We start from the raw sequence: 137,672 nt of genomic DNA on the forward strand, positions 1-137,672 counted from the left end.
CCAGGGAATCTGACACCTCTGGCCTCTGGGTACTTGTAATCACATAAACTCTCACACATAGAAAACACACACACACACACACACAAATGCTTAGAAAGAGACAGGCACAGTGGTTCCCTCCTCTACTAACAGGAGCTGGGAGGCTGAAGCAAGAGAATTGTCTTGAGTTCTTAGGCCAGACTTTTAACACAGCTTGTTCCAAGCCAGACTAAGCTACAGTGTGGAAGTTTTTCTGTAAACTAAACTAGGCAAAGCTAAACATTACTTTAAGTGGGTTGAGGAGGTGGTTCAGCACATTAAAAGTGCTTACCAGGTTTTGTTTTGTTTAAAAAAAAGCAGAGTGTGTGGCTTGCTCTTGTAATCCCAGCTCTGGGAGCTGGGGAGCCAGGAGAGATGGATCGATGGTAGCCAGTATAAACCTAACTTACTTGGCCAGTGATAGGCCTTGTTTCAAAAAAAGCAAGGTGCACAGCTCCTTGTTCAATAACACTTGGAGGTTGTCCTTTGCCCTCTACACACACATGAACACACATGAGTGAACACACACACACACACACACACCTACCTTTAAGAACCTGAGTCTTAGGCTAGAGAGATGGCTCAGTGGTTAAGAGTGCTGTCTCCTTCTTCCAGAGGTCCTGAGTTTAATTCTCAGCAACCACATGATGGCTCACAACCCTCTGTAATGGAATCTGATGCGCCCTCTTCTGGTGTGTCTGAAGACAGCGACAGTATACTCACAAATAATAAACAATTCTTTAAAAAGAAGAACCGAGGTCGTGGGCTGGAGATGGCTCAACTGCTCGTGCAGAAGATCTGAGAATTCATTCCTCAGATCAATATGGTGGTTCAGAAACACCTGGAACTCCTTCCAGGGGATCAGTTCTCCTCTTCTGACCTCCTTGGGCACGAAGCGTGCATATGGTATAGATACATACAGGCAGGCAGACACTCATACACATAAATATAGAATAAATAAATATAGAAATAAAACTCATTTTAAAAGAAGAGCTGGAGTGTTTAAAAACCTGTATGTCTGGAACCAGGCTGGAAGGAATGAACTTTGGGCACGTGTTACTTGTATTCTGCCCTTTTCACTTTAAGGTCTGTTTCTTACTGCTTAAGATCCAAATCTGATATCCAGTTACACCCATAAAAGCCATGCTTTAATCCATCCAAGAATTTTTTTTCCTTAAAGGAGTTTTCCTAATCCTCCAGCATTCATGTAATTTGTTTTTTGTTGAGACCCATCATGTGTGAACATTCTTTTGTTTTGTTTTGTTTTATTTTGTTTTGTTTTGTTTTTGAGACAGGGTTTCTCTATATAGCCCTGGCTGTCCTGGAACTCACTCTGCAGATCAGGCTGACCTCGAACTCAGAAATCCACCTGCCTCTGACTTCCGAGTGCTGGGATTAAAGGCTCGTGCCACTACTGCCCAGCATGTGTGAACATTCTTGAGGCACTCAATATATGTTGCGATATACCCAGAAAAGGACATCTAGCCAGAATATGGCAAAACCTGAAAATCCAAAGGTAAAAGGCATATGGCCAGGAGAAAATGGGTAAAAGACTTGACTGGACAAATTTGAGGAAAAAAAATCCAAATGGCCCAGTTAACATGTGACTAAGGTACAAAGTTTTATTTAATCCTCAGGACATGCAAATTAAATGCACACTGAGGTACCCCTATTACCATACTTGGGACCTTAACTGTCTCCCAAGGCTCATGTGTTAAATGCTTCACTCCTAGTGTTGTTGGGAGATATAAACACTTTTGAGAGATGGCGCATACTGTATGAATGTATGTGTGTGCATGTGTGTATACATGTGTGTACATATGAATCTGTGTGCATGTGTGTATATGCATGTGTGTATGTTTGCGTGTGTATGTATGTGTATATGTGTATGCATGTGTGTGTATGTGTGTGTGGGTGTATACATGTGTGTATGTATGTATGTATATATGCATGTGTGTGTATGTGTGTGTGTATGGGTATATGTGTGTGCATATGTGTATATGTGTGTATGCATGCATGTGTGTATAAATGTGTGTATATATGTTCTTGTGGGTATATGCACGTGTGTACATGTTTGCGTGTGTATGTATGTGTATATGTGTATACATGTGTGTATGTGTGTGGGTACATGGGTATATACATGTGTGTATATATGTATGTGTGTATGTGGATATATGTATGTGCATATATGTATATGTGTGTATGCATGCATGTGTATATATGTGTGCATGCTGTGTGCATGTGTGTATATGTGTTTTGGGATGTATAGGCATGTGTGTATATGTTTGTGTGTATATGTATGTGTATACGTATATGCATGAGTTTGTATATGTGTGTATGTGTGTGTGTCTTTATGTCACTGAGGGTATAACCTGTTTGTGGAGCCCTGGCCTCTTCTCCCTTTCTGTGCAGTCTGGTGATGAAATGAATGATCACATTGCATCACGTGCTCCTATTATGATGAGCTGCCTTGCCATAGCCCTCAAAACTGATCCTGGGCTGAAATCCTCCAGATCTGTGGGATAAAATATACTTTTTATAAATCATGGAGTAGCTTTCTATCACTATGACAAAATACCGAAGGTGAAACAACTGCCAAGGAAGAAAGGTATGTTTTGGCTCAGGATTCAGTTCATCATTGCTTCGCCCGTGGGCCTGTGGCAAGGCAGCTCACTGTAGTGAGAGCACATGGCAAAGGAGCCTGGTCACCTCATGGCAGCCCTAAAGGTTCTACCAGCTCCCACTGGCACCATGGACTGGTGACCCAGCCTTTGTCACAAGGGTCTTTGGGACACCTGGCTGTGTGCTTAATGACAGAAAGCCAACTAACTCACATGCTCAGCAGGATGGCTGCAGCACTTTGTTTTAACTTTAAAGGACAGAAAGGAAATAGCATTGTCAAGAATATTGACCATCTGTAATGTCCCCTACTCCTGGAGGGAATGACATCAGGGCAAACCATCTTAGAAAGCTGCTTGGTGGGGTCTGTAAGATGGCTTGGTAGAGAAAGGTGCTTGCTGGCAAGCCTGGTGACCTGACCTAACAGCTGCTGGTTTTTTCCTTGTTAGTTTTGTTTGTTGTTTCAAGATCTCTCTGGATAGCTCTGGCTGTGCTGGAGCTTGCTATGTGGACCAAGCTGTCCTTGAACTCACAGAGATCCTTTTGTTTCTGCCTCCCAAGCGCTAGGGTGAAAGGCAACCAGATGACCTGAATCTGTTGCCTGGGACCTACATGGTAGAAGGGGAGAGCCAACTATTGTAATGTGTGCTCTGACTTCCACACGAGTGCTGTGCCACACACATACACAGAAACAACAATAAATAAACAGAGGTGGAGAGCTGGCTCGGCAGTTAAGCAGTTAAGGGCACAATGCTCTTGCAGAGGTCATGAGTTCAGTTCCCAGCACCCACAAGAACCAGTCACTCCGGCTCCAGAGGAGCTGCTGCCCTCTTCTGGCCTTTTTGGGCACCTGTACTCAGATGTACCCACACACACCCATCACAATGCACATAATTAAAATTCAATCTTTTTTTTTTTTTTCCGAGATAGGGTTTCTCTGTGTAGCCTTGGCTGTCCTGGAACTCATTCTGTAGACCAGGCTGGCCTCAAACTCAGAAATCCGCCTGCTTCTGCCTTCCAAGTGCTGGGATTACAGGCGTGTGCCACCACGCCCGGCTTAAAATTAAATCTTAATAAAAAGTACAGTGTGGAATATTTATGTGACAGAGTGTATCTATAACACAGTACATATTGAGAAACTCTGGGCAAGAGATGCCAGACACAAAGAACAAATATCTGTATTCATTTCTTCTGCGTTAGACTGTCTCAAATAAAGTGGCTTGAACATAATACATTTTTGTTTGGTTTGGTTTGGATTTTTCAAAACAGGGTTTCTCTGTGTAGCCCTAGCTGGCGACACAGAGTTCCTAGAACTTTCTCTGTAGATCAGGCGGGCCTCGACTTCAGGGATCTGCCTACCTCTGCTGGGATTAAAGGCTTGGGCCACCGCACTCAGCTGACTACCTACACTTGTGGTTTATAAGTCTGATGTGGATTTCGATGCCTCAGGGCGTTGGCTGAGTAATTTGCTTCCTTGCTCCATCTAGTTCCTAAAGGTCACCCACATGCCTTTGCTGGTGGCTCCTCCCTCAAAGACAGGAGCAAGAGTGCGGTGTCTTTGTCACACTGCATTGCTCTAACCTCTTCTGACACCACCCTCTTATTTGGATCTCTGCTTTTAGAACTTTATTAATATTATTTTGGTGTGCGCGTGATGTACACGTGTGGGCGTGTGTGCCGTGTGGGCGTGTGTGCCGTGTGGGCGTGTGTGCCGTGTGGGCGTGTGTGCCGTGTGAGCGTGTGTGCCGTGTGGGCATGTGTGCCGTGTGCGCGTGATGTACACGTGTGGGCGTGTGTGCCGTGTGGGCGTGTGTGCCGTGTGGGCGTGTGTGCCGTGTGCGCGTGATGTACACGTGTGGGCGTGTGTGCCGTGTGGGCGTGTGTGCCGTGTGGGCGTGTGTGCCGTGTGGGCGTGTGTGCCGTGGTGAGCGTGTGTGCCGTGTGGGCGTGTGTGCCGTGTGGGCGTGTGTGCCGTGTGGGCGTGTGTGCCGTGTGGGCGTGTGTGCCGTGGTGAGCGTGTGTGCCGTGTGGGCGTGTGTGCCGTGTGGGCGTGTGTGCCGTGTGGGCGTGTGTGCCGTGTGGGCGTGTGTGCCGTGGTGTGCCGTGTAGGCCTCAGAAGACAACTTCTCGGAATTGGTCCTCACCGTCCATCTTTATGCGTCTTCCAGAAATTGAACTCAGGTCTCCAGACTCGTGACTCAACTTCCTTTACAGGTCGAGCCACCTTGCTGGTCCTTATTTGGTCCTTTGTAATGGTATTTGGTTCTCCTGATCAACCCAGTAACCTTCCTGTCTTGAGATCTTTCGCTTAGTTGCATCAGCAGAATCCCTTCTGTTGTGCAAGGCAAACCCCTCAAAGAACCTGGGGGTTGCATTGTCGACATCTTTGTGAGTCATGGTTTTGCGGTCACAGTACTGTATTAGTCTAGTTATCCAAAGTTCAACACCGGGGCTGGAGAGGCGGCCCAGCAGTGAAGAGTACTGGCTGCTCTTCCCGGGAACCCAGGCTTTATCCCCAGCACCAGCCCCGTATATCAGCTCACGACTCTCAATAACCGCAGTCCCAGGGAATCCAACACATTCTTCTGACTTCGGCAGGCGCTACATGAGGTCATTCTGAGCAACGGAGGAGGAGAAAGAGGAGGAGAAGGAGGAGGAGATGGATGAGGAAGAGGAAGAGGAGGACAGAGAAGAAGGAGGAGGACAGAGAAGAAGGAGGAGGAAGAGGAGGAGAAAGAGGAGAAAGAGGAGAAGGAGGAGAAGGAGGAGGAGGAGATGGATGAGGAAGAAGAAGAGGAGGAGGACAGAGAAGAAGGAGGAGGAAGAGGAGGAGGAGGAGAAAGAGGAGAAGGAGGAGAAGGAGGAAGAGGAGGAGGAGGAGGGAAAATGACTGAAAGACAGGAGATTTCTGCTCTTGTGTAGCTTCGAACTAAAGTGTGCTAAGAAGGAAGTTGATGGCGTGTGGAGAGTTTGGGAGCTACTTAGATCCAGGCTGCAAAGGTGCCTCGCTCAGAAGGTGATGTCTAAGATGATATTTAAAGGGTAAAGTGGCAGCCGTGGTATAATCTTTAGAGGAATACTCCAGGTGTAAGAGACAGCAAGCTCAAAAACTCTCAGGACAAAAGAATCCATGGGAAGTGCAGCCCAGGTTGGATCGGAGTACAAAGAGGAGTGGGCTGAGATCAGAACTGTAGACACCAAACCCTAGATGAACCCATCAGATGCCTTTTATTTTCATTTGTAAAATATCAGTTTGGTAATTTGGAAACACAGGATTGCAGAAAAGCAAGATGACCACAGGGACTTTTTGCCAAGGGCCTAGCATGATGACAGTAATGGTGGGGTGGGAGAGGCTGTGGGAAGGGAAGTGGAGAGAGAAGATGGTAATGGAGGTGGCACATAACTGACCCAGCACATGAAGGGCCTGCTGTGTTAGAGTGATACTCCCACAGGCTTAGCTCTAGTAACCGGGTAGCGGTGATGACAGTCAGAGCTGGGTCTGAGGGACACATGGATGGAGAGCTAGGACTCTAAAGGGATCTGTCTGGTCAGGCTGGTCAGGTCCCCATGCCCACTGAGTGTTCACATATTCAGCCTACCTTCCCCATCCATCCATCCATCCATCCATCCATCCATCCATCCATCCATCATGTCTTCATCCCGTAGCTCTGTGGGAAGGTACCTATGAGCCAGAGCTGTCCAGGACACTCCAGAAGTCCCAGAGGTAAGCAAGGACTGAGGAGCAGGTCTGAGGATGGCCACCTCAGTTTCCCTAGCCTGAGCAGTCCTGACTATAGGGTATCTCCCTTGCTAGAGAAAAGAGAAAAAAAAGACTTGTCTTATTTATTTTTCCCTTCCTCCCCAGATTTATTTTATTTATGTGTATTAGTGGAGGATTATCCACAGAGGCCAGAGTGGGGTATCAGAGCCTCTGGAGCTGGAGTTAGGGGCATTTGTGAGCATCGTGGCATGGTTGCTGGGGACCAGATTCCAGTGCTCCGAAAGAACAGCCAACACTTCTTAATCACGGAGCCATTTCTCCAGCCCCTTGCTCAGACAGTTAAAGGCAGACTTCAAATGTGAAAATGCACCCCATATCTTGGCACTAAAGTTGTTTTCAGTGGTGACTTAATTGCCTTCTGTGCTTGAGAGCAACCCAGCTTCTACCCATTTCTTGGTTCTTAGCCTTGCCCACACGGACCACGCCCTCCATGTGACTCCCAGAGGCAGGGATGGGCATGGTGTGTGCTGGCCTATAGAAACTGGGGTTATGCTGGCATCATTTTTTTTTTTCAATCATGCTGATAGAAGGAATCTCAGTGCACATCCCAGGTGGTTGGTGTGAGGGTAAGGCTGAAGCTGGGCCACTGACCCACTGACGTGACCAGGGTGATGGAACCTCTTGGGTCCGTCTGCAGAACACAGAGGGTATGAGCATAGGGTGTTAGCTGGCTGTTGGGGATGGGAATACAGGACGTGTGCCAAGCCTGTGATATGTCTGTTGCCTATTCTGGCTCAGAGGCGGGGGTGGTGACACTTCCAACTCTAATCTAGTCTATGAGGAGATAGGTCTGCCTCCCGGGATCAACTTCAAACCTGACCCTGTCACATAGTCAAAGTCAGGTGGATACCAGTGTCTAGGGTGGGGGTCGGAGGACAAATAAATTTCCTGACTGCGATAACTCCCTGAGCCTTGTGTCTCATATTTGGGTCAGAAAACCCGTGCCTCAGGGCATCAAAGTGCAGCACCAAGGCCAGAGCCTTTGGCAGCTGGATGCCTTCCAAATCTTGAGCAACAGAATTTCTTAGAGATCTGTGTTGACTCCTAATAGCAAGATGTACTTCTCTGTACGCATCCTCGATGCTCAGAAACCTGAGGAGGCAAGCTCAGATCCAGGGGATGCGAGCTCAGATCCTGACAGTGGAGTGCGCCACCAACACCAACCCGGACCGACCGACTCGGAGCCCCGCGAGAATGCAACTCCCTGGCTGCCAGCCCAGCTCCAACTCGGGTGAGGCCCTGGACGCCCATCTGACAGCTTGGGGTCGCACATTCGCCACTCCCCAGCTCTCGGTCTCTGTCCTCCACCTCCGCATCCAGACCAGCACAGCTGGCCGGAAATGACGGTGTGCACGCTGGCAGTGCTGACGTTGGCAGTCCTGCCGCTCAGAATGGCACCAGCTTCCCTGGAAAAGGATGAGGGCGTGTCACTCGCCTCTCTGTGCCCTCCCATGCCAGCAGACGCCCTGTATCTTGCATTGAAGGGAAAGAGGCAACACTGGGGATCTTTCTTTTGGGTTCTCACCTCTCCTGTAGGTTATGCTCCCTCCGTGTCCCCATTCCTGACCATTCTCATCAAAGAGACAAATGTCACCCAATGATCTCTATCTGTCCTTTCTACCAGTATGAGGTCAGCGCCTGGCAGAGTAAGGCACTGAATACACGTGAATGAGTGAGGTCATCTGGCGTCCCTCCTCCCTCTTCCATACACCATCTGAGTTTGTCCCAGGCAACTGTCTTCTCTGAAAGGGGGATTTTATATTCTCGGGTTGGGAAGTGCCTGAAATCCCTGTGTCTGCCTGGGATCCCTTCAGTGCAAACCCTCCAAGTTTCTCATGAGTGGGGTTACTTTTAGGATGTTAATGTGGACAGTATCCATCCTTACTCAGGGGTTAATGGGAGAATTCAGAGTTAGTATGAAGCCAAGTGCTCAGAACCAGGACAGGGGCACCGGACGGACAACCTGAACCGTGTGCTTGGTATTAGCATCTTAACAATGAAGTGCAACATTGCATCAATTATCCATCCATATTCTGTTTTGTTTCAAGTTGAAGGTTGCATATGTAGCCCTGGCCAGCTTGATACTTCACTAGGAGTGAGGGAGTGGACTACCTTGCCTGACTCTACTTACCCTTTTTCATAGTCAGGATCTTGTGTATCCCAGGCTTGCTTCAAACTGTATTCAAGGATGACATCTGACAGCTTGGAGTCGCACATTCGCCACTCCCCAGCCCTCGGTCTCTGTCCTCCACCTCCGCATCCAGACCAGCACAGCTGGCCGGAAATGACGGTGCGCACGCTGGCAGTGCTGACGTTGGCAGTCCTGCCGCTCTGAACTTCTTGATCCAGGAATCTGTACTTCCCAAGTGCTGAAGTTACAGGTGTATGCCATTACTCCTGATGTATGCTGGGGACCGAACCTCAAGGCTTTGTGAACGTAACACTGTGCCAACAGAGCTACTTCCCAGATCTTTTTCTGTGTGTTTTTTGCTTGGTTTTGTTTTGTGGCTCAGATTATTTTCCCACTTACTGTGTATTCTGTACTCCATAACTACTGTAGTCACAAATGCACACACTATCACACAACCACACATACATACATGCATGCATGCATGCCTGCATGCATACATACATACATTTATACAGGACTAAAAGAAAGTAAATCTTAGTGGGGTGGTGGTGGCATATGCCTTTAATCCCAACTCTTGGGTGGCTAGCCTGGTCTACACAGCAAGTGCCAAGGCAGCCAGGTCTATAAAGAGAAATCCTGTCTTAAGAAACAAAACAAGGGCTGGTGAGATGGCTCAGTGGTTAAGAGCACTGACTGCTCTTCAGAAGGTTCTGAGTTCAAATCCCAGCAACCACATGGTGGCTCACAACCATGGATCTGATGCCCTCTTCTGGTGTGTCTGAAAACAGCTACAGTGTACTTACATATAACAATAATTAAATCTTTAAAAAAAGAAAAGAAAATCAACAACAAAAAGAAAATAAACATAGACAAAATAAAATAGTGCCAAAACCACACGTTTCTAATCCATATTATTCAGGTGTGGTCATAGTGCATTCCTCCAGCCACTGGGAAACTGAGGCAGGAGAACCAGGAGTTCAAGTCTGGCTTTGGTTACATAGTGAGTCTGAGGTCAGCCTGGGCTATAGGAGACCCTGTTCAGAAACAATAAACAAAGAAAAATGAGAAACCAGGGCTGAGAGCTGGCTCAGCGTGCTGGCTTCTCTTCCAGAAGATCCAGGTTCCATCCGCAGTACCCGCATGGCCCCTGCAGGCACTGGTGTGCAGACACACTAGTATAGACAAAACTCTCATATATATCTTTTTTTTTAAAGATTTATTTATTTATTATATGTAAGTACACTGTAGCTGTCTTCAGACACTCCAGAAGAGGGCGCCAGATCTCATTACGGATGGTTGTGAGCCACCATGTGGTTGCTGGGATTTGAACTCAGGACCTTCGGAAGAGCAGTCGGGTGCTCTTACCTGCTGAGCCATCTCACCAGCCCCCTCCCCCCTTTAAAGCAAAACAAAGTAAAGAAAAATAGTGGTTAGAGTTTTAAGGAAAACACTAGGGGCTGAAATAACGTGTAGGGGATGGGCAATCTCTCAGAAAAGAGTGACTTTTAAGATGAGATGCCACAGGAGGAGGAATGGGTCAGGCAGCAGAACAGAGGACCAAGGGATGAAAGAGGCTTTGGGAATGACCTGCACAGAGGCCTGTGCAGGAAGAGGGGTGTGGGCTTGGGAAACCAGAAACTGAGAGAGCAAATATAGATTGTTTGTTCAGGCTGTGGAGACTCTGTGTGTGTGTGTGTGTGTGTGTGTGCGTGTGTAGAGCCCTGGTTGGACTGGAATGTGCTATGTAGACCAGGCTGGACCTGTATTATTCACAGAGATCCACCCACCTCTGCCTCCTGACTGCTGGGGTTAAAGTTGTGTGCCACCACACTGACAGCAATGTGGTACTTTTAAATGTGGTGCCAAAGGTTGGGCATGGCGGAACATGCCTGGAATCTTAGCACTTGGGAGATGGAGGCAGGATTAGGTGTTAAAGATCATCCCAAACTTAGATTTTTTTTCCCTCTTGGAGAACAGATAACAGGCCTGATTTCTGAGTATATTTGCCTGTGTGTGAGTGTACACTGTGTATGTAGGCCAGAAAAGGGTATTGGATCCCCTGGAGCTGAAGTTATAGGTTGTGTGTGTGCGCTGCTGGACATGGGTGGTTAGAACTGAACTCAGGTCCTCTGGAAGAGCAGCAAGCACTCTAAGCCATGGAGGCATCTCTTCAGCCCCCAGGAGTCAGAATTTTGTCTTCCGAGCCAGCTAAGCCCAGTCTCAGGGCTTCTCTCGGGCTTAGCATGTGTGAATGAAGAAGTTCCCAGCTGGTTCCGTCCCTCAGCTGTTCAAAGATAACACTTCCCCAGCCTTTCCAGTCTTCCCAGCTGAGGCCCAGACAGTGTGGAGTGGAAACCAGCCATCTCAGCTGCATCCCCATTAATCACTGACTCAGGAATGTCAGAGACAGTGAAATGGTCATTGTTTTATGCCGTTTGGTGGGGACGTTGTTCTGTGAAATGCTTCCGAAAATCTCCATCTGGTTGACATCCAACTTCCAGGATTCCAAAAGTTTTCCCTCCTTGCTGCTGCCTTGGTTTAGCCCTTCCCCGCTCACCAACTCCCTGCCTGCTCCCAGTATTCAGGTTTCTGTCCCTCCTGCATCAGCCAGGACAATTTGCTAAGACCTAATGTCATCTGATGACATCATTTCTCCACTTCAAAGGCCTTTTTAGTGGTTGTGCAATACAATTAGAGCTTATTAGGTTGTATGTAGTCCTGTAGGGTCGGCTCCTGGGTTATCTCAATTGTTATCTCCCATCGAAGTCTCCCTCCAACCAGGTCTCTGGATGTGAGGCTCTCTAAGCTCCAGGCCTTTCTGCTGCTTGCTCTCCCTAATGGCTGGAAGCTGAAAATTTTCCACTTGTCTGTGTAGATTTCCTTCCGTTTCCTTCATTTTCCATGGCCGAGCTTTCCCAAAACTCTGTCACCGGCTTTTCTCAATCTTCTGCTTTCCGTGGGTTCACCTGATTAGCAGGAAGTTGGAAGCAAGGCAGGAGTAATGTGGGGGTGTTCATTCCAACTTTCCTTTCCTTTCTGGAGACTACAGCCCAGGCAGGGGATTATCCTCTAGTGGGTTCCCTCTCCCTGGGCACTGGCAGCTATCCCTTCCTTTGCCCCTTAGTGGTCTCAGTAACCCGTTCCGACCCCATAGCGCTTCCCAGTGAGAAACCTCTCTCGAGTAATCCCTCCTCTATCTGTTTCCAGCCTGTACTAACATTCTCGGTCACCTTCCAAGCTTCAGCCTAGACTCTCCTCCTCAGCCACTTTCTTTCTTATCTAGTTCTACCAGGGCCCTGAGTAGAGATTGACTTTCAACGTCATAGCTCTCAATGTCTTGATTTATTGGCAGTAGAGACATGTACAGCTTAGGCCCTTGCCTCCTTCAATGGTACCCGGCACTTAATAGGATCGGAGTCAATGTCTGCTGGATGAATGATGGTTGAATTTAGAGAAAGGACTCCGGAGAGGGACACAGGAGCCACTGACCAGTGAGTCTTTTATTCTGGCCACAAAACAAGAGCATGGCATGCTTTCCCATAGCCAAGAACCTCCCAGAAGATTGTCACATTGATAAGAAAAGAGTAATTTCTCTACGTGTTCAGAGGTTCTATTTTATTTACTGATGGTGCCTTTATGCAGACAGATTGTTTTCTTAAAATGTTTACTATGAAAATGTTTACATGTATACAGTCGTAGAGAGACTGGTTTGCTGACTTAGTTTCCTTGCCGGTGACAGCTTTTATTTTTCTTTATTTTTGTAGGGCTGGGGATGGAACCCGGAATGTCCTGCATGCTAAGCAGGCAATCTGTCAGCTAAGCTGCTTCCCATGTTCCTTGGCCTTCATTTTAAAAGTCCAGTTTATTGAGGTGCAGTTTACACACAGTAAAGCTCACTCTCTTGAGGCCTATTGTTCTGAGAAAAATCAAACAGAAGGTTTTCATTGCCCCTCTAAGTTCCCTCCTTATCTTTCTCAGTCCACCCTTCCCACCTCTAGCTCCCAGCAACTGCTGGCTTGCTTTCTGCTCCCACGGCTCCACCATTCCCCGAATGTCTATAAATGATAATATCGTATATTATAGCCAGGAGGGGGGCAGTGTATAACTGTAATCGCAACACTCAGGAGGTAGAAGCAGGAAGATCAGAAATTCAAGGCCAAGCTCAGGTACATAAAGAGTTCCAGGTCAGCCTGGGTGACACGAGATCCTGTCTGCAAATAAGCAAAGAAACAAGAAAACTTTATATTCAGTTAATACCTGATCCACCAACCAACTAAGCCAGAGGCAGATTAATTTCTGTTATCTTAGGCAAGCTGAAGATTGGAATTTGATAGTCTGACTGGGACTCTCTTGAGAAGCCCACAGGTCAGTGGCGTTGGTGCCAAGTGCTGGTCCACAGATTCTCAGGTATTATTTGTTTGAGACAGGGTCCTGCTGTGTAGCTCTGACTGGCCTGGAACCAGCTATGTAGAACAGGCTGGTTTTGAACTCAAAGAGACCCACCTGCCTCTCCCTCTTGTGTGCTGGGATTAAAGGCCTGTGTTAGCATACTTGGCTTGGTGCTATGCTTTTTTTTTTTTTTTAAACTGAATAAAGAAACCATTCATTATCTCAGAGTGATTAAAAAAAAAGCCCCGGGGGCACACCCAGAATTTTGTAGGGACAACATACCTTTGGAGAAAAGCTAGAGCTACCCAATGCTGTGGCTTGTTCTGTGAGGTAGTGAGACCATGCCCTCTCTCTCTACCTCCGCACCTGCTCCAGCTGCCTTGATGGGGCATACTCCTCATTTTACAACTCTGGGATCCCCCTTTAGGTTAAAGTCATGTTGTTAAGAACTATCCAGGATTCTCAGAAACTTCTAGACACAGTAACATGATTGTGTGAGGGGTGGAACACATACATCATACATGGCTCTGGCTGTCCTACTGTCCTGGCTTGCTACGGTATATATATATATATATATATATATATATATATATATATATATATATTAGATACCAGATTATTTTGGATTTTGCCAATGCTGGCCTCAAACTCATTATTCACCAAGGATGACAGTGGGCTGTCCCTCTTGCCTTCACCTCCTGAGTTCTGAGATCTCATATGTGTATCAACTATTTTTATTGGGTTGTCAGATATTACTCTTAATTTAATAATTAGAGTGCTTGCCTAACATACAAGAACCCCTTGGTTCAATCTACAGCACCCCATAATACCAAGGATGATCATGTAACCTGTGGCCTTGGTACTTGGGAGATGGATTAAAACATTCATCACCAGTAACAGGGAGTTCAAGGCAAGCCTATGATAAACTCCTCACAAAACAAACACAGTGTACTAGGCTATACCATGGGTAACTCCTTTCTTCTGAAACCAGGATCTGTGATGTTTATGTCATGTCCTCTGCACTTCAAAGAGTTCTCAGGGAAGCCAGGGAGCTAGGTAGGCGTCAAGACCCAAGGGATCTTTCACTGCTGAGCTGCCTTCCTGGAACAGGGACACTGAGTCAGCCCATCCTTCCACACAAGCAAGAGCTAAACCTTTTAAGGGTTAGAATAACTTCAAGGCTAGACACATGGATTTGATAGGTCAGAAAGAGAAGCAAACAGAAAGGAAGGAAGGAAGGAAGAAAGGAGAGGAGAGGAGAGGAGAGGAGAGGAGAGGAGAGGAGAGGAGAGGAGAAGAGAAGAGAAGAGAAGAGAAGAGAAGAGAAGAGAAGAGAAGAGAAGAGAAGAGAAGAGAAGAGAAGAGAAGAGAAGAAGAGAAAAGAGAAAAAGCAAGCAAGCCCAAATAGCAACAATAATACGAAAGCATGAACATCAGGTAGAGAGGATTGGAGGAGAAACTGCGGGTCTGAGCAGGAATGAAGAATGAAGGTGGAGGCAGGAGATGAGATACCAGGAGGGTTTCAGTCTTGCGGACTGAGGATCGGGGACAACACTCAGTAGCAGACGAAAGGACCAGGAGTTGGGTTCCACGGAGAACTCTGGACCTCTTCTTGGAGGCCTGAGCGGCAGGTGCAGAGGCGGGGCCTCGTGGGGGCGGATCTAAAGGCGGAGCCACAGGGGCGGGGCCGACGCCTGCGGCGGGCGGGGTTCGCAGCTTCGCTCCCCAGAGAGCAGCCGGGGCTGCGGAGCTGGAGCTGGAGTCACAGCCGGAGCCCGCGGCAGAGTCAGAATCTGGGGTCGGGCTGGAGCGGGCTCCATCGACATGGGATCCGCAGACTCCAAGCTGAACTTCCGGAAGGCGGTGATCCAGCTGACCACCAAGACGCAGGTGCGCCTGGGGGCCCAGCCTCTTCATCCACCTGCCGGCCCTGGGGGCAGGGCAGGGCCGGGGGCTGGGGGAACATGGTTCACCCGAGGGTGAGGTGACCGGCTAATCCAGAGGGGGATGCTGAGACAAGCACCGGAACGGGACTTTTCCTTTGTAACTAGGGCTCCATCCCTGCCTCTGGGAGCCCACCCTATGCCTACTCTCCCCTGGGAACATTCTCCCGGGCACTGCTGCTGCCACCTTAGGCTGACGTGTGCCTACTCCTGGAACCGGCGGCGACAACGTTATCCGCCCCCTGTCCCGCCCCCCGGTGCCCGCAGCCTCGCTTAACCAGCCTCTTCCCGCTCCCACCTACCCATCCATCGCCCCGCTTATCTCCCTGCCCCTCAGTGCCCATGGTCCCGGACATACAGCCCCGGCTGACTCAATGCAAACAAAGCCGGGCCGGCGCCTGCCTGGGTTGGGGAAAACAGCTGGTGCGCGATGGCAACGGTGGCAGCGGTGGCCTCTCTGGGCCCTGGCTGATGCCTGAGGGCAGGGAAGGCCCAGGTCTTCCTGGGAGCTCATAGAGTGGCAGGCAGCGGCAGCTGGGTAAGAGGAGCTGTCCTCAGGCCTAGGGAAGCCAGCTTTCCAGCTAGTGATGATCCAGGGGCTTCTCCAGGCCTGGTGGAGCTGATTGGCTGTGCTTTTTGGCACCCATAGGGATTCGGGGGTTCAGGGGTTCGGGGATGAGGAGATTATCATTAGTCTGTTGGAGAGGAAGCCATGGGTAACTCCAGTCCACACTCTCCCCCTCCCCCCATCCCCGGAGTCTACAAGTGTCACAGAAGCTGCCTCCTATCTTCAGCACACACCTCTTGACCCAGCAAGGTTCCTTCCCTGTCGTCCCTTCAATCTTCATTTCTGGAAACCAGGCTACTCTGGAGATACCAGCAGCCTCTCCAAGGCCCTGACTGTCAAAGGGCTCTGGACCTACTGCCATCTGGAACCCCACCCCCATCCTCCTGTTCTCAGAGCTCTATATTGTTCTTGGCCAGTGTGAGTGGGATTAGGAGAGCTGCCTTCCCACAACCAGCCAGTCACAGCCTCAGAGAGCAGACCACTACTCCCACACCCTGTTACCCACCTTGGAAAGGTCAGAGGCCGAGGGAAGGAATGCCAGGGCCTCTAGAGAGCCCATTTCTATCTGAGAGGCACTTGGCGAAAACCCAGAACTGCTTCTTTTTTGCTTCCCATGGCTTGTTCCAGAACGTCAGACGTGAGACTCTCGATCAGTGGGTAGCAGAAAAGGGTGGTATGTGGTATTTTGCACAGTGTAGGGTGGTGGGGGAGTGTCTCCCATGTTTGCCCTGCCTGGGGAGGAGCTGGCTTGTTGGAAGATGGTTTGGTGGGCTGAGCAGATCCTTTGGCAGCAGGCTTAAACCCAACCAGATCTAGAAAGCTGGGCACCCTCCCCCTGAATACTACATCAGTAAGTTTGTACCTGGTTGAGATAGTCGGTTCTCAGATGAAGACAGTTGCTTGGATCAGGGTCTAGAATAGATTGGAGACCCAGTGTAGACTATTCCCCTTTTTCCTCCCCCATCTTCCTCTTCCTCCTCCCCCTTCTCCTATCTCTCCTCTTCTTCCTCCTTTCCTTCCCCTTCCTCTCCCATCTGTCCTCCTCCTTCTTTTCAGTTTATATTATTATTATTTATGGTGTGTGTGTGTGTATGCATGTGTATCATGTATATACATGAAGGTCAGAGGACAACTATGAGAGTCAGTTCTCTTCTTCCACTATGTGGGCCCTAGGGATAGAACTTAGGTTAGGCTTGGCAGCATGCACACACTGCGTTTACCAAGCATTTTTACCAAGTGCCTTTCCTGCTGAGCCATCTCACTAGCCCGTGGGCCTTCTCATAAGCATGGGACTCTCACAGGTGGGTGGGGGCCAAAGCCTTGGACTCTGTAGTGATCAGCTTTGAGCAGCTGGGATGCAAGAACCTGGTCCGAAAAGGTCTTCCTGGACCTTCAAACTCAGTATCCCCAAGGGGCTGCAGATGTGATGGCCACAGGATGACTTCACTTCTAAGCCCTCCGAGGCTGTGCTTTGGGCAGTAGACAAGTGGATCTTACTGTAGCCTGGGCCTGAGCTCTTGCAGGTCAGCCTTCCCTGCCTTCCTGCCCTGCATCCTGTTTTCTTCCTGCCCTATTAGCCAGCCCTGGGCAGGGCTTAACCCTAACTCTGAGGCCAGCCACATTCTTGACTCTTTCCTCACTTGGCTGGGGCCCCAGAGTGGGGCATTACAGGATCAGAGACTCTTCCCCCCGATCCTGCTCATTGAGGATGCTCTGCTGCAGGCTAGGGTAAGAGCTGATAGGTGTGTGTTCACACGCATGCATGTGCGTGCACCTAGGATAATATTTTGATCACCCGTCAGGACACATCGTCCTTATTGGGCTAGCTCAATGCTGGTTTTAACCCCTTACTACTCCCACCCTAGAAGGAGACTGTGACAACCCCAGCTTGGGGCTGGAGAGATGGTTCAGTGGTTAAGAGGGCTCCAGCTACTCTTTCAGATGAAGAGTTTGGTTCACAGCACCCACGTTGGGGTGGCTCACAACTACCTGTGAGCTCTGGGGAGATCCAACACCTTCTGGCCTCTAGGGACAGCCTCATGTATGTGTACATGCAGAGAGAGGCACATATGCAGGTAAATAAAAAAATAAAGTAAAAAATGTTAAAGCTACAGCTGGTCCCTCAGCCAATGCAAATGCCTAAGACCCAGTGGGATCAGGGGAGGAAGTGCGAGCTGAGGCTAACACTCATGAGGTCCTATGTTCAGTCTCCATAGTGAGAGGGACTACAGGCTAGCCCTGGCTACATGAAAAAGGTGGGGGTAGATAGATAAATGCTTGTTTATGAAGGGTTTTTTTTTTTCCCCCTCTGCTTCTAGGTTAGACCTCTAAGGCCCTCTTACATCTCGTTTGGATTTCAGTTCCGAGATGATGGTTGTCTAGTGAACTAGGTCAGTGGTCAGCTCTATTTGTATTCAGCAGGGGCTTCAGCCCCTTTAAGAGATCCTGACTACCTGAGAGGTGAGCTGAGTATTAGAGGTTTTCAGAGGAGCTCCCAATGAGGGGAATCTCCACAGGCCTTTCCTCTGAGATGTCCTTTCCCACTGTGTTCTGGCTCCAGGCCACTAGGACTGGTGAGGCTGAGGTCCAGCAAACCCCAGCTCCAGAGCCTCTCCTTTAGCCTATGTTTACCTTCAGCTGACTTGCTCTACCAGTTCTGGGACTGAGGGTGCAGCCATGAGTTACCCTGGGGCTCCCCAGAATGGGGTGGAGGGTAGGCACTTTGGTGAAGCCTGCAGTCCCAGCCTTGGGTTTGGGCAGCCCCCTGGCACTCAGCCTCGTCAGGACCTCAGCTTCATCTGCCTCAGCTTTGAGAGCAGGGCCAATGCTGGGCTGCTGGGCTGTAAGGTGAGTGGATCAAAATTTCTGAGTCAGAAATGTGGGGTGTAGAAGTTGGGGCTGGAGGTTCCCAAAGGAGAGCATGCCTGTGTGGTGTAATGATACACCCTGACCAAAGCAACTTGGGGTCAGGGCAGGAACTCAAGCAGGGCAGGAACCTGGAGGCAGGAGCTGGTGCAGTGGTCATGGAGGGGGCTGCTTACTGACCTGCTCCCCATGGCTTGCTCGGCCTGATTTCTTATAGAACTCAGGACCACCAGCTCAGGGATGGCTCCATCCACAATAGGCTGGGCCCTCCCAGTCAATCACTAATTAAGAAAATGCCTTACAGCTGGATCTTAAGGAGGTTGTTTGTTTGTTTGTTTGTTTGGTTTGTTTATTTATTTATTTATTTATTTATTGAGACAGGGTTTCTCTGTGTAGCCCTGGCTATCTTGGAAGTGACTATGTAGTCCAGGCTAGCCTCAAACTCAGAGCTCCACCTGCCTCTGCCTCCCAAGTGCTGGGATTAAAGGCATGCACCACCACTGCCCAGCTGGAGGCATTTTCTTAATTGAGGTTCCCTCTTCTCAAATGACCCCAGCCTGCATCAAATTGACATCAAACTATCCATCCCAGTGCAGAATTCTAGAAGTAAAATTTATCATGGAAAATGGTTGCCTTGGTCATTTGCCTGTATGATTGTCTATGTTTCAAGGACCATAAGTTATGTATTTTAAATTTTCATTTTTATTTATGTGTATTTCTTTGTATGTATGCCACAAGTGGGCATGTGCCTATAGAGGCCAGAAGTGGGCGTCAGATCTCTGGAATTATAAGAGAACCAAACCTGAATCCCCTGGAAGAGCAGCACCTCTGAGCCGGCTCTCTAGTTCCCATGAGCAGGTGTATTTTAAAGGCTTGTCTCAATAGGACCTTTGGAACTTTGTTTCTTACCTTAGTTCCTATGTTTTGAGACAGGCACTTACTATGTAACCCTGGTTATCCTGGAACTCACTCAGTAGACCAGGCAGGCCTCAAACTCACAGAGATCCACCTGCCTCTGCCCCCCAAGTGCTGGGATTAAAGGTGTATGCCACTACACTCAGCCTGTTAAAATTAAAAAACAAATAAAAAACCATCTTTGTTAGGGTGTGTGTGTGTGTGTGTGTGTGTGCTTGTATGTATAGGAGGGAGGTTTATATTGGCTTGAAGTGGACAACTTGTGGGAGTTGGTTTACTCCTTCCAATGAGCAGATCCTGAGTTTGATACTCAGGTCATCAGGCTTGGTGGCAAGCCCCTCTACCAACTGAGCCATATCTCAAGCCCAATGTAATTATTGCTGAAATGAGAAGAGTATAGTGGGAAATATACAGCCTGGGCAAAACAAAAGAAATTTACTGGGGTCATGTCTAGGAGTAGTAAATACAGGAGTGTGTGTGTGTGTGTGTGTGTGTGTGTGTATTGTTGTTGTTGTTGTTATTGTTGTTGTTGAGATGAGGTCTGTTGAATCCCAGGCTGTCCTTGAACTCACTCATAGTGTAGTTGCAGGTGACCTTGTACTTCTGATCTTCCCAAGTGCTGGGACTACAGGCCCTCGCCTCCAGTCCTAATGCACCCATTGTTCGAGATCCCCTCTGGGGCTTTGTGCAAGTGCTCTATCAACTGAACTACAGCCCAGCCTCAAGGCCTGTTTAAGATCTTGGATGAGTGTTGAGCTGATGTCTTGCCTTGGTCCAGCAGGCAGTGGGGGTCCCCAGGGGCTTTTAGGTGAAGGCTCCGTGGCTTTGGCTATTGCATGGGGTGGAGGCACTGAAGTGGGGGGGGTTGATTTGGAGGCTGGAGCTCCCTGAAAGTGACTGGAGCTGCAGCATGGACCAGCAGCGGGTGCTGAGAGGATTGTGTGGAGGTTGGTGGGCCTGGCACTGGTAGCTGTGCTGAGAAAGGATGGCTTGTGAGAAGATAGTACTGATGACTGTGAATGGGGTGCGTATGCCCTTTGGGGAGAGCCTTGGTCTAGTTCCTAGACACTTGACCTACTGGTGTAACCATGGGATGTGGTCTGGTGATGATGTCAGCTCCTCTTTTAGAGAAATGCGTGGACTTAGCCAGAGACACACAAACCCTCGGTGACACAGTGGGTTTTAGAACCTAGTGGACCCTCGCCCATACACACCTATCTTGTGGCAGCTGAATAAGGTCAGCCAGATGGGGAGGCTCCTGGGCGCTGGCTGGGATGGAGGATAGCCATGGTGGCCTCCCTGCCAGGGCTCATCTGTGAATGTTGAGAAAGGTGTAACTCAGGATACTGGATTCCCCTGTAGCCCGTGGAAGCCACCGACAATGCTTTCTGGGACCAGTTCTGGGCAGACACAGCTACCTCGGTGCAGGATGTCTTTGCGTTGGTGCCGGCAGCAGAGATCCGGGCTGTGCGAGAAGAGTCACCCTCTAACCTGGCCACGCTGTGCTACAAGGTATGAGCTGTCTGGCTCCTCACAGCTGTCCCCACCCTTCCCAGAGAGGCCGAATGGCCTAGTCCACGCAGAACAGAGCACTCACATCTCACCCACAGGTTCTGGAGGTCCAGCCTCTTTGCCTCCAGTTCTCCTTGGTGGGGGTGAGGGAAAAGTATCCATGGCCGCTGCTGCCATTTACGAGAGCTTTATCTTATCTTTCCACACACCACCTCACTTAGCTTTTCCTGTGAGATGCTCCAGCCTCTAAACAGAGATTTCTCTGTTACAAACGAGGTCTTAAAAAAAAAAATTGCCGGGTAGTGGTGGCACACTCTAATCCCAGCACTTGGGAGGCAGAGGCAGGGAGATTTCTGAGTTCAAGGCCAGCTTGGTCTACAGAGTGAGTTCCAGGACAACCAGCGTTATTCAGAGAAACCCTGTTTTGAAAAACCAAAAATAAATAAATAAAATTTTAAATTTTATTTATTTTATTTTATGTGTGTGAGTGCTTTGCATGCATGTATCTATAATGTTCCGTGTACATGCCTGATGCTCATGGAGAGCAAAAGAAGGCATTGGACTCCCCGGAACTAGAGTTATGGATGGTTGTGAGACACCACGTAGGTGCTGGGAGCTGAACTCTAGGTCCTTGGCAAGGATAGCAAGCTGGGTTTTATTGTTGTTTGTTTTATTTTGTTGAAGCCCTGGATGCCTAGAACTTACTACATAGACCAGGTTGGCCTTGAACTCATAGAGATCCACCTGTCTCTGGCTTCTAGTGCTGGGAGTAAAGATATGGGCTACCAAATGTGGTAGACAATGTATTCTTAACAGCAGAGCCACTCTTCCAGCCCGGGTCTTTTTCTCTTGTTTTAACCTTTAAAAAGGGCACTTTAATATAGTATTACACAAAAGGATTAGGAGAGAAAGAGGCTCTCAGAAGAGGTACACACTCTTTATGAGAGGGGTACCACAGATGAGGTCTTGGCCATCCAGTGGACTGGACTCTGCTCTCCTGATGCTCTGGGCTGTTTTTTCCCCAGGTCACAGCCTTCCTGAGCTAACTGACCTCTCCAGCTTGGGTAGCCTGAACCCAAAGGGCTCCTTCACATGCTCCTTCCTCCCTTGCTGTCTGTCCCCACAGGCTGTGGAGAAGCTGGTGCAAGGAGCAGAGGGTGGCTGCCACTCTGAGAAGGAGAAACAGGTCGTCCTGAACTGCAGCCGGCTACTCACCCGAGTGCTACCTTACATCTTCGAGGACCCCGACTGGAGGGGCTTCTTCTGGTCCACAGTGCCCGGGGCAGGGCATGGAGGGGTCTGTGGGCCTGGCCAAGGGGGGTTTGGAGGATCCTGGCAGGGCCACCTGTTTTTAGAAAGTATAGGTATAGGGACTTAGAGGTAGGGTACCACTGAGGGGGAAGGAGCCAGTGCCAATTTTTTAGGCCTTCGGTTTCTCTCCCAAGGGGCCTCTGCTTCCTACAGCCTGGAGCAGGGGTGCAGGGATAGGCCCATTATGTCTTTAGAAGGACCATACTGTCTTCTCCCAGGCCCCATCTACTCAGGGCTTATCTTCAGTCAAGTGCCAAGGGTTGATAATCATGATTCCCAAGATGTCCAGTACCCCTGGTGGGACATTTCTCATTATGCCCAGTGTTTGCCTCTGCCCTGCCCTCTTCTGGCTAAGGGAGGTTTGGGGTGAGCAGGAAGTCACTTCCTCTTTCCCTCCACTTTGTCTTCTTTCCTCCCTTTCTACATGTGCCCGCTGAGACCCAGTCCCATATTCACGACACCCCCAAGCCCTGGGGCCACCTCTCCTTGGCCAGCCCCGCACTGAGCAGCCTGCATCTTTAGCAGGGCGAGGAAGAGGATGAGAACGCTCGTCCCTTGGCTGAGTCCTTGCTCCTGGCCATTGCCGATTTGCTCTTCTGCCCAGACTTCACTGTGCAGAACCACCGGAGAAACGACGTGGTGAGACACCCAGGCTGGGCTCTGATCCTGCTGGGGCCAGCATAGTTACGGTTCTCCCGGTTCTCCCGAGTGCAGGGTGCAGGGTGCAGGGGTGGCTCAGAGGGCAGGCCTCCTCAGCATAAGTATCCTGGGTGGGATAGGGGGTTGCACTGTTGGAGAGGAGCCAGCTGGTGTCCAGCCTGCCCCTGTCTCCTAGGCAGCAGCACACAAGCACCTATTGTCTTCCCTGCCCGAGCTGGGAGGGGAGCAGGGCTGGAACCAGGAAGCCTGCCTTTTTACTCAGGCATTCCACCAGGAGTACTTTCTCCCTTCAGTTTGCCACACCCCTACCCCTCCAACCTTCCCTACCTCCTCTCCCTGCCTCAGACTGGGCTCAGCAAGTAAAATAATCAATGCAAGACTGCAGGGAAACGAGCCTTTAAAGAACTCCAACAGCATCCATTTCTCTCCTTGTCCATTAGGAGACTGGCATGGGAGGGGAGGGCTGACCTTAGGAGAACACTGGGGTACGTTGCTGCAGCTTGGGAAGCTTAGGGAGTCAGGGCCCGCCTCACACCGCTATTTGTTTTGTGACACCCTTAGCCCCTGTTACTACTTCCTGTTTCTAGGACTCAGCAGAAGATGTCCATTCCCTGGACAGCTGTGAATATATCTGGGAGGCTGGTGTGGGCTTTGCTCATTCCCCACAGCCCAACTACATCCATGACATGAACCGGTGAGCTGGACCGGGCTGGCCTGTACATAGCTCAGAGACCCAGCCCTCTTACCATTCATCCTCGGCCTTACATGGAGGAACAGGGGTCATTTTTTTTCCCCGTGGGCCTGGGCCAGGGAGGTGGGTTGATGTGTCAGCCCCTTCCAGAGAGAGACTGGGTTCTCATGTAGCCTTTCCTGTCCCTCCTGCAGGATGGAGCTGCTGAAGTTACTGCTCACGTGCTTCTCAGAGGCCATGTACCTGCCCCCATCTCCAGAGAGTGGCAGCACCAACCCCTGGGTTCAGTTCTTTTGTTCCACGGAGAACAGGTGAGAGGCAGCTGGCCTTCCTAGTCTGCTTCTAGGAACCCTGTGCCAGCCCTGACGGTTTTATTTGAGGAGACGTGCTGCCCCCTGGTGTCATAAAACTATAACTTAGCCATACATTTTTTTTTAATTATTTATTTTTATTTTGTGTACAGTGGTGTTTTGACTGCATGTATGTCTGTGTGAGGGTGTTGGATCCCCTGGGACAGGAGTTACAGACAGTTGTGATTTGTCATGTGTGTGCTGATAATTGAACCTGGGTCTTCTGAACCTTACTATCAAGACCCCAAACTTCCTGGGGGCTCCTGGGCCAAGGTTCAGGTCTTCCATCTAGAACCGCATTGTTTAGTAGAAATATAGTGTAAGGGGCTTGAAATGTAGCTCTGTGTATAGAGTGCTTGTCTAGTATTCGTGGAGCCCTGGATGAACTGGGTGTGGTGGCACACAGCTGTAATCCTAGCATTCCGGAGGTGGAGGCAGATCAACCAAGAAGTTTAGGGTCATCCTTGGCTACTAGTGAGTTCTGGGCTAGCCTATGGTACATAAGACCCTTTCTTGAAAGCAAAAAGGAAGAGAACTTATATATTTTATTTAGCTCGGTATGTTTAAAAAAGTGAGCCTTAAATTTGTAATGAGCATATTTCCTTTTCTCACGTTTCCTTCCCTGAATCCAGTGTGTACTTTATACTTCCAGTGTCAGCTGGATCAACAGCTCAATAGCACTCAGTCGCCAGCCACACATGGCTGTGGTTGTCCTTTGGGACAGTGGGTAGAGAAGAGGGTCTGAGGACCACCCTGATAGATGGAAAAGTCTGGATCGTGCGGGGCACGCCAGGGATATGGGGACACTTATGAATACATGTGGGTGCCACATAGTCATCAGTGGGACAGAGTACTTGAAGCATACACCCAAGCTGTGCAACCCAGCTGTGCAACCCAGCTGTGCAACCCAGCTGTGCACACCCAGCTGTGTACACTCAGCTGTGTACACCCAGCTGTGCCCCTGTGCAGCTGACACAGGTGTTAGCATTCTAAACTTTTAACCTTCCTGCTTCTGGAAGCTGACCCCTGCATGGCATGGCTCCCCTCTGGGTTTTGCTTTTTATCACCACAAGAGAGGGTCTCCAAGTGTCCCTCAACACCGGCCACAATCAGAGCCTGGCTAGTGTTTCTTCTCATAGCTTTGCCAGGCACACAGCAACCCTTTGTCACTCGCTCACTCACCTAACCTCTTGGATCTCAGTCTCCTCATGTGTAAGATGAGGAGCTTGAACCTTGACATCTATGGACCTGATTCAAGTCATGCTGTAGCCTGGGAGCCAGGGGATGGAGCTGGTTTCTGCTCCCCAAGGGGAGGCTGTCTTTTCCTTGCTCCTCTGACCTCTTGCCTGTAGCCCCAATGGAGGGTGTGTGACCCCAAGAACTGAGAAGGGCGTGAGCACGCTCTCTACAGGGAGTCCATCCCTGTGTAATGGACTCCTCTGCTCTTGGCCCAGCTTGTCCCTGATCACAGTCAGCCACATGCACGGATAAGGAGGGCATTTTCTATTCAGGAAGGGACAGCTCGTCCTTCTGCCTTCTGCCTGATAGCACAGCTCCCTGCCTGTGGCTGTGGCTGTGGCTGTGGCTGTGGCTGTGGCTGGAGAGGCAGGCGTGCCCAAGGGAGCATCCCTGCAGCCTTGCTCTGTGCTCTCCTGCAGACACGCGCTGCCCCTCTTCACTTCACTCCTCAACACCGTGTGTGCCTATGACCCTGTGGGCTACGGGATCCCCTACAACCACCTGCTCTTCTCGGACTACCGAGAGCCCCTGGTGGAGGAGGCTGCTCAGGTGCTTATTGTCACCTTGGACCATGACAGTGCCACCAGCACCAGCCCCACCGTGGATGGCACCACCACGGGCACAGCTATGGATGATGCTGATGTAAGGACCGGATGGGGAGATGGCTGGGGGGGGGCAGATGGTATCTCCATTAGCACAAGCCATGGGCAAAAGGCGCACACCATGGGAGGCAGCTCGTGGTGTGCCTGGAGCGGGGGAGGGTCCAACTTTGGAAAGCTCACTGCTGCTATCCAGGCAGACCTGAGTGAGGGATCTGCTCACCATAGCTCCTCTCCTTGGCAGCCTCCAGGGCCCGAGAACCTGTTTGTGAACTACCTGTCCCGAATTCATCGTGAGGAGGTGAGTTAGGCACAGCGGGGGTGGGGGAGATTCTAACTGCCCACCCTCTGCAATGGCTGTGGGGCTAGAGGAGTCTTGCTCTCCTGCATGAAGGAGCATAACCATCCTAAGTAAAACAATGATGGCAGTGCTTGGGGGATTTCGATGCACTGAAAGGATTGGTGGGAGCTGGGGCTGTGTGGCTCAGTTGGCAGAGCACTTGCCTAATGCACACAAAGCCTTCGTCGGTCTCCAGCATCACACAATCGGGATTCAGTGGCGCACGACTGAAAAGCCAGCCTCTGAGAAGTAGAGGCAGGAGGTTTAAAAGCTTAGGGTTGTTCTTGGCTAGCCTGAATGACAGGAGACTCTGTCCTTAAACGTAAATAAATAAAAGAAGGAAAGAAAAGAAATGATTTACAGTCTTAGCTGAGCCAGGGTAACAAGAGGGCTTCCCAAAGGAGGAGGTTTGCTGAGAGGCAGGGGTTCAGGGGTGGGAGGAACTGCGGCCTTAAAGTCCAGGCAGACTCAAGTTGGAGGGTGTGTGTGTGTTACAAGGGACTGTGGCTGAGCATGTCCCCGTCCCACAAAGATCAAAGCTGAGCACAGCCCAGCTTGTGGGGTGTACTCAGAAGCTGACAGAACTGGGGAGGACGCCTGTGTGATGGGGGGATGGGAGGAGCAGGACAGCAGCTACCAACAAGGAAATTAGGTGGTCAGGGGTCCATCTCGGGGTTGCCAGGAGCTGCAGCCTTGCGTAGGGGATCTTCTGAGCTGCTGGAGAGGGGGGCAGAGGCTGAACTTCCCAGGGTACTAGCAGTAAGAGCCAAACCCAGGTCCTCTGGGCTCTGGAGATTTGACAAGGTTATGGGAGAATGAGGAGACATCTGTAGGGGTATAGCTGGAGGGAGCTGGATTGGAAGGGCCTCTGCTTTGCCCTCTCAGGACTTCCAGTTCATCCTCAAGGGGATAGCTCGGCTGCTGTCCAATCCCCTGCTCCAGACCTACCTTCCCAACTCCACCAAGAAGATCCAGTTTCACCAGGAGTTGCTTGTTCTCTTCTGGAAACTCTGTGATTTCAACAAGGTGAGCGGACTCCGGGGCCCCGCCTGTCGGTGACAGTCGTGTGGAGACATTGCTGATGGATTAGTGGGGTCCAGAGTCCAAGGACTCAGCATCTGGGCCTCCACAGCCTAGGTGGGAGAAGGTGAGGCAGAGCTAGTCCTCTCACTGAAGCAGCCCGCCGGTGCTCTCTCTCGTTCCCAGAAATTCCTCTTCTTTGTACTGAAGAGCAGTGACGTGCTGGATATCCTGGTTCCTATCCTCTATTTTCTCAACGACGCCCGGGCAGATCAATGTACGACAGTAGTGGGCTTGGGATGCTGCGGTAGCTATGGGGTCTTGATTTCCGGTGGAGTCTAGCCAGTCTGTTCTACCTCCCAGAAGCTCAAGCCTGGTGCCCTACCCTCCCACACCGCGTTTCCCTGAACCCGTAACCTCCCACAGGGGCTTCCCTTGAACCCCTAACCTCCAATGGGGTTTCCTTGAACCCCTGAAGATGGGTCCTTGCTTCTCCCTCCCCCCCTGCTCTGTGTAATGCCTCCTATGTTGTATACCCCAGCTCGGGTGGGCCTGATGCACATCGGGGTCTTCATCCTGCTGCTCCTGAGTGGGGAGAGGAACTTTGGGGTACGGCTGAACAAGCCTTACTCAGTGCGCGTGCCCATGGATATCCCGGTCTTCACAGGCACACATGCAGATTTGCTCATTGTGGTAAGGGGGTGTGCATGGTCAGCCCTGAGGGTTGGGGTGACATTCTCTTCTTGGCTGGATTTGGAGGTGGTGGGTAACTCATGCCGTCCCCCTCCCTCTCTGTTCAGGTATTCCACAAAATCATCACCAGCGGTCATCAGCGGTTGCAACCCCTCTTCGACTGCCTGCTCACCATTGTAGTCAACGGTAGGGGCCCAGAGCCTAACTTCCCCAGAATCACCAGCAGGTGGCGCAAGGCCACAGGCCCACCAGCCGCCAGTCCCCGGGCTTCATGAGCAGAAATAGCAAGCTACATGTTACAGCTAAGCTTGCTAGTACTCTAGAAGGGGCAACAGTAACAGAGAGCCCATGAAATGGCTCAGCAGGTAAAAGCTCTTGCCATGCAAGACTGGCGTAAAAATGGAAGGAGAAAGTTGGCTCCCCAAAATTGTCCTATGACCTTTACGTATACATGTCATATAATAATCAATACTCTAACAAGCTCTAGAGCATATCGAATCTACTAAATTCAAAATATTAAGCTAGACATGAATAGAATATAAAAATCATTGAGGTAGCCTATGCTCTGTTTCACACTCAGTCTTCAAAATCGTGTGTGTGTGTGTGTGTGGTGTGTGTGTATATGTGTGAGTGTGTGTTCTGTTCCTGCAGGACATCTCAGTTGAGACTGGTTGTATTGCAGACATTTAATGGCCACATGTGGTTGCTGGCTATTTAGTGTATGGTAAAGGTTTGGGCTGTCACAGTTACAGTGTGGGGATTTCGAGAGCATCTTAAAGGACTACAGGCTGCTTGCTCTCTGGGAAAGGAGCCAGGAGGGTTCAGAAGGGTCCAGCTTGGCTGGGGTTGGGGGGTAGCAGAATGACTTTTGTGGATGTCTTTAGGCCAGCTGGTTCCTTGACTGGTCTAGTTACCATTCCTGTTGATGTAACAAATACCCTTACGTTTATTTGGTTTATAATTCCCATCATTGAGCAGGGAGGGGAAGTCAAGGCAAGAAGCAGCTAGTCACATGACATCCATAGCCAGAAACAGCAAAACTAACAGACTGTTGCTTGCCGACTGGCTGCATATAGCTCAGATAGCTTTCTCTGCTCCTAACTGATCAGATCCCAGCCTAAGGAATGGTGCCGCCCACATTCATAGTGGATCTTTCCACCTTAGTTAACAATTTAGATAATTCCTCACTGAACTCTCTTCCCAAGTGGTTTCGAGTTGTGTCAGGTTGACAGCATAAACTAACAATATACCATCCACGGTGTGATTTGAATTTCTGAGTGTCTGGGGTGGCTCATGGGTTCTAAGGGCTCTCGCTGGGTTGTGGGCTCTGTATGTTGATTCTAACAAGTCCTAGTTGAATCCCTGACAAGCAAGGCCAGCTTTGAGAATGCCTCTGTAAACAAGACAGTCCCTGTTCCCATTCCCTGGGACCTTCATCCGAGCTAGGGGAAGAGGCAGATGGCAGGGACGCACATAGGTCAAGACGTAGTTTCCTTTCTGACTTCCACTCACAAAGCTGCGCTGAGGAATACATATCTAGTGACAGCGTCTTGTCACTCTTAAAGGATGTCACATCCCGAGTTAGCACCCTGTCCTGTCATTTTATTGCTGGGGAACTTGGGCTCAGTTTATGACCCTCTCTGAACCCCAGTTTCTTTATCTAAACTCCTGTCTCTGTCCTTCCTCCCCCTGGGTTGGGGAGATGCTTGGGAGAGATGAGCTGAGTGTGCCTTTGATGTTGTGAAGCGGTGGGAACACTGGAGCCTCAAAGTCTCAGGGGTCTCTGCATGGGACAGGGGATGGAGGACGGGGATCAGTTGAGGTGAGCTGCTCCGCCCTGGCCTGGCCTCTGCAGGGATGGCCCAGAACAAGCTGACTCCTCCCTTACAGTGTCTCCCTACCTCAAGAGCCTGTCCATGGTGACTGCCAACAAGCTCCTGCATCTGCTCGAGGCCTTCTCGACCACCTGGTTCCTCTTCTCGGCGTCTCAGAACCACCACCTGGTCTTCTTCCTTCTGGAGGTCTTCAACAACATTATCCAGTACCAGTTTGATGGTGAGGCGCTGACCTGAGCCCCTGTGTAAGGAAGCCTCAGCCCAGGAGTCCTGCCTGTGCACTTATTGAGGCAGTGGGGAATCAAGGTGTGCCTTGTCCCTCTTCGATCTCACAGCGGGGGCATGGAGTCACAGGCAGGGGGCGGGGCTTTAGACAGACAACCTGACCCACTGAACAAAAGAGTTCATTTAGAATTGGTAGGCTGGAAATCTCAGAGTGGGAAGAGCCCTGCTGGCTGTCACGCAGGTGCCTTACCAGCATCACAGGTACAAACCTAAGTCTCAGCAAGCATTCACTCTGTGGCCAAGCGCACGTCGGTCCCGAAGCCTTGGTCCCCTCATCCCTACGATGCTCATAATGCAGCTGCTGTAAGTCCCTCTTGCAGGGCACACATCTTTAATCACAGAGGCAGGTAGATCTCTGAGTTGGAGGCCAGCCTGGTCTACAGTGTAAGTGCCAGGATAGCCAGGGCTACACAGACAAACCATGTCTCTAAAAACAAAAACCAACCCCAACTCCCCCCTCCCCAGAGAATATTGGAAGGCTTAATAACTCACACACGCAAAAAAACAAAAACAAAAACACCCCCAAAAAACAAAAACAAAACGCAAACAGCCAGCACAGCAAATATTAGCAATTATTGTTACTATTTCCAAAGTAAGTAAAATTTAGATGTATATTTGAGTGACGAGTGAGCATACAGTGGGCAGAAAAGCATTGCTTGGGAAGGGACATGTGCAAAGGCCCTGGGGTAGATGTTAAGCTAAAGGCTCTAGACACGGGACTAGAAAGGTAGATGGGGGCACTGAGTGCTCTGGAGAGCTTTGCATTTTCCCCTGACAGCTGTGGGAACTTGCAGGTAGATGATGGAGGACAGACACATACAACAGTGTCCTTCTGGACTTCCCTGTGGCTCACTGAGAGGTTACATATTTAATGTTGGGTTGATGTGGGGCTCAGGCTATCCCACCATGCCTGATGATACCTAAGTAGTGATCAGCTGCAAGGGGATTTCAAGACAGCGTAAGTAGGACACCGAGGAGCTCAGGGTTAAGCTGTTTCCCTGTAGCCTAACATCAGAGATCCCCACAACCTAATGTCTTGGTATTTTCATCACCTAATATCTCGGCATCCCTCACAGCCTAACATCAGGGATGCCCACAACCTAACCTCCCAGTATCTCCTATAGCCTAACATCAGGCATCTCTACAACCTATCTTGTATTGCCTACAGCCTAACCCTCCACCATTGCCACTGATACCCATACAGTTGGGTCTGTCCCATTCTGACTCTGGCTACCCTGTCCAGTCCTTATCCCTGGGGAAGATGTCTTCCTGTCGTCTCATTAACTGCCCTCTGGTCCTGGAAGCCAGCCCAGATGTGGAGTGGGAAGCAAAGCTCTCTGAGGACAGACTCGTTCCTCCCACAGGCAATTCTAACCTGGTCTATGCCATCATCCGTAAACGTGCGGTCTTCCACCAGCTGGCCAACCTGCCCACTGACCCACCCTCCATCCACAAGGCACTGCAGCGGCGGCGAAGGACACCGGAGCCCCTGTCCCGTACTGGTTCCCAGGAGGGAACTTCCATGGAGGGATCCCGCCCTGCTGCCCCTGCAGAACCAGGCACCCTTAAGACTAGCCTGGTGGCCACTCCAGGTCTGGATGCTGTCAGGCTAGGAGAGTGTGGGGCTTGGCTGGGGGTGTATTGTGAGGCTGTGAGTGTGATCTCTGGGGTGTCTTTCCCATTTAGGAAGGCAAGGAAAAGCAATTCAGCAGCATGTAGGGGTGGAAGTACTGTGTGGGCCTAGGTCACTTGATGGGGGTTAGAGGAGGTACATGGGCGGGGCTCAGAACTGAGATTAGCTATAGGAGGGAAGGGCAAACACAATACCTCAGCTGTGAATGGGGAGCACACAGCCTCTAGTACCAGAAGGGTACTATGGCATGTCCCTCTCTTCCTCCTGTGTCCCGCCCAGGCATCGACAAGCTGACAGAGAAATCCCAGGTATCAGAGGACGGTACCTTGCGGTCTCTAGAGCCCGAATCCCAGCAAAGCTCAGCAGAAAACAGCCCATCTGATGGGGTAGGTACTGGGGACGCCTGGGAGATGGCGCTGAGTGTCACTTGGTTTCCTTTCTCTCCAAACCCTCAAGTGTGGGAGTGGGTAAGGCCGGGGTACTCTGAGGTGGCCATGTTAGAACAAGGGACTCGTGGCTGGCATCACTGAACCGGAGGGAGAGGGAGCCGTTCACAGACCTCTCCCTTTTGTTTATCGGTTGCAGCAAAGCCCTGTGACCTTCGGGTTCTTCATCCATCAGCCTTATCTGAGTCTGGCCTTTACCCTGCCTTCTCTGTCAGCCCCCGGCCCTAAACCTGTCACTGGGCTGGGCTGGGCTGGGCTAGGCTGGCCCTTGGGCCCAGGGCAAAGGGTATAGGTCTGGACCAACCCTCTGGTGCAGCAGCTCCCCCCTCCCCCCCCCCCCCCCCCCCCGCCCCAGTGCTGTAGTGGGGCCAGAGGAGACATGTTGCTCTATGGTTGCACCTTGTATTCATTTGTATCCATTCCTTCCCTGGTCACTTCCATTCATTTCTGGGAACCAGGAGTCCAGCCAAACATGGAGAGAGCAACGGAGATTGTCCAATGCATCAGCCAGTGGCCAGTGGAGCCCAACATCAGATTGGGTGAGGGACATAGCTGGAGGAGGTTCTGGGAGCTGGGGTTTGGGCAGACGGCACTGAACAGGGTTGGTCAGAGCTCCAGCTTCGGAAAAGACTAGAGTAAGAAAACCAAAGACAGGGACTGGAGAGATGGCTCAGCGGTTAAGAGCACTGGCTGCTCTTCCAAAGGTTCTGAGTTCAATTCCCAGCAACCACATGGTGGCTCACAACCCTCTGTAATGGGATCTGATGCCCTCTTTGGTGTACACTTACATACATAAGATAAATAAATCTTAAAAAAGGAAACCAAAGACTTTAGAGGCCACGCTGAGGGACAGTCCTTCCAGTTGCATGACCTTGCTTCCTGTCTGCCCTTTCAGGAGTTGCCCATGTAACTGATTCCTTTGTCAATCACCTTTGCTGAGTTCCTCCCCAAATCCCTTCCACTTCCTGTGTGTTTCCTGTGAGCCCCACTGATTGCTCTGGAAGGGTGTAATAAACATGCTTATGACCCTGCCATCCAGCCATCGTGAGGGTTAAAAGGGGAAGGACTTCCGGAAGGCAAGAGGCCCAGCAGCTGGCCCGTGGTGGTCGTGCTCAGCATGGCCTGGCCATTCCCATCAGCAACAGTTCCCCTTCACAGGCTCTGCTTGGTGCCATCCATGCTGTGCCTAGAGAAGGTTGGGGGGCGCTGTGGCTCTGGGTCAAGGACAAGCCTGTCCTGTAACTCTGGTTGTGGCTCTCACAGATCTTGTCCTGGAAGTCAAAGCTGCCGCTGCAGACCATCATGCGCCTGCTGCAGGTCCTGGTTCCCCAGGTGGAGAAAATCTGCATTGACAAGTGAGTACAGAAGCTGTCCGTGGAGGGGGCGGGCATGTGACCGTGGTTGCGGGGGAGGGGCCAGCCCAGGCTAGGGGTGTGGTTGTGTTGTGGAGTGTGTGCTGGAGGCCCCACCTCTTTCTCCAGGGGTCTGACGGATGAGTCTGAGATCCTGAGATTCCTGCAGCACGGTACCCTAGTGGGGCTTCTGCCTGTGCCCCACCCCATCCTTATCCGCAAGTACCAGGCGAACTCGGGGACTGCCATGTGGTTCCGTACCTACATGTGGGGCGTTATCTATTTGAGGTGGGCCCTGTGAGGGGTGGGGAAGTTACATCCTGGGGTGGATCTGGATGTCTGCCTGAGGACTGCCCTTGAGGGCCATAGCTCTGGATTCCTCAAGCCGTAGTGGGGCTAATGTCCAATCAATCAGGCTGAGGGTGGGCACTCATTACCCAGAGTGAGGCATCAGGTTGGGCAGGGGCCTTGTAGCTCTTCCTGGCTCTTCCTTGGGGGGAGGTGGAGGTCTACAAGGTACCCGCTGCAGATGACAGTGCCCTTCCTCTGTAGGAATGTGGACCCACCCATCTGGTATGACACTGACGTGAAGCTGTTTGAAATCCAGCGGGTGTGAGGATGTCGACTTGAGGGAATAGGGTCGGAAGAGCTGGTTCTAGTCCCCAGTGCTCCCAAACCCATTGTTCTGAGCTTAAAGATTCATTATCAGGGTGTGGGGCGAGCAGAGTAGTTGGTCCTGAAAAGTGCCCCTCTGCCCTCCAGGCTGTTCTAGGAGCCTCTTGTCTCCTCCAGAGATACAACCCCATCAGAACCCCTGCCTACTCTGGCTCCTCCTCCAAGACCTGCTCTTGTGCTGCCTGCCCCCAGAAGCTGCCAGGTCACTGTGCCCTAATGGGTTGTCTCATAAAGGAGCCATGTGCTGCCCCGTGAGGGCACCTAGTCATGGTAAAGGGAGTTCTGGCTGCCTAGTCTGAGACTACTGTTCCAGGCATTCCTTTTGCCAGCGCCCTGGCTAGGAAGAGTGACTCAGCCGCTAGTGAAGGAGGCTGGAGGCTGACGCTTGTGAAGCAGGACCGTGGAGTGTGCTTCAGGGGCTTGGAGTAGGGTATTGAGAGTACCCTGTTACTGTCCGGGGTCGGGGGAATCTGCCTGGCTGGCAGAGCCTGAAGGATGTCGGTGTCCCTGCCTTATCTGCGGCCTGGGTGGTGGGAGTGTGTAATGAGCCCCAGCTCTGGCCTCCTGGTCGCCCTTGCCCTCCCTGTGTCAGTACAATCTTTGCTCTGTACAATCGGCCACTTTACACAATAAAATGTCCCTCCCAGTGCTGTTGTGTCTCTGTACCTGGAATTGTGGGGAGGTGCCTGGCTAGGGCTTTTATCTTCAGGGCAGCTGGGGACTCTATACCCCAGAGGTCATCCCTGGAGGGCTCTTGTTCCATGACTCAGCCATTTTGATGATGATGATGGTGTGTGTGTGTGTGTGTGTGTGTGTGTGCATGTGCGTGCTCCTGACTGCAGTACTGTGCTCTGTCCCCCAGGGTTTGGCTACAGTTACCTAGAGAAAAGCCCGCACAGGAGAGGCCAAAAGCCTAAGCCTTAGGTAGCCAGAATCAGTATTGAGGAGACCTGGGTCAGGGCTTGACAGTGTATAGCTTCATAGGAGCAGGGGGATTCTGGGAAGGGCAGAGCCTTGTCTGCAGGGCCAGGGACATACTCACTGGGCCTCACCCTGGACCTATTTTTTTCTGGGTTCAGAGAGATGGATGGCGTGCTAGTGCTGCCTGCTTGTTCATCTTCCTGCCTCACCCAGTGGCTCAAAGGACCAGGCAGGCCTGGGCACTAGGCAGGCAGAGGCCACAGTGACCACCCATAGTGAGCCAGTTGCAAAAATGCCCCCGAGGCTGTTCCAAGAGGCAGAACTGGTGAAGGGTGGAGGTCAGGGCTACACAAGCCCAGACCTATCTCTTCCTGCTTGTCCATAGATGAGACAGATTATCTGGGGTAGACGGCTCCTGGCTGAGGAGCGGGACTATCCTGCTGGTGAGGACTCTCCTCACCACACCTGGAGTGGCAGTTCTGTCCCCAGAACAAACACCACAAAGGCCGAAGGGAATCGATCAAACAAACAGAGTTTATGAAAGCCGGAAAGAGCTGTTGGGCCCTGCCTGGCAGCTAATGAATGAGCTCATTAGGAGATGGGCAGGGCTGCCTGCCAAGCTTGGAGTGCTGGGGTTTGAGCTCTCAGTTGGAGTTCTGAGCTTCTAGGATGTCCCACAGAAGGACTCAGCCTCTTCCAGCCCCCAGATGCCACAATTTCAAACTGACCCTCACAGCCTTTGGCAAGCCACCCGGGGTACATCCTTGGACTGTTGTCGAGAGGCTCAGTTTCCAAGCCCCACCCTTGGTTTTGAGCTCCAGGCAGTATCCTCTCCTCCTCAGTCAGGTTGAGGATAGGTCACTTTGGGAACCCCAGGCAGGTTTCTGCACCTCTGTCTGCCTAGATACTCCCGAGTTTCTTTTTCTGCCTTGGCACTTTCGGGGTTCTGCTGTGGCTGGGTTCCTCGGGCACTCAGGCCCCCAGGTAGACCTCCACCAGCCCCCCGACAGAGTGCATGCGGTAGAACACACCCAGGGGCAGGCCGAAGTTAACAATGGTGAACCAGGTCCTGTAGCCGTAAAAATCCTTTTCCAGCCCGTTCTCAAACTCTGGGTGTATGCCGAAGGCGGGCATCATCCACAGCTGGGGAGAGAGAGAGAGACTGAGACTGCTGCATGAATCTCTCAGGAGGCTGAGCTCAGGCGAGGCTGACCTAGAACTGGCATTTCCTGCGGTGCTACATCCTACCTCATCATCCTGGGCCTTGCAGAGCCGGGTTCACAGCCAAGAGTCTTTCTCAGTCCCTGACACAGAGAGCCTTGGCCACCCTTTGCTTACCCGAGGCCAGGCTGAGCCACACAAGGCTGCCTCTATACATGGCACTTGGCAGGACCTCCCTGCTAGCAATCTGTGTTGCCCAGCTGGACTGTCTGTGCCCTAGGCCCTGAGCTCAGACTTTACTATTTCAGCTAGATTACAGCCACCTGTATCTTCTCCTGCCCACCTGTGAGAATTCTACCCATTTCCCAAAGCCCAGATCAACCTTATCAACCTCCCTGAAAACCTGCCCTGGCCCTTGGGACCCATATACCCGTCTCTGAACTCCTGACACAGCTTAAAGCCAATTTATCACGTCTCTGCGTGGGCCAGCTGTTTCACATCTGGAATGTGTTTTCAGTGCTTTTAGAGGGTTGGAGCTAAACAACCCTGAGTTGTCCCGTGGCTGCCACTTACAGGCGGTGAGAGGAGGGGACTGATCAGAAACATAAGCTTTAATCTGTCAAGGGGTGGGGATGGGCAGTAACGTTGCCTGTCATTTGGAGGTATGGCAATGGTTGAAGGGCCAGGGGCCCATGTCTTGGCAGCCACCAGAAGCTAGATCAATGCAACCTCTTCTACTAGAAAACAAGCAGTTCTGGGCTGCCCCTTTGGCCAAATCCAATGGATGAAGAGTTCAGTGGTCATTTTCTAACCAGCCCCCTGTCGTTTTCCCCACCTAGACTGCAAGTCAGAATCTCACACATTTGTAAAGGGCACTTTGCTACGTGTGGAGCACATTAATTCGTGCCAGGCAGCTTGCAGGGAGCTGCTGGAGATACTCCTGGCTCTCAAGAAGAGTAAAGGAAAGAGAAGAGCGGCTTCCTAAATCAGCGGCTCTGGAGTCACACACACACCACGCCCACACACCACGCCCACATACCTTACCACGCCCACGCCTATGCCCCATGAGCTTCTGCCCAGACACTCACTGTGATGTTGCAGAGGATGAGGAAGAGAGAGATCTCCTTGAGCATCCTGCGTTTCCAGTTGAGGTGGCTGAAAGAGTGGATGTAGGCCCTTGAGGCTCTCCGTAGGTCCTGACCCAGCTCCCGCAGGGAGCCTCTGCGGGGTAGCTCAACATCCTGCTTCTCCATCACACCTGAGACCGCAGGCTCCCAGAGGGGGCGGCGGTGCAGGCCCTCGATGATGAAGAGATTCTGAGTGATGTGCTGCAGGATTAGCAGCAGTGAGTAGGCCAGGATGAGCTGGTTGAGTAGCTCGTGCGGCTGGGTGGCCACGATAGCCACGATGGAGAAGTAGGCGATGCCCATCTGGCCCAGTGCAGCGCCCATCAACAGCACCACATCCAGGCTGCGTGTGGGGTTTTTGAGGGTGTCCAGTTCGCGCTCCTCCAGCCCATGGATGGCTGTACCTGCCAGGCACGCCAGGCTCATGGTGGGCAGCACAGCCACATAGAACGCATAGTAGAGGGTGAAGTACTGGCGGGCTATGTCAGGGCCACTCGCTTCGATTTGGAAGAGCACAAAGACGCATACGCCAGCCACCAGTGCCAAAAGGCCCAGCAGTGGCCCAAAGATGGCACCGTGCAGGTGGAAGGGTGATCTGTTGGGATGAGCACCTGTGTGGGCTGCCAGGCTACGGCTCACGTTCTTCCACATGACAAAGAGCACGGCACAGCAGATGAGGCAGTACTCAGTGCTGAAGGGGTAGAGCATCAGATAGCCCTTCCGGAAGACCTCGCACACTGTGGTGTTGAGGCACATGCAAGTGTTGGTCCCGTTACCTGAGAAGAGATAGGGCAGGAAAAGACAGCGTCTCAGGCAGGTCCTGCACTGAAGAACTTAGTGGCCCCAGTCACTCTCACCCACTCCTGGATCATACGGGGTTTGGACAGGACCCAGCCAGATGTTCATTTTACAGATGTGGAAACATCTGAGGTCGGAACATAGAGATTGCGAGTCATAAAGTGATTACTGTTTTACAAAGGGATTCAAAGACTCTAGGTGTCGGACTTCCATAAAGCATTTCAGCCATGCTGTCCCTGAGGTCAAGCATTTTCTCCACATATTGCTAGGTTGGCAGAGCAAACCCAACATTTGCAAAGAGAAACCAGGCTGCTACATCTGAATACAGCGACCAACCCCAGCAGCCCATACTAGGGTAATCAGAAGGCAGCCCTTCTGGATGGGTGTATGGAGTCATTGGGGCATATGGGTGCCAGAATGCTTGAGCTGAATCCAGGTCACAGTCTGGGTGGGCTATACATCCAGTTCTAGGAAAAACAGGGGAGAGGGAAAGAGCTAAGTGCCACTACTGGGAAGCGAATGAAGGACCTTACAGTCATTGTGCTGGTTTAAATAGGTATGGCCCCCATAGAGTCACGTGTTTGAATGCTTTGCCATAGGGAGTGGCTCTCTTAGGCAGTGTAGCCTTGTGGGAGGAAGTCTGTCACTTGGGGGTGGGCTTTGAGTCCTCCATGCTCAAGCTATACCTAGTGTGACACACACTCCCCTTCTGCTGCCTTTGGATCAAGATGTAGAACTCTCAGATCCTTCTCCAGCACCATGTCTGCCTGTGTGCTGCCATGCTTCCCTCCATGATGACAATTGACTGAACTTCTGAAACTGTAAGCCAGCCCTGATTAAATGTTTTTCTTTATAAAAGTTGCCTCAGTCATGGTGGCTCTTCACAGCAATAAAACTAGGGAGCTGGAGAGATGGCTCAGTGGGTAAGAGCAGTGGCTGCTCTTGCAGAGGTCCTGAGTTCAATTCCCATCATCCACTTGGTGGCTCACAACCATCTATGACTGTAGTCCCACAGGATCCAGTGCCCTCTTCTGGTGTGCAAATGTATGTCATATAAATAAATAAATAAATCTTTTTAAAGAAAAGAACATAAAAAAGAACCTGGGGGGGGGGCTGTGATCATGATGTTAAATGAATAAAAAATTAAAATAAAAAAGAAAACCTAAGACACTTATTCTTAGAAGGGGGAGGAGGAGGAGAAGGAGAAGGAGAAGAAGAAGAAAAAGGAGAAGGAGAAGGAGAAGGAGAAGAAGAAGGAGAAGAAGAAGAAGGTTGGAGAAGTAGCTCAATGGTCCCCCCTACAGAGGACCCAGGTTCAGGTCCCAGCACCCACATCAGATGCTCACAACCACCTGTAACTCCAGTTCTAAGAGATCTGATGCCCTCCTGCCTTATAAGACATCCACACATGTGTGCACAGATCCCCCCATACACATAGCCACACGTAAAAACATATAACTGGGAATAAAATAAATGACTAAGAAATTAGAATTTTAACGGACATGCCAGGCATGGTGACACAATCTGCAACTTGGGAGACCAGATCGGAAGGATCTCAAGTTCAAGGCCAGCCTGGGCTGCATAGCTAAACTCTATTTCAGACAGCTAAGGGGGTTAGGAATGTGGTTCTGTGGTAAAGAGCTTACTTAAGGCCCTGAGTTTGAACCTCTATACTGCAAAAACAACAAAGAAGAATTTAAACTTGAAACAATATATCACACCTGGAATCCCAACACATGGGAAGCTAAGGGCGAAGGATCAGGAATTTGGGGTCAGCCTTGGCTAAGTAAGACAGCTCTATTGTGTATTTGACATGTGTGTGCACATGCATGTGTGTGTGCGCGCGTGTCATACTCCCTATGCATGTGTGTGTGTGTGTGTGTGTGTGTAGGCTCAATGTTTGTTTGTCTTCCTTAATTATTTCTCCACCTCATGTTTTGAGACAGGGTCTCCCACTGAACCTACAGCTCACTGTTTTAGCTAAACTGACAGGCCACTGAGCCTTTAGAATCCAACAATAATAATTGAAGCCGTGGGTGTGGCTCAGTGGTAGAGTGCTTGCTTAACATGAAAAAGGCTCTGTTCCAACCCCTAGACACAGACACTAACACACACACACACACACACACACTGCATCCATGATGTCACCAACTAAAGCTCCCTCTTTTCACAGAAGGTGAGGGGTGGCCACACGTGCAGGCATGCCGTGATTCATGCCCAGGGTGTGTGAATGCATGTGAGCTGGTGCACACAGGTCATAATACCACCTGTGGGTGGGACAGATACAAAGGTGTGGCTGAATCCCACAGACTGCAAGCTCCTCGTGTGGATTTATGGGATGTTGCTTTAAAGGCAGACTATACAGGTTCAGGATTGGCTGGATGGGATAACCTAGGGAGCATTTTCTACCCACAAGTCTCCCCTCCCTCCCCGTACGTTTAGATACTAAGATTGTATTAGGATAGCACTCCTTTCAGCCCAAGGGCTTTTTAGTCTCTTACAAGTAAATACAAATACCATAGGTTGGATGCATGCCTGAAAGACTCCTGAGTGGCCAACTCAACCAGGATTAGTGCCTGGCTTGCTGACAGCAACATGACTGATTGTACAACAGGTACCAGACCCTGATGGAACATGAAGAACTGTGACATGGGAACTCTGTGTGTGTGTGTGTACATGCAAATAGAGATCAGAAGACACCCAATTGGGTGTCACCCCTTAGGAAGTATAAGGTTTGGTTTGTTTTTTTGAGACAATCTCTCATTAGCCTATAGTTCAATTAGGCTAGGCTGGCTGGCCAGTGAGTCCCAGATTGATCTGCCAGGCCATCTGCCCTAGCTGGCTTGGAACTCACTATGTAGACTAAGCTGGCCTTGGACTCACACAAATCTGCCTGCCTCTGCCTCGCAAGTGCCGGGACTAGAGGTGTGCACCACCATGTCTGGCTCTGCGTAGCTTTTAAAATGCGGGCTCCCAGGGACCAAACTCAGATCTGTGTTTGTGTGACAAGCACTTTATAGACTGAGCCATCTCCACAGCCCACATATTTCTGTTTAACAGTGCATGAATGCACACACACACACACACACACACACACACACACACACACACACACAGAGAGAGAGAGAGAGAGAGAGAGAGAGAGAGAGAGAGAGAGAGAGAGAGAAATGTGATGGGGGAAAATTCTGGTCCCCTTTGTACCTGAGAACTTCTCCATGAGAGCGTCGAGCTCAGCCTCAATCTCACGGTGCATGGAATCATTGGTCACAGCCAAAACCCACATCAGCAGGTTTGTGGCCAGAGTCAGCATGAGTCCACACCTGGAGGAAGGGCTACAGTCTGCTCACAGCCCCAATAGCTCCCAGGGACCCATCCTCACCCTCCACTCCCACTGGGGTGACCACTCAGTCTCAGAGGCAGACCCCAAGCCGTGGCAGGATTCTAGGAGCCCTTAGGGGGTCACTTGGGATGCAGCCCATACTAACCCACAACTTCAGGCTCCTTCTGTCTGGGGAAATTGGAGAACGGTGGAAACAGAGAATGCTGGGAGACTCCATCCAGAGAGAAGTCTTACCTGGTGAAGTTCGTCTGCACCTGAACACAGTCCTTACAGTGTCTCCAGAGCACCCATGTCTGAAAGAGACAGGGCCTTGAGCCCAGGTGCTAGTGATGTGGTAGTACATAGGGGGACACCTCAGTTGTGTGTGTGTGTGTGTGTGTGTGTGTGTGTGTTTGTGTTTGCAATGGAAGACCCTGTAAGGAAGCCTGGGTTGGAAGCCTGGCTTAGCCATTTTCTTTTACTGTGTGGTATTAGGCCAGTGGTAAACATCTCTGTGTTGTAGCCCCCTCAGCTATGAAAAGGGACTCAATTACTGCTGCTTGAGGAGGAGAAGGAGGAGGAAGAGGAGGAAGAGGAGGAAGAGGAGGAGGAGGAAGAGGAAGAGATATTTATTTGGCCAGAGTAAGGGTGATATGCCTATAACACAGCAGAGACTCAACAGAGGGAGAAGCAGGGACATCTGGGTGCTGGGTTTAAGTGTATGCAGGCACACATAGTCAAGTGTGTTTATAGGTGTCTCCATCTAGGAGACAGGTATGTGTAGAGGTGTACGTGTGCAGAGAAGTCTGTGTGGGTGTGGATATATGGAGGGGGTGGCATGTGATTGATGTGTGTCTACACCTCGGGGCATGGAGACATCATCTATGTGGTGGCTGGTTTGAGTATAGGCTGGGTGGTATGTGTGTCCCTGGAGGTATGGGGGTGTGAGAGACCCATCACCTGAATAATCATAAAGACAATCTCAATGGCCGGAAAGATGAGTTCCACTTCTGACTTGCAGTGAATGTGGCTCACGTCATAGCCCATTCGAAATATGTTCAGGCAGACGGTACAGCTGCCGAAGAGCACCAGGGAGCCTGACCGGGAAAGAGGGTGGCAGATGGAGACAGACGCCTGCCTGCTCAGTGGGCAGGGTCTCCTTCCCCAGCCCTCTCCACCCACCTAGCACCCAACACTCACTCACCCCTCACCCAGATGGGTCCCGCATGAGGATCACGGTACAGGACTGCGTGGGGCTTCCGGGTGGTACCCACTGTGTAGTAGAGGAGCCACAACAGGGAGAGGACCTTCAGTGCAGCCAGCAGGATCCACACGTCCCCCAGAGTGACAGACACCTTGTTGAATATCATGCTACAGATAAAAGCCCCACCCAGGAATACCACATTGAGAGCCAGGAGCCCCGAGAAGAGCTGCCCGGCCTTCTGGGCCTGTCGGTCTCTCCGCAACAGCAGGGAGAAATGCCGAGCCAGCCAGGACTTCTGCTTTGGGGGGCATGGGGGCCCCGCGTGCTTGGTCTCCATGTCTGCTTGGTCATAGGTGGATGCTCCTTCAGTGGTCTTTGCTTCTGGAGAAGGCATGGGTGCAGGCTCAGCAGGAGCTGGAGAGGGAGAGAGAGTAAATAGATCGGCTGGCAAGGGGACCTGGGTTGGAATCCATCCCAGCTCCTATGCAGCCCCTCTAGCTGGGACATCGGAGCTTCCAATATACCTGATGGGACCTAAGGTTGACACAGACCAAGAGATATACAGAAGCCCCTCCTGCTGCCCATGAACACAAAGGATTGATTATTTTGAACACACCAAGGACCACCTCTCCCTTCCTATCCATGACTGGGCCAGCTCATTTCTGAACTCAATTTCTCATCCTAAAGTGGGTTGATGTTTTGCCGAGGGAGTGAGGGTCACTTGAGTACTGCCCTGTCACTGGGCCTCTTTCAGAGCTGGGACTTCTCACCAGCAAAAGTCGGTGTGAACCTGCTAACTTGTGAAGGGACTCCACCCAGGAAATCCAGAGGGGCGTGATCAACCACAGTGTTCTCTGTTGAGTAGGATCCCGAGGCTGAGGCTGGGCTTGGCAGGAAAGAATTCTGTGGTCTGGAATGATACTCTCTTCTGGAGCATCCATAGATGCTAGCAAGGCCTAGGTGGCACCCACTGAGTTCACAATAGAGTTTCTTCCAGGGGAGGGATGAAAGGACTGGAGGAGTTTCCTCTAGCTTCAGTGCTCTTCTTCTTCTTCTTCTTCTTCTTCTTCTTCTTCTTCTTCTTCTTCTTCTTCTTCTTCTTCTTCTTCTTCTTCTTCTTCTTCTTCTCCTTCTCCTTCTCCTTCTCCTTCTCCTTCTCCTTCTCCTTCTCCTTCTCCTTCTCCTTCTCCTTCTCCTTCTCCTTCTCCTTCTCCTTCTCCTTCTCCTTCTCCTTCTCCTTCTCCTTCTCCTTCTCCTTCTTCTTCTTCTTCTTCTTCTTCTTCTTCTTCTTCTTCTTCTTCTTCTGTTTATTTATTTATTTTAAATAAATAGTATATGTGAGTGAGTATACTATAGCTGTCTTCAGACACACCAGAAAAGGGCATCAGACCCCATTACAGATGGTTGTGAGCCCCCATGTGGTTGCTGGGAATTGAACTCAGGACCTCTGAAAGAACAGTCAGTGCTCTTAACCACTGAGCCATCTCTACAGCCCCCCAGTGTTCTTCTTAAATAAATAAAATTACCACTATAATTAAATTTATCTTAAAATCCCTTGAAAGTGGAAGAAAAGCTCTGTGGTCGATTTGCAATGTCTGCCACATGCACAGGATGGGTAAGGATCAGCACTTGACTTTTGCTGCCTCGATTTCTGTTTGCCCCACCCCCCAATCTCAGCTGCATGCATAGCAAGAGGCCACTACCATGACTCTCCTCTTCCCTGAATGCCTCTTGTCATATCCTTGCTCCTTTGATGCTTTTTCTCAGGCCAGCCACTTGCTTGGACCCAGTCTTGGGCCACTCAATAGCTGCAGTGCTGTCCCTGAGGGTCACTTGAGCATTGCTCCTCCCCAGCGGGGCTGGGTTGCAGCACAGAAGGCAGTGGGTCTACTGCTTGCCAGCTCTGCTGCCCCACCAGAGCTCCTGACACCAGGCATGTTGGCCTCTGGACTCTGAGTTCATACCGACCCACCTCCTGCTTCCTAACGCTCACAATCCCAGAGGGCTTCTGTGTTCACATCTCCTGGCAGTGAGCTGAGCTTCATCCTTGTTTCTGTCCAGACTCTGCATCCCATCAGACCCCAAGCCTATTCATCCTAGCTCCCATTCTGCCTGCCTTCTTCCTTTCATTCCTCTTGGTTTCTCTTTTTGTTAGCTCTCTTTCTTTACAGATTGGCTCTGTAACCCAAGCTGGCCTTGAACGCTCAATGTTCCTGCCTCTGCCTCCCATGTGCTGGGATTATACATACCTGTACATACTTGTACCTCTATGCCTCCCTGGCTGCTCAGATCAACCACTACTTTAGTCTGGAGCCTATCTGCTTTCTCCTGGGCTGGCCTTCCTGATCATGGTGCCTGTTCCCTAATAAGAGTCCTGCAAAGACAGCCAGGTGCCCTAAGTATAAAGTCCAAGACTTGTGGGGCCTTTCTGAGTGAGACGAGACTGTGTGCACACGGTGTTCAAGGAACAGTGGTTCCTGCTCCACTGTTGCTTCCTGTTTCTGCCTTCACCTACCCCCCACCCCTGCCCCCGTCTCCAGCACAAGCTCAGGCCCTGCTGCTCTCCCCATGGGCTACAGCATCCTGCTATAGTTCCCAGAATGCCCTTGCTATGTTCACCTCCCTATCTTTGCACATGCCCCAACCCTTTGTCTACGATTCCCACCCTCTGGCTCTTTGGTGACTCCAGCCAGTTCTTCAGGCTGGGTGAGGGTCTTTGCGTGCCACTCCCAGCATCCCTTGCTCACGGCATTGTCCAGCATACTGTTATCTTCATTGTTGGAGTTTTGTTCTGCTTGTTCCTCAAGACCAACGCTTTTCAACCTTCCTGAGGCTGCCACTCTTAAATACAGTTCCCCATGTTGTGTGGGTGATCCCCAACCATAAATTTACTTGGGTTGCTACTTCATAACTGCGATTCTGTTACTGTTATGAATCATAATGTAAATATCTGTGTTTTCAGATGGTCTTAGGCAACCCCTGTGGAAGGATTATTCAACTCCCCCCCAAAAGGATTCGTGACCCACAAGTTGAGAACCACTGCTCAAGACACTCCTAGGAGACCCTCACCACACTGGCCCTAACCACAGCCTCTCGGGCCCATTTCTCAACATGCTCCCTGGGTGATCCTAAGAACTGTACCTTCCAGTCTATGGGACAGTGAAGAACTAAACTTGGAACTGTTTCAAGATTGTAAAAAACAACTTTCTCTTCTTTGCTAAGCCATGTTGTCATCGTGGACCCAGCCTACCTCCTCCCTGTCCAGCCCCTGGCCACACTCCAGGGTCCTCATATCCATTCAGACCCAGATAGAAGATTCCATGCTTCCCACGTGGTCTCTGGGCTATTTCTGATGTTCTTTCTCTCTTGCCTGCACGCTGCTACCAATGATTCTCACCAAGCCTCTTCATATGGAAGCCTTCCCTCTGCCCAAGCAGACTCGTGGCTAGTTTGGTGGGCCACCCCTCTGCTGAGCGTGACTGTGCACCGTCGTAGGCTGGTCCTCTCAAGATCTGGGATGCCTCTGGGCAGAGATGAGATTCTGCGCCACTCAACTCTCCAAGTCTAGCACAGCCCTAAAGCCCACTAAAGCCCACCAAATGCGTACCCTGGACTCTGGCTGTTTCTGGGGGGATTTCAGCACCAGAGCTGCGGACAGAGACCCTGTCCATTAACCCGTTCAATCTTTCTGCAGCTGAGGCGATGTTCCAGACAGGTGTCATCTTTTGCATCCCTCACCCAGGTTGAGCAAGGTAAAGCTCCCAGGACACCTCCCTGCTCCTTTTCTGCCAGCTCTGGTGGCTCCACCTCCTCCTCCTCACAGTCTGTCCTTCCTTCCCCACCCCCTACTGATCAAGAGCCCAGATGGCATTTAGCATCTCTGTGATCTTGGCTAAGCTACTTAGTTTTTGTAGTCTGGATCCTCGGTCCATCCAGTGAACTGGATGAGCAACTATGGAACACTAACGCCTGGTTCTCCGTAAGTTTCACTCCCTCACACTCCATCTAGTTCCCCTCCCGAACCTCCCCTCCCCCGACCTCCCCCTTCACCCCAACCCTGTGAATGTTAGACCAATGCAGTACCGCTGAGCCGTATCTCCAGCCCGACAAGTTATTGAATGAATAAACAAAAGAATGGATACATGATACCTACCGTCAAGAGTCTTGTCAGACGTTAGTGATTTGATGCATGAACATACACAAAGAGCCATGCCCGATAGAAGTGTGTGAACTTTCCTATAGATCAAGATCCTAGAGGGACTAAAGGGTTGGAGTTTTCGCTCAGACTGCGGGCCTTGGGAATTGGAAGTGTGGAGACAGTGGAGAACAAAGTTCCAGGTCCCCTCCCTTCAAAGGGCACTCTGGTGGTTTCCCCTGTTCCTTGGTTCAGTGCTCTACCAGCAGTTATCAAGGGCGCAAGTATGGGTCAATGCTAGGCTAGGTGTTAGGGTGAGCATCGAGGGGTCCAGAAAAAAAGAGCTAGAATGAACGCACTTGGAACCAACTAGAACTCTGCCACCCTTGGCACGCCTCTTGGTACGATGCCAGTTCAAGAGAAGTCCTAGACACCAAACTGGTTTATGGGCTACGTTCAGAGGTGGCCAACGAAAGGAGATGAACCGTCGGAGCCATGGGACCGGTAGTGCAGGACCAGCTCCGAGGGAGGCTGCGAAGCGCTGGCAGGGAAACTTCGGGATTTTGTTCGGAGCAACAGGTTGGGGGAGGCCTAGGCAGCCCGAGTATTCTTTTAGCCAACTATATATCCAGGTTTCTGACTTCGTTCAGGTCTGGGCACCCTCTTTGAGCTGTGAGGACCCTTGAACCCAGGGGTGAGGTGGGGAGAAGGATGTAGGTGCAGAGCCAGAGTTGGGGTGACACAGGGAAGAGCCTAGGGTCGTCCCACTCACTCTGCCCTGTCCAATCCTTGGAGCGCCTGGCTCATGAACCCCCACTTTGGAGCAGTGAGTGTGAGGATGGGCTTCCAGGAAAGGTTCAGTCAGATGCCCCCAGGCGCTCGCGGGGGCGGGAGGGAGTCCCAGCCCGAGCTAAGGAATCCTACCTGAAGTCTGCGAAGCCATGGTCGCGGGCTCCCCACCGCTTGGGTTGCAGCGCGGATCCTCCGTCTTGGTAAGGTCCCAGGTGCCTTGGGACAGATGCCTCGACGCCCTTTCCTCCCTCCGACCCCCCCGCGAGACTGCGCAGTCGCCGCTTGGGCTCCAAGGCCCATCGATTTTTCTGTTGACATTGGGAATCTCATTAATCCCTCGTTAATTACTCCATGGGGGCTCGGGCACAAGTCGTGAAGCCAATGACAAGGCAGAGAGGCGGGAGGGCGTGGCAGGAGGCGTGGCGGGGTCTGGGTGGGGGCAGCCCCCCAAGTGGAATGGGGTGCCTAGTCGTCAGGTCGGAACAGAGAGCGAGCTGGCTTCAGTCCATACTTGCCTGTGGCGGCTGAGCTGTGAATGGGAACCTCTCTTCTCCGGGTCCAGGTCGCATATTTTCTACACCCTGTCTAGCTGATTGAGCACCAAAGCGGCTTCTCAGAATCATCTCCTGGTCTTACATCGAAACTGAAGTTGGGGTGGGAGACACCCAAGGTGGGAGATGGTGTATAAGGATTTGGGGGGGCAGGGGCAGAGTGGGAGGAGGTAGTCCTCAGGACCTTCTCTGGTCGTCTGCTTCTTGGCTCCCCTTTTTCTCTCCCCCACATCCCCATCAGTCTTTACAGCCTTAAAGATCATGGACTTCTGTTCTCACCCCCAAATGTCATCACTCCCACCTGGCTCTCCCTCCCTTCTGGTTCCGTCCAATCTCCCGGGCCTGTGAGATGGCTCAGTGGGTAAAGGCACCCAACAAGCCTGATGACCTGGGTTCCATCCCTGGGACCCATAAGGTGAAGGGAGAGAATTGATGCTGTAGGTTGTCGTTTGACTTCCACTTATACATTACAGTAGGCGAACGCGAGCGCACGCGCGCGCACACACACACACCACATTAAAATATAATTTAAAAATTTTAAATAAACAAAACAAGCTTATCAATGCACACTAGCAATCCCGGTACTTGGGTGGGGCATGGCCATCTGGAGTAAAAGGTCATCCTTGGCTACACAGGGAGTCAGAAGCCAGCTGGACTCCAAGAGACCCTGTCTCAAAAACAAAAACAAAAAACCACCCCGATGTAACACAAAACCAGCTCTGACCCCTCTAGCTTTTGGTGTTACTTCCACTTCCCTCGGTCTCAGTACACAGCTGTGGCCATGCAGAATTCTTGTGGCTTTGGAGAGCATCCTCTAGGACCCCAAGCTGAGCCCAGGGAGGTAAGGACTCTCCCAGCTCCTGTTAAGCTGGGGGCACCTGCTTATTCCTACAGTATGTTCCTGTGATACTCATGACCCTCACATTCCTGAGAAGGAAAACTGCTGCTTAGGGTTAATGGGGTTAGGCTCAGTCGGGCAGGAGGATTACCTCCTGTGATTCTATAGCACAGGAGGGTAATAATGGCTGGCAACAATCCATTGTGTATTTCTCAACTGCAAGGAGAGGAGACCTTGAATGTTCCCAACACACAAACACCACAGTCTCTGTCTGAGGTGACCAATATGCCAGTACCCAGATCTAAAAATGCCACAATTGCTATGTATCAATCAAACCAAAACAACAACAAAAGCCTCTGCTGCTCATTTAAAAAAAAAGTTTGAGGGATTGGGGCGAGCTCAGTCATCCTCCCAATTGCCACACAGGTGTGAAGGCCTGCGGCAGCTCTCAACCCCACGTGGAAAGCTGGGTGCAGCAGCACACTTCTAACACAAGGGCCAGGAGGAGGAACAGGTGGAACCCTGTCTTCAATGATGGGAACTGGAGAGGTGGCTCAGCAGGGAAGAGCACTGACTGTTCTTCCAGAGGATCCCCCATGCTGGTTCAGGACTGTTTGTAGCTCTAGTCCCACAGGATCTGATGGCATACACGCAGGCAAACGCAATGCTGGCTCTCGGGTTAAAGCACCCAGACAGATCTGCAGAACTCACACAAATGACGAATGTCCCCTGGCTGTGGCCACTCTTGTTAGTCCAGCCTTAGAGGTCAGAGATGGAATCCCCAGAGTTAGTGGGCTACTAAGATTAGCCACGTGAGTGAGCTCTGAGTTTCAAGGAATAATAGGATGCGGGCACATGCTCTCATAGATGTGCTGTCACTCATGCATGCACGTGAACACACACACGCGCGCGCACCCCAAAAGGGGGGAGAACAACATGGAGAGCTCCTGGGGTTGACCTCTGACCTCTACACCCACTACACATATGTGCAAGTGCACATACATACACACACAGCTGATGAATTATTATTGTTGGTAGAAAGGCGTTGGTTCTTTATATCCACAAGCCTGTTTCCTTCTTTGTAAAGCATGGGCATTAGATGAAATCAATCTTCCCTAACTTTCCTGCACCATAAGAAAGATGATCACATTCATCTTTTTGGGAGGCACTTGCTGGTCCCTCCCAGTCACCCTGCTATCCACTGTTTAGAAAGCCTGCTGAGGACACTCAGCTCAGCTCACCCACTGAAAAGGTGGATGTCTGAAAACAACCCCGAACCAGCTCAGACCTCCTGCCATCATTCCAGGTGAGGCTGAGACAAGAAGAGGGGACAAAGGGATTGCTTGCAGGTTTATTGGTCTCATCTCTAGAGAGTACACAGGCCATGTGGCTGGGATTAGAGATAGAGTCAGAGACGGTATTTCCTGATCCTGTCTGGTCCTAGGGGATTCTGCAGGGAACAGTTTCCCTGCCTCTGTCTCCCAAGGCTCTAAGAATAAATGCAGGAATAAATGGGCATGTCTTGATTTTGACTTTAAAAACTCATCCTGGAAAAATAAACTTTAGTGAAAATTCTAGTCTGGGGCAGGCAGAGAGCGAGTGCCAGCCTGATTCACTTCCAGGTGCTGGCGTTCCTCTGCTCTGTCTCTCTGTGGAGCTTCAGGACAGTACATAGACCTCCAGTAGACTGGAGACAGCGTGCATTCGGTAGAAGATGCCAAAAGGCAGGCAGATGTTGACGATGGCCGCCCAGAGGGAGTAACCGTAAAAGTCCACCTCCACGGTATTGCTGAAGTGCGGGCGGGCGCCAAAGGCAGGCATGATCCACAGCTGTGGGGGGTGGGGAGGGTGGGGAAGAAAGGCATACATCAGGAGCCTGCTTGTGACTTGTGTGAGCTTGGCTGAGCAGGAAAGAACGGGATCACATCTAGCCTTCTAGTTTGGTGACCATCCAGGACTGAGTGTCACCCAGAGCTAACCTCCAGCATTGTGGAACAGAGGAAGTGTGTCTAACTAAACTGGCCCACTCCTCAGCAGGGGACCCACCTGAAGTCACTCTTCCCACCCTCTTATCCTGGCCTCCCTGTCAGATGGGAGCTTTAATAGGTGATGTAAGAAATTGATATATATGCTGAAGGAGCTGGGCATATGTGTGCTTCAGTGCTAGTGGTAGACTAGAGCCAGTCAAGCCTAAGGCTGCCCCGCTCCAACCCTCCTCTGGTACTTACTCCCTGTCCCTTCAATGTATAGGAGAAGTCTAAGGCTAGACTCCTGCTTCACCCCTAGATAGGAACTCAGACCTTATGGGTGTAGGATATGGGACAAAAGGTCAAGTGTTCAAGGCTAGCCTCACCCCTGTGCCAATTAACTCCATTCTCAGGGGATATCATATCCTCTCTCAAGTTTGTTTCTGTTCTAGAAAATGAGCAACGGGAACCATGCTGCAGAGAGTGATTTGAACTCAGATACTTGGAGAAAGAATGGTCTTTTGGAAGACAACTCCCAAGCAAAAGGCTAGGCTGAAGGTGGGGAAGGGGCAGAGGCAGACCATAGACCACCAAGGGCCCCAGACACTATGAGTTCTGAGCCTTATTGCTTCTACTTTTAAGGTCAGGGGTTGATGACTGATTTTATTTTTCTTTAAAGTAAAATTGACTGTTGGAAGTCTGCATAGGGGGTGGGGGTTAGCTATGCCTGTGTTAAGGGTGTTTCTACATGAGGGATATTCTACTGTAGGATATAGTAAAAAAAATTGTCTGTTTCGTATGGAGTCAGATTTCATTAGAGATGCTTTTTGTCCACTTGAGATGTGCAGTTTTCAGTAGGTGTAGGTGGGGACTGGTGAAAGATCTCACCCCAGAAACAACATTTCAGGGACCCAGCACACAGTTCAAGTTCCTTACATAAAACGATACATAAAATAACTTATATACAGACATCCTTTTGTATACTTCAAATTACTGTGTTCACAATATAAAAATATTATGGGAATTGCTGATACTTTGTTCTATTTAGGGCATAATGACAAGGAAAAATTCCTGTTTAATAGGATCAGATTTTTTTCCTATTATTTTCTGTCTGAGGGTTGGGCAAATCCTGGGGGCATGGGACCTACAGTCCCAGAGGCTGACTGACAGTCCCTGCAGGTTCACGGTTCTGTGTCAGATATTTCTGTGTTGGGGACTGTGTCTATGTTGGGGCATGGTTATATTGGGTGTAGCTATGCTAGGAGTGTTTCTCTTTGGAGGGTACCCTCTTCTTATGAGGGCTTCTGCTTGGGGTGTTTCCTTCCAAAGAACAGACTTGTGCCGGATGACGACTCTCACTTTGCCGAGTCACCTGGAAGGGGGCAGCTGCTGTACACGCCGCTCTTCCCAGCTGGCCCTCCACTGTACCCTGCCAACGGGCTGCTCACACTTACCCTGATCTCTGTGACTTCCTGAGGCTGTTCCAATTATTCTGAGAAGCAGGCAGGTCACAAGATCCTGGGAGCTGTCACACCTCCCACCTGGGGGTGAGGGCCCTCACCCCCACACAGCTCTCGGCTCCTCTCACTTCCCCCTCCCCCTCCATGTCAGCCTTCCCTGGGATCCCTCCATCAGCTTGCCAGAGGGCTGGGGATTGCCTTCTGTCCTTGTGCCCTGAAATGCTGTGTGCCTAGAAGCTACAATTGTCCCTCTCTGAACCAGCTCTTATAGAAGATTCTAGAATGAGTTTGGGGCAAGACAGAGAAGGTTAAGTGGTCATCAATTCTCCCCCAACCTAGGGGTGCCCCCCAACCCATACACCCCCCACGTCACTGGACTACTCACGATGACGTTACAGAGCAGGAGAAACAGAGAGATGTCTTTCAGGCACCGACGTCGCCAGTGGCACCTGGGGGCCGAGATGATAGCTACTGCTTCCTGAGGACTTTCTGGGTTGGGAATGACCAGCCTGGGGGTGGGTGGACAGGAAGGCAAGGTGCGGATAGCATCCAGGTTAGCAAAGGTGATGCCTTGGCAGGGCTCCTTGGGGGGCATTTCACGAGGCTCAGCCCCAGGAGGTCCCCGATGGAGGCTCTCAATGATGAAGACATTCTGGAAGGTGTGCTGAGCAATCATGAGTAGAGCGTGGGACAGGTTGAGCGCCCCCTGCAGGTCTCTGGGAGAGCCCACCACCACAGCCACGATAGAGTAGTAGGAGATAGCATACTGGCCCAGGGCGGCGCCCATTAGCAGGGCCACATCCAGGGTCCGTGTCGGGTTCTTATGATGGTCCATGGCCCGACGGTCAAAACGATAGATGACTGAGCCACTCAGGCTGACCAGAGTCATGAGCCCCAGACAGACAATGTTAAAGCTGTAGTAGATGACCAGGGCTTGTCGGGTGTGGCCTCTCTCTCCACTCACCTGGACCTCATAGAGGATGAAGACAGCCAACCCCACCACAAAGAGGAGTAGGCCCAAGACTGGGCCGGCAAAGAAGGTCTCCCGGAACAGGCTGACCCTGGACGGTGTGTGGCCGTGGCCGTGGGTGGAGGCGAGCAGCCTTCCCACATTCTTCCACATGACGTACAGCATGGTGGAAGCAAAGAGGCTGTACTCGATGTTGAAGGGATACAGGTAGAAATAGCCTTTCTGGAAGATCTGACAGATGGCAGTGCTGCAGAGGCACGGGTCTTCTTCAGCTGTGCCTCCTGCACGCTTTGCTGTGGAGAGAAGGACACAGGACTGGACGCTAGCCTCCCCGAGGCCAGGGGTTCTTTCTGCCAGCCCAAAGGACTTCACTCTGGCATCTCCATTCAGTCCATAATTAGTCATTGTGCCAGACACTGCAAGACAAGGCTGAGCTAAAGATACAAAGTAACAAAAACCTGAAGCAGGGAGAGGAGCCTCACTCAGTTTGGAAAGGTTCTTGGCCCACAGGTGTGAGAACCTGAGTTTGACTCCACAGTACCTGGGGCCAAAAGAGGCATTTGCTGAGGCCCCGGGTGTCCTAGACAGCACTGAATTCCCCTTGGTGCGGCACAAACTGAAGTGATGGTAACAGTGGGGGCAGGGGGCGGGGGGGGGGGCAGGGAGGCTGGTCCCAGCAGCTGGAGTGCTGGGCCAGCACATGTGGGGAGAGCCATAGAGAGCTAGCAGCACATGTGGGGAGAGCCGTATGTAGAGAGCTAGCAGCCCTGGGGGAGGTTCGCTTGGCATAGTGACGTGGTGGTATATGCCTGGAATCCCAGCTCTGGGGAGGCAGAGGCAGGAAATCCCTGGGGCTTGCTGGCCAGCCAGTCCAGCTGCAGCTGTGAGGTCCAGGTTTAGTGAGATAAGAAAGCAAGGTGGAAATCTGATGGGTCAGTGGGTAAAGGGGCTTGCTGCTAAGTCTGAAGACCTAGGACCCACGTGATCGAAGGAGAGACCCAACTCTTGGAAGCTGTTTTCTGGCCACACACACCACGTGTGCACACAGAGAACACACACATACATACTCACACTGCACAGATTAAAAAGAAAACCAGAACTACAAATCTGCTCCCCTCCATTTCTCTCATCCCTCCTCACCCATAACCCTTTGTTCCCTGAGATAGGCAGACTCCTTCTGAGGGAGGAAGCAATCTCCCTCAGGTCCACTCTCTACAGCTCTGCCCGCATTTGACAGCCCAACATTTCCTGGTGCTGTGTGCAGGCCCCCACCACGATTCCCGACGTCCCTTCAGTTTGTGCTGCACCAAGGGGGGGATCCAGAATATGCTGTCTAGGACACCCAGGACCTCAGCAAAGGCCTTTTTTGGTCCCACCCCAAGCTGGATCCGCGGATGAAGAAGCTGAGGCTCAGTGTGGTCTGAGGATTGTAGTGGGTGAGCCAAGAAAAAATGACAACTCCCAATACCGCAGCCTCCCTCGATCCAGTTTCGTCTGTTAAGATGACCGCCTGCCTGGGGCTGTGTTCACCCTCATCGGGATTCCCTGTATATACACCAGGTAGGCCCTCATCAGCCCTTCTAGGCTGGGGTGTCCTTGCAGGCTAGGGCCATGCTTCTAATTTCTGAAGCCTCCCCTGTGACAGAGGGTTTCCAGGTGTTTGTGGGTGTCTTAGTTATCTAGTTTGGTCCTGGAGAGAGGAGAAGTCCAGAGCACTAGACACAGAGGACCCTGAGGGATGTTCTTCCTTAGGGTAGCTCACTGGCTATAAGCAAAGATACATCTGAGCACTTCAGTTTTAGGCTCTGTGACCCTGGGCAACGACTTAGCCTCTCTGTGCTTAGTTACTGCTTCTATAAAACAGGAACATTAGTAGTATATATCTCCAAAAAGAAGTGGTTACATAGAATATCTGAAGCACTTTGCACTGCGCACGACAGTCATAGGCCCAAGTGACATCATCATGACGTCATCACACTAGGGGTGGTTTCCTGCCTCTCCTTCCTCCACATGCTGGAATGGCTAAGCCACTCTGCCTTCCTTCTCTTTCCTCAACTCCCTCACCCTGGCCCTTTGTGAGGAAAGTCAGGGCTCCTTCGCGGCGGTCAGATGGAGATCTGGACAGTATGGCCTAGACTGTACCCTCTAGGATGAGGAAGCACATTATACACTCTTGTTCCTTGTCACCTCACCCACACTTCTGAGGGAGTGCCCGGGGTGGGAAGAGGTCCCCAGCCTCTACCTTTACCACCATGCCCTGGCAAGGACATGGTTGACTGACTATGAATACGCAAAGCGGCCATCCAATGCCTGGCAGCCACAGGGCTGGTGTTAACCGGGAACTTACAGTCAGGGGTGAGGCGGGTGTGGCTGGTGTTGCCATGGGAACCACTGTAGGAGTGGGCCTGGTGCACGGACTCATCCACTACGGCTGCCATCCAGATGGCAAGGTTGGTGGCGAGGGTGAACATGAGCCCACACCTGTTTCAGGATGATGGATGAGGTGATTAAAAAGCTCATGAGGTCTTGGACTCATGATGGGTCCCTGGCAAAGCAAGGCAGGGTCAAGAGCCCTCCTGGAAGGTGGGCTTATGAAGTGAGGAGGCAGAAGGGCCCATATGAACAGGAATGGTGAACTTGGAAGCAAGACTCAGCCCAGTGGGGTGTCAGCTAACAGAGGGCCAGTGGGTGTCCTGTGGCTTAGACCCCACTAGGGGAAAGGGCACCCTTCAGTCAGTGGAAAGCAAGAGGGCAGGGAGGAAAGGATGTAAAGAGAAGGGCCACACCCAGGACAACAAGCCCGCTCTCTCATGCTAGGTGAGCCCTTGGCCCTCAGACACTAAGCTGTGGTTCTTACCGGGTCAGGTCCAGGTGGGTATGGATACAGTCTTTAGCGGAGATCCAGAGAAAGTAAGTCTGCACAGAGAGAGGGGGGCAGGCGCAGGACTGTGTACGTGGGCTAATCTCCAGACACCAAAGCCTACCCACACCCAGTGTGATGCTTCGTCTACCCCAATAACCCGTATACTAAATGGTCAGGTTTATTTTAGCTTTACAAAGGAGAATGAATAATTTCTCTTTCTACTCTACACTGAAACATTTTTTTAAAAGGGTCTCTCTCTCCCCCTTTCTTTAAAGATTTATTTATTTATTTATTTATTTATTTATTTATTTATTTATTTATTATATGTAAGTGCACTGTGGCTGTCTTCAGACACCCCAGAAGAGATCATCTGATCTCATTACAGATGGCTGTGAGCCCCATATGGTTGCTGGGATTTGAATTCAGGACCTCTGAAGAGCAGTAACCGCTCTTAACCGCTGAGCCATCTCTCCAGTCCTCTTTCTGTTTCTTAAAGGTTGAGAAAATGTCACCTGTAAAACACTTTCACCTTGATGAGATTGGGGGGTGGGGGTGGGCACGGGGCTGGGGTGATAGACTGCCAAGTGTTTTCTTGCATACCAAATGATGTATTTTGGGGAACAAGGTCAGCCTCAGGCCTGGTCTTCCTCAAGTCTCAAGGTAAGAAAGGTCTTTGAGGATTTTTGTTGTTGAGACAGTCTCTCTAGGCAGCCCTGGAACTCCATCTGTAGACTAGGCTGGCCTCAAATTCACAGATGCCTGCCTGCCTCAGCTTCTCAAGGACTGGCTTTGAGCTCATTATGTAATGGTGAATGACCTTGTACTCCTGACTGTCTGGTCCACACCTCTGGCCTCTTCGTGCATATCCCCTGCCATCTTCTTCCTTTGTGGATTAGAAAGGCCTTGCCCTCTTCTAACGACCTCTGAACCCCTGTCATGGGACTAACCGACATGGAAGTATTTTGTGTTTTCATTTTCCCTGAGCGTTCTTCAGACTTATAAAATGTAAAAGACTGAAGTTATATTAAATGCTGCAGCCACATGTGAGTGGCATCATTCATCCATGTAGCCACCTTGCTTACACTAGAAGGTGAGCTTCTCTTCTGGTCCTATGCAAGAGCAATCCTGCCTCGGCTTAGTCAGCTCTTTCAAAACTATCTTTATGCAACACATTAAAAAAAAAATTGAGAGCCAGGTGTGGCTCACTACTGAAATCTCCCCAACTTGGGAGGCGAAAGCAGGAGTTCAAAGCCAGTCTGGGCTGCTTGAAGTGAGTCACAAAGGGAAAAAGAAAAGAAAAGAAATTGATTTGAACTTGTCTGAAAAACTGTAACTTACGGGATGCCCTGCCTCCTAAACAAATATCAAACACAGAGCTATGGCTGAGACCAAACAAGCCCCAGCCATGGTCATGGCTACAGCACAGCAGTAGGCAGAGACTGACACCCCCCCTCCCCCCATAGACATCCAAGGTTCTATTAGACAGGGCCAGCTGTCACAACTTGCACCTCTTGGGTGTTAATTACTGACACCACTTAGGCTGAACTAAAATTACAGCACCCCTAAGTAGAAGCTGACATTTAGGTGCCACTTCGTGAGTCAGTATCCCCTCGTTTATGGGGTCATATGATCTCTACCACAGTCCAGTGCCATTTGCTGAATTGCTCAGGGATGGGGCGGGGTATGTGTGGGGCTCAGATCTCCTGACCTCTTGCCAAGCACGAGGCTTGGGGACATTCCTTCTACCCACCTGGACAATGACAAACACGGCTTGGATGATGGGGTGCAGGATCTTGATGGCCGACTGGCACTCAAAGAAACTGGAGTAGTAGCCAGTCTTGAAGACATCCATGACAAGGGTGCAAATTCCAAAGAGCACCAGCCCACCTGGGAATCAGGGCCAGCAGGGGAGCGGTGTATCAGAGAGGCAGGAGGCGGGGCTTGCAGGGCGGATGATAGGTTCTGAAGGGTGAGGGGTTAGTCGGGTGGGAATAGGGCATGGGTGGATCACTGGAAGGAAGAATGGATTGAGTTGGAGAGGTTAGGAGGTCAAGTGAATGGATGGATGGATGGATGGATGGATGGATGGATGGGCGACTGTATGTCTGAAAGATGAATGAATGGGTGGATCCAAGGTTGAATGGATAAATGAACAGGTGGGTGGCTGGATGGCTGGAGATGAATGAATGAAAGAAAAGATGATTAGATGGATAGACAAATGAATGGATTGAGAGACCACTGGGTGGATGGATGAGAGAGAGCATAAACAGGTGGGTGGGTGGGTGGATGGATGGATGAATGGGGGACAGATAAACGGATGATGAGTGGGTGAGTGGGCAAATGGAAGGACTGAAAGATGAGTAGGTGGGTGGGACATGGTGCAGGATTGACTGGGAAGAGGAAGGACATCCTATGTGCCCCCCCCCCACCTCTCTGCACAGGTAAGGGCAAGGCCTCTAGACAGACCTTGCCAGCTGCTATCGTCTTCTGCTTTTCCCCTCACGAAGGCTCTCTCTATGATCATCTCTCCAATCTTTACACAAGGCAATGAAGCTCCTTCCTTTAACCCCTAGAACCCCCTCCCGCAGGAAGCCCTCCGCCATGTTTGCTCTTCCTTCCCAGGGCACTGCACACCTGACTACCCCAAAGTCACACCCTGAAGGTCCTCCACGAGTCCCAGACTGCAGCTCCCCAGAGTGTCCACCCCACTCTCATCCCCATCTCCCAGGGCACCTCGGAGCCAGATGGGACCAGCATGAGCATCCCGGTAAGGCACCGCGTCTGGACAGCGAGCGGTGCGGAGGAGGTAGAAGACTATCCATAGCGCGGCCAGCAGCATCATGGTGGTGAGCAGCGCGAACACGTCCGTGTCATACACCGCCACCTTGTTGAAGGCACCGCCGCTGATGAGCGTGCAGGCGAGCAGCAGTACGTTGACAGCCAACAGCACCGACAGCAGGCGGCCGCCCTTTTTCCACACCTCACGGGGGCTGGCCCGAGGCCCCGGCAGGCTCTCATTGGGATGCGGGACCAGTTCCTCCGACATGGTGGGGGCGACTGGAGGAGGTTGAAGGGATCACTGCGAGGTCCGAAGCCGGGGCGCGGGGGGGGGGCAAGGACAGGATTCTAAGTCAACTCAGGGGGCTCTCCTTTCCTCCCATGTGATCCCTGGATTTGGGGACCCCGGAATGTGGGGACTAAGGGTACTGGACCAAGCACTGGGGAAAACGAGAAAATCTGAAAGCTGCACCTTCCCTACCTGGCCTGGAAATATTGTACAGAGAGAAGAAGAAGCGACCCTAGGCCGAATCCTTTACAAAGTCCCACTCCCCAAATCTGACAGTCCCCTGGCCAGGGACACGCACCTGGCTGCACCGGAAGCCGACACCAAGTTGGGGGTCAAGGGGCAGCAAGCGTCTCCTCTCTCCCACGCCGGGCTGGACCGGTGCTTTATACCGGAGAGGGCAGAGTGATTTACAGCCACAAGAGCTCGGCTCCATAAACCTCTCAGTCCCACTCACATGATCCATCTTTTCTCCGAGCTGAATTTAGGGAAGCCAGATAAGGTGAGATTTATATTTACCTGTTAAGATCCCCTCACCCTGTAGTGCTGGTGCTGCCAGGGTTCGGGCACGGCCCCATACTGCTGTACACAGAGGGTCCTATGCCCCCCAGCGCCCACTTAGAGATCACACCCACCCAAAGACTGCAGAGCTGACCCCCACCCCCGTTGCCCGCTTGCACCTAGACTCCGTTGCAGCTCAGGAACTGGACGGAATTTTGGATCTTGTTTGCTGTCCCGAGATCGGGACAACAGTTCCCCTTTTCCCACCTGCCCTCAGAGTGATCCGAATTCGGTCTTCCTGTATCCCTACTACTGCTGCCCAGAGATGCTGGTTGGATGTTGCAAAGTCTGGGTCCCACGCGGTGCCCTCAATCGGGCTGCAGTCGTTTAGCGCCCCCTGCTGGAGAACTGTTGTTTGACCCCCCACGAGTGTAGGCTGACCACAGGACTGCTGCGCCCTGCTTGCGGATGAAGGTCTTGCGGTGGGTCCTCCTGCTCCTCTGGGCCCTCTGTCCTCCAGATCAGAATTGTCTCTCCATCCCACCCTCACACATCATTCGTCAGCTCTTCACCTGTCCTTTTGACTGGTGAAGAAATCAGGGAACCCAGCACCCGGAGTTCTGTCTAGGCTGTATTAAATGTCCCTATATTGGGCTTCAAGGGCTGCAACGCCAGAGTGGACACTTTTGGAGCAAGAGAGCTGGATTTCACTTGAGTCACGTCTGTGTGCTGAAAAGCATGGCGTTTAGGACCCAGGGGAAGCTCCTGGGCGGCTCCCTGGGCAGTGAGAGATTCCCCCCTCCCTCCCCCGGTGTGCAGCTCAGATGTCCTGGTAGTCTGTAGTCGTGGCTCTGGCGCTCCGCATCCACCATCTGCGGCAGCAGGGGCTGGCGGCTCAGGCCCCTGCCAAGCCCCTTCCCTCAACCTCATGTCTCAGCCCTAACCCGGCTGTCCTCCCCGTCCGGGGACATTTCTCGCTGCCCCTTGCCCGTCCCGTCCAACTCGGGCGCCATGAATGACCAGTATCACCGGGCCGCCAGGGATGGCTATCTGGAACTCCTTAAGGAGGCCACCCGGAAGGAGCTGAATGCCCCTGACGAGGATGGCATGACCCCGACTCTCTGGGCTGCCTACCATGGCAACCTGGAGTCGCTGCGCCTCATTGTGAGCCGCGGGTGAGTATGCCCACTGCCTAGCTAGGAAGACCAGGAAGAACTTCCTGGAACCCCGTGTCCTAAACCTCATGGCATCGCTCACCCTCTTGCCTGAGCTGCCCTTTCCCCCTACGGAAAGACCCTAAGGTGGGGCCGTGCAGCCTGCTGTACTTTGAGAGACACAGGTGGAGGGAACATAAACTGAGCTTGTGACAGTTGTGGACTGGATGCAGGGATTAGAGGAGAGGAACTTCGATTTGGGGATGGGATCCATGATTATAGGATGGGGGCTGCAGAGTTATTCAAAAGTCAAAGACATTTTTTGGGGGGGTGCCTGGAAGCAAGAGTGAAAGGTAGGTGGGAACCAGAGAGAAGGCTGGGAAGTCTCCAGGGGCCTTGAACTGGGAAGGCCAGGAATGAGAGACCTTTGCTGCCTACTTCCCAATCTAGCAGCCAGAAAGGATGTCCCTACGACTCCGATAGCTCCCACAGACTGGCCTTCACCATGACCTGTGCCTTCTGGGGTTTACAGGCACTGTCCACACTACCAAATGTCACTGGTTCCGCCAGTGATTAACTCTCTGTACCCCTCCTCCTCTGCAGGACCCAGGAGTGGGGAACTGTAGTGTGCAGAAAGGACATCTGCCCTCCACCCCATCCTCTCTCTGGCGTTGTCCTGGGAGGGAGGGTGGGCACAGAGTCCAGGGGTCTGGAGGAGGAGTCAGGCAATGTAGATTCAGGGTCACTAAAGTGGTTTGAGGTGGGGGAAGGGGACTAAATCACATTACTGGAAATATCCTACCCACCAACAGTTTAGTAGGACTGGTGTGGCCTAGACAGGAAAAGGATGTCTCAAGAGGGCTCATGTGAACGTCTCAGGCTCTATCTAGGGGTCAAGGTCAAGGTCAGAGGCAGGGATTGTGCTGACCACGGAATTGGAGGGGACCCTGGATATGTAGGGACATGGTCCCCTCTTCTTCTGTGTCTGCTCCTTCAGTCTAGCAGCATGTGGGGACAGTGTGGAATGGTACAGCTGAGACAGAGCCTGACTCCAGGAGGGCACACAGTGCTACTATATCCCCTGCCCCATCCATCATAGAGGATCATGGGAGTCTCGTGCAGTTGCGGGGAGGGGGGGTAGAGAAGGAAAGAGAGCTGTCCAAAGCCCTGAGGTTCTAGAGAGACAAGGATGTGTGCTCGATGAGGGAGGGTCTGTTGCTGAGACACCCTTCCCCACAGGATCCTACCGGACTTGGTAATCAGAGGGGGAAGCTGTGGGAGGGGCCGTGTTGAGGTAAGGGAGTGATTCTTCCCCCAGACCTGAGCTGGCCTTGTGGCCTCATTGGTGTGGGGCAGGGCCCCTTGCTAAACCCCGAGAGAGAGGCAAGATTCCCACGGAAGCCAGCAGAGCTGGGTGGGCTGGAGTCAGATGTGAAGGGCATTAGAGAGGGAGGGGGCAAAGCTCCGTAGGGCAGCCTGAACTAGGGAGAGCAGCGTGGCCAGGTCGCCGCCCTCTTCCTCTCTAGTTCTGGCTGTCCCCACAGTCCCCTTCTGGCTCAGGCCAAGACCCGACACCTGCTCTAACACTGGCATTGCCAGGCCTGGCCCCGCTCCCTGCAGACATGGCGGTGCCCACTGTGTACCAGCGCGCACCCTCTCATGCTCTTCCAGGCTTAAGCCTTAACGTACACACACACACCACCCTCTAGTTCTCTGACACAGTCACCCTGTAACATGTGGCTTCACAGGCCACCGCACCTGCCTAGAGACCCAGACTCGGGCCTGGCCCACCACCACTCTGGGCCAGCTCCCCGCAGGGTCCATGAATAATTCACTCCTTTCTCTCAGCGCATCAAATATTTATCCCCTGAGATTCCCAGCCTCAGTTCTCTAGGGGAAGGCCCGCCCCACCCCACCTCCTAGGTAGCCCCGCCCCTTTGTGGGTTAGCTCTCTCAGTCTCTCTGTCTCTTTCTGTCTCTCTGTCTCTCTGTCTCTGTCTCTGTCTCTGTCTCTGTCTCTGTCTCTGTCTCTGTCTCCGTCTCTCTCTCTCTCTCTCTCTCTCTCACACACACACACACACACACAAAGTTTTCGGTAATCCTGAAGCATCTGTTGACTCAAACCTGCTGGTCTGGAAGTCTAGGTCTCAGCCCCATGGGTTTATTTTTAGGGTAATGGTTTTCAATCTTCCTAATGCTACCACCCTTTAAATGCTAAGACCCTTTAATACAGTTTCCCCATGTTGTGGTGATCACCAACCATAAAATTATTTTGTTGCTACTTCATAACTAATTTTGCTACTGTTATGAATCGTAATGTAAAATACGAGATACAGGGTCGTGATCCATAGGTTAAGAACTTCTGCTTTAGTGGCTGCTACATTCCAGGTCCAGGGGTTTACCTTCTTTTCCTTTTTCTTCTCCTCCTTCTCCTTCTTCTCCTCCTCTTTCTCCTTCTCCTTCTCCTCCTTCCCCTTCCCCTTCTTCTTCTTCTCCTCCTCCTTCTCCTCCCTCTTCTTCTCTTTCTCCTTCTCCCCCTCCTCCCCCTCCCCTCCTCCTCCTCCTTCTCCTCCTCCTCCTCCTCCTCCTTCTCCTCCTTCTCCTCCTTCTCCTCCTCTTTCTCTTCCTCCTCCCCACAATATTCCAATCGGACCCCAGGTCTGGCTTGCTAAAGGGACTCATCCTACCTCTCCACCTGCTGTCCCTACAGGGGTGACCCGGATAAGTGTGACATCTGGGGAAACACACCCTTGCATCTGGCAGCTTCCAATGGCCACCTGCACTGCCTGTCCTTCCTCGTATCCTTTGGGGCCAACATCTGGTGCCTGGACAATGACTACCACACGCCACTGGACATGGCCGCTATGAAGGGCCACATGGAGTGCGTACGCTATCTGGATTCCATCGCGGCCAAGCAGAGCAGCCTCAACCCCAAGCTGGTGGGCAAGCTGAAGGACAAGGCCTTCCGCGAGGCGGAGCGGCGCATTCGCGAGTGCGCCAAGATGCAGCGCAAGCACCACGAGCGCATGGAGCGGCGCTATCGGCGCGAGCTGGCCGAGCGCTCCGATACTCTCAGCTTCTCCAGCCTCACGTCCAGCACCCTGAGCCGACGGCTGCAGCACATGACACTGGGCAGCCAGCTGCCCTACTCGCAGGCCACGCTGCACGGTACGGCCAAGGGCAAGGCCAAGATCCAGAAGAAGCTGGAGAGGCGCAAGCAGGGGGGCGAGGGCACCTTCAAGGTCTCCGAGGACGGGCGCAAAAGCGTCCGATCGCTCTCGGGCCTGCAGTTGGGTAGTGATGTGATGTTTGTGCGCCAGGGCACCTACGCCAACCCCAAGGAGTGGGGCCGTGCCCCACTCAGGGACATGTTCCTCTCGGACGAGGACAGCGTCTCCCGTGCCACGCTGGCTGCCGAGCCTGCTCACTCGGAGGTCAGCACCGACTCAGGCCACGACTCTTTGTTTACCCGCCCTGGCCTGGGTACCATGGTGTTTCGAAGGAACTACGTGAGCAGCGGGTTGCACGGGCTGGGCCGAGAGGACGGGGGTTTGGATGGAGCAGGCACGCCGCGGGGTCGGCTGCATAGTTCCCCCAGCCTGGACGACGACAGCCTAGGCAGTGCCAACAGCTTGCAGGACCGCAGTTGCGGGGAAGAGCTGCCCTGGGATGAGCTAGACTTGGGCTTGGATGAGGACCTGGAGCCCGAGACCAGCCCCTTGGAGACCTTCCTGGCCTCGCTGCACATGGAAGACTTTGCCTCTCTCCTGCGGCACGAGAAGATTGACCTAGAGGCTCTGATGTTGTGCTCTGACCTGGACCTGCGCAGCATCAGCGTGCCCCTGGGGCCTCGGAAGAAGATCCTGGGGGCCGTGAGGAAGCGCAGGCAGGCTCTGGAGCGACCCCTGGCCCTGGAGGACACGGAGCTGTGAGTGTCAGTCTGGAGGAGGGGTGGGTGGGGTCAACCTTTTCAGGAATGGGAGTCGGCTTAACACCACATTGCATAAAACCCATCAAAGCTGTAATCAACTACAAGAGGCCTCGTTGTTGTAATTTAACACAAGCTTAGGAGAGAAAAAAAAATAACACAAAACCCTGCCTGTTTAATAATTGGAGGCTTTCTTATCACTGTTGACAGCGTTGGGATAATCCAAATGAGGAAAAAAAATAAGCATTTTAGTATGGATGGAATACATGTACAGGAATCATGGGTAGGATTTTCAAAGCCGTTTAGACAGGGTCTTAAGTAGCCCAAGCTGGTCTTGAACTTGTTATGTAGCTGTGAGCTATCTTCTGATCCTTTGACCTGCCAAGTGCTGGCGTCTGAACCCAGGGCTTAGCCCACACTAGGCAAGCACTCTCTACCGACTATGCTACAGCCCAAGCCTCAAAGCTGCCCCTTTCCAGATCTTTGAGCAAGTGCTTTTGTTGAGTCCTGAGCCCCATTCCCAGTGTGCCACAGGTGAGCAAGCAGAGGAATGGAGATTAGACTGTAGCTCACCCCAGGCTTCACCACTGCCCCTTGCCAAGGTGACCTGATCTGGAGTTAGTTTTGGCTCCAGGGCCCGGGGAGAAGCCAGTTGGGGAGGAGGCCACAGCAGCAGCTGCAGCCCCTCTCAACCTCCCACAGCCTCAAGGCAGTGTGTTCTACCCGCTGTTCCCACTCTGTGCTCCCCACACTGTGCTCCCAACAGTTACAACAGCAATCTTGGAGGCACAACTGTGGCTGTAGAAGCATTCATTGCTGCCCAAACCCTTCCCTACTCCTGCCCACTACAGCATCCCTCAAGCCCACTACCCTTCTACTTGGTACGCAAGATCTTTACCCCAAATGGCTGGGGCAGGGGTGGAGTCGGCGTCCCCCATTTCTGACCACCGGTCTACAGAGAGACGGGTGGCCAAGTCATCAGAGTGGCTGTCTTGGAGGAAATGAGGTCTTTGAAGGCTATCTTCTAAACCCAGGCTCTGTCTATCTCTCCACAGATGAAAGAGCTCTTCTCCTCAGACCAAATGAATTGCAAGTTGCCACAACCCACGGTGGGGCCAAGAGGTCCTCACCATCGCCATTCCAGCTGTCCCTTCTCCAGGAGCAAGGGTCACATGGGTCATTTCCCTCTGAAACCCGGTGTGCACGCTGAAGCAGAGGTGTAGCCTTGAGGCACCCGGAGGGACCACAGTACCCCAGAGCAGCACTTCTGATGGCTGTTGGAGCCCCCGAGTCTCCTTCATTGAAAAGCTCTGAATTACAAGAGAATTGGTGGAGGGTCAGCCCTGGAAGGAGAGCAGGGACTGATTGACCCTGAGGGACTTGATGACATCACAGCTGAGGTAGAGATAGAGCAGGAGGGAGCTTGACCAGTCACAGGTCCATTACCTGCTCCACCTGTCTTCTCCAGCCTTCGGGGGAGGGGGGCTCCTGTTCTTTCTCAGGCTGGAACCCTATTGCCTCCTACTTACTATAACAGAAGAGTTTGGGTACCCCCTCCTCATGCGCCCAAGAAGGAGGTTCCCCAGTCAGACTCTTCAGCCAAATGCTCCATCTTTCCTTCCCCAGCACATCCCCTCCTACAAAAGGCCAGTGCCCTCTTTTCATCCACTGGCCGTGGCCACAGCTGGAAAGCCATGCTGGGGTAGGCTGGAGTAATTAGTCCTCCTCCCAGCTCATTCTGGGGGCCCAGGCTGTCTCCTTTAACTTCATCCAACTCCACCATGAAGCCTTGTCTCCCCAGGGCTTTCAGAGGACCAGGGGATCTAGATGCAAGGTACAGCAGAATTGTGGCCCCCAGGCCTGGAAATCTCTGGCTGTAGAATGGCACCTGTTAACTGCCATGGTGTCTCCCAGACCAAGACAGGCAGGGGCTTGACAGTTTGTGTCAGGCCCAGTGTGGGGAAGTTCTGTGAGGAAGATCTTGGTGGATGTAGAGAACCTGAGGTCCTGGTTGTGCCCAGGCTCCCAAGGCGCTCTCTGTCTGTCTGTCTGTCTGTCTGTCTGTCTGTCTGTCTGTCTCTCTCTCTCTCTCTCTCTCTCTCTGTGTGTGTGTGTGTGTGTGTGTGTGTTGGGTCTGGTTAGAAGATTCCCTCAGGATCTGGAGGGGCCCCAGCTGCTCTTGATTCTCTGTGGATCATGTAAAAGGGAGAATTCCCCATGTGTCCAGCCCTGGAATGGTATGGAGGTGAAAGCCAGAGCAAAGGCTAGCCCAGAGGGCCTCCTTAGCATGTGTCCTCACAGCAATATCACCGAGGTTATGGATGTGGCTAAGTCTCTCAGGAGCCACACACGTGCAGAGTCATATCTATCCTTCCATGGATTTGCCCCTCCTGTCAGCAGTGGGTCTCCATCCCAGACTCTTGCTTGGAGAGCAGAGAGCCTCTAGCTCCTCCTTCAACTCCCTAGACTGGGCCGAGGGAAGACCCCCAGAGACCTCTGTGTTCTGTCTGGAGGTGCACTGTCCTGTACACCCAGTTCTGAGTGTGGAGGAGGTGGCTTTTGTCCCACCACCACCTTGAGTCTACCCCTCCCCCCAGCCTTCTTGTTTTCTGGGCCCAAGCCTGGGGCCACCTCCAAGTGCCGACTCTTCTTTCTCAGAGCCCCAGGTACTGTTCTTTCTCACCTCTTCTGACTGTTTACTTCCTTGGCCCCTCCTGGTTCTCCCTGCCCTGGGGTGGGCCAGATGCTGTGACCCTCGCCGTTGTACCCCAAACCCTTCCCTCAGACTGATTATATTTTTGGTACAGCATGTTCTCCGATGTTGTAATGCTTTCGTTCTGTTCGTTAGGCACTGGGGAGTGGGTGGTGGATAAGAAAGGTTGGGGTGGAAGGTGGGAGGTGTCAGGTCTATTCATCAGAGGAGTCCTTGAGCCCCTCACCTCTGTACACGTCTGTCGGGATCATTCCTGGCATCTCTCTGCCATTGCCTCTCCTCTGCTTTGGTCCCCAAACCTGTAGCAGCTGAGGGCAGGATGGCGTTATCTCTTCCCACCAGGCCCTCCTGAAAGCGGACAAGAAGCCATTCTCCTGAGGTTTCCGCCTGTTACCCAGGATCTGAGCTTTCTCATTCCAGGGGAGTCTCCAATAAGTGTCTCGATTTCCTTAATTATCCCTGTTAAGACTTTTTGGGGTGCCAAATTTGGTACTTTCTTCTCTCAGGGATGTTTTCCCAAACAGGTGGGCAGTAGGCTCTGCTTTCTCAGCCAAGTCTGGGGTCATCTTGTTCCATCCAGGATGAAGTACCCAACCCAGCACCAATTAGAAAGATATATAGGATGTAGGTGCTGTGTTGGTTGCTTAGCAACCACCTAGTGGTTGTAGGTCATCTCCACTTTACAGATGAGAAAAATGAGGCTCTCCGAGGTAGAGAACACAGGTCTTCTTGGCCACGAAGTCCTTCTACCCAGGCCACCAAAGGAGTGAAGATACCATTCAACCAGCCAGGGATACACAGCATGTGCAATTGTGACTACTACTTGTCATCTTAATTATTGCTCCCAACTCTGGAAAGGTACACTAGTCCCTGCCCATACAGCCCAGGGGAGGACCTAGGGGTTAAGAAAGACTTTCAAAGACAATACAGAGTGGGCTGGGGTGTCAATGTTCAGAGACTAAACTGGAGGCAATGGGAGCTTGAGTCTCCAGGGGCCAATGTAGCTCAAGGATGGGATCCTGGACACAGTAGCAGGTAGAGTCTAAGAAACCAAGGGGACTTCAGACACAGATAAAGAGAAAATTTTTATCCTCCTCCTCCTTCTTCTTCCGCTTTTCTTCTCCTTCTTCTCCTTCTCCTCCTCCTCTCCTTTTTTTTTTTTTGTTTTCAGGTTTATTGAAAATATGGCATAACAGATTAAACAGCTCCACGTGGTGTTAAGGTTTAGAGAGACTGTCCAAGTCCAGAAGCGTCAGCATCTCCTTGGTGTCGGGATCCACCTCAATGATCTCCTGGTCTAGGGCTGAGATCTCAGGAACATAATTATCTCTTCTCTCTCTCTCTCTCTCTCTCTCTCTCTCTCTCTCTCTCTCTCTCTCTCTCTCTCTCTCTCTTCTTCCTGCAACTTGATAAAGTTACCTCTCACAGGACCTCTCTGAATCTGCTTCATCAGATGTGTGACATAGCCGGCTATCTTGTTCCGAAGCTTTTTGCTGGGGATAATGGCGATCTCCTCGCACACGTGCTTGTTGGTGTGGAAGTCTTTACCCAGGCGCGTGTAGTACTTCTGGATGATGACCCGGGCCACCTTCTTCACGGTCTTGGTGCGAACGCGGCCCATGTTGGCGGGTCTCGGTAAAAGAGCCCTCCTCCTCCTCCTCCTTCTTTTCTTCTCCTTCTTTTCTTCACCTTGTTCTCCTCCTCTTCTCCTTCTCCTCCTCCTTCTCCTTCTTCTTCCTCCTCCTCCTCTCCCTCCTCCTCCTCCCCCCCCTCCTCCTCCCCTCCTTTCTCTTCCTCCTTCTTCCTCTTCCTCTTCTTCTCCTCCTCCTCCTCCCTCCCCTCCTCCTCCTTCTTCCTCTGAAGATTAAATTGCTCCTTGCCTTATATACATATACCTATATCTAGCCATATGTGCTCATAAAATCTGGGGTCTAGTGAGATGGCTTAGTGGATAAAGGTGCTTGCTGCCAAGCCTGGTAGCCCGAGTTTGATTTCCAGGATCATGGTAGAAGAAGAAAACTAGCTCCCATAAGTTGTTCTCTAACCTCTACCTTTGCGCCATAGTACAAGCTGGTACACACACACACACACACACACACACACACACACACACACACTAAACGTAATCTAAACAGAATCTGTGATAGCTAAAGCTAACAGTTGTGTAATGTGACACAGTTTTTCTTGGACTGAAAGAAAGTGCTGTGTTCTCACTCTGTGTTTTACAAAGAACCTGCAAAACTCCCTGTTCCTTTGTGCATATAGCCTCGCATTAAAAAAACAAACAGGGAAACTGTACAGGTTTAGAGAAACTAGTTCTTAGTTTGGGGATTTGAATCTGGTGATGTTTCCCGGAAAGCCCACGCAAAGCACATGTACACGCACATACACATGCACTCAGCTGGGTTCATGATTCTAGACAGTTTATGGCCAGAATCTGAAGAGCTCCAGGGACCCTGGATCAAACAGCTTTGGGTTGGGGGCTGGAGAGATGGCTCAGCAGTTACAAGCACTGACTGCTCTTGCAGAGGATTTGGGTTTGATCCCCAGTATCCACATGGTGGCTCACAACCATCTGTAATCCCAGTCCCAGAGGCTCCAACATCTTCCTCTGCAGGTACTATACACATTCATGGCACACAGACATACAGAGAGGCAAGACACTCAAACAGGTAAAATAAAAATATCGGGTTTTTTTGTTTTTGTTTTTGTTTTTAAGTTTGGGTTGGATGTTTGTGAATTCAGTGTGTTACAATGTGGCGATGTGGTGGAGGTGGGATAAGGGGTGAATCAGCGTCAGAAGAGCTCTCTAGTATGCGGTAAACTCTCTCATTACACAGAGACCCAGAGGGGAGGAGCTGGTCAAATACCATACAGCAGCCACGGGGCAGCAACAGCTCAACTCGTGATGCCGTATGTGACCCTCAGCCACCGTGTCCATGCTATGACGGACCTCAGTCACCATGATTTCCCCTTCTCCGTGGTGCATGCTTGAATCAAGTTCTTTTTAAATAAATCAGAGTGAGAGACACTTGGGCTCAGGGGATAGCCACATATGTACAGCCAAACTGCCCTGCCTCCTCCGACTGTGCCGCTCCCTGGGTTTGTTCCCTTATATATACAATGGGCGTTATAATCACAGTGTCACCCACAGGTTATTAGGTGTGTGGTAATGATGATGAAGCACCCCGAGTGCAACCTGATATTTAGTACACCCCAGTTTAATAATGGTCACAGTTACTGCTGGCCTGAGAATGCCCCAGGGGGTACTGCTCATGTTTGCGATTAGCTGGGCTACCCAGTAGATGGGTCCTAGACAACTCCAGGGAGCAGCCTTCCCTTCAGGCTCGCTTCTGAGAACATAGCTTACCCTTACTCTCAACACACCCTGGCTCTCAGTAGAGAGAGCACAGAGACATCTTTATCGCACCAGTAAGGGGTGCTGACACCCCAGCTCAGGGAACAGAGAGTCAACGATGAACCTGCCCATCCCGTGAGAGAACCCCAGGAAAGGCCAGAGGTGTTTTGGGGGTGTCCAAGGAGCTAAGGGTTTCCCCTCATCATGCCTGGAGCTGAACCCTAAACTTTATCATAAATATCCCCTGGGAAGTGGAAAGATTGGGGTAGGTGTTAGTTTCAGGTCGAAGTTGAAGACATGGAATTTCATGGAAGCTAATACATGTATTTCTGAGAGAGGATCTCTCTAGGTAGTTCTGGCTGTCCTGGAACTTGCTATATAGACCAGGCTGGCCTTGAACCTAGAGATCTATCTGCCTCTACTCCCTAAGTTCTGGCATTAGAGGTATGTGCCACCACACCTGGTTGCTTTCAAGTTTTTAATCATTTGTTGAGATTTATAAGGTGTTCAGAACATATGGTAAGTATTGTGTACTCACTTAGCCCTAACAATAAAGCCTCAACCTGGAGCTAGAAAGGCAGCTCGGTGGTTAAGAGTCCATCCAGAGGACTCAGGTTCGGTTCCCAGCACCCACCTGGCTGCTCGAAGCCCTTTATAATTTGAGTTTCAGAAGATTCCATGCCCTCCTGTGGCCTCCATGGACACTGCACACATGTAGTAGACACACACACACACACGCACGGGTAGGCAAACATTGGTACATATAAAATATAAATTAAACCTTGACACTTGTCTATGGAGCAAGTAAGTCCATTGTGGTTATCCTTGTTTTAGAGATGGGAAGGCAGAGGCAGTCGGAACACAGGGCCTGCAGTTGGTGAGGGACACCTTTGATTTGAGACTCCTTGATCTGCCAGGGCTCGAGGTCCTGGGCAGGTGCCAGGCACAGCCACAGATCAGATGAGGGATGGAGATGAGGCAGGATGGGTTGTGGGTCTACAGGCAGGATGCTGGGGGTAGGTGTTTGGGAAGACAAATGTATCTCAAGCCTGCTGAGATGAGGGAGGAGGCTGGGGAAAGAATTTTGTCCCAACATGGGAGCCTACCTCTCTCCTTTCTGTCACCTTTCTCTTTGTCCCATTTTACTTTAGGGTGCCAGACCTCTAGGGTTTTCTCTTTACCTCCTCATCCACAAATATTTCTCTGTTTCTGTTTCTGTCTGTCTCCGTGTCTGTCTCTCTACCTGTCTCTGCATCTCTGTCTCTGTCTCTCTGTCTGTCTCTGTGTCTCTGTCTTTCTTTCTGTCTCTGCCCCCTCTGTCTTTCTGTCTCTGTCTTTCTGTCTACCTCTCTCTCTCTCTCTCTCTCTCTCTCTCTCTCTCTCTGTGTGTGTGTGTGTGTGTGTTTCTCTGTGACATGTCTTACTGCATTGCCCAGGCTAGCCTGTGGCCTCAAACTTATCGTATAACCCAAGCAGGCCTTGAACTCATCCTCCTGCCTCAGCCTCCTCTCAGATTGCTAGATGACATCTGGGCACAGTCCCTTGGCCCCCTTGCTGTCTCTCATCCATCTGTCTCCCACTCGCTCAGGCTTCCCATCGTCCTTGTCCTGTCCTGAGCCTCTCCTTCCAGCATTGCTTCCTTCCCCTTCCCTTGACTTCACACCATGGCAGCCTGTGGGGTCGCTCTTCCAGAGCCCATGGTGCCCCCAGGGAGACCGGTGTGCAAATGCCTGAGATCCAGCTGTTCATACCCCAGATCTACTCCTAAATAGCCATGACCTAGACCAGTTACACAACTCTACAAAATGGATCTCAGTTAGTTTTACAGTGGGAGGTTTCTCGATACACAATTCGTACTGGGAACCCAGTCTGGCCTCCTGTTGCTCGTGAGACACACATCTACTGTGACCCAGCTGCATTACTAGTGACACTCACTCTGCACTCCATTCACTTGGCCCTGACTCAAGCCAGGAGCAGAGCTCAGTTAACCAGGCCTGGGGAGGTCTGCAGGGGCTCATGCTGCCTGTTATCCACCACTCTGCATCCCTGAGGATGTTATGGAACAAGCAAAAGGGCAGTTGTCATTTTCATTTTCTTTCATATGAGGAAGTTGAAGGGCAGAGATATTTGTGAAAGATACTAGATCCACACCACTGAGAAGGGGCAGTGTTAGAATGCCAACCTTGGCAGTCCAGACCCTCAAAACTTACACCCTAACCTTTCTCTGGGTGACTGGCTTGCTGGGTGGGAGGTTCCCAGTCCTTGGGAGGGAGGGGGTGGACAATAGGAGAAGCAGCCGGTAGGATGCACCCCTGTAACCCTAGCACTTACAAGGCCAAAGCAGGGTAACACGGGTGGGCCTACCTGTGCTATGGAAAAGAGACCCTGTTTAAAACAAAATAGAGCTTGTGAGATGGCTCAGTGGGTAAACCACACTTGCCACACAAGCCTAGTGACCAGAATTGGGTCCCTGGAGTCCATATAAGGTAGAGAAACAACTCCTTAAAGCTGTCTGGTCTCTGCAAATGCTCCACCTCTGTGGGCAGAGGTACCAGAGTGGTAAGATTTGAACCCAGACCCTGAGTCTTTGGGCAGTCCCCTTCACCTCATTCTCCAACACCTCCCACTTCCCCTCTATACAGACCCTGTGCACTCCATTCACTTGGCCCTGACTCAAGCCAGGAGCAGAGCTCAGTTAACCAGGCCTGGGGAGGTCTGCAGGGGCTCGTGCTGCCTGTTATCCACCACTCTGCATCCCTGAGGGAACACAGATGGCTCCGGAGAATGTGTGAGTGCTGGGGTGAAGGCTGTCAGGGTTCTCTGAGGAAGAGGCAGGGGAGTATGGGGGGGCTGGGGAGGTCCAGAGCTCTCCTGGAAGGCTGCTTTTATTTGTAATCCCAGCATGTGTGTGTCTGTGGCTTTGTTCATTTGTCCATGCCTTAGTATCTACAGTTTCCCAGGAGGTGTGTTTGTGTGTGGTGTGAAGTGTATTGTAGTATATGTGTATGTGTGGTGTGTGTGTCTCTCTCTGTGTATGTAGTGTTGTATGTAGTGTATGTATGTAATATATGTGTGTGTAGTATGTATATAGTGTATGTAGTGTGTGTGTGTGTGTGTGCAGTATATGTGAGTGTGTAGTATGTGGTGTGTGTAGTGTACGTGTGGTGTGAGTTTATGTGGTGTGTATATGTGTATGGTGTGTGTGTAAATGTATGTGGCATGAATGTGTGTGTGGTATATATGTATGTGTGTTGTGTGTATAGTGCGTTGTGTGTGTAGTATGTGTGTACATGTTTGTGTGAGTGTGCATGTGTATGTGCATTCTCACAAAGGGCTGAATCCCCACTGTTTTGTTTGGAGTCTATTTTTAGACTCTTCCTCCTGCCTATCATCTATTTTTAGGGCCCCAGCTCCTTTCAACTGGAAGATCCAAGTTCCCAGACACACCTGTCCCCACCCCTCACCCTGAGTCAGGGCCCCACAAAACTTATGCTCTAACCTCATTCTGGGTGACTGGCTTGTGTGTGTGTGTGTGTGTGTCCCCAATCCTTGGGAGGGTATGGGCACCAGACAGAAGAGTCAGTGTTCTAGAAGAAGACAGTGGTAACATGGAGACCAATACATTTTCAGGGGCACACGTGCTACTGAAGGCTTGGAGAAGGTTCCTCTATGTTAGGGTAGGCTAGCCTGCTTCTCCTTAGGATGATGGGTTCTCTTTCTCAGCTCCCATGATCCCACCTATGAATGGGGATAACTGTAACCCCCAACCCCCAATCACTGCCCATTTCGAGGTTAAAAAAGAATTCTTAGCCCAGTCCTCAACCCAGTCCACGTGGAGGATCAGCCAGGAGACCTGGAGGACAGGAGTCTGGGCACCAGAGGAACCTGAGCTGGTGGCAGCGGGAGCTGACACACTGAGTGGCCCCCGAGTCCTCCATACGCTCTGTGTAGAGTATTCAGTATTACGGAACAGAACTGGGAAGGGGAATCGTTCTCCTGAGGCCCCAGCCTTTTCTGTGCATACCTGTGCACCTGTATGCATGCATGCACACACGGGGAAGAACGAGCAAGGAGAGGGGCTGGAGGAGCACACACATCCCCTTGCTGCGACACAGTCATCTGTTATCAGTCTTTGGACCAATGCAAGAGTTAAAACCATTTCAACAACTGGACAACACTATACTGCCACACTCACAACGGCACAACCAGCGTCACTGGATGAAATCTGCCTCCAGCACACGGCCAGGGCGCTCACGATGGCCACTGTCATCTCTCTCCTCTCCAGGGACTCCTGCTTCATGCCTTCCATCTCAACTTTCTTAACACACATACACCACACACACAAACACTACATACACAGACAGAGAGAGACACACACACACCACAATACACTACACACACACACACCATACACAAACATATTACATACACAAACGACATATACAACGCTACATACACAGACAGAGAGAGAGACACACACACACACACCACACATACACTACACACACACACCATACACAAACATATTACATACATAAACTACATATACAACACTACATACACAGACAGAAAGAGACACACATACCACACATACACATAACTACACACACACACTGCACACACCACACACACACACACACACACACACACACACACTGAGCAAAGCCATAGATACACACACATGCTAACTCACAAATAAACACAGCCTTCTTCAGGCTCAGAGAGGTTAAGGCCACATAGCAAATCCAAACCTTGCTCTAGAAGCTGTTCTTGGTTTTGGCCCACAGAACCCATAGCCCCTGCTTCCCTTCCAGTCCAGCAACTGTGCCCAGCAGGCCCAACATCCACCAGTTCACCTCATCTGTCTCACAGGAGACAGCAGTGCTGTCCTGGTGTGAGGAGAGGAGACCAGTGATCCCCGAGAGATCTCACCAACAGGGAGCCTATGAGGCCAGTGGCTCCAGCTCTGGTTCTGAGGGGTCTACCTTATCCAGTAACTTATAGGGGTATCCTGGGCAACAGATCCTTTCTCTGCAAGATGGGAGAGGCTGAGAGGCCTTGGAGCATCGGCGGAAGCAGCCCTGTGGCCTTCAGACCTGCCTTCTTCTCTTCCTTCCTCCTCCCTGGTTCCCTGAGCCACTACTCACCCGACTTTGTCCCCCACAGAAGGGCTGGCAGCCGAGAAGGCTGGCTGCAAGTAGAGGCTCGAGCGGGGGCAGGGTTCTTGGAGAAGAGGCTGGTACTGAGATGCTGTGGATGCTGAGGTCTGCCGAAGCTGGGGGAGCTCCGGGTGTTGGTCCCACTCTCAGCTGGCTAGGATCTGAGCCATGAACCCCATCACTTCTTTCCGGGCTTGTACTGCTCCACCCTGGTGAATAATGCCATCCGCCTGGGGAGCTGGGCCTTGCTAGCTCTTTGATGAGTTGGGGGAGGCATAAGTGGGCGGGGACAAGGAAGGGCCAAAGAAGGAGCCAAGGCTCAGACCGTAGAAATGGTTAAATTGCTAACAATAGGTGCCACCCCAAGCTCCTCAGGGCTCTGTGTCCTTCTGACTCTCAGTAGCCCCCTTTGGGCTCTGGGCCAGGGTGGGACTCTGGCTCACCCCACCTTGACCACAGCAATAATTAACCCCATGAACTCAGCGCATAAAGATCCAAATCACAGAGGGGAGGAATCACTGAGGCCTCAGGTAGGGGAACCCCAGAGGCCCCAGAAGGGCATCCTGCTTCGCCTGCCCCACCGTCTCTGCCTGGCAGGCACCTCCACCCCATTCAGGGAGTGTGGGAAGGCCTACTTGACTCTGATTTAGAGGACATTTTCTCCATCATCTGACTTTTGTTATTGTTTTTTGAGACAGGGTTTCTCTGTGTATAGCCCTGGCTGTCCTAGAACTTGCTTGGTAGGCCAGGCTGACCTCGAACACAGATCCGCCCACCCCTGTCGCCCGAGTGAGTGTGCCATTACACCTGGCCGATCCCCAATCCCCATCTCTGATCTCCTCTTTCATTCTCTAGAGCTTGTTTATCGGCGGCACCCTTCCCATCTCTGCAAATGCCTGCTGAACACCTCCCGTGTACCTAGGACTGTGTGAGGTTCCAGGGAAGCAGGGTCTCCCCCAACTGGCAGGGATTGCTCTGTGCCAGGCTTCAGTACCTCCTCTTCCTAGCAGCCTGCTCTGCTTATCTGCTGGTGCAGCAGTGTGCTCGCCCTGATGGCTGAGGACACATTAGCTGGGGATGGCTGGGATGTCATGGGGGAAGCCAGGGAAAAGGAAGGAAGGCCTGGGGAGGGGGGTCCTCGGCCTCAGGAGTGAGCCCACAGGATGGCTGGCTATTGGGAAAGACAGGAAATGCAGTTTTCTTTCTTTCATTTTGAAAGATTTCATTTTAAAGTACGTGTGTGTGTGTGTGTGTGTGTGTGTGTGTGTGTGTGTGTGTGTAGGGAGAGGGTTGTGTACATATTTGGAGACAGAAGATGTGGTCAGGGGAGTCACAGGCGGTCCTGAGCTTCCTGATGTGGATCTGGGAACCAAACTAGAGTCCTCTGTGAGAACAGTAAGGAAACCTCTTTAGCACCTCCCTCCCTCCCTTTGTCCCTCCTTCTTTCTTCTCTTTTCTCTCTCTATTATGGTACATTATTTTATTCTCATTTACTTACTAGACAGAATCTCACTATGTAGCCTTGGCTATCCTGGAACTCATACTGTAGACCAGACTGGTCTTGAACTCACAGAGATCCGCCTGCCCCTGCCCCCTGAGTGTTGGCTTTTCAAGACCCATGCCACCTTGAAGGGCTGCCTTGAGCATGTTTACTTAAACAGAATGATCTCCAACTTCACCCATTGTCTTTCAAACAATGTAATTCCCCCCCCCCAGTAAAACTATGCCATATCTCTGTACCTCTTTCTTTATCCATCCTTCAGCGGAAACATCCAGGCTCTCTTCAGCATCTTGGCTGTGGTGAACCGTGCTGTATGAACCTGGGTGTGCAACCTTTGCAGAATGCTTCAAGCCCTTTAAGGAGGTACCCAGGAGTGATGCAGCTGGGTCTTAATGCAGTTCTGTTCCCAGCTTTTGAAGGATTTCCATATTGCTATACATCTGTTCCACCCTCCCACTGGGTACGTGAGGGGCAGGGCACAGCTCCGGGTTCACATGTGGCTCAGCTGGGGATGTCTGCCTGGGTGGAAGGATCATGTGCCATTTCTAGGTTCGGACTGCCTTTTCCCTCTCCTTTCTGCTGTGTTGATTCTAGTGGCCCAGGGTTGGGGCTGACGAATGGAAAGGGGACCTGTTGTCCATGTCAAACTGCCATTGTCATATGTGCTGCTGTTACATGGAAGGAAGGGACAGGAAGTGTCATCGCCCATCACCTGAACGTCCAATCACCCCTCCCTAATTGGATGCAACACCACCCTAATTGTTTTGGGGCCTTGGGGCTTCCGAGGGGGGCTGGAGTATAGAGAAGAAGGGGACTCAGTGTGCACAGCCGTCATCCATGCGATATAGACTTCCTAAAGTGGCTGCTTCATGGTTCCCTCCCTGGAACTCCTCACCTATGCGCTGTAAGTAAGCCTGATAAACTCAATACTTTCTTAGGGGTAAGATTTGGTGGGATTTGCTTTTGGCTTGTCATTGGAAGCTTGAAAGGAAGCAGATAGACAGACGTTACCTATAGAGAATCCCCCAACCAGTAAGAAATGTCTCCCAACAGGACCTAAATGTCTGCCACTGCATAGAGGAGGGCCGCCTGATTTACATCTTACTGTGGTATAAAAAGAGATTGCTCTGTGTTGCATTTAGCCAGTGAGACGCTGGAGGTGTTTGTTATGACAGTTTGTGTACTCACTAATACAGGTAGAACACACACACACACACACACACACACACACACTTGATTCCTACAGAGGTTCTTTGGCAGGCAGTGTGTGACCCCTGACACCTACAGCTAGCAATAGACCACATGAGGTCTGAGGACCACAATACCAGAGGCTACAATTCTTGACTTATAGTAAACAGATGGGTTGAATGAGCTGGGCGGTGGTGGTGCACGCCTTTAATCCCAGCACTCAGGAGGCACGAGGCAGGCAGACCTTTGTGAGTTTGAGGCCAGCCTCATTGTACAGAGCTAATTCCAGGACAACCAGAAAAATCCTGTTGGGGGTTGGGGAGGGGGGTTGGTGGGGAACCAAAAAATAGGTTGAAAGAGCATGGGTAGCCAGACCAACCCAAGACTTTCTCAGAGGTCCTGATGAAAAGGGAAACAGATTATTAGATCTGTGTTTTTGTCCTGAGTGGACTTGGCAGGGCTGGTCTGCAGCTGGATCCTGCCAGTGTCTTGAAGGTATTAAGGCTGAGGTTTCTGAGGGCTTGACTTTCCCCTCCAGCTGTGGTTCTCAGTCCTAGGGTTGCTGTGTCTGAGGTGTCCTGTGTTCTCTTTGCCAGTACTGCCGGTTTAATTCTCTGCTGACTTTGGACAGCTTCCCATGCAAGCAGTATATAAGATTCTGTAGTTATTAAAAGTTGCTTAGCATAAGTCATCAGCTTAGGTAAAACTGCCTGGTCTCAGCTGTTGTTTTTTGTTTATCTGTCTTTTCTATTTCTCATTTTCTTCCTTCCTCAATTCCTGGTCCTTCCCCTCGACCCTTCCCATCCAGGGCCCTTATTCCCAAGAGTTTGGTCAAATGAACAAAACACACTTGTGAGAGAGCCCTGAACATTGACGGCTGAAATCTCAAAGCTCAGAAGATGGGCAGTTGCCAAACGATTATCCTGAGAATAAACACTTGGGTGGGTGGGCAGGCAGGCCCTGTCCGTGAGTCAGAGGTCAGTGAGTGGTCACTCTGATGCAAGGAGAACGTGATTGGAGATAATCCAACCATGTCAAGGCCAGGCTGACGGGTACAGCCTGAGGCCCAAAAGACCTTATGCCTGTGAAAACTATCAATAGTCAAGACTGAGGCTATAGCTGAGTAGTGGAACCCTTGCCTGGCCTAGCAGGGGAGAACTGGGTTCAGTTCTCAACACTTCAAGTTGGGGTGGAGTGGCCAGCAAATATGTGTAGTATAAATATTGCTGATCATAAGAGGGACTATAATAAGAACCGTCCCCCTCCCCAAATTGGTATTTGTTCTACTTTGCTTTCCATTGCTGTGGTAAAACACCAATTGAACTAACTTGGGGAGGAAAGGGTTTATTTGGCTGCTACTTCTTTTTTTTTTTTTTCACGTTTTTAAATTGTTCAATTTTTATTTATTTATTTATTTATTTTTTTGATTTTTAATATTTTTATTACATATTTTCCTCAATTACATTTCCAATGCTATCCCAAAAGTCCCCCATAGCGCCCCCCACTTCCCTACCCACCCATTCCCATTCTTTTGGCCCTGGCATTCCCCTATATTGGGGCATATAAAGTTTGCAAGTCCAATGGGCCTCTCTTTCCATTGATGGCCGATTAGGCCATCTTTCGATACATATGCAGCTAGAGACCAGAGCTCCGGGGTTCTGGTTAGTACATCATGTTGTTCCAACAATAGGGTTGCAGATCCCTTTAGCTCCTTGGGTACTTTCTCTAGCTTCTCCATTGGGAGCCCTGTGATACATCCAATAGCTGACTGTGAACATCCACTCCTGGGTTTGCTAGGCCCTTGGCTGCTACTTCTATCTCAGTCCATCATGGAGGGAAGTCAGGACAGGAACTCAAGCAGGAGGAGCCTGGAGGCAGGAATTGAAGCAGAGACAATGGAGAGTTGCTACTTGCTGACTTGACTCTCTTGGCTTGCTTGGCCCGCTTTCTGATACAACCTAGGCCCACCTGCCTAAGGGATGCAACGTCCACAGTGGACTGGGCCCTTCCACATCAATCAGTCATCAAGAATATGTCCTCCCCCCAAACATTCCCACAGCTGAGTCTGACGGAGGCAATTCCATGAGACCAGCATAATATTAATCTTACCTTTCTATTTTTATGATTTGGTGTGTTTGATAATATTAAGGCTCCTGGATATAATGACCTCGATACCATGACACTTCTGAGCACACACACTGGTGAGTATTCTTGACTTCAAGGTTCAGTTATATTTTTTCACTTATGCCGGGGAATCATATAGGCAGGTTGAAGAGTTTTGAAGGAGTAAAAGCAGGCGTGGTCATACTTGACTCTGGCTGTCTCTAGCATAGCCACAGGCCGGGAGCCCATTTTAAGCAGAGGTACACAAACAAACCTGCTTGGATAGCTTCCCTGGACCCTTCAGGCCTGTCCTGAGAAACCCGAGACATATTTTAGATTAGCATGGACCTGTGGCCAAACCCTGAAGTCACTCGGCTCAGGCTTGTTAAATCCACCATCCTCACCTTTATGAACAGAACCACAGGCAGGGAAGAGAACGAGGGCTGAGAAGACAATGGCGTGCTGAAACAGAATGGGAAGAGGCCATATCCCTCCCTGTAGCAGCAGTCGCTGGGGGTGGGGGTGGGGGGGCACGTGAACCTCTCAGTCTTCCACACAGGACCAGCTGCCAACACCCACAGCCAATGGGATCCGTGAGCCCTGTTTGCTTGGCTTCATTGACCTGAGCTGACCAGTCACACTTCTGATATGTACTGTAAAAGAACTTTGTTTCTTAACCTTTATTCCATTTGACACTTCTCATGTGCACGTTAAAAGAGCTTTATACTTTTTAAAAATTTATTTTGGGGTTTTCAAGATAGGGTTTCTCTGTGTAACCTTGGCTGTCCTAGAACTACCTCTGTAGAGCAGGCTAGACTCCAACTCAGAGACTTTCCTGCCTCTGCCTCCCAAGTGCTGGGACTAAAGGCCAACACCACTGCCTAGCAAGAAATTTATTTATTTATTTATTTATTTATTTATTTATTTATTTATTTATTTATTTGCCTTTATTCTGTTTAACTACTAGGCTCATTGCCTGTTCTGCCCCTCCACATCCCCATATCAGGGATTAAGTTCAGGGCCTCATGCACACTACCCAAGTACTTTCCCACTGAGCCATGTACCCTGCTCTAAATACTTTACTTTTAAAATATTTTTCATTTTAGGGCTGGAGAGATAGTTCTGTGGTTAAGAGCACTGGCTGCTCTCCCAGAGGTCATGAGTTCAATTCCCATCAACCACATGGTGACTCACAACCATCTTTGTAATGAGATCTGGTGTCATCTTCTGGAGTGTCTGAAGACAGCTAGGGTGTACTCATAAAAAAAAATAAATCTTAAAAAATATATTTTTCCTTTTAAAAAGATTTACTTATTTTATTTTGTGTATCTGAGCATTTGGCTGGATGTATGTTTGAGTGTGTGTGTGTGTGTGTGTGTGAGAGAGAGAGAGAGAGAGAGAGAGAGAGAGAGAGAGAGAGATGCCTTTGGAGCTCAGAGAAGAGAATTAGATCCCCTGGAACTGGAATTATGGGTAGTTGTGAGCCTCAGTTTGTGCTGGGAACGGAACCCAGGTCCTCTACAACACAGAGAAAAAACAAGTGCTCTCAAATGTTAAGTCCTAAACTATTTTATTTAAAAAACAGAATTGCATGGACTGGAAAAATGGCCCAACCATTAAGAGCTTGTATTGCTGTTACAGAAGACCTGAGTTGGGTTTTTAGTACCCATGTCCGGCAGCTCATGACTGCCTGTAACTGCAGCTCCCGGGGTTCTAGTGCCCTCTTCTGGTGGCTGAAGGTATCTGCACTCATGTGCACATGCCCACACACACACATACACACAGACAGAAACACAGAGAGACAGGCATACACATACAGACACACACACACACATACAGATACACACAGAGACACACACAGAGACATACATAGACACATACACAGTGTTAAAAAATAAAATGAAATTTTTAAAAAAAGATTTATTTATTTTATGCATATGAGTACAACATAGCTGTCTTCAGACACACCAGAAGAGGGCATCAGATCCCATTACAGATGGTTGTAAGCTACTATGTGGTTGCTGGGAATTAACTCAGGACCTCTGGAAGAACAATCATCTTTCTTTCTTTCTTTCTTTCTTTCTTTCTTTCTTTCTTTCTTTCTTCCTTCCTTCCTTCCTTCCTTCCTTCCTTCCTTCCTTCCTTCCTTTCTTTCTTTCTTTCTTTCTTTCTTTCTTTCTTTCTTTCTTTCTTTCTTTCTTTCTTTCTTTCTTAAGATTTATTTATTTATTTTATGTATTTAGTATTGCTCTCTTCAGACACACCACAAGAGGGCATCAGACCACATTGCAGAGGTTGTGAGCCACCATGTGGTTGCTGGGAATTGAACTCAGGCCCTCTGGAAGAGCCATCTCTCCAGCCCATAAGATGAAATCTTAAGAAAAGAAAACAAACAAACAAATAGAATCGGAGGCTCAGTACTAACTAGTTCCTGTACCATACTGGGGACCCTGAGTTTGAGTCCCCAGCATCACATAAAAGAAAAATTTAATTAAATCAATCACATTTGAGTTAAAATATAACATACGTATAACTCACTGGTTTGATCTGTGTCACTGGGTTTTGCTCTGGCCCATTCCTGAGCTTCCTGTGCGTGCAGTCCTACAGCAAGGACTTGAGGCTGGCTTCTTTCAGCACAGGTCTATGCAGTTCGCCGTCAGACCATCTGTCTATGCTGTTGCCTGGACCAGGGGCTCTGGTTTATTGCTCACATTCTAGAGGTGCATCATGGGTCACATGTCCATTCTCCTGGACATGTAAACCAGTTCCAGGTAGCTATGATCAGCCAGGCAGAAGACTGTATGGACATACATTTTATTTTATTTTCTCTCTCTCTCTCTCTCTCTCTCTCTCTCTCTCTCTCTCTCTCTCTCTCTCTCTCTCTCTCTCTCTCTTTCTTTCCCCCCTCTCTCTCTTCCTTTCCTTTCCTTTCCTTTCCTTTCCTTTCCTTTCCTTTCCTTTCCTTTCCTTTCCTTTCCTTTCCTTTCCTTTCCTTTCCTTTCCTTTCCTTTCCTTCCTTCCTTTCTTCTTTTTTTAAGATTGATTTATATGGGCCGGTGAGATGGCTCAGTAGTTAAGAACACTGACTGCTCTTACAAAGGTCCTGCGTTCAAATCCTAAGCAACCACATGGTGGCTCACAACCATCCGTAATGAGATCTGATGCCCTCTTCTGGAGGGAGTCATATATGTAATATGTATAATATGTAAGTTCACTGTAGCTGTCTTCAGACACTCCAGAAGAAAGAGTCGGGATGGTTGTGAACCACCATGTGGTTTCTGGGATTTGAACTCAGGACCTTCAGAAGAGCAGTCAGTACTCTTACCCGCTGAGCTATCTCGCTAGCCCATGGACATATGTTTTCATTCCTGTCGGGCAGCTACCTGGGAGCTGAATTGCTGGGTCATGCAGTGGGTATATATATTCAACCTTCTACAAAACTGCCATTGGGTTAGTGACACTTATCTGTAATTCCGGCACTTGAGAGGCTGAGGCAGGAAGATTGTGAGTTCAAGGACAGCCTCTGCTACATGGTGAGACTCAATTTCAACAAACCAAGGGCTAGAGTTGTTATAGTCCAGTGATAGGCTTGCCCAGCAGGTGCAAGGCCCAGGTTTGGATTCTCAAGCCACAACAGAACAAAACAATACCCCAAAGTCCTGACAGTGGGTAGCCCAGTTGCTGTGCAGTCTTCCTCAGAGCTGAGTTTTGTCATTCATTTTAGGCATGTTTCCTGGATGTGTTCATGTTTCCCCAGGCTACTGATCGGAAGCCTGCTGGTCATTTGTGTATTTCTTTGTGTATTTCACAGGCTGTTTACATCTCCTCTGTCTCTGTACATTCTACAGCCTCAGCCTCTTCTCCTGCCGCGGTACCTTTTTGTTTGGCTATCTTGAGACCTTCCTTAGATTCTTCTTCATCTCTTTCTGATATAGACAAGCCTCCCTAAACACATCACACAATCCCCTCCCCTGGTCTAAAGCCTGTGGTGGCTCCTGTAGCCTCTGGATATAAGCCTCACCATCTCTACCTGCCAGTCAAGATACCTCCAGCCCCTGGTACCAGTCTTCCTTTCCTGCCTTCCATTGATTTTTCTCTGCTCTTGCCCCTCCCCCCGCACCCCCACGCCTTGAGAATGTAGAATACCCCGTGCCTTTCCTCAGTCAATACCCTTCAAACCAAGCTCCAGAAAGCTGTTGGCTCACTCCACCTCACACGCTGTTGGCCTCCCACAAGCTCCTCTTTACTTTTGTAAAAATTGTATTTTCTCTTTTTGAGTCTTTTGCCTCTGTGCACATATGTCCACCACAGATGGGTCAGAAGAGGATGTTAGATCTCCCGGAAACTAGAGTCACAGAGGATTGTGAGCTGCCATGTGGGTTCTGGGAACCAAACCGGCCCTCTGCAAGAGCAGCGGGTGCTCTTAACTGCTGAGCCATCTCTCCAGCCCCCTCCTGCCAGTTCCTGACATCTTCGCAGCCTTTTCCCCCTTTAGATTGCTATTAGTGATGTATACCAGGGTAGCTGCGGCTTGGCAACAGGCTTGGAAGTACCAGGAACTTCTCCTATTAATGATAAAGGTGGCAGGATCCCTCCATACTCCCAATTAGTCCCCCAATTAATCAAATCATACTATTCTCACTTCTAAAAATTGTGCATCTTCCTCCCTAAAAATTCTACTCTGGTGGTGGGGACCCCGGGTGGGACATAATGAGGAAGATTGGCAGTTCCCTTTCTCTGCCTAAAACAAGAGAACTGGACTTGGAGTTTAGCCATTTGGTAACTCTGGGGCCTGTCTGAGTTTGATCCCCAGGACCAAGATGTTGGAAAGAAAGGTCTGAACTACACAAGCGGGTGTCATTTCTACAGGGTGACATGGGCATACACAAAGCCTAGTAAATGTCTAGAAGTGGAGGACACAGGTCTGCTCAGGAGATCTTGATCCTGTCCCTTCAGAGAGAATGTCAGGTCCCAGTATGTGGGATGCTGAGCAGGACAGGAGGTTTGAGACCAGCCTGGGCTACACGGCCAGTTGAGAGAATTGTGTAGCTAGAGGATGGCTTCACACATGAACTTGAAGAACATAGCTGAATCTGTGAAGGAGAGTACCAGGAGAGAAATTCAAGCCATAGCTCGCTCTCCCTCACACATGCCCTACTGCCCAAGGGTCTCCTGGGAAAACACACACACTGGACTCAGTCAGTTTTTTTTTTAAAGGGGTTTGAAATGAAACTGGGGGGGAGAACTGTGAAGATGTAAAAGGGGCAGAGCAGGGAGTCAGGCGCTTATCCTCAAAGGGCCACGCCAGCTCAGTCACACTGGTGACAGTTGGGTCAGCACCGATGTTAGGGGAAGAGACATTCTCAAGTCTCATGCTTATCCCAGGTCCATTCAGACCTGGCTGTCCCCATCCAGTGGAGCTGGAGAGACATTCTAGCAGTATGTCTGCCTACCCAGTGGTGAACTCAGGACATATTTTCTCCGTAGCTATCTATCCTGTCTCCTTACCCATTACGGGGCTGCAAAGCCACCTCCCTACAAGTCACTTCTGCTAAAAACCAGAGCGAACTCCCCCCGCCCCCATGTTTACTATTCTCTGAACTCCACGTGGACACATCTACACATACAAATTAATAATTTAATAAGATAAAAATACTTGGGTTTGGGGACTAAGAACGCACAACAAACCCAAGATGGAGACTGAGAGGAGGTGGGTGAACAGTTAAGGCCTGGGTGTGTGTGTGTGTGTGTGTGTGTGTGTGTGTCTGCTACTTTGTCCCAGTCCTGTTCCCTCTACCCCAGGTTGGTCCTTGTCTCAGGGTCATCTCCCCACCCCGCGCACCGCTCTAGCTCCTCCCTCCCCAAGCTGCCCTGGTATCAAGGGCTGGCAGGAGAGGCTGCTTCTAGGCCCCGCCTAGGTCACGGGTCATGGCTGTGCGTGGCAGAAGGTACCCCGCACCTCCCACGGTGACCTCAGGCTAGTGGTGTCCCAGCCAGATGCGTGACTCCGCCCCTCCGCTCCTCCCCTCCTCCCAGTGTGTTCTCTCAGCAACCGAGCTCACACCCGAATCCCCGGGTCCTCCTCGCTGGTCCCCAGCTCGGTGAGTCCAGGGAACCCATGGAGACCGTTCGCAGTGCGCCTCCGGGGGACGGCGCTGCTGAGGCGCTGCTGAAAGAGCTGGAGCGTCAGGTGCAGGATGTGGTGCGAGCGAGCTCGTGGTGGGAGCGCCACGGTGTGGACTGCGCCATCCTCGCTCTCAGCCTGCTCGCCTTGCCCGCAGGTAAGACGGAGACACGGGCTGCGGATGGGGGTGGCGCGGCTGAAGGTGGTGCAGGCTGGAAGGGAACCTCAGGACTTGAGGATCCTGGATCCCACCTCACTCTCCAAAGTCTAGCTGGGGGTGTTCAACTCATGTCCCGTTGGAGGTGGGAGGAAGTCCGATGCTTGAAAGTGGTGGAGGAAAAAGTTGCACAAGGAGCCGTGGGGAAGGGGAGAGTGAACCGGAAGAAGGGAAGAGCATGTTCTACGGGGGACACCGGAGATGGGACGAGTAGGACTGAGGCTGCACATCTAGCGGTCTAATGGCTCTGTGACATCCAGTCCCCATCTCTGCTCTGGCTGGGGCTCAGGAGGGTGACCGGGCAGAACGAGGACAGCAAAATATCCTTGGAAAGCCCAGTGGGGATTTTTTTTGTGTGTCCCAAATCCCACAGAGAAAGTCAAACCACCGCTCTCAGGCCTTAGAGGAACCTGTCACAGGCCGAAGGCTGGCCCTCTTTGGCTCCGGATTTGGGAAAGCGTGTGTATGTGGGTCTGGACCCATATTTTCAAAAGCTGGCGAAAGATCCTGATCCCTGATCCCTCCTCTTTGCAGGGTTCCTGTGCCTCCGCTTCCATAATATCCTGGCCTTTGCCACGGGCATCACAATCTTGGGTGTGTGCCATTATACACTCACCGTCAAGGGCAGCCACCTGGCCACTCACAGCGCCCTCACAGAGTCCAAACGCTGGGGCAAGATCTTGATGATTTTCTTTTTGGAGGTGAGCCTGGTGGGATGGGGCAGTTGCTGGGCAACTCTGTGTGCACATTCACATGGACAGGGAGCTGCCACAGAGGGTGGGTAGATCCAAGTGTGTGGTGTGTGATACAGAGGGAGTGTGCATGTGCGTGTGTGTACCCGGGTATTCATCCAAGGCCTTGAGAGGGAGTTGGCGTTAGTGAGCAGTTTCGCATCCTACGTGTTCCAATGTCTGTCGATGGCGATGAACGTGATTTATCTCATGATAATCTTGATAAAATTGACAGAGCAGCAGAAACATTTCTCCCCTCAAGGCATTCCTTGTCCTCCGACTCCTTTAGTCCTCGTCTTCTGTAGCACTAGGCCAAAGGTGGATGGAGTTTCTTCTTCCTTGCAGGAGGCCTCCTGCAGCTTGCCAGTTTTGCTCCGGGAATGTGTGGCCTCACAGAAGCCTCCTGGTTCTGCAATCAGGGCTTATTGTCTGAAGGGGTGAACAGTGAGGTGGAGTCGGGGGTGTGTCAGGATGTTGGGGGGCAGTGTCACAGCGCTCCAGCTCTGCAGCCTGCTCCACTTATGCCTGCTGATGGCTGAGCCATCTTGAGAAACTCTTTGCTCCTGTAACCTCCAGGAAGAACTCGGCTCCCTTCCTCCACCTCTCCTTCCTAGGCCTTCTTACCTGTGGGCCCACCAGGAAGGCAAAAGCCTCTGGACAAATCGTTCTTCAGGCCTTTCCAGATCCTCTACCAAAAGTGTTCTCTCTACTCTAGGGAACCCTCACCTAGCCAGCCGGGCCCCTTAGGGGTAGATGGAGAAGCTGCTAGGAACAGGAAAAGGTCTTACTCTGCGGACCAACCAACACAATTGTTCTATCTTTCTATAAATTTATTTGTTTTGTACGTGTGTGTGGAGGGTGTTGCATGAGGCATGGCATACCAGTGAAGGTCAGATGACAACATGTAACAGTTCTCAGTTTTGTTTGTTTTTTCTTTCTTTCTTTTATATATGTGAGTACACTGTCACTGTCTTCAGGCACACCAGAAGAGGTCTTCAGATCCCATTACAGATGGCTGTGAGCATGTGGTTGCTGGGATTTGAACTCAGGACCTCTGGAAAAGCAGTCAATGCTCTTAACAGCTGAGCCATCTCTCCAGTTCTCAGCTTTCTCTTGCCACCTTTTGGGTCCTGGGATTCCAACTCAGGCCCTTAGGCTTGCCATCAAGTTTAACTTGCTGAGTGATCTTGAGAGTCCTTCCTTTTGTTTATGTGTAGATGTGAGTAACTGCCTGTCTATGTGTGCACTACATGTACACAATGACCATGAAGGCCAGAGAGGGCATCAAAGAATCCTCAGAGCCGGGCAGTGGTGGCGCACACCTTTAATCCCAGCACTTGGGAGGCAGGCAGATTTCTGAGTTTAAGGCCAGCCTGGTCTACAGAGTGAGTTCCAGGACAGCCAGGGCTACACAGAGAAACCCTGTCTCAAAAAAAAGAAAAGAAAAAGAAAAGGAAAGGAAAGGAAAGGAAAGGAAAGGAAAGGAAAGGAAAGGAAAGGAAAGGAAAGGAAAGGAAAGGAAAGGAAAGGAAAGGAAAGGAAAAGAAAAAAGAAAGAGAATTCCCAGGAACTGGAGTTCCATGTGGCTGTGAGCCATACGGCATGGATACTGAAATGGAACCCAGGTCTTCTGTAAGAGTGGCCATTACTCTTAACGGTTAAGCCATCTCTTCTGCTCCCCGAATCATGTAACTTTTTATACAACTTTATGCACACCACACACACACACACACACACAGGCCTCAGGCAGCAGGAACAGACTCCTCTCGGGAGACAGGCATCCGTGAGACAGCTTGTTTAACTGGGGAAAACAAAAGCTATTTAAACCTTTGCGGGTGGGTAGGAGCTATGGGGTGAATGTACATCGTTGGCCAAGGCCACGGTGCTGAGGATGTCGCCTTAGCATGAGGAGGAATTCCAGGCTCTGCTGGCCATGTCCTTATGAGGGGAAGGGAAGCCTGGCTACTGGCTACTTGACCTCCTCAGGTGGGACAAAGGTGGGGGTGTGGCACAGGGCTTCATGCTCCGGGCCATGCAGGCTGATCTCCGGATAAGATTTCCAGGACATGCCTCAATCCTACTCTTGGTCCAGGCCTGCTTTCCTTGGTCCCAGGGCTCCCTGGCCCCACCTATCAGGAGCACAGTAACTCTTGAGGGAAACATTTACTTAGGCTGGCTTATAGTTCAGAGGTTTCATCCATGGCGGGAAGCATGGAGGAGTCCTAGCAAACATGGTGCTGGAGACATAGCTGAGAGTTCTTTATCTGGATAAACAGGCAGCAGGGAGAGAGAGAGGGAGACGGGGCCTGGCTTGAGCATCTGAAACCTCAAAGCTCACTCCCAGTGATGCACTCCTCAACCAAGTCCACATCTCCTTAGTGGTGCTACTCTCTACAAACCTATGGTGCCAATTTCATTCAAACTACCTTATATACATATACATGTACACGTACATACATACATACATACAAGAATACCTCCATAAACACACATATACACAACCACATACACACACATACACAGATACACCCACACATACACACACACACACACACACCTTTCGATATATCACATCCACTGTGTGGTGGGAACATTCTTACCCAGCATTCCCTGTCCTCTCTTTCCCTCCCTCTCAATCCTTTCTACCAGCCTAGGTTTCTGAAGGGCCAAGGACATGAGGGACCCTCAGGCTGCTGATTCCTATGGTCCACTTTAAGATACTTTCCTTTCCAGGAAGCTCTGGGTCAGCCCAGACTAATAGGCACAGGTTGGACCCTGGGGTCAGGGTCTGTAACCTGCCAGGAGAAGCAGGAGTAATGGATACTTTGTATCATTTGTATCTTTCTAATACTGGGACTCGGCACAGGCAAGGAACTGAGACACTCTCGTTGAGATATCTTCCTAGATTGCTTGGACTTCTTCAGAACCCAGTGCAGTGACTTGCGGAACCCAAACAGCCTTGGGGCCAAGTTCTGTGTGTTACACACAGCTCTGTCCTGTGCAAATGGCCTCATGTTTGCTTCTTTTCTTTCCACTCAAGTTCTTAGCAGCGCTTCTATTTGTCTACCATGACCTTGCATTCCAGTTGGGGACAAGGTCGAAGGGAAAGTTAGCCAATGGTGTGTGTGAGTGTGAGGGGTGGGGGTGGGGGTGGGGGGTGGGGGGAGGGGGAGGGGCTGTCCTGAAGTCGGATGTTGTTCTGTGGCTTGGAAGGAAAGGCCTGGATTCCCCTCCCATGCTGTAACACTGTTGGCTGTGCTGCTGGGCTTTGCTGAGCTGTGGGCAGAACTAGTTTGGTCAATCACACTCTCTGAGTAACCTAGTCAGGGAAGCACCTCCATTTTCCAACCTTAGGGCATAACTCAGGCACCCCTCTAGGACAGGTTCCCACACATGGGGGAGTGTGGCTCAGCCCTACCTAGCTGGTGTGGGGGTGGGGGGCAATCAATATCTTTGTAGCTTTGTGACTTGATTGGAGTCCCAGGCCCTGCGGTTTTCCCTGACCTTGAGCAAGGGTTAGTTTCTTCATGGAGTCTCTGAGCTTGATAACACCACCTCCTCGTTAACCCTTTGAGGGCACTGGATGAGACGGTACAGACTTGCCAGGCCTCCCATGAGCCATAGTGTGGCCTTGTGTTTCTTCCTGGGGTGACACACCGCCTGCCTGTCGCAGGGGCAGCATGGGGCTGCTTCCCACAGTGTTTGTTTATTGTTTTGTGCTTGTTACTTGAGAAGCTGCAGGGCCTGGCAGGGCGGTGCAGGTGTTTGTATTGAGTTACCTGGCACAAAGGAACCTCAGAGGGTGCATGGGACCCTTCCCGGATCCCTGGCTGTCACTTCTAATCCTGTTGTCTTCTCCTTTCATCCTTCCCTCGTCCACGCGACCCCTGGTGACACCATCTCATTGAATATCTATCTGGTCTTAGGCCTGCGTTCCTCGGGGTTCTACAGAGCCTGCAGTGCCAGGCATCAGCTGTGCACCTCTGGCTTTCTTTGGTAATCCAGCATTGATCTTAGAGCCTACTGGGTCTGAGCTGGTGTGGGACCAGCCTCTTTCTCCAGCTCTAGAGAGCTGGAACAGATAGGATAGATTTGGGCTAGCACTCTAGGCTGTATTCAAAACCATGTACCCCTACCCACACCAAATGAGGTTTCTCTGGAGACCCCTCTCTGACATACCTGAAGAAGTTCCCACCCCGCCTTACCCAGCAAGCACTCTCTACTGGGGTTACATCACCCAGGCTGCTAGGCCTATCCTTAGGGTTGGCCAGGGAAGGATGCCATGCAAGGATGACCACCAAAAGGCTCAGGGCAAGGTAGAATAAGCAGGCCATCGTGGTTTAAGTCCTGAAGCTGAGAAGGATCAACCTCTGAAAGGCCTTTAGTGTCACAGTCAAGGATGCTCCCCTGAGTGGGCGGGAACCAGCCATGCCAGTCAGGAAGCTCTTTGTTATGTCTCCTCTTTAAATCCTCCTTGTAAACTCAGCTTTGGGTGTGGGGTGGAGTCAGAGGCAGAGCCCACTAGGAATCTCGCTGAGCCCTTTTGGGAGGGGTGTCACACAGGGGAATGCCTGTTGCCATCCACTGTGGTACAAACCGCCAAGAACCCCCAGCCTAGTCGTGATCCTTTTTCTCTCTACTGGCTGTAGTTTGGTGCAGTCGCGTCAAGGCTGTACCCTCGGGCATGTCTCACCATCTTCCCGCTTGCTCCCATCCAGGACTCTTGTTTGAATAAGGTCAGCCATAATGAATTTTTTTTTTCTTTTTTGGTGAGAGAGATTAGATAAAGGGCCTTGTGCAAAGACCTGCACCATCTTTGAGCTGTATCCTGGCCCTTAACTATTCTGTCTGTCTGTCTGTCTGTCTGTCTCTCGTTTTAAATTTTTATTTAGAAGACCAGGGCAGATATTCAGTACAAAATACACTGCCATATTATAGTTAGAGACTCACAGGACATCTCAGTGTAGGACAGAGAAGTCTGGTGGATTGGATCAGTCATTCTTGCTTAATCCTAGTAATTATATTTATGTGTCATCCGGGAGCGAGACCAAGGAAGCTGATGTTGGCGCCTGTGTGTGCTTGGCTCTATGCCTTTTTATCATGTGTGTAGACTCTCACGGTGCACTGTCTCACAAGTGACATGAGCCAGCTGTGGGGATGAGTGTTTGCCTTGCAAGCATAAAGATTGGAGATTGGATTTCAAGAATTCCACAAAATTGAGGGGATTTGGCAGCCCACCGGTAAGTCTGGCTGCAGCAAGTAGAGATGGCGAAATCCCCAGAGCAAGCTAACTGTCAAGACAAGCTGGATGGGCAAGCTCTGGGTTGGTCTGACAGACCCTGCCTCAAAGGATGAGGTGGAAGAGCGATTGGGACGATGTTCTGACATCATCAACTTCAGAGCTTCCGTAGGCACGCTTACCCATGTGCACACTTGTCCACATGCATGCACCACACACACACACACACACACACACTCATGAAAAATGGGAGGGGGTAGGGGAAGTGACCTGGTCTTTAATATCAGTGGTGTGGAGGCTGAGAAACCATGGAGAAACTTTAGAGGAGTAGCTGGTGAGATTATGGAAGCTGCTAGACTCTCACAGGGGCCTGGGTGAAAGAGGCCAAGAAGGCCATTGCCAGGCTGAGGAACTGGTACTCTGTCTTCTAGCCAAATAGACTTCGTTCTAAAAGTTATTCTATTTTGTGATTAAGCAGTAGTTTGTCATGAAGCAGAGCTTTAAAAGTCTAGTGGTAGGGCCAGGCTGTGGTGGGTGTTGTATTTGGGAGACAGAGGCAGGCAGATCTCTGAATTTAAGGCCAGCCTGGTCTACAGAGCAAGTTTCAAGACAGCCAGGGCTGTCCTGAACCCAGTCTTGCAATATCAGAACAAAACCAAAAACAAGTATAAAATTACATCATAACCTGAATTAAGTTAAAACTAGGTCACTCTGCTAGTTTGATTTGTGGTAAGTGGAGCAGGAAACTGGTTGGAGGCTGTTGGTGGAGAGATCAGGAGGAAGATAGGAGGGATTGCAGGGCCAGGCTGGGGTGACCAGAAGGGGGCTGCAGGAGGATGTTGGCCAGGTGCCAGCTAGTGAGAGACAGATGGGAGGAGCGAGAAGACTCAAGGGCACGACCTGGGTCTCCAGGTGGAAGCAAAGGCCATAGAGGGGTCACTCCTGAAATGGACCCGTTTGGGCAGGATTAGGAAGAGGGGTGTGGAGCCAGGAGGCAGCGGCACATGCCTTTAATCCCAGTACTCAGGGAGGCAGGCGGGTCTCTGAATTCGAGGCCTGGTCTACAGCGTGAGTTCCAGGAGAGCCAGGGCTACACAGTGAGACCCTGTCTTGAAAAAAAACAAAAAGTAAGAAGGAAAGCGGAGAGCAGGGGTAATCATTGTCCCTCAGGTAGGGCAACCTCAGGCTACACTGAGGTGCCCAGCGTCCGCTTTCCCCTAAGAGCCCTCTGGCTGGTTCCAGGGAACAGCTGGTCCCTGCCCAGCTCTGAGTGGTCTGGCCTGAGCATAGGCTTGTCCATCAAAACAATCAGGTAACTTCAAATAAGCCACCAACTTTTTTTTTTTTTTTTTTTTTTTGGTTTTTCGAGGCCCTGGCTGTCCTGGAACTCACTTTGTAGACCAGCCTGGCCTCGAACTCAGAAATCTGCCTGCCTCTGCCTCCCAAGTGCTGGGATTAAAGGCATGTGCCACCACACCCGGCTCCAATATTTTTTTTAAACAAATAGACCCCGAATATGGCACGCATGTCACTGCTGTCTGGGTTTTCACGTGCTCTTCAGGGGAAAAGCAAGTGCCTGAGTGTGGACAGAGGTGTGCTTTAACAGCTCTTAGGATACGGGAGGGACGGCAGTGAGGCCCCAGAAGAGAACACTTCGAGTTTTGGTCTGGCAGCAGTGGGGTTCTGTAACTTTCAGATCTCCTCAATATTCCCGGGGGCCTAACATGAGGTTCCCAACACCCTCAGGTGCTACCTGATGCTTAAGAGAACAAACTCTGAGAATTTCGAGGGCCCCCGAGTGTCAATGAAGGGACCCCATCCCAATGTGTACCGCTCTCAAAGTGTCTTGGCCCTCAAAGTGTCTTGGCCGTTCAGGGTGCGAATGCTGTAGACAAAGGGAGCTGTTGAGTCTTCCAGAAGGCACCCACCACAGAGGTTGCTGAGTGGTATTAAGAAGCCACACCAGGGTTGGAGAGATGGCTCAGTGGTTAAGAGCACTGACTGCTCTTCTGAAGGTCCTGAGTTCAAATCCCAGCAACCACACGGTGGTTCACAACCATCTGTAATGAGATGTGATGCCCTTTTCTGGTGCATCTGAAGATAGCTCCAGTGTACTTACTTAGATATAATAATAAATAATAAATAAATCTTTAAGCAGGAGGGAGTGGGGCCAACCAGAGTGAGCAGAGGTCCTGAATTCAAATTCCCAGCAACCACATGATGGCTCATAACCATCAGTACAGCTACAGTGTACTCATATACAGTAAATAAATAAATATTTTTAAAAAGAAGCCACACCAACCTGCAGATTTCTGGAACTTTCTCTAGGTCTGGATGAGAAAAACCTCTTGGGTAAGACTTATAAATGGTCCTTTACAGCTGGGTGTGGTGGCATGTATCTGCAAGCCCAGCTCCCAGGAGGCTAAGGCGGGAAGACTGAGAGTCCCAGGCCAGTCTGGGCTATATGTCCAGACCCTGTCTCCAACAGCAACAACAAAAAGAAGGCAGTTTCCAGAAGGAAAGTAACCCAGTTTTACAAGACCTCAGCAGCGTGTGCTCAGACCCCACTGTTCATGAGAGGTTAGGAAATGGGCACACAAAACCTACAACTCACATTCCCTCCAAGGCGCGCTCCTTCTTCTGTCAGGAGAGAGCATCTAAATGATACTGAGGGGGCTGGGTGAGGTTAAGAGCCCTTAGACAGTTCAGATACCAGCACCCATGTTGGGCAGCTTACAACTGTCTTGTAACTCCAGCTCCAGGGAATCTGATGCCCAGTTCTGGCCCTGGCAGACACTTGGGTGTACGTGCATACTCACATGTGGACACACACACATACACACAAAAGACAGGGACCCAGATAGTCTCAGATCAGTTCTTGTTCATAGCACAAGGCAACAAGCACTCATTGATACTGCAAGTGGGTAACAGGTCACAAGTCACAGCACACAAGTCACACCTGAGGGCCTGGGCTTGTGCCTGGGACCTTGCTGAAAAGCCTTCAGGTACCTGATGGTACCTTTCTCTAGATTCATAGTCCCGGTCAGGCACCAGGCTGGTTCTGCCATTGACTCTCTGTCTTAGTTAGGTTTTATTGCTGTGAAGAGACACCATGACCAAGGCAACTTCTATAAAGGACAACGTTGCATTGGGGCTGGCTTACAGGTTCAAAGCTTTAGTCCATTATCATCATGGTGGGAAGCATGGCAGCACACAGGCAGAACTAGGGCTGGAAGAGGAGCTGAGAGTTCTACATCTTGATCCATAGGCAGCAAGGAGGAGACTGTGTCTACACTGGGTGGAGCTTGAGCATAAGTAAGACCTCAGAGCCCGCTTACACAGTGACACACTTCCTCCAACAAAGCCACACCCACTCCAAGGCCACACCTCCTATACTAATGCCAAGTCCTTATGGGCCAAGCATTCAAGCACATGAATGTGCCTATTCAAACCACCACCCGCTCCAAGCACAGTTACTATTGGTCTGCAGAGGGACCTGGTGCCACAGGGATGGCTCAGAAGATAAAACCATTCACTATTCATTCCGAGTGACCTGAGTTTGATCCCTGGAACTTGCATAAAAGTGGAAGAAGAGAACTGACTTCACAAAGCTGTGCTCTGACCTCCACTCGTGCATCATGGTATTTATGTACGCATGTGCTACACACTTATACACACACACACACACACACAAATTAATTAATAAAACAAAAGGAATTAGCTTTTTCTATTATGTGGGACAGCCCTGGGTATGAAACACACACTGGTGAACCAGTGGGCAAGGCAGGCCTGACTCTGAGACCTGGTGCTCAGGGCATGCCCCTGCAGTCAACCCACCTCCCAGAAGCTGGTATTGGGCAGCTTTTCCTGCTCCTGGAAACAGGAAGCCATCTTCACTAAAGTCGGCACAATATTCTGGCCTGGATAAAATTCTTGGAGCCTTGTATCTGCATGCTCATCTGCATATATTTGCATAAGCACCTCTTCTGTATTCAGAAGGATTGCTCTCCTTGGAGTCAGAGCTGGAGAATGTGTTGCCCTGTGGTGAGTGACATCTGGAGAATCCCTCCCACTGTGGACCTATACCAAAAAGAGTCACTCGAGGGAGGTAGGTATTGGCTCAGTGCATACTAGTGCCTCAGTGACCCTCTGGCTCTTTAGGACATGACCCCTGTGCACCCTCCAACCACCTTCAAGACCTGGAAATGTTCCTTGCTGCTATGAGCTCAGGTTGCCAAGGAGTGTCACGAAGACTTGGCTGTTTCCCAGGGCTGCACACAGAATTGTGGTGGATTCCAGCTTTTCCTGCATTGACAGGGAGACTGGCAATCCAGGGATCCAACCTCCTTGTCCCTAAATGCTTTGCAGAGCCACACCGAGTACATGGCAGTGTGTGGCCAATCTCGGGTCATGACGCTTGAGAGAGAGAGAGATGATGGACATGCACAGCTGTGGATGCAGAGGAGGAGGGCTCAGGAGTGACGGGGACTAGGTTCTGGCTTCGTTCAGCTGTGTCCATGGGACCAGGTGCCCTTCTGTCTCTGCCTCTAGGTGTGCACAGCCTTTTCTGCAGAGTTCGCTAAGTTCAACCACGTGAATCTGCACCACGTTTACACCAACGTGGTGGGGCTGGGCGATTCAAGCACGTGGAAGGCGCCTCTCCTCAACCGCTACGTCTACATGTTCCTTGGGCCGCTTTTGGTCCCCATCGTAACGCCACTGGTAGCTCTTGGTGAGTACTGGATTTGAGTGTCCTGAACAGACTTGCCCTGCCAATCCCTCTCTGCTTCCTTCCTGGCTTTGTGGCTCCTGCTTGTGAACATAGCGGAGAGTCACAGGTCAAGACTGTCAAAGACAGCCAAGCTAAGTGGGGGTGGAAAGAACCTCGGGCCGCTCCAGGTCAGTTCTTCACTTACTGGCTGGTGACCGGGAGTAGGTAATCTGACCTGCCTGCCTCAGGTTCTTCACTTTGTTCAAGGAGAGTGTGAAAACACATGGAGACCACAGATGACAGAGTGTGTGTCAGGGCTGGAGAGATGGCTTAGATGGTAAGAGGGCCTTCTCCCTGCTGTGCCAGAGGCTCAGACCTCAACTCCTAGCATGCATACTGGGACGCTCACAATCCCCTGTAACTTCCAGCTTCAGGGGGAATCAGTTAATCCCTCAGGCTTCCATGGGCACCAGCACTTACACACACACACACACACACACACACACCCACACACACACACACCACATCACGTTTATAACAGAAAATCTTTTTTTTTTTTTTTTTTTTTTGGTTTTTTGAGACAGGGTTTCTCTGTATAGCCCTGGCTGTCCTGGAACTCACCCTGTAGACCAGGCTGGCCTCGAACTCAGAAATTCGCCTGCCTCTGCCTCCTGAGTGCTGGGATTAAAGGCGTGCGCCACCACGCCCGGCTCCAGAAAATCTTAAAGAGAGTGCAGGGGGACCACTTTGTAGATGTCCCATACAAACCACACTGCAGGCTATAGGTGTTGCTATGTTACTTCCTGTCTCTCTCACAGAGCATTTGAGAAAGGAAGAGCCCAGGACGGCACTGCGGACTTTGGGCTTCATCTGCCTGGGCCTTTACTCTCAGTACTGGCTGTTCATGAATGTGTCAGGCTTCAAGAACCCCAGTTCAGCACTGGCCTGCATGCTGCTCACCAGATCCCTGCTGGCCCACCCTTATCTCCATGTCAATATCTTCCAGGTAAGCCCCGGGTCCTGGATTCAGCCAGGGAAGAGGAACATTTATTTACAGGGTTCTGACAGCAGGCCAACGTTTAGGGAGAGAGAGAGGTCACCAAAGGAGCCTTCTCCCAATCGCTGTCCCTCCCGTCACTGTGGGTCATCACAGGAAGTTTGGGTTTCATCAAGGCCTTTGCCTGGTCCTGGCAAGACCCTCCTTGCTTTCTTCTCCAGTTTACACCTTACTCATCATTCAAGGTCAAGTGTGTGCCTCCTCTTGGACTGTTTCATCCAAACAGTCCATACAAGCACCTTCTCCACTAGGCACCACCCTGGGTGTAGAGTCCTTGGAGGTGAGCAAGTATCGCACCTGAATCCAGACAGGTAGATGGGACACGGTGAGAGAATGAAGAGGTTAGCTAGGGCTGTGTTGAGTGCTGGGCGTAGGGAGATCTAGTGGGAGTCTTCATCCATAGGGCAGTAGGAAGATCTCCCTATAGAAAGGATGCCAGAGTTGAATGCTGAACTCCTGGCTGTTCTTGAAGACCCTCCAGCTCCTGCCCTGCCCTTGACCTGCCTCATGCTATTGGCTGGGCCCTCACTTTGCTCTACTTGAGCTTCGTCACACCGGCAGAAGGAGGCCACCAGTGGGAGGCATATCGAGTTCACAAGAGCAAGCTGTGAGAGTCACGGACATCTGAAAAACTACATAGGCAAATCCCCTCATTGTCCAGATGGAGGGAGGCCCAGATGTGGGAAAGACTCAGCTCATTGCAGACTGGGTTAGCCCAGGAGCCTTCACACCTGTAGGGTCCCAAGGGCCCCTGTATGCTTGGGGAAGGCAACCTAGGGTCGCCTAAGCCCCTAAGCAGGGTGTGACCCATGTGTCTGTTACAGCACATCGGACTGCCTATGTTCTCCCCGGACAAGAAGCCCAGGCGGATTCACATGATGACCCTGGGGGTTCTGAACCTGCCACGGCAGCCGGTGCTGGACTGGGCATTCGGCCACTCCCTCATCAGCTGCCATGTGGAGCACCACCTCTTCCCTTGGCTCTCTGACCACATGTGCTTGAAGGTAGCAAATGGCTGGGCGGCAGGGTGGAAGGGCCCATCTGAGGGCGGGCGGTGGGAACCTCTGGGTACATCTGAACCCCCAGTCCCATCAGTGGCCTCTCCGAAAGTCACCCAAGAAGGGCAGCCTGGAGTACAAGTGACAACATGGGTTTTAGATCACAGTCACCTGGGTTTCCTAGTAGTAGTGTGACTCTGGGCAAGTTCACTGAGCCTCACTTTCCCTGTCTGTAAAATGGGAGGGGACAGGGTTCATCCTGATGGCTTTGCAAATTAGATTTGAAATGTTTGACCCAAACAAGATGCTTGGCAGAGAGGGGGTTGTTCATCCCTTGAACTGTAGAGGGTGGGCATGCAGTCAAGAGTCTTAAAGGATGAGGGGGTGAGGCCATTCCTCCCCTCTAGGGTAGGGTAGAAGGGTGTAAAAGCTCTTCCACACCTCAGCGCCTGGCTTTCCCAAGCAGGTAATGGCTAGGGTTGAACAAAGGAGAGCTCCTGGGGCGGGCAGGCCCCTGACTCAGAGAGCGCTCCTGTGACTCTCTCTCAGGTGAAACCCTTGGTGTCGAAGTTTCTCCACGAGAAGCAGCTGCCTTACAATGAAGACTCATACTTGGCTCGACTCCAGCTGTTCCTCAGCCGCTATGAGGAGTTCATGGTGCATGCCCCGCCCATCACTGAGCTGGTGGGGGTGCAATGAAGGCTGGGCCCCCTCCCTCGCCCAGTCCTGGCCCTCCTGTACTGCTGGCCCTTGGGGAGGGGGTGCGGGCTGGTGGACCTGGCACCGTCCTGGGATCTGAGTTAAAGGAGACTGTTGGGAGAAGAAATGGAATCAGTTCAGAGGCTGTGCATCCTGATCCACCTTGGCCCCGGCTGACTCCATCTCAGCATCCCTCCTTCTGCTGCATCTGAGCCAGAGGGGAGGGCTAAGGGGGCTGGTGACAGGTGAGGTGGCATCCTATGTCCAGAAGGAGGGGGCTCAGAGCCAGAGCCAGCCTCCTCGGCTCAGCTCTCCTCAGTGCCCAGGCTGCTGCTTCCTCCTGTACCTTCAGTGGTTCTAGTCCCCAGGGCCCTCTCCTAGGGTAAACAGGGTGAACAGGGTGAGGTCATTATTATTTTTTTTTAGCAGACCCCCTCCCCTGTTCTTCACCTGAAGGAGCCTGTGCCACACTGGGCTCAGCTCTAGGACCCACAGAGTCAGTGAGATGAAAGGGAGTGTATTTCCAGAGAAGTGCTCCAGAAGGGAGCATGCGCAGGCGCAAAACTGTAGAAGGCACTGCCAGCTTTGAGCATGACCTCGGCTAGCTCTGTACAACTCTGCTTTGTTCCATGTTTGGAAGGCTCCAACCTGGGGGGGGGGGGGTGGCAGAATCACTGGGAGGTGGATGAGGCTGGAGGAGGGCAGAGAGGAATGAAGGGGGGGTGAGGGGTGGGGTGGGGTAGGGGAAGGAGATAGGAAAGCTGAAGACAAGGGCTCGGCTTGGCTCTGGGAGGAAGGATTGCAAGCTGGGTGGGAATATAATGGAGCCACTGATGCCAACACTAGGAGGAAGCCAAGCTGGGGAACAACACTGAGAACCAGCCAAGCCAGCAACCGAGAGAGGCTGGGCACTGCTTCAGCCAGATGGCAGAGCAGAGAGGTTTATGGAAAGGCCCAGTGGAGACTGAAGGAGGGACAGATGAGGTTAGACCTGCATGCATCAGGACGCCAGGGCCACTGTTAGGTCATAACCTAGCTCCTCGCCTCCCCGCTGCTGACATTTTCTTTGGCTGATTTGTGGCAGGCTGTGCTGAGCACTGGCTTCTACTGACTAGATGTTGGGAGCCCAAATCATGACAGTCAAAAATGAATCCCGGGATAGCCAACTGTCTCCCAAGTGACGAAACTGTCCTTGATTAAGAACACGAGGCTGTTCTTCTAGCTGACTCACTGGGTGGAAGGGTGTACTGCTCTGGTGATGGGAGGGTACACAGGGATGGGCTGACCAGCCTGCTAGAACCCATCTCTGGGGGCTGATGTGGCCTAGACAGATGCAGCCGCCACTGGCCTGACAACCCTTCCTGTCTTCTCCCAGCACCCCTCCTCTTCCAGGGCCCTTTCCTCCAGCTATGGCTCTTGGGCAGCCTCTCCCGGGGGTTCCTTCTGGGCTGGGTAAAGGCTTCTAGCTGCTGCTGGCTTCTTATCTCTGCTGAGGATTCTCCACACTCCTCACTCATCCCCGTTGACTGTGTGCCTCCTGTTCACTGCTGAGACGATCGCTCAGCAGTTTCGGATCCACCCCCCCCCGTCCCCCCCCCCCCGCCCTCTTGCTTAGCTGTAGGCTATTGCTGCTCATTTTGAAATGCATTAGCAGCTCAGAAGAGGCCTTAAGGTCTGACGGCATGCGAGATTCATCAATGGCAAATTCTCCCTCTGAAAAATCCAATGACAGAAAAGGGTCCTGGCAGTGTACTGTAAGCTAGTGATTAAAACTATCCAAATATACAACCAGTGACTCATTGTTATTGATCTGGGCCTGAATGGGGTTCATTCCGGGGGCAGCCGCTGGAGGCCCTGGTATCAGACCTGACTATACATACCATGGGTGCACCAGGAACAAGTCACTTAGGTTCTCTGCAATGTGACTGTCTGTCAGTCTAACCATGTGAGCTAGGAATACAGAAGTAAGGGAGCCAGTGGGGGTGCCTGAAGTACCTCCAGGGCTCTGCAGTCCGTGGTCTAACAGACCAGCCGAGAGGACAGCACTGCTGGTGAGCGGTCACGGCTGTTTTCTTACCGCAAACGCAGACTTACTTGGCTCTGGTTTTGTTGTTTTCTGGAACTCAATTGCTGTGTGGCTGGCCTCAAACTCGCAGAAATCCACTTTGCTTCCACCTCAGTGGATCTCAGCCTTCCTAATGGTTCATGCCTGTACTTTGCTATGTGTATGAGTCCTAATGTGAATATCTTCTATTCAGGACATCTGATATGTGACCCCTGGGAAAGGGTCGCTCAACCCCCAAAGGGTCACAGCCCACGCGTTGGGAAACTTTGCTCTTCCTCTCCCTCCAAAGTGCTGGGATTAAAGGTTTCCCATTGGGCCAGGCTAGACATTTGTATGCCATCTAATTTTAATCCTTACAAGTTAGATTCTTTCTACTCATATTATAAATGGGGGGAAAAGAAGCTGAGATTAAACCTCTCAACATCATGACTGTGAAGTCCAGCATAGGGATTTGAACTCAGCAACTCCAGAACCCATGTTGGTGACCCTCAGAGATGCTGCTTTGGAATGGGAATCCCTGTAGACATTTTGGGTGTTTGTGTCTGATTTGCTATCTCCTTCTTCTACATGTCAGGATATCTGGTGGTTTTATTATTAAGATTTTTTTTTCCTGAGACAGGGTTTCTCTGTGTAGCCCTGGCTGTCCTGGAACTCCCTGTGTAGACCAGGCTGGCCTCGAACTCAGAGATCCGCCCGTCTCTATCTCTGCCTCCTCAGTGTCAGGCTACATGAGACCTTGTGTAAGAGAAGAAAAAAAAAGAAAAAGGAAAAAGAAGTTCCTTATGGCCAGCCATTGGATGCTAGGTACTGTGTGATGCTCTGGGGATGAGTGAATGAGATGGCCCCTATACCCCACCACCTTCATGAAGCCTGCTGTCTGTCCAGTCAGGGTGTCAAATTTTGTGAAAAGGGCCAGATAAATATTTCAGGTGTTGTGAACAATATGATGTCTGTCACAACTTCTCAACTGCCATCAAAGTGTCACAGCCAGATGAACATGCCCCCAAGGCTCAGGGACCACTGTGGAAGAGGGAGCAGGAAGCCTGCCAGAGCCAGAGGTTAGGGTAGAGCAAAGCAGAGCCCAGACTTCTGGACATGACAGGACTCCTGCACTAATAAACTCACAGCAGCCAGCGGCTGCCCACACAAGATCAAGCCAGTGATGATTACAGAATAGAGGGGCGTCTCAGCTAGGGTTTCTATTGTTGTGAAGAAACACTATGGCCACTCTTACAAAGGAAAACATTTAATTGGGGGCTGGCTTACAGTTCAGACATTTAGTCCATTTACCATCAGGGTGGGAAGCATGGTGGCGTGCAGGCAGACACCGGGCAGGAGAGGAGCTGAGAGTTCTACTGGATCCTCAGGGAGTAGGAAGAGTGACACTAGGCCTGACTTAAGCATCTGAAGCCTCGAAGTCCACCCCCAGTGACACACTTCCTCCACCAAGGCCACACCTCCTAACAGTGCCACTCCCCATAAGCCTATGCGAACTATTTTCATTCAAACCACCACAAGTGGAGAGGAGTTTACAAGTCCCTGTGGCTGACTGAGGTTCCACTGACAACTGGTGTTTTCTGGGGAGGGTGACTCAGTTTTCTGTAAGGGTGTGGCCCCTGATAAGTCCACCATGCCATGACTATATGTAAGTGGGTTATTGAAAAAAAAAAAAAAACATTTAGTTGCAGATGTGAGATGGATTTAGGAGGGATTGGGGAAGAAATAGGGAGTGAATAGAATCAAAATACATTATATAAAATTTTCAAAAAATTAATAAAATATATTTTAAAATGAACATGGTGTTGTCCTAATAAAACTTGACTTACAAGCAAGTAATTTTCATGTCACAAAATATAAACTATGTTACCATTTAAGATGGCTCCGTAGTTAAGAGCACTTGCAGGGGCTCAGAGTTCAATTCCCAGCACCCATGACAGATGTTCACAACTGCATGTAACGCCCACCAGCTCCGGTGGCTCCGAAGCCCTCTGAGCTCCAAGGCAGCAGCACATGGCAGAGAGACGGGTGTATATAAAAATAGAGAGAGAAACTGGGCAATGATGGTTCACACTTTTAATCCCAGAACTTGGGAAGCAGAGGCAGGAGAATCTCTGTGAGTTCAAGGCCAGCCTGGTCTACCGAGTGAGTTCCAGAACAGCCAAGGCTACACAGAGAAACTGTGTCTTGAAAAGCAAAACAAAACAGTGCATGTGTAAATAAATTATTGTTGGAGAGATGGCTCAGTGGTTAAGAGTATGCACTGCTTTCTCCAAAGGTCCTGGGTTCAATTCCCAGCACACACATGGCAGCTCACAACTGTCTGACACCAAATTCTAGTGTGCAGATGTACATGCAGACAAAATATTCACATACATAAGCTACATAAGTAAATAATTTATGTATAGGCTTGTGGGCAGCATTTATCTTACCTACTAGTCTTCTAGGGCAGGCGTAAAACACAATGACATATTAGAGAATCATATTTACCTCTAAATAAGAAAGTGGTGGAGCCAGTCAATGGTGACACACGCCTTTGATCCCAGCACTAGGGAGGCAGAAGCAGGTGGATCTCTGCCAGTTCAAGGCCGGCCTGGTCTATAGAATGAGTTCCAGGACTGCCAGGGTTACACAGAGAAACACTGTCTTGAAAAACAAAACAAAGCAAACAAACAAAGTGGGGAGTGATTAGTTGAGCAGAGGATTCTGGGATACTGTGTTTTGGTTCTCAGTCTGGTTATGGGTCACATTATTACACCTACAGTCTCATAACCCATCAACTATGGTTAGAATATATGCACTTCTCTGTATGTCAAACTTCAACTAAAAATAACCTTCATTTTTGTTGTTGTTCTTTTGTCTTCTCTCTGTAGACCAGGCTGGCTTCGAACTCACAGATCTGCCCTCCTCTGCCTCCCCAGTGCCACCGCAGCATGGCTAAAAACATTCTTAAAATAGTGTAAAAAATATGAAATACAAAACAGGGGAAACGTCTGGATTATTAAGCTCCTACACAAGGCTTCAACAGACCAGCCTAAAAGTTGAAATGGACTGACTCAGCATGAAGTTCACCAAGCTGTCACCAAGCTGTCACCAAGCTGTCACCTAGCCATTCATCTGGCCCAAGAATTCCAGATTGGAGTCAGGCCAGTCAAGCCAGTTTCCGTTGGTATGACCATGTTCCTACTGCCATTTCCCTCTCACAAAAGAAGTGGCATACTGTTTTGTGAGATCAGGTGCCACTCTGTATACAGCCCAGGCTAGCTTTGTACCTGAATTATGGAATAGAAGATTCAGCTAGGGGCGGGGCGGGGCAGGGCGGGGCAGGGGCAGGGGGCAGAGGGCAGGGGGCAGTTAAAAGGTAGAGCAATTTTGTAAGTCCCTGGGTTCAATCTTCAACAAGAATAAACAAGAATCAGATGTTGTGAGGATGACAGGTTAGTCTTCCAAGAAGGAGAAGGACTCTCAGAGAAGCACTGGGCTTGTCTGGTTAGAGGTGACAATGGGTCCTGCCCTTATTTTAATTATATATTTTTTGTGGTGTGATCGAAACCAGGATCTTGTGCACATTAAGCATTCACCCTTCCTCAGCTCCTGTTCTTGTGTAGAAAACACTTGTGGGTCAGCTGGAGGGTAAAGTTGCTTGCCCTCAGCCTTAAATGAGTCTGAAACCCAGGAATTCACGTAGAGGAGGGAACCAACTCCTATAAGCTGTCCTCTGACTCCCACACACCACGCGAACGCTGTGGCAAGTGTACACCGGCCCCCATAAATAATGTAATAAAATATATAAATGTTAAAAAAAACTTTAAAAAGATATTGATTTTAGGCTTTGCATCAATTTTCTTTTAAAACATGGAATATGAACGATTTACCTTGACTACTGAGCTTTTGGGTGCCCCCTAAGGTACGGTCTCACCCTGATCCCTGTATTGTCGGACCGGGGTCGAAGGTCGGGCTCTGGTCTCAGTGCCAGAGGGGGAACATCTTCGCGTGTTTCCTCCCCCATCGTGAGAAGAGAGTGACTAGAAATAAGCTCTTGAGAGTTTAATACTTGTCCTGCTCTGACACGCACAAGCGACTGTCTGAGGCTACATCAGTTCAACATCCAGACTTAAAAATCGAGGAGTCCAAAACAGCGGATACGCGAGACTTCCGGGCTCTGGCCTTCTGATTGGCTGATACAAAAATCACTCAAACAACGACAACGGGGCATTGCGTCATCAGCGAGCGGCAAGCTTTATGTAAAGTAAGCTCCTTTCCAATTGGCTCCCTTCTTCAAGAGCAACTGAAACAGCATAGGGGATTCGCGTTTCTTCAAATCTAGACTTCCGGCATCTGGAGGTACGAGGAAGCCGGGAGAAATTTGTTAAGCTTTTGAGGATTGGACTTCTGGGGGCGGGGCCTTAGCGAGATAGGGGCGTGGTTATCTTTGGGGGCGTGGTTATTTCGGAAATCGTGGTGAAGTCTCCAAGTTGAAGTTTCTAAGCAAGCGGGAGGCGAGGTTTGGGGCGGGGCTCCAGTGATGGGCGGGTCCAGAGGAGCGTCCCCGGCGGGCTGCTGGACCTGCGCTCAGCACTGAAGAGTCAGTGCTAGCTCTTCCGCTTGCTGGTTGCAGTTCTCAGCCATGGCTCCTCGCTGCTGGCACTGGTGGCGCTGGTCCGCGTGGTCTGGGGTTCGGCTGTCTCTCTCCAGGAGCACTCCGAGTAGGATCAGGGCTCTTGGGGCTGCACCAGGGCGAGGGGAGGCCTGTGATCAAGAACGGGGGGGTGGGGGTCCGAGCGGAGCTGAGGCGGGGCTGGAGAGGGGCGAAGCTGAACGTGTCTGCTCTTGCGGGAGAAATGGGAGTGATGGAGAGGGGAGGATCTGTGGAAAGAGATGTAAGGCGTCCTGGGTAAGACAGCTCAGTAAAGGCTAAAAGGATAGACCATGAGGTCTTTATGTGTGATACGAGGTGAACGGAGGTGACAGGCAAATCCGAGGTGAGGAGATGAGCAATAGAGTTCTGTGGGGAAAGAAGGGATAGAAAAAAGCAAAATAGAAACGTGATGGGGATATGAAGACATGAGATCAAACAGGGAACCTCGCAAGAAAGAGTGCTGTGCAGGACAGCTTGGGGGTTAAGGGGGTCTGGGGCAGATTATTGTTCATGGGTGAGACATGGGGTTCTGGATAAAGACAGCTCTGGCATTCAGATGAAATGGTGAAGCTTTGAGGAACGGAAAAAGGAAGATGCAGGTGAGGGTGAAGGCAAGCTGCAACTGGACAGAATTGGTTTGGGGTGGTAGGAGGGTGTTGGTTTGACCCTGCTGTCCCCTGCTCTGCCTAGCCCCAGGCTTCTGCCAGAAGTTCTCCACACACGAGAAGACCCCTCAGATCTGTGTGGTCGGCAGTGGCCCAGCTGGCTTCTACACAGCGCAACACTTGTTAAAGGTAAGCGAGGCACTCCCTCCAGGCTCCCTTCTCACCATTTCTTGCCCCAGTTCTGGGGGTAGGCTCCAGCCCTTTGGTTTGTCTGACAAGGATGGGGCTTCCGACTCATGTAAGCTGTGTTCTTTCTACCTGATTCCACAGGTATAGCTGAGGCGCCCTAGGTCCTCAGCTGTGAGAGACATACATTTGTTCCATGGATGGTGGTTGAGGACAGATGGGCAGCTGTCTCCTGCTTTGTAGGGAAGTCTTTTCAGTCTAATGGGATGGCTTTTGCCTCCCCTTATCTTTACGCTTCTTCATCTCCAGCATTTTATATTTCAAGGCAATCTTGTCTGCAGCTTTGCGCCCTCCCCACGACCATTCTCTTCCACAAAGGCCAAGGTCTCAAAGCTTTCAGTATTAGTCTTGCCAGATGTACTGGAAACTCTGTCTCAGACCTTAAAGCAAAAGAGGAAGGGGGCGGGGTACTGCAGAGAAGGCTCCGTGGTTAGGAGTGTTTACGGTCTCAAAGAGGACCAAAAGATGGGAGTTGGGTTCCCAGCACCCACACAGTGGCTCACAACTCAGCTCCAGGGAACCCAATGTCCTCTTCTGGCCTCTGCTTGGCCCTTCATTCTTGCACACACACACAACGTACATAACTAAAAGTGATAAAATAAGTATTTTTAAAAAGTAAGGGCTACTGAGATCGACTGAGAAGAGACAGTGTCTGAACTTTAGAGGGGCTTGTAATACCAACAGGACAGAAGAAAAAACAATGATTGTATTGATAACACATACAAATATTTGAAAGGCAGAGGGACCCAGTGGCCTGGTTTACCTGGGGCTGACACTAGGAGGGTCTCATGGAGACCTCTGCTGTGAAGTGACCTATGCATGACTCTGCAGCTACATACCATGATCTACACAGGTCAGCGCCTCCAGAAGCTGTCCCCTAGAGATGTATATTTGAGAAGCACCGAAGGCCATGTGTGGGCTTCGGCAAGCTCCCTGGTCCCGACATGAGTCAGCCTGGAGTGCAAGGCCACTGCTGAAGGACAGCCTGAGTTCTGGGATGGAGAACAGCCTGGGCTCTGGGATGGAGGATGGCCTGGGCTCTGAGATGGAGACCCAGGGGTTCTCAGGGTTGGGGTGGGTAGGTGGGTGGTGTGGTTGGTATCAGGGAGGGTACTTGTAAGGGGCACTGAGGTTGAGGGAATAGGATCTAGAAAGCAGGGTTTTTGGTGTCTTCTCAGTGGGCGGGATCTTGACCTGCAGGCATGTGGGTGTGCTTATGGACCTGACAGTGTAGCTCGAGGAAGCTGGTTTACAAGGTATTTTAGGGCTTGAACTAGGGGTAACCCCTAGCCCAGTCTAGAGGGAGAGGTGTGCAAACTGTATTTTATGGAGCATATGAGAATAAAATAGCAGGAGAGCCTCAGGAATGAGGAATTATGTGGATGAAGGCCAGAGGAAGGGGAGTGGCCCTGAGCCATCATTCCAGAGCCTCTTCCAGAAGGCCATCGCGTATCTGAGGGGTGAAGAGGTGAGGGCCATGATCACAAGGTACCCAGAGACCACTGACCACGTTGTAGACTTGAGTGGCTTTCTTTGAACACTCTCCATGTTCCCTGCTGGAGAGGTTTTATCTAAATAAGCATTTCTGGGTCCAGCTCAGATTTAACCAAACTCTATGACTGGGACTCTCAGAATCAGCAGTTTTAAGCAAACACCCTGGGGGGGGTTGGGGGGGTGGATTCTGACCCTCACAGATATAGGAAACAGGCCTCAGTGACTCATCTCAAGCAAATGGGGAGAGAGGAGACGTCTCAGTGGTTAAGAGTGCATACCGCTTTGAAGAAGTTCTGAGTTCAGTTCCCAGCACTCCCAACAGGCGACTTACACCCATCTGTAACTCTGGGGGCTCTGAACCCACCCTCTGGTCTCTTTGGGTGCTGTTCTCATGCGCTTGTGCTCCGCACCCCACATACGGATAACTTAAAAAAAAGACATTTAAGGAAGGAAAGGCAAGGAAGCCTCCCCTAGGGATGGAACACAGGGCCTCGTGAGTGATGGCGGGCACCGGCAGCTCCCCCAGCCCACTTGTCGCTGGGAGTGCTCTCTCTGATGGGTAGACTTAAGCAGGGCTGCTTGCCCAGAGAGCAAGAGAGTGGGGGAGGAAAGGATGTGGACCGAATAGGTCAAGGTGAAAGGGGAGGCCAAAGGCCACGACTGGAGCTCCAGGGGTGGAGGGAAAAAGAAACACGGATAGAGGGGAAAGGGCAGGGGACAAGGAATGGGCTTCGATGTGTGGAGTGAGGCATCCTGGATCTCAGATGGGAAAAGAGATAGGGTGAGAGGAGGGGGAGGAAAGATAGAGAGGCCACGTCAGGCCTCCAAGATGTGAGGTCACAGGAGGGAGTAGGGAGGACTTCCCTAGGACACAGGACATGTAAATTCAGGAAGAGCAGGGGACCCCAGAGCAGAACTGCTTTGGGGACTGTCCATCTTAGGAAAAGGGCCAGAGAAGCAACAGTTGGTGGGAGGAGAGAGAGGTTTCTGGGAAGATGGGTCTTGGTGTGAGATCAGGGCTACTGTGGACAGGTAGTCTGGAAGGAAGACTCCCTCTGCAGGGGGATGGAGCGGAAGATGCAGACGGTGAGGTGAGGTTGTATCAGGGATGGCTAGCAGGCTGAGCAGTTTGAACTCTGACCTGTGGCCGTGAGAAGGACGGGGAAAGCCACAGCTGTAAGGAACCTGAGTGAGTCCGTTGTGTCCTCACACTGGGGGACCCGCAGGCTGAGCTCTTGAGCCTGACTCATTCAGCCTTGAGTGTGGTCCAGAGGGACCAGACATCCTACTGAGCAGACCCTTCCCCCATGACCCAGCAGTTGGTGGCGGGACAGGGCTTGGCTCTGTGGCTGTGGACTTCACAGCTACACTCTCCATAGTTCTCCATAGCTTCAGTTTCCATGGTGTCTGAGAGAGGCCATTTGGGAGGCTGCTTAGGGTCTGACCAAGGACAAAAAGGCAGAGGGGCTAGAGGGGTTGGCCTTAGGGCAGGCTGTGGAATAGAGGGAAACAGGATTTGGACGAAGGCCAGGGGAGATAAGCAGGAACCCATTGGCCTTGAGTCCTTCTGAGCTGGGTGGGGAGGTCAGGGCACTCTCTTCCCTGACTCACCTTCCCCAAGGCCTCCCAGTTCACAGAGAAGGAGACCGAGGCCCAGGCTTGTTCTGGGACTTACCGGGTCCTTGCCATTGGTGGCAGCAGAGCCAGACCAGGCTCATTTGGCTAGTTCCAATCTCAGACCTTCCCTATACCCTGTAAAGTGCCTTGGGACACAGGTGACATGGGGCAGCTGAAATAGCCAGACTGTTTTTCTAAAGCTGGGAGTAGGCCCTCTGCCACCCCTTCTGTCCCCACATGTCCCAGCTGTGTCCCCATTTTCTCTGACCCCACATGCCCCAGCTGTGCCTCATTTTCTCTGTCCTCTCTCCCAACTTGGCTGATCCCTGACACAGTAGCATCATCTTGGAGACTTAGAGCTAAGGCAGGTCCTCAGATCACATGGCCAGTATGTCATGAAGGTCTTCGAAGGTCTACATCTGACCTGAGGATGAAGTCCTGACACTTCCAATTCCTCACATTCTCTGTTGGAAGTCCCTGAGATCTGACCTCAGTTTCTCTTGCTGCCCTGTTCCTCGAGAGCCCTTATCTGGGCAGAAGGAACGCTGGGTCCTTCTTTCTGCTCATGGATGGGTAGAGCCAGGCTCGTTGGCCATTTGAACTGGGTTTCCTTGCTCTGCCATGGGAAGGGTGACCCTGTGGGGGCCCTGCCTCCCCTTTGAACCCACTGGCTGTTTTTCTCCCTCAGCACCACACCCATGCCCACGTAGACATCTACGAGAAGCAGCTCGTGCCATTCGGCCTGGTGCGCTTTGGTGTGGCACCTGACCATCCTGAAGTAAAGGTGGGTGTTGCCTGGTGTGGAGGATGGTGTTGGAGACGGTAAAGATGAGAGTAGAGAGGCTCCCTGACATACAGGGCCCATTCCGGGCATCGGGGGCAGTGGGCAGGGGAGGGGGTGAGAGTGAGACTGGCATGTTCCCTGGAGCTACCCTACCTTCTAACGTTCCCCTCCCGATGCTGCATGGCAGAATGTTATCAACACATTTACACAGACAGCCCGCTCAGACCGCTGTGCCTTCCGGGGCAATGTGGTGGTGGGCAGGGACGTGTCGGTTCCAGAGCTTCAGGAAGCCTACCATGGTGTGGTGCTGGTGAGTTCCCGTGTGGAAGGGGTGTGGTTATAAGAGGAGGGGCTGCGGGAGGCAGGAGGCTGGTGCTGAGGCCTTGGGCATGGGTGGTGGCTTCGTCTTCCTTCAGAGTTATGGAGCAGAGGACCATCAACCCCTGGGAATTCCTGGCGAGGAGCTGCCTGGAGTGGTCTCAGCCCGGGCCTTTGTGGGCTGGTACAATGGGCTTCCCGAGAACCAGGAGGTGAGTTTGAGGGGCACCCCTGCTGCTTCCGGCTGGAGTCAGGACATTGTGCCCCCACCTCACCCCCCTGTTCGACTTTGAGGTCAAGGTAGTGAGGAGAAAACTGAGGTTGATGTGAGACATCAATGGCTGAGGCAGGCCAGCTGTGGAGACCTTCTGTGGGACTGAGGGAGAGGGAAGTGGGATGGAGTGGATTGCCTAGGGCAGGCTGGGGGCCCAGCAGACATGGCCTAAAGTGTCTGCGGATGAGATTAACCTAGTTGGGACTGAGGAGAGGGGCACCCTATCAAGACCTTTCTCTTCCAGCTGGCGCCAGATCTGAGCTGTGACACGGCTGTGATTCTGGGACAGGGGAATGTGGCTCTGGATGTGGCCCGGATCCTGCTGACCCCACCTGAGCACCTGGAGGTGAGGGGTCAGTCAGAGGCTGGAGAGATGGAGTGGGAACGCATTGAGAAGAGAATGCCCCTGAGGGGGTGGGGGGATTCGGGTCTCATCTCTCCCAACAGGAGCCCAGGCAAGGTACCTTCACACCCCAGTGTGCCCTGGGCATTCACACACTCATTCTCCTTCCTCGGAACATCCGGACTGACCTCCTGCTAGCTAAGAATTTACATTCCTTCCACTTCTCATTCTTGCCTCAGCTATTCCTTCTGCCTGGAGGTCTTCCAGGCCGTCCTGTGCAGGTGTCCCTTAGATACGGGCTCAGCCACTAGTCGCCTTTACTTCCATTCCACAGCCTTGCTTCGAAGACTGTGGCTTTACACCGATGAGAACGGAGGAGTATATCTCTCCCTACAAGATAAGAACCATGTGAGGTTTCAAACTAGCCTGTTTAGCTCACACAGACTGTTAATGCCTCCGTAAGCCCCTTGTCCTGTTGCAGACCTGTGATAGGCTGTCAGGAAAACCTTACAGGGTGGAAGAAAGTGCCGTTGTTACCTAGGAGCCATTTGCAGGATTGGCGTCAATGCTCTATGTGGCCGCCAGGGGGAGTTGGCGGTATAGATTTTGGACCGATGGTTTTCTCCGGATCAGAGTGGGAAGGAGACCGGCTAGCCTCGCAAGTCCCCCTTTTCCAAGTCAAGTCCTCCTTCCCCTTCGTTTGAATCAAGGTCAAATATTTAGCCTTGGCAGGCCGGAAACTCACTGTGTGGATTAGACTGGCCTCGATTTCACAGAGATACGCATGCCTCTGTCTCCTGTCCCACTGTACCTGGCCTTAAGAGTCTCCTTTTGTGCCAGAAAACAGACATCACAGAGGCTGCATTGGGGGCCCTGAGGCAGAGTCGGGTGAAGACTGTGTGGATAGTGGGCCGGCGTGGGCCCCTGCAAGTAGCGTTCACCATTAAGGTACGGAGCCCAGAAGGGGAGGAGCCAGGGTTCTAAGGAAAGGTTTCCGCTTCACATGCTTTGGAGTTGCTGCAGGGCCCTTGGGAGTGGCTGCTTCCCTGGATGGAATGGGGAGGAGGCAGGTCCCAGAGGCTGTGGTCTTTCCCCACACTGCTCATGGTTTCTCCCACCAGGGCTGAACTCTGGTGGGCCCGGGAGCGCTCAGCGCTCTGGACCTGACCTCCCCCTCCCCCAACCCCCACCCTCAAGGAGCTTCGGGAGATGATTCAGTTGCCAGGAACCCGGCCCATTTTGGATCCTTCGGATTTCTTGGGCCTCCAGGACAGAATTAAGGGTGAGGGGCCAAGTCCAGCCCCCCCAGCTCACAGGAAGGGGATGTCTTAAGTTAAATAAGGCTTGGGGAAGGGCGACCACAGGGACAACGCTGCAATATTATCCCATGTTGCTGACAGATGTCCCCCGTCCAAGGAGGCGGCTAACAGAACTGCTGCTTCGGACAGCCACGGAGAAGCCAGGAGTGGAAGAGGCTGCCCGCCAGGCACTGGCCTCCCGGGCCTGGGGTCTCCGCTTTTTCCGAAGCCCCCAGCAGGTGCTCCCCACCCCAGATGGCCGACGGGTAGCAGGCATCCGCCTGGCAGTTACTAGTCTAGAGGTGAGTCTTGTGTTACCCAGACTTCCCCTTTTTAGGCTTCCCCCATCCCATCCTGGTGTTACCCACATTCTCCCCAACAGGGTGTTGGGGAGTCCACTCGGGCAGTGCCCACAGGAGATGTGGAGGACCTCCCTTGTGGACTGCTGCTGAGCAGCGTTGGGTATAAGAGCCGCCCCATCGACCCCAGCGTGCCCTTTGACCCCAAGCTCGGAGTCATCCCCAACACAGAGGGCCGGGTTGTGAATGTCCCAGGTGAGATGGTGAGCAAAGGCAGGGCGTCTGAGTCCGGTGGGAGGCGGTTGTGCCAAGACCACACCATCTATGCCCATATGGTCTAAGACACAGCTTTGAGACAGGCCCTCCTCCTGCCCCCTCGGCCACATGCTCAGGCAAGCTGGGACATCATTCAGTAAAAGTTTGCTGAGGCCTTCTCTGGGCCAATGCTGACGCTGGCGGGAGATCGCCCCCTGTCCTTGGGGAGCATCAGTCGGCTCACCCGTCCTGTTCATTCATTCAGTAAACATTACTAAGGGCCTGCAGAACCGTGATGAGCAAGTCTCAGCTCATTTGTGTCCTCAGGGAGCGGCTCTTCCACATGGAAGCTGTGGGGAGGGAGGGTGGTGTGGGTGAAACAAGACTCTGTCATGGGCCGGGTGTGGTGACACCCACCTTTAATCCCAGCACTCGGGAGGCAGAGGCAGGCAGATCTCTGAGTTTGAAGTCAATCTGGTCTATACAGTGAGTTCCAGGACAATCAGGGCGACACAGAACCCTGTCTAGAAAAACCAAACCAACAACAACAACACACACACACAGAGAGCTATCATAGTGAGCCAGTGGCTGTAGTAAGTCCACTGTGTGGTCTACTGGGAGACATGGAAGAATGTTTACCTGTGTATGTGTGTATAGTTCGGGATACAGACTTGCTAGGCGGTGTTCAGCCATGCTCTCTCTGTTGACCCTCTCAGGCCTCTACTGCAGTGGCTGGGTGAAGAGGGGACCCACAGGTGTCATCACCACAACCATGACGGACAGCTTCCTCACCAGCCAGGCGCTGCTGGAGGACCTGAAGGCGGGGCTGCTGCCCTCCGGCCCCAGACCTGGCTATATGGCCATTCAAGCCCTGCTCAGCAATCGAGGTTGGAGCCTAAAGCTGAAGGCTGAGGGTGGGACAGTGGCTTGTCTTTGGAACTTTACCCTTTGGGAGGAGGACCCTTAAGGGGCTGAGAGGAGGTGACAGGCCCATCTTCGTATTCGCCTCAGGAGTCCGGCCAGTGTCTTTCTCAGACTGGGAGAAGCTGGATGCTGAGGAAGTCTCTCGAGGCCAAGGTACTGGGAAACCAAGGGAGAAGCTGGTGGATCGAAGAGAGATGCTGCGGCTGCTGGGCCACTGAACCTGGGCCCCAGCCCGTACCGTGCAAGACGAGAGCCGGGCATTCTGAGTTGGACTCTTTTCTCGTTCATTATGTTGCTGGCGGCCCTGGCTTAGACGCCGAACCGTGCCCTTTCCAGGGGCCTCTGGACTCTGCCTTCTGCAAGCTGACCTCCCAGTGTGGGTTGAGGCCAAGGAGGGAACCTGAAGCTAGGGATGGATGGAGATACAGACTGACCCTACCCGTCCTGCTTCCTTTCTGATGGACCTTGGAGGGCCTCTAGAACGGAACACAGTGGAAATAAAACAGATGTGCCTAAGACCCATGGCTGATAGCTACCATTTTTGGGGGGCTGTTACTGTGTAGCTCCTGTTTGGCTGTGGCTGCCAGAGGGAAATAAGAAAACAGATCCTAGCCGGGCATGGTGGCGCACGCCTTTAATCCCAGCACTCGGGAGGCAGAGGCAGGCGAATTTCTGAGTTCGAGGCCAGCCTGGTCTACAAAGTGAGTTCCAGGACAGCCAAGGCTACACAGAGAAACCCTGCCTCGAAAAACCAAAAAAAAAAAAAAAAAAAAAAAAGAAAACAGATCCTTGCTCAAGAGCATCCTGGGGACAGTGGGGATTGGGGGGGCCCTCCCCCGCAGTGGGGATGGAGGCGGGGCATACACCTATCCTCCCTTTCCTGTCTTTCCTGCTGCTTCGGCCTCTTCAGTTAACACTTCAGTCACTGGTGATGGATGAATCCCTTACAAGTCTGCCCTGCTAACCTCGCTGCTGCCTGGTGCCCCCAGGACAGAGAAATAGTGACAAAAGAAGGTCCCCCAGTCTGCCCCTGTCTCTCCTGGGTGCTGGCAGGCTTGGCTTGGCCCTCCAATCTCCATACACTCTGTGCCTTTCCACTTTCAAGATTCCAGACAAATCCACAAGCCTTTTCAAAAACGACTTCAGCCTACGGCAGTTTAAGGCTTCTTATAGCAGCAAGATGCTACCTTACTTTAAAAACTGAAAGAACCTCGAAATTAACTGGCCCAAGGTCACACAGCTAGGGAACCGAGGGCTCAAACCCAGGGCTCCTGGCAAGCTGGTGTTTTTCTCCGAGGTTGCCCTTGCTTCTGAGCGTCGAGTCTGGGCACAGGGTCCCTGAGCAGGAGAGAGGAGAGGGGCCAGCTAGGAGCACAGGCTGTCAGGGAGGGGCCTGGACGGGCCAGAGGGGCACCGGTGGCCGGCTGGGGCGGGCCGGGGCGGGGCGGAGGCGACCGGCGGTGGCGAGCTCCATCACAGTCGGCTGGTGAGCCCCGAGAGCGGGAGGCGCGCCTTTGCGCAGCCCGGGACACAGCCCCGCCGCGGGGCGCGGGCCGGGCGCGGGGGCGGGCGGCATTCAGGCCGCGCTACCCGTACTGGTCCCGCCGCGCCCGGCTCCGGTGCCCGCCGAGCTCGCAGCCAGCGTGCCAGCTCACGGGGGCTGGCTCTGGGAAGAGCACCGCGCGGGAGACGGTCGCGGGCTCTAGGCGTGGGTGCAGCGCCCCTTCCCCGGTGAGTGGCGGCCGAGGGCTGGCGACGAGCAGGGGGGCGCCAACTTCGTAGGCAACTTAAGGGGCTCCAGCGCCGCGCGGGCAAGGACGGTGGAGACAGACGCGGAACACCCGAGACAGTATGGCCAGCTCGGGCGTCAGAGGTCTGGGGGGGGCGGGAGGGGATCGCGACCCTTGGGAGCAGGACTGTTGGTGTGGACCTGGGCGCAGAGGAGGAGAGGGGAGACAGGCTAGGGAGACAGACTGGCCGCGGGCGCGAGGGAAGGACGCGGGAGGAGAGCCCAAGGCGATTGTCCCTAGGGTGGTGGAGCCTCCTTCCCTTCGCCTGAAGCGATGGCCAGGCCAAGCTGGGCACAGTCCCCGGACGCGGGAGTCTGGATTGCCGGGTCCAACTGTTGCAGATAGAAGCCTGCAAGGAACCCGGCAGAGGCCAAGAACCAGGGCCGAGGCTAGGTTTGACCAGAGCGCGGGGAGCTGGAAAGGACAGAGAGCTCTCGGAGAGCTGTAGCAGTTGGCGAGCTGGTCCCTGCTGGGTACCTGCTGCGCGCATCTGCCTACTACCGACCCATTAGGGTGAGTCTCCCCAAGCCCTCTGCTTCCCACTTTCTTTCCCTTTCCCGGTAGCTCCTAACACTCCATTCCCTGACCTCTGACAATCAGTGGGCTTCTGGGGTGACAGGATTTCCCCAAACGCTGACCCCACCACCACGTCTTGGTTCCCCTCGGCTCTGAGGGCTCCAAAAGAGAGTGGGAGGAAGAGGCTACGGTAGAGCCTGCGCTCCGGTGCCCTGGGCCCCGGAAGCACCCTTTGGCAGCTGTGGTCTCCTGGGGCTGCAACCAGGATCCCCGACGGCTGAGAGGAGACGCCTGAGCCTCTGGCAACCGAAGGCGAAGGCGTTTTGTGCTTGGACTAGGCGAGCAGGGGGAGCTACGACTATCCAAGACGAAGGCACCTAGCAGGCGGCAAATCTCCCAAGGGCTGATTTGGCGACTCTTCAAAGGTCCTGCTGGGCGACAGGCAGAACTTCCCGCTGGGTCGGACACTGACCCCATTTGCTGATTGTGTTTGCCAGCCCTCCCTTCCCAATGAGACATCTGGTATAGCATCCTCAGTCTTCAGATGGTGGCCCAGTCCTGGCCCCATAAGCAACCCCCACCCCCACCCCTGGCCACAAGAAAATTTGGCGAATATGCCATGCTACTGGCTCTTTTGAACAAGTCCAGTGTCTGCCTCTGAGCTAGTTTCTAAACTTGTTAAGAATAAAAAACGTGAAAGAGACAGGTCGGCAAGAAACCGGCCGCCTGGGGGTCCACTCTGGAAGGCCACCTGGATTGGGTCCTGACCCACTGACCCGCCTGCCAGGCTAACTCGACCATCCCCTGCCCAAGGGCTTGAGATCCAGACCTAACTTGGGGCAGTGGTCTGAAGGCCTAGAGCTGGGGCTAGGGTTGTGGGGAAGAGTTCAGGGGGCAGTGGCCAGGTTGGGGGCGCAGAGTGCGTGGTGCTCGATTTGGCCGCCAGGAGGCGTGGCGCGGGTCCCCGCGCCCGGAGTCACCGCCACTGCCGCCGCATCGCGAGTGTCCTTGAGCGGCGAGTGATGGTGGCTCTTCGGTGCTCGCGCCCCCTCCTCCCGCAGGGGCAGCCAGATGCCACGTTCCCTATGAATTATTTATCGCCGGCCTAAAAATACCCCGAACTTCACAGCCCCAGAGTAAGATTCCTATAAGAGGAGGGGGCGGGGCGACCCTGGGGGCTGAGGGGAGGATCAGCCGGGAGAGGGCAGGAGTATTGGAAAAGGCACAACTCCCGAGTCCCCACCAATGTGGACGACAGAGGGACTATGTCTTTCCAGATGCCTGGGGTGTTAGCGGGGTAGAGAAGGAAGAGACAAGGGTTAGAGGTGGGTCGTCACGGCGAGGGTCCCTCACTCGCAAGAGTCATCAGCCTAGCTGGATGATACAAGCTTTGGTACCAGAGCTTCTGGGCTTTGGGAGTGGGGGCGCCATTAGTGTTCCAGGTTAGTGAGTGTGTATGTGTATGCATGGCCTTGTCAAGGAGCCTGCGTGTGACTGGGGGGTTGGTGGAAGCAGAAGAAAAGGTCCCTGAACATGTGAGGTTGATAGATAGAACCTTTTAAGGGGTGCAGAATGTCCGAAACACTAGTCACTGCCAACCTCTCCCCTGTATTTGGGGACCAGGTGTTCAGCAAACAGTCTTTTAAAGACCCTTTGGGAGAGAGTGTCTTCAGAGATACACAAAAGCCCAGTCATGGTGGGGGGCCTGAGGAGGACCGGCTCCCAGCTCCACACCCTGCAAGGAAAGAGTAATGGGACCCTAACCCTGTTCCCCCCCTCCCCGCCCCGGGGTCCACCACTGATGAATCAAGATTAGGGGCAGAAGCCTACAGAAGAGGGGACTCAGATTGTTAGGGGCAAAGGGAGGAGATAAAGACAGCTTACCACCAGATTAGCAGGGGTGAGTATCCAAGAAGAAGACGTGGGATTGGGTTCGCTTGTTGGACATTGGTAGTTCATTTGTGGGCACCAGAGAGTTCTCTCACTTGACCCTTGTCACAGGGTCCAGGGGGAAGTTGTGGCAGTTAGGAGGCAGGAAGCAGATGGGAAGGAGAGGTTGGGGGCCAGGGACATGGGATGGGAAGTATGCCATCTTATGAGGAGATGCCCTGTCACATGGCTTTGTAAGCTCAGGGACCTGCTGACTTTCAACCTGCCTCAACTTTCCCCTCTCTCCAGCCTGTACATAGGAGGGCATTTTCACAGAGGAGGGAATATGCCGAGGACCAGCCTCCCATCAGAGCTGGGAGAGAACCTGGGCCCTTCCCCCAGACTCTCATTGTCTGGAGGAAGTAAAATAGGACACTCATGTGTGACTTTAAAATTTCAGGTAACAATGACATTAATAAAAGAGAAAAGACCCAGGTGTGATGCTCACACATCTTTAATCTCAGTGCTTGGGATGCAGAGGCAGCCAGGTCTCTGTGAGTTCTGGTCTGCGTAGTGAGTTCCAGGCCAGCAAAGGCTACATATACTGAAACCCTGCCTCAAAATAAATAACTGAGTAAATAAAATAAATAAATAAAATGGAAAAAGAAACAGATAAATTTCAAATAGTATAGTCTCTATTTGTTCATTGGTTTTCTTTTGTTTTTTTGTTGTTGTTGTTTTGAGACAGAGTTTCTCTGTTGTGGCCCTGGCTGCCCTGAAATTCTCACTCCATAAACCAAGCTGGTCTCAAACTCAGAGACCCTCCTGCCTCTGCCTCCCGAGTGCTGGGAATTAAAGACGTGCACTTCCATGCCTGGCTTACTAGTATAGTTTAATTCAACACATCCCCAAAATACTATTTTAACATATAGTGAATTTAAAAATATCAATGAAAAGAGTTGGGAAGCAGGCTCAGTGGATAAAAAGTTTTCCAAGTAAATGCTGAGGGCCAGAGTCTGGATCCCCAGAGTTCGTGTGAGTGCTAGATGGGCACTGGATTCCGCTCTTCTGGGTTCAAAGGAAAGACTCTGCCTTGATGAATGAGGTGGGGCATCGACTTCTGATGGCTTAGGACTCTACCTGCACACACACACACACACACACACATACAAACACACACACAGATTAATCAGGTAGGCTACACACTTACACACTTTGCACACCATCTCCGATATCCAGCGTGCCTGTGTTGACCACGTACCCCACTTTAGTGACAAGCACACTGGATGCGCACACAGGCCTTCAAAGGAGCAGTGAGCATGACCGTGCCTGTCACTGTCATGCTTGGAGATTGTACAGTCCACGCCGCATGGTGTGACTTGGGATCTCATCCAAGACCCAATTATGCCTCCAAGCTGCCATTCACAGACACGGGGAGCTCTCACAGGTTTTAGTAAATCTATGGCTTTCCTTCCCCGGCCGCCGATCCCTCCTTAGTCTGAACTTCTACCAACTTCTGACACTTGAGCTCAAAGCCCTGACCTGTTCAATCTCATCTCACCTGTCAGTGATAACACTGTCAGCTCTGATCAGCTCCTTGCGCCTCTGTGAACAAGTGCTAGATCCTTAGCTAGGAGCAGGCGTCCAGGGAGGGGAGTAGGGATGCCAGGGTCTGATGGAAAGAAAAGTAAGGTTAGAGAGAGGAGGTGGGCGGAGCTTAGGATAGTCTGCTGGTTCTTTAGCTTCTACTCTGAGATCCAGGGGAGCAGGGACCACTTCTGTCTACCTCGTGTTACATCTTACCATCCGGCAACTCATTCCAGAGGAAGGTGATCTGTACACATGCGTGCCGAGTCACACTTCGTAACTGGAAAGTTACCTTTTGTGATCGCCTTCAGAGCTGTCTTTTCAGCCTAGAGAAGAGGTTTCCATTCACGCACACTCCCTGAGAACCCCTTAGAGAGAACTGGAGAGTCCGGAGGGAAGCCTCTGTGGCATGTCCCATGAGAAATTAGGCTTGGAGCAAAAGGGAGAGATGTCGCAGTCTGCAGAGCAGAGGAAAGAAAGGTCTGGAAGAAGCCAGGGCTATTCTGTGAGTTTTCAGGCTCCAGCTCTGGAAGGTACCAAGTGCATCCTGGGTAGCCTGCTTGGGTCTAATTTGCATCTCTGTGGCAAAGGTGTGCAAATTTCCTGCCAGGGGGCTGGAGTGGCAGGTCCTCTCAGACCCTTCTTCAACACCCTGGTTAGTTTTGTTGGGGGTGGAGCCTCATCTGTCCGCAGGTGCAAAAGGTCATGTTTCTCTCACCTGCTTGGCTCTTGGTCTTGATCCAGAATGAATCTGTGTAGCAGACACGCTCTGCCCCTTTGGTTAGGTGTAAAAAAGATTCTACACACCAGCAATGGGACGGGAGATAGTGGATATAAATTGTATAGCTCAGGGCTTTGGGTGTCCTGAACCCAAGCGAGTCGTCCTTGGCCACCCTGCTTTAGAGGGCTGTCCTAAATGAGCTGGCTGAGGGGAAAGAGACAAAGACATACAAGCTCTGGAGGAGAGGATCCACCGGGCAGAGCCACACAGCAGAGAGCCAGGGGCTGTCCGTGGGGAGCAGTAGTCATTCTGATGAGGGATAGATGCAAGATTCAGTTCGGTTGTAGCGTGGACTGAGCTGTGGGCGTGCTAAGGGGCTGCCTTTATTCATCTGGCAAAGAGGCTGTCACCTACAAGGTAAAATTTGCTAATGGCAGTGAATAGCTGGATCTCTTGTTTTGGAAGTTCAGAAAGGCAAAGCGACTTCTCAAATCACCCAGCTGAGGCTGGAGAGATGCTCAGGCATTGCAGAGATCCATTCCCAGTACCCACGTCGGCAGCTCACAACTCCCTGTAACTATAGCTCCAGGGGGTCTGACTCCACAGCTACCCACACACGTATGCACAGACCCCTGTACACACACACATACATCTTCACATAATTTTGAAATAAATCTTTTTTATTTGTTTTAGAGATCACACAGCTAGTAAGTGGCACACCTGACTTGAACTCAGCTCCGTGCCCTCAGCTCAGTGCTCCCAAACAACACACTGACATTTCAGTGTCTTTGTTAGGGTAGAACCCAGATAACTGGGTTTGGGGACCGTGGCCTTTCTAGCCCTTCATAGATAAGGGTGACAAACCTTGTCCTGGCTTCTGTTCTTCCCAGTTCTTGCATCTCCAAGGTGCCCTGGGGGATGCTCTGCTCAGCTAACCTGTTTTCTTTTTCTGTGTCTGTCTGTTTCTGTCTGCCTCTGCCTCTCCTGTGTAGGAAGGTTCTCTCTTCTCTGTACTCTGGCTGTCTGTGTGTTCTCTGGCCCTTACCTTCTGTTTGTCCATCTACCTCTCTCTGTGCCTGCTCTGATTCCTCTGCAGGACCCTCCAGTGGACATGGGTGGAGCCCTGGGGCCCGCCCTGCTTCTCACTTCACTCCTTGGTGCTTGGGCAGGGCTGGGCGCAGGGCAGGGAGAACAGGCCGTGACCGTGGCGGTGGTGTTTGGCAGCTCTGGGCCACTGCAGGGCCAGGCCCGGACTCGTCTCACCCCCCAGAACTTCCTGGACTTGCCTCTGGAGATCCAGCCACTCACCGTCGGGGTCAACAATACCAACCCCAGCAGCATCCTCACCCAAATCTGTGGGCTCCTGGGTGCCGCCCGAGTCCACGGCATCGTCTTTGAGGACAACGTGGACACTGAGGCCGTGGCCCAGCTGCTGGATTTCGTCTCCTCTCAGACCCACGTGCCCATCCTCAGCATCAGTGGAGGTTCCGCTGTGGTCCTCACTCCCAAGGTGCCTGTCTATAATTCTCATCTCTTCCTCCATGAGCCCAGGACCTGGCAGGGTGCAGGGCTGAGTTTGAATTATGGAGTAGTTTAGGTCTTTGGGAGCTGGAGCTGGCTGGGACTGAGGATGTGACCAGGGAAGGCAAAGATACTGTGGGGAGGATGTTCCCTGGTTCCTCAGTATCAGTGTGTGTCTAGATGATGTGGGCAGATGTTCTTCCAGCAGTGCTGGCAAAGTTACCTCCTCTGCTTCTCCAGCTCTCAATGGTCAGGCCTCAGACCCTTTGGACACTAGGATTCATCTACAGGGGATGGCACTACAGAGCTATGTCTCTGCTCCATCTCTGCTCCGGGCATGAGGAAGACAGACACTCTTGGTCTCCTGAGGAGAAAGTTCCCAACACAGATTCATTTGTAATTCCAACTGACAGGCATTTTGAAGGAAAGACGGATGCCCCCCAGGGAAGGAGTCTTGCAGGGCCTGTTTGGATAGGGTGTTGGCCAGATATGATGTTTAAAAATTATTTTATTTATTTACATCCTAGTCATTGCTCTCCCAAGCTCTGTCTCCCTCCCACAGTTCCTTATCCCATTCCTCTTCCCCCTTGCCTTTGAGAGGGTGCTCCCTGCCCACCAGGCCCCAACCCTTCCCTGGGGCCTCAAGTCTCTTGAGGATTAAACACATCTTCTCCTACTGGGGCCAGACTAGGCAGACCTCTGCTATATATGTGCCAGGAGCCTCAGACTGGCCATGTATGCTCCTGGTTGGTGGCTCAGTCTCTGGGAGCTCCCTGAGTTAGTTGGGACTGCTGCTCTTCCTATGGGGTCACTCTCCAGATAGGATTTTTAAAACAAATGCTATCTACTCTGAGACCCAAGGCTAAGGGGGAGTTGGGAAGGGTAACAGGGATCTGCTGGGGGGTTTTGATGACGGAGAGAAGACTGGAGAGGGGTTGGGTCTCATTGCTCAGGATTAGCTTTGTTCTAAGTAAGGGCAGTCATGGGAGGAGGGATGGGAGATCACTGGTTTGATTCACTTCTATTTCACTGCCACTCCATCATAGAGAAATTTGAGACTACACAGGGAAAGCATAAAGGCTCACTACCTATCTCCTATTCACCTTGGTTCACCCCCCCAACCCCGCCCCCACACTCACCTCTGCCCATTTCTGCCTCTGCTGTGGTAAACTGAAGCAAATGTTCAGACAGCTTATTATCCCACCCATAAATATTTCAGTGTGTACCTCCAGCAGACGAGAAAGCTTAAAAAGATAAAACCACCATACATTATCACGTCTAAAATAAATAACAAAAATTCCTCGGCCTCCTCAAATATCCAGCCAGGGCCCACATCTCCCCACCACCTCATAAATGTCATACATGTTTATTTTTAAGTCTGGTTTTGCTTGGAACAGGAGCCAAATGAGGTTCACGCATGGTGGCCAGTGGCTATGGCTTTAAAGTCTCCAACTTTGCACTTTCTCTGAGATAGGGTGTCAGTCTACAGCCTGGGCTACAGTCTGGAACTTGGTGTGTAGGCCAGGTTGGTCTTGAACTTGTGGAGACCCTCTGGTTTCTGCTCTCCAAATGTTGCGGTTACAGGCATGTGCCACCGCACCTTGCTTCTCTGGTTCTCTTTTAATTGAAATGTGTCTACTGAAGAAATGGGGTTTGGAGCCTATAGTTTCCCTTTTTAAAAATAAGATTGGGATGACAGTGAGGAGGTATCTTGGGAGCAGCTGTAGTGGCCCCAAGAGACCTTAGGAGGAGGAATCTGCTCACCAAAGCTGGCACTGCCAGGACTTTGGGGTGGTAGAGGTGGTGTGAAAGAGGAACTTTCTCACTCCGGAGGCTCTTGGCAGGTGGTGCTTTCCTATTATCTCCGTGCCGGACCTCTGCTTCCAGGACTTTTTATTTTTCTGCTTCCAGGACTTTGTTTTTCATAGTGCTAGCAGAGAGCGCCGTAATTCCAAGATTCAGATTCAGTTGGTCTGGTCCACGCTTCTCAAATTCGCAGGTTCAGGGGAAGAGGTTGTTCATAGGCAGATTGCAGGAGTCACCCCGAAATTCTAATGGATGCTGTAGGTGTTGGGGTGCGGCCCGGACTTCTGCGTTTCTAATAAGTTCACTGATCTTTCGGGTCCTGTAGTCCAGCAGGGTCAGGTTGGGTTGGGAGCCCGGATCTTAGTTTGTAAAATTCTCCAGGTGACCCCAATTGGCTACAGGGCAGGGGGCCCCCGGGACACTGAAGGACCTCCTGCTCTAAGGGTTCGGGAGCAGGGGAATGTGGTGGGGGTAGGGGAGCAGGACGCCCCTGCTGAGGCTCCGCCCCCCGCTCCGCCCCCAGGAGCCAGGCTCCGCCTTTCTACAGCTGGGCGTGTCCCTGGAGCAGCAGCTGCAGGTGCTGTTCAAGGTGCTGGAGGAATACGACTGGAGCGCGTTCGCTGTCATCACCAGCCTGCACCCGGGCCACGCGCTCTTCCTCGAGGGCGTGCGCGCCGTCGCCGACGCCAGCTACCTGAGCTGGCGGCTGCTGGACGTGCTCACGCTGGAGCTGGGCCCCGGTGGGCCGCGAGCGCGCACTCAGCGCTTACTGCGCCAGGTCGACGCGCCGGTGCTGGTGGCCTACTGCTCCCGTGAAGAGGCGGAGGTGCTCTTCGCGGAGGCTGCACAGGCTGGCTTGGTGGGACCCGGTCACGTGTGGTTGGTACCTAACCTGGCGCTGGGAAGCACCGACGCTCCCCCTAAAGCCTTCCCGGTGGGCCTCATCAGTGTGGTCACCGAGAGTTGGCGCCTTAGCCTACGCCAGAAAGTCCGCGACGGTGTGGCCATTCTGGCCCTCGGTGCCCACAGCTACCGACGCCAGTACGGTACCCTGCCAGCCCCGGCTGGAGACTGCCGAAGCCACCCAGGACCCGTCAGCCCTGCCAGGGAGGCCTTCTACAGGTGAGCGCCTACCCAGTCATGTGGGCCACTTTAGGGGACTTGAATGGCAATGAGATTGGGCTCCCAGGTCTCATCTCTGTCTAGTATATAGTATCTCATCACTAGTATATATGTCTGGGGTCAAGTTACTTCAGGACTCTGGGTCTTAAACTCCTTATCTAAAGAAACAGCGGATTTTAGGGTATGCAAAGGCCTGTGAGGTCAACACAGGGAGACTTTTAAAATAATCACCACACAAATGATGGTGGTGCTATGGGGTGTCCTAGTCAGAGCCACATCCTGGGGTCTTGGGACACCCTGGCATCTCTCTGCCTCCCCTCCCCAGGCATCTGCTGAATGTCACCTGGGAGGGCCGAGACTTCTCTTTTAGCCCTGGTGGGTACCTGGTCCAGCCCACCATGGTTGTGATCGCTCTCAACCGGCATCGCCTCTGGGAGATGGTGAGAAGTGGGTGAGCCCAGGGCCCTCTGTCCTCTGTTCCCTAGTGTCTGTCTGTCTGTCCTCGGTTTCCTAGTGTCTCCCCGAAGCCATTTCAGCCGAAACATCCTTCACTGGGAAACCTTTGAGCCCCCCCTCCTCCCCTGCTCCCACAATACCCTGCTTTCTTTGCACTACTGAACTTAAGCATTTCTGTCACATAGTCCTGGCCCTAGAGGAGTGAGTAACCCACGTCTGTGCCAGCCAGCTGGACATGTAAATAAGCAGAAATCTGTGCTTGAGTACAGGTGTAAGCAGAACAGGGTGGGGTGGGGGTGGGGGCCGGGTTACCCATGCCTGTAATCCTAGTACTCAGGGACAGAGGCAGGAGGATTGCTTCAAGTCTGAGTCCAGCTTGATCTATTTGATTTACATAGGAAGTTATAGGACAACGAGGCACAAGGCAAGAACCTGTTTTGCCCCCTAATAGAACAAAACAAACAAAACAAAACACAACCCCAACAGTGAGTAGAGAAAAAGACAAGAACTTGTTTGCTTTCTAAGGAGGAAACTAGGGAAGGCGTTACTAAAGACTGGATGTCCCGTTGGACTTTCGAGGACTGAATAGGAGCCTGGTAGAAAGAGGTGCTAATCTGGTGCAGTCTAAAGGCTGTTAAATGATGTGGTCGGTGTTTAGGGGGTATGAAAATACGGGAAAATGCTGGACATGGATGTTAGAGGAAGATGTGCTGAAGTCATGCCGGGGTGGGGGGACATAAGGGGGCAGGCTGCGAGCACTTCGAGATAGTCTGAGCTTCAGGAAGGTGTTTTGGGCCAGTAGCAATGTGGTGACAGCCTTGGAAATCACAGGGCCCAGGGCCTGGAGGAGGATGTGGGGAGCCTGCCCTTGTGTCTGGGTTCAGTCCTTGGCCTATATTTCTGTCCTCCAAATGCCTTTGTCCCAAGACCCCCTAATCTGTCTGCCCTGGGTATCTTTAGGGTTCTTGGCCTCAGCAGATGGTCCCCAGAAGCCCTGTCTAGAGCGTAGTGGGTGGACAGCCGTACTGCAGGTTCTGGCTGAGGCTGGCTATCCTCTGCAGGTGGGACGATGGGATCATGGTGTCCTGTACATGAAATATCCAGTGTGGCCTCGCTACAGTACTTCTCTACAGCCTGTGGTGGACAGCCGGCACCTGACAGTGGCCACACTGGAAGAAAGGCCCTTTGTCATTGTGGAGAGCCCTGACCCTGGCACAGGGGGCTGTGTTCCCAACACTGTGCCCTGCCGTAGACAGAGCAACCACACCTTCAGGTCTGGTGTGAGCTGGGTGCTGTCATGGGGCGGGAGCATTGGTTGGCTGCTGTGCATGTGTCTCATGCTTGGGTGTGTGTGTGTGTGTGTGTGTGTGTGTGTGTGTGTGTGGAGGTTCATATGCCAGGCTGGGAGGAGCAGGTGGGGCTGAGGACTTTGAAGGGCTCTGACTCCTGGTGGTGGCTGCAGCAGCGGGGATATAACCCCCTACACCAAGCTCTGTTGTAAGGGCTTCTGCATCGACATCCTCAAGAAGCTGGCCAAGGTGGTCAAGTTCTCCTACGACTTGTACCTGGTGACCAACGGCAAGCACGGCAAGAGGGTTCGTGGTGTGTGGAATGGTATGATCGGGGAGGTAGGTTCACTCTGGGTTCGACCACAGATTCAACCGGGGCCACCCTGCCTGCTGCCAGATCTCCTGCTTCCCTTAGCCATGTGGTCATGCAAGTGGGCTGTCAGCTTCGCAGTGATGAGGCCCCGCAGTGATGAGGCCCCGGGAACTGTGCTCCGAGGACCCAGGGAGGGAGTAACTGATTCCACTGATGGTTGCTGATGTACTTCTTGGGTGGGGATTAGGGAGGATGTGAAAGTCCGTGGGGGGACCCCTTGGATGCTCTCCTGCCTCCTAGGTATACTACAAGCGGGCAGACATGGCCATCGGCTCCCTCACCATCAATGAGGAGCGCTCGGAGATTATAGACTTCTCTGTGCCTTTTGTGGAGACCGGCATCAGTGTGATGGTGGCAAGGAGCAATGGCACCGTCTCCCCCTCGGCTTTTCTGGGTGAGGTTTGTGTGGCCAGCGGAGCCACTGGGAAGGATGTGAGGGCAGATAGGTAGGCTGGCTATTGACTGTGCTGGAGGTTACACCACGGACCAAGGATGAAGGGTGTGAGGAGTATGAGAGAGGTGCTCATGGTTTTCTTACTTCATTAGGAACCCTGCACTTTGTGGGGTCAGCCCCATGGGTCAGCCCCCCAAGCCAGGGTCAGGGGTAGGAGTGTACAACTATGTTCCTTTCCTTTCCAGAGTGACCGGTGGGAGGTCAGGTGGGGCTTGCCGTGTGAAATGGTTCAGAGAGCTGGCGGTGGGGATAGGTGGGATGCTGGGAAGGGGCTGAGAGCTAGCTAGGCCAGTGTGAGACCCCCCCCCCCAGTCTGCTCCTCTTTTCCTAGGTGGCTTTAAGAAAGATACAGAGCCAAGAGTGGTATCATAGGCCTTTCATTCCAGCATGCGGGAGGCAGAGGCAGGAAGATCTGCTTGAGTTTAAGACCAGCTGGGTTTGCACAGTGATAGTGTGTTCCAGGCCAGCACGCACGTACACACACACACACATACACACACACATACACACACACACACACACACACACACACATACACACACATACACACACACATACACACACATACACACACACACACACACACACACACACACACACACACGGGCACAGAACTTCTCTGAGTGGGTTCTCCAGCCACCAGCCACGGGACAGAGAGCCACCTCCACTCTCATTTCCTAGGATGGCCTTCTCCGCAAAGGAGCAAGGGCTCCGGAGAGGATAGCAGCTGGTTCTTCATCCAGCAGACAGTCTCTGGAGGGGCTTGAGCTTCAGCTCCCATGTCAGAGGGATGCGCAGTAAGACGACCTGGCCTCAGAGAGCCCCACCCTCTAGGTAGAGATCAGAACCCTCCCCAGTGACAGGCCCTGCTGGGGATGCAGGAGCTATGCAAAGTTACAATGGAGTGATGTGTGCTCTCTGGGAAGAAGGCAGGAGGAAGCCTTGAACCCTATATACTGTCCTACCTTAGGCTCTTTGGGGGTTCAACTGCTCTGAGGGTCAGGGACCTTTGGCCCTACCTACAGGGCTGCCAGGACTCTGCTCTGCCCGTCTCCAGTTGTTGTATCTTGGTACTGTTGGAATGGGGTGGAGCCCAGGTCTCTGAGCCTCTTGCTTTGGTCCCCAGAACCCTACAGCCCTGCCGTGTGGGTGATGATGTTTGTAATGTGCCTCACGGTGGTTGCCATCACTGTCTTCATGTTCGAGTATTTCAGCCCTGTCAGCTACAACCAGAATCTCACCAAGGGCAAGAGTAAGCTGTACATGGGCCTGGGTAGAGGGACAGGGTGGGCTGGCCAGTGATGAAGTACCCACCAGGCTCTAAGCCCTTTTTCATAGTGGGCCAGGAAAGCCCCAGCACACACCCTCTCATCCCCAGAGTCAGGTGGACCATCCTTCACCATTGGCAAGTCCGTGTGGTTGCTGTGGGCACTGGTCTTCAACAACTCTGTTCCCATCGAGAACCCCCGGGGCACCACCAGCAAGATCATGGTCCTGGTGTGGGCCTTCTTCGCTGTCATCTTCCTCGCTAGCTACACGGCCAATCTGGCAGCCTTCATGATCCAGGAACAATACATCGACACTGTGTCGGGCCTTAGTGACAAGAAGGTTCCTGGGCCACAGCCAGGTGGAGGGTGGGGGCGCACCAGGGGTGGGGACAGGCCTTGGAAGGGCACATACAGGCCAAAGTCTGGGGAATTTGAACCAAGACCGGAGTGGGAAGGATTTGGGGGTCTGGGGAGAAGGATTAATGATGACTGCTCAGGTCCACAGACTGAGTGGCCTTGGCTAAGTCTTCATCTGTCTCAGGCTTCTGAGTTTCCACCTGTAAAAGACAGGAGAGGCCTGTGTCTAAGACTGTGCAGGGGCTGGGGCTCTGGTACTTGGGGGTGAGGTAGACGAAGAGGGTGGGAGTGGCTTGCTCTCTGCCTATAGTTTCAGCGGCCTCAAGACCAATACCCACCCTTCCGTTTTGGCACGGTACCTAATGGCAGCACAGAGAGGAACATTCGTAGCAACTATCGTGATATGCACACTCACATGGTCAAGTTCAACCAGCGCTCGGTGGAGGATGCTCTCACAAGCCTGAAGATGGGGTGGGTCTCCAGTCTTCCTAAGGGTGCCTCTGGCTCCATGTCTTCCCGGGAGGCACCCTTAGGCATCCCTTCCTTAGAGACCCAGGGTAGGGACAGTGGAGCTGGCATGTCTTGTGGGACTCCTAGGGAGGGATGAGGGGGTCTTGAGGCAGAGTAGAGTTGGAAGAGATAGTGGATATTTATCATATGACCCAGATGTTTGAGGTGGTGACTAAAAACTTTGCAGACTTTTACAAGTAGAAGGGTCTGAGCAGAGGCACTGTATATTCTAGGGCAGCGAGTCCCCTACCCTTTCTGAGAAATGAGGAAGGAGTCCTTTCGAGGGCACCTCCCCAGTGGTGGCTGCAGGCTCCTGTACTCAGAGCTGTGTCCTGGCCCTTCCCTCTGACCTGAATTGGTCCTTGGTCCTGAGGGCACGGCATGTCTCTAGGAAGCTGGATGCCTTCATCTATGATGCCGCCGTCCTCAACTACATGGCGGGCAAGGATGAAGGCTGCAAGCTGGTCACCATTGGATCTGGCAAAGTCTTTGCCACCACTGGCTATGGCATTGCCATGCAGAAAGACTCCCACTGGAAGCGGGCCATAGACCTGGCACTCCTGCAGTTCCTGGGGGATGGTGAGTTCCATCAGTTCTAGGTTCCAGGGTGGACCACAGCTCTGTGGTCATTAGCATTTCTACTATCATTTCTGTGTACACAGAGCCTCTGCAGGGAAAGGTCTCTGAGAATGAGGATGGGGAAGTTGAGGTGCAAGTGTGAGGAAAAACTCAAGACCTAAGGGAGGGATGACCTGCAAGAGGGAGGAGCAAGGGCCAGAGTTGGAGGTTCTCCAAAGGGCAAGGAAGGCAAGACAATATTCAAGTTGCCTGGTGGGAGTTCTGAGTGACTGAGCATGCCCCAAGAGTCTTCTCATGGCCTTTCCTAGATGAGTTCCTCTCTTCTGTCATCTTGACACCCAGGTTAGGGCCAAACATCTGCCTACTCCCAAGGTGGAGGCAGGCTAGCCTTGGCAGCCGGGCTCACTGGTTGGAATGGCCAGCCTAGCCTGTTCTAAACCCAGAGAAAGCTCTCCCTCTGCAGGAGTTCCCTCCTTAGTGATAGATTGTTGTCTGAGCGGAGAGGACACCTGTAATTACTCATGGGACAGGGATGCAGATATCATGAGTTTGAGGCCAACCTGAGCTACAAATCAAGAGCCTGTCTCAAATAAAACAAAACACTCCCCATGCTTTGGGGCTGCAGAGATGGCTCAGTGGCTAAGAACATGTACTGTTTTTACAGAGAGCCTGAGTTTGGTTCCCAGCACCCACATCAGATAGTTCACACATGACTGTAACTCCAGCTTTGGAGGGATCAGATACATCTGGCCTTCCTGAGCACCCCTACTCAAATGATACACACACATAGACATGCATGTACATACACATAATTAAAAATAAATCCCAATTCCCCCAACCTTAAACACAACATACGTCCATATAAATTCTATGTAGTAAGGAGAGAAAACAAGAGTGCCTGTGATCTCCCCTGGGCCCCAATTCAGGCCTGGCATGTCTGTGGTAAAGAACAAACCATGATAGCTTGAATGCATGAGTGAACGCTAAAATGTAACCAATTGACAAGCTTTGACTGCCAGGTGTGGCAGGGTCCCAGCACTTGGGAGGCAGAGGCAGGAAGATCAGTAGCTCAAGCTCAGCCTTGCTTACTGACAAGTTCAAGGCCAGCCTGAGTTACAATAAACCCTGTCTGGAAAGAAAGAAACAAAATAACAAAACCAAGGTTTTACCAGGCATGTGGGAGTCAGCATGCAAAGGGGTAAGGCTAGCACTAATCCTGCAGCTAGCTTCTCTCTGGTTGTCCTTGTCCTGCCTCTGCTGGACTTCTCCCGACTAGGAAACAAGGATGGCTAACTGTCCTCTATCCAGGCATGTGTTGGTAGGGTCTGTTGAAGGAGGCATTCCTGAGACTTGTATGTCCTCTCTGCCAGGGGAGACACAGAAGCTGGAGACAGTGTGGCTCTCAGGGATCTGCCATAACGAGAAGAACGAGGTGATGAGCAGCAAGCTGGACATTGACAACATGGCGGGCGTCTTCTACATGCTGTTGGTGGCCATGGGGCTGGCCCTTCTGGTCTTTGCCTGGGAGCACCTGGTCTATTGGAAACTTCGACACTCGGTGCCCAGCTCATCCCAGCTGGACTTCCTGCTGGCTTTCAGCAGGGTAGGTGCCTGCTTCTCCCTATATAGGTCTCAGTGTTAGGCACAGCAACCTAGCTGGCAGTAGACCCATTTAGATGTAAAACAGATCTTGCGAAGGGGCGTGGTTTGTCAGCATGCTGGGGCTTTGAATCCTCCCTGCGGTTTGCTAGACAGCGTTAGAAGAAGAAATCCAGATACCTCATTCATCTGCAGAACAGCAAGTTGCCTGACATTGGGAGCACACAGTTAGGACTTTTAAAAGCTGTTGCTTAGAACAAGGCCTGGGACAGTGGTGGCTGGTCCCTGAGAAGATGGCTCACGGCCTGTCTTCCCTTTATTGACTAGGGCATCTACAGCTGCTTCAACGGGGTACAGAGCCTTCCGAGCCCTGCGCGGCCGCCCAGCCCGGACCTTACAGCAGGCTCAGCCCAGGCCAATGTGTTGAAGATGCTGCAGGCGGCTCGAGACATGGTGAGCACAGCGGACGTGAGCGGCTCTTTGGACCGCGCCACTCGCACCATCGAGAACTGGGGCAACAACCGTCGCGCGCCTGCTCCCACCACCTCCGGCCCGCGGTCATGCACCCCGGGTCCTCCGGGACAACCGAGTCCCAGCGGCTGGCGGTCTCCCGGTGGGGGCCGCACCCCGCTAGCGCGCCGGGCCCCGCAGCCTCCCGCTCGCCCCGCGACCTGCGCAGGGTCGCCTCAGCCCGACGTGTCCCGAGCATCCTGCAGGCACGCTTGGGATGCACGGTGGCCAGTGCGAGTAGGGCATCAGGGATCGCACCTCTCGGCCTCCGAGCGGCGCGCGCTTCCGGAGCGCTCCCGGTTGCACGCGCACTGCCACTACAGTTCCTTCCCTCGAGCAGAGAGGTCAGGGCGCCCATTTCTCCCGCTATTCCCGGAGCCCCCGGAGCCTGACGACCTGCCGCTGCTCCGGCCGGAACAGCTGGCTCGGCGGGAGGCTCTGCTGCGCGCGGCCTGGGCCAGGGGCCCGCGCCCTCGCCACGCTTCCCTGCCCAGCTCCATGGCAGAAGCCTTCACTCGATCCAACCCTCTGCCTGCCAGGTGTTCCGGTCACGCCTGCGCTTGCCCATGCCCCCAAAGCCGGCCATCCTGTCAGCACGTGGCTCAAACACAGTCGTTGCGGCTGCCGTCCTACCGGGAGGCCTGTGTGGAGGGCGTGCCAGCAGGGGTGGCCGCCACCTGGCAGCCCAGACAGCATGTCTGCCTGCACACCCATACCCACCTGCCATTCTGCTGGGGGACTGTCTGCCGTCACCCTCCACCCTGTGCCAGCCACAGCCCCTGGCTCATTGGAACCTGGGAGCCTCCATCACACAGAGGCAGGACCCTGGGGCTAGGTACAGGCTACAGGGACAGTGGGGTGCTGGAAGAGGTCAGCAGGGAAGCTTGTGGGACACAAGGGTTTCCAAGGTCCTGCACCTGGAGGCGGATCTCCAGCCTGGAATCAGAAGTGTGAGGTACCGGCAGCTCTGGTTCCTGCTGGACTGGATTCTGTGGCTGACCTTGGCCAAGTTTGGGGGACAGACAAGCTTTGACGACTCCTCTGCCTTCTACTTTGAAATTCTGGCCATGAGACCCCAGTGAAAAGGATATCTTCCATGGCCAGCTTATGACCTTAGCAGCTTAGGTCTTGGTGTGGGTTGGGATCTTGCTCATCACATGAAGTCTTGCAGTCCCAGGGAGTAAAAATGTGTCCCTGTCCTGGCGTCAGCCAGTTTCTAGTTGTGGTTGCTGTGGCCTTGGGTTGGGGACACAAAATTGGAAATGGAGGTTGGGTAGGGCCAACCCACCTTTTGCTCCAATTGGTTGGGATTTCTTTTCATAGGAGCATTGGGACATTAAAGCAACGTTTTACAACCCAGTTGGTCCTAGCTGTCTCACTCTGCATCCTGGAGAGTGCACAGTCCAGCTCTGGTGTATTCTGGGCTGGGGCATCTGACTATAGCATGTGGACAACTCTATCTGGGGAAGTCTTGGGTCCAAGGGTATCCAAGAGGGAGGTGGGAATACCTGAGGCTGGGGGAGGGGCTCTGGGCAGTGGAAGCTATTTGGTATTTGGGGCCAGCTCTAGGTATTCTGTGACAAATGTGCTCAGCATGGGGGCTCTGGGAGTGAAGAATTGAGTTTAGTGGTACTCAGTTTTCTTGAAAAGAGAGGCTCTTGCTGGTGACAGTGGCTGTCTCCACAGGCTAGGAGATGCCACTGGGAGACTGACAGTGTCAGTGATAGCCTGTCTGGGGCCTGGTCTGGAGCCTGGCCAGTGGTCCCTAGAAGCTGGGCACAGGTGCCATCCTGGGTCAGGCATTGGCTCAGCCTCACTGTGCCCAAACCTCTCAGGTGTGACAATCTGCACACCTATCCTGCTTCATCCTCCCTCTGGGGTTCTCAGGGGACTACCGTCCACTGTCACATATACCACTGGTTCTGGGGACCTCTGTAAAAGATGACTTTTTCAGTCTTTCGAGTTTTCCCATCAGCAACTACATCTGTTCTCCCAACAACGACTGTGAAGTGAGTGAGTACCAGTCACCATTCCAACTGTGGTGAGCATTACAGATCCAGTCAGACTCATTTGTATGCTGCTAAGGAAGTAGAGCTGGAGTCCTGCTGTCCCCTGTGGGTTAGGTGAGGTGGAGACTGGCAGACAGGGAGTTAGGGAAAGGGAGTCCTGGGCACAGTGACCCCTGCAGCCTAGCATCCTCTGCTACAGTACCTTGTGCTACCTCTTCAGGCACCAATGGTCATACTGCTTGGGTGGGAGCCATGAGAACTGGGCCCTTTCAGTTTTGTTTTAGGGGGAAAAATGGGCAAGGTCAGATACATTTCCACTTATGGCCAGAGTGTGACCACTCTAAGAACGGGCAGGCCCCCTCTTCTGTGGTCATGTTCACTAACTGCCTCGTGACTGCTCACAAGATGGAGTCAGGCAGCAGCAACAACAGGTGGAGCTCCTGAGTCTGGCTGAGGGCTTAGGACAGCACCCTCTCTGGAAGAGCACTGGCCTTAGATACAGCAGCAACAGGGTTAACTGATCCGTTTCTAAAACTGAGTCCTTGTTTTCCCACCCCCACCCCCCATCCTCCCCTGTCAGGGCCCGTATACACTTGTGGGGGGGGGAGGAAGGGGGGGAAGAGAAGGTTGTGGCAGGTGAAACCGGGAGGATATGGGAGGTCTAGACTGCCCTGCTCGCGGCCCAAGATCATTAATAACCAAGAACTGTTAAGATAATTAAGAGTCAAATGCGGAACTGAGCCTGCTGTTGGGTGGCTGAGCCTGCTGTCGGCTGGCTGGTGCAAGTGCCAGCAGCCTGCTTCTTTTCTAGGAATGTATGAAGGGGCAAGAGGTGCAAGGACAGATATGTCTTAGCTTGTGCTCATGATGGAAGTGCCCCTGGCTCTCTTGTACCTCTAAGAGGAGGAGGAAAAGCCTGGCCTGGTGTGGAGGGAGGTGGCGGCGGGGGGTGGGGGTGGGGTGGGGTGGGGGGAGAAGGGTGAGGTCACAGAAGGGAAAGCATCTAACGCAAGCCCTATCAAACCCCACCCCCAATGCTGTTTTTTTTTTCCTCTTTTTGATGCAACATGGGAAAAGCAGGGCCTGCCACTTGTCTCGCAGTGGGACATGCTTATGGTCTGACCCAGTTCCCTCCTGTGGCTGACCTAGCTGCTCTGTCTTTAGTCAAAGACTTCATATGCACATCAGCATTTCCCAGAGAGTCCGTGCTCACAGAGGGCTGGTGGTGGTGGAGCATCTCTAGCCATGACCCTCCAGCTTCACCTTGCTCTTTGCCAAGAGGAGGGCTGCCCTCAAACTTCCTATGAGATTCGGGATCTACAGCCAATCCCTCTCTTCCCAAAGCCACCTAGATTTGGGTGGCTCCAGGCTCCTGTGGCATCCTGGTTCTGGAGTGCAGCAGGGAACAGCCACAAGAATGCCACTTCACTAGGAGATGATAAAGCTAAGCAGTATCTGGGAGTCCTGTCAGGCCTGGGTTACCAGTACAGTCATGGCTGGCAAATGACAAAGGAGACAACCGTGGGTAATAGCAGCTTTATTAAGGACTTTGGTGCTGGGATAAGCTCAGTCCTTTAGTTTCCACGACCTACGATCTGGAGGTCCCCATAAGAGGGAGGGTTACAGATGCTTGCTGCTTAGAGGCCATGGGGTATGGGGGTTATGACAGTTTGGTCCTCACAATGTATCCAGCACTATACCAGGCACACAGCATGCTCCCCCCCCCAACCCCCGCCTCGGGGAGGAAGGTTGACAGG

General features: G+C 51.8%; 9 protein-coding genes across 11 annotated transcripts in view; 5 read left to right on the forward strand and 4 right to left on the reverse strand.

Moving 5' to 3' along the window:
• Window positions 1-14,656: 14,656 nt before the first annotated feature.
• Hid1 (HID1 domain containing) lies at window positions 14,657-34,516 on the forward strand. Of its 2 annotated transcripts, none has more exons than XM_021177179.3 (19): window positions 14,657-14,828; window positions 20,592-20,741; window positions 21,868-22,038; window positions 22,575-22,691; window positions 23,300-23,406; window positions 23,598-23,714; window positions 25,412-25,634; window positions 25,836-25,892; window positions 26,817-26,957; window positions 27,138-27,228; window positions 27,493-27,644; window positions 27,752-27,830; window positions 29,535-29,699; window positions 31,129-31,356; window positions 31,677-31,783; window positions 32,302-32,382; window positions 33,107-33,198; window positions 33,325-33,483; window positions 33,748-34,516. In XM_021177179.3, exons 1-19 carry the CDS (start codon window positions 14,763-14,765, stop codon window positions 33,809-33,811), a joined length of 2,367 nt encoding a protein of 788 aa, XP_021032838.1. In that variant the 5' UTR covers window positions 14,657-14,762; the 3' UTR covers window positions 33,812-34,516. The 2 variants fall into 2 exon arrangements, with proteins under 2 accessions (XP_021032838.1, XP_021032839.1); XM_021177180.3 differs by having other exon boundaries at window positions 22,578-22,691.
• A 1,247-nt stretch (window positions 34,517-35,763) lies between these two features.
• Window positions 35,764-42,809, reverse strand: Otop3 (otopetrin 3). Its single transcript, XM_085829211.1, has 6 exons — window positions 42,401-42,809; window positions 42,157-42,293; window positions 41,452-41,510; window positions 41,079-41,197; window positions 37,041-37,855; window positions 35,764-35,934 (listed from the first exon to the last, which is right to left on the reverse strand). The coding sequence occupies exons 1-6, from the start codon at window positions 42,792-42,794 to the stop codon at window positions 35,764-35,766; spliced, it is 1,695 nt and encodes a 564-aa protein (XP_085685337.1). The 5' UTR covers window positions 42,795-42,809.
• A 7,566-nt stretch (window positions 42,810-50,375) lies between these two features.
• On the reverse strand, window positions 50,376-59,022 carry Otop2 (otopetrin 2). Its single transcript, XM_021177062.2, has 6 exons — window positions 58,710-59,022; window positions 57,727-57,863; window positions 55,971-56,029; window positions 55,461-55,594; window positions 52,529-53,406; window positions 50,376-50,546 (listed from the first exon to the last, which is right to left on the reverse strand). Exons 1-6 carry the CDS (start codon window positions 59,020-59,022, stop codon window positions 50,376-50,378), a joined length of 1,692 nt encoding a protein of 563 aa, XP_021032721.1.
• Window positions 59,023-60,552: 1,530 nt separating this feature from the next.
• Window positions 60,553-64,627, forward strand: Ush1g (USH1 protein network component sans). Its single transcript, XM_021177065.2, has 2 exons — window positions 60,553-60,716; window positions 63,406-64,627. Exons 1-2 carry the CDS (start codon window positions 60,553-60,555, stop codon window positions 64,625-64,627), a joined length of 1,386 nt encoding a protein of 461 aa, XP_021032724.1.
• A 2,361-nt stretch (window positions 64,628-66,988) lies between these two features.
• On the reverse strand, window positions 66,989-68,957 carry LOC110304579 (small ribosomal subunit protein eS17-like). Its single transcript, XM_021175973.1, has 3 exons — window positions 68,717-68,957; window positions 68,576-68,666; window positions 66,989-67,112 (listed from the first exon to the last, which is right to left on the reverse strand). The coding sequence occupies exons 1-3, from the start codon at window positions 68,955-68,957 to the stop codon at window positions 66,989-66,991; spliced, it is 456 nt and encodes a 151-aa protein (XP_021031632.1).
• Window positions 68,958-86,565: 17,608 nt separating this feature from the next.
• Fads6 (fatty acid desaturase 6) lies at window positions 86,566-102,209 on the forward strand. The gene is made up of 6 exons (XM_021175986.3): window positions 86,566-86,926; window positions 87,521-87,687; window positions 97,508-97,688; window positions 98,486-98,673; window positions 99,549-99,728; window positions 100,272-102,209. Exons 1-6 carry the CDS (start codon window positions 86,764-86,766, stop codon window positions 100,419-100,421), a joined length of 1,029 nt encoding a protein of 342 aa, XP_021031645.1. The 5' UTR covers window positions 86,566-86,763; the 3' UTR covers window positions 100,422-102,209.
• A 4,799-nt stretch (window positions 102,210-107,008) lies between these two features.
• On the forward strand, window positions 107,009-116,097 carry Fdxr (ferredoxin reductase). Its single transcript, XM_021175972.3, has 12 exons — window positions 107,009-107,189; window positions 107,813-107,916; window positions 111,773-111,868; window positions 112,056-112,178; window positions 112,285-112,398; window positions 112,705-112,806; window positions 113,644-113,751; window positions 114,001-114,085; window positions 114,204-114,403; window positions 114,484-114,655; window positions 115,372-115,542; window positions 115,667-116,097. Exons 1-12 carry the CDS (start codon window positions 107,111-107,113, stop codon window positions 115,795-115,797), a joined length of 1,485 nt encoding a protein of 494 aa, XP_021031631.1. The 5' UTR covers window positions 107,009-107,110; the 3' UTR covers window positions 115,798-116,097.
• A 985-nt stretch (window positions 116,098-117,082) lies between these two features.
• Window positions 117,083-135,252, forward strand: Grin2c (glutamate ionotropic receptor NMDA type subunit 2C). The gene is made up of 14 exons (XM_029484170.1): window positions 117,083-117,310; window positions 117,711-117,882; window positions 123,159-123,572; window positions 125,913-126,511; window positions 126,837-126,951; window positions 128,029-128,240; window positions 128,430-128,595; window positions 128,870-129,023; window positions 130,210-130,335; window positions 130,462-130,691; window positions 131,019-131,179; window positions 131,610-131,797; window positions 133,168-133,400; window positions 133,724-135,252. The coding sequence occupies exons 3-14, from the start codon at window positions 123,174-123,176 to the stop codon at window positions 134,858-134,860; spliced, it is 3,720 nt and encodes a 1,239-aa protein (XP_029340030.1). The 5' UTR covers window positions 117,083-117,310; window positions 117,711-117,882; window positions 123,159-123,173; the 3' UTR covers window positions 134,861-135,252.
• Window positions 135,253-137,443: 2,191 nt separating this feature from the next.
• Slc38a12 (solute carrier family 38 member 12) overlaps window positions 137,444-137,672 on the reverse strand; it is a 58,903-nt gene continuing 58,674 nt past the window's right edge. For both annotated transcript variants that reach the window (XM_021175718.2, XM_029483317.2), the window contains exon 10: window positions 137,444-137,672. This exon is cut by the window's right edge and continues 3,417 nt beyond it. The gene's annotated coding sequence lies outside the window, so the exon portion shown is untranslated.

This window comes from Mus caroli, unplaced genomic scaffold (assembly GCF_978045245.1).
Source record: "Mus caroli unplaced genomic scaffold, Mus_caroli_1 scaffold_13, whole genome shotgun sequence".
In the NCBI taxonomy this organism is placed as follows: domain Eukaryota; kingdom Metazoa; phylum Chordata; class Mammalia; order Rodentia; family Muridae; genus Mus; species Mus caroli.

What these genes read in the sequence shown, in the direction of transcription:
- Fads6 (XM_021175986.3), top strand. Translation starts at nt 86,764, where the DNA reads ATGGAGACCGTTCGCAGTGCGCCTCCGGGGGACGGCGCTGCTGAGGCG. An exon ending in AACGCCACTGGTAGCTCTTG is followed by an intron (nt 97,689 to 98,485) that starts GTGAGTACTGGA and finishes TCTCTCTCACAG; the next exon opens with AGCATTTGAGAAAGGAAGAG. An exon ending in CTGACCACATGTGCTTGAAG is followed by an intron (nt 99,729 to 100,271) that starts GTAGCAAATGGC and finishes ACTCTCTCTCAG; the next exon opens with GTGAAACCCTTGGTGTCGAA.
- Grin2c (XM_029484170.1), top strand. Translation starts at nt 123,174, where the DNA reads ATGGGTGGAGCCCTGGGGCCCGCCCTGCTTCTCACTTCACTCCTTGGT. An exon ending in CAGAGCAACCACACCTTCAG is followed by an intron (nt 128,241 to 128,429) that starts GTCTGGTGTGAG and finishes TGGTGGCTGCAG; the next exon opens with CAGCGGGGATATAACCCCCT. An exon ending in CTCACAAGCCTGAAGATGGG is followed by an intron (nt 131,180 to 131,609) that starts GTGGGTCTCCAG and finishes GCATGTCTCTAG; the next exon opens with GAAGCTGGATGCCTTCATCT.
- Otop3 (XM_085829211.1), bottom strand. Translation starts at nt 42,794, where the DNA reads ATGCCTTCTCCAGAAGCAAAGACCACTGAAGGAGCATCCACCTATGAC. An exon ending in TTGTCTTTATGATTATTCAG is followed by an intron (nt 41,511 to 42,156) that starts GTGATGGGTCTC and finishes TGTCTCTTTCAG; the next exon opens with ACATGGGTGCTCTGGAGACA. An exon ending in TCATCCTCTGCAACATCACA is followed by an intron (nt 35,935 to 37,040) that starts GTGAGTGTCTGG and finishes CTCTCTCCCCAG; the next exon opens with CTGTGGATGATGCCCGCCTT.
- Otop2 (XM_021177062.2), bottom strand. Translation starts at nt 59,022, where the DNA reads ATGTCGGAGGAACTGGTCCCGCATCCCAATGAGAGCCTGCCGGGGCCT. An exon ending in TGGTCCCATCTGGCTCCGAG is followed by an intron (nt 57,864 to 58,709) that starts GTGCCCTGGGAG and finishes CCTGATTCCCAG; the next exon opens with GTGGGCTGGTGCTCTTTGGA. An exon ending in TCCTGCTCTGTAACGTCATC is followed by an intron (nt 50,547 to 52,528) that starts GTGAGTAGTCCA and finishes CACCCCCCACAG; the next exon opens with CTGTGGATCATGCCTGCCTT.
- Ush1g (XM_021177065.2), top strand. Translation starts at nt 60,553, where the DNA reads ATGAATGACCAGTATCACCGGGCCGCCAGGGATGGCTATCTGGAACTC. An exon ending in CGCCTCATTGTGAGCCGCGG is followed by an intron (nt 60,717 to 63,405) that starts GTGAGTATGCCC and finishes CTGTCCCTACAG; the next exon opens with GGGTGACCCGGATAAGTGTG.
- Hid1 (XM_021177179.3), top strand. Translation starts at nt 14,763, where the DNA reads ATGGGATCCGCAGACTCCAAGCTGAACTTCCGGAAGGCGGTGATCCAG. An exon ending in GCTCACCATTGTAGTCAACG is followed by an intron (nt 27,831 to 29,534) that starts GTAGGGGCCCAG and finishes CCTCCCTTACAG; the next exon opens with TGTCTCCCTACCTCAAGAGC. An exon ending in TATCCAGTACCAGTTTGATG is followed by an intron (nt 29,700 to 31,128) that starts GTGAGGCGCTGA and finishes TTCCTCCCACAG; the next exon opens with GCAATTCTAACCTGGTCTAT.
- Fdxr (XM_021175972.3), top strand. Translation starts at nt 107,111, where the DNA reads ATGGCTCCTCGCTGCTGGCACTGGTGGCGCTGGTCCGCGTGGTCTGGG. An exon ending in CTGACCATCCTGAAGTAAAG is followed by an intron (nt 111,869 to 112,055) that starts GTGGGTGTTGCC and finishes GCTGCATGGCAG; the next exon opens with AATGTTATCAACACATTTAC. An exon ending in CCGGGTTGTGAATGTCCCAG is followed by an intron (nt 114,656 to 115,371) that starts GTGAGATGGTGA and finishes TGACCCTCTCAG; the next exon opens with GCCTCTACTGCAGTGGCTGG.
- LOC110304579 (XM_021175973.1), bottom strand. Translation starts at nt 68,957, where the DNA reads ATGGGCCGCGTTCGCACCAAGACCGTGAAGAAGGTGGCCCGGGTCATC. An exon ending in GGAAGAAGAGAGAGAGAGAG is followed by an intron (nt 68,667 to 68,716) that starts AGAGAGAGAGAG and finishes AGAGAGAGAGAA; the next exon opens with GAGATAATTATGTTCCTGAG. An exon ending in ATGCTGACGCTTCTGGACTT is followed by an intron (nt 67,113 to 68,575) that starts GGACAGTCTCTC and finishes CACAGAGGTCTC; the next exon opens with TGGGGGTCTTCCCTCGGCCC.